The sequence below is a fragment of the Azolla caroliniana genome, unplaced genomic scaffold (genome assembly GCF_043228905.1).
Source record: "Azolla caroliniana isolate FFs.n. ecotype wild unplaced genomic scaffold, voAzoCaro1.0.p SCAF_5, whole genome shotgun sequence".
Taxonomy (NCBI): domain Eukaryota; kingdom Viridiplantae; phylum Streptophyta; class Polypodiopsida; order Salviniales; family Salviniaceae; genus Azolla; species Azolla caroliniana.
The window spans coordinates 7833566-7965555 of NW_028230440.1; the positions used below are offsets into that span (position 1 = coordinate 7833566).

The 131990-nt window shown below is 42.1% G+C and overlaps 8 protein-coding genes and 1 pseudogene across 9 annotated transcripts; 4 read left to right on the forward strand and 5 right to left on the reverse strand.

Moving 5' to 3' along the window:
* The first annotated feature begins 31776 nt into the window (after positions 1-31776).
* On the forward strand, positions 31777-33632 carry TKPR2 (NAD(P)-binding Rossmann-fold superfamily protein). Its single transcript, XM_087319862.1, has 6 exons — positions 31777-31914; positions 32071-32243; positions 32421-32612; positions 32741-32903; positions 33157-33346; positions 33442-33632. The coding sequence occupies exons 1-6, from the start codon at positions 31806-31808 to the stop codon at positions 33584-33586; spliced, it is 972 nt and encodes a 323-aa protein (XP_087175988.1). The 5' UTR covers positions 31777-31805; the 3' UTR covers positions 33587-33632.
* Positions 33633-40274: 6642 nt separating this feature from the next.
* LOC147864024 (uncharacterized) lies at positions 40275-42232 on the forward strand. Its single transcript, XM_087319153.1, has one exon. It carries the CDS (start codon positions 40357-40359, stop codon positions 42004-42006), a length of 1650 nt encoding a protein of 549 aa, XP_087175279.1. The 5' UTR covers positions 40275-40356; the 3' UTR covers positions 42007-42232.
* A 7500-nt stretch (positions 42233-49732) lies between these two features.
* LOC147864025 (NDR1/HIN1-like protein 26) lies at positions 49733-50583 on the forward strand. The gene is made up of 2 exons (XM_087319332.1): positions 49733-50266; positions 50363-50583. Exons 1-2 carry the CDS (start codon positions 49825-49827, stop codon positions 50581-50583), a joined length of 663 nt encoding a protein of 220 aa, XP_087175458.1. The 5' UTR covers positions 49733-49824.
* A 1273-nt stretch (positions 50584-51856) lies between these two features.
* On the reverse strand, positions 51857-54087 carry LOC147864026 (pentatricopeptide repeat-containing protein At2g13600-like). The gene has a single exon (XM_087320227.1). It carries the CDS (start codon positions 54018-54020, stop codon positions 51960-51962), a length of 2061 nt encoding a protein of 686 aa, XP_087176353.1. The 5' UTR covers positions 54021-54087; the 3' UTR covers positions 51857-51959.
* Positions 54088-55339: 1252 nt separating this feature from the next.
* LOC147864027 (putative alkaline/neutral invertase F) lies at positions 55340-58129 on the reverse strand. Its single transcript, XM_087319863.1, has 4 exons — positions 57530-58129; positions 56573-57004; positions 55910-56471; positions 55340-55813 (listed from the first exon to the last, which is right to left on the reverse strand). The coding sequence occupies exons 1-4, from the start codon at positions 57992-57994 to the stop codon at positions 55524-55526; spliced, it is 1749 nt and encodes a 582-aa protein (XP_087175989.1). The 5' UTR covers positions 57995-58129; the 3' UTR covers positions 55340-55523.
* A 1276-nt stretch (positions 58130-59405) lies between these two features.
* On the reverse strand, positions 59406-64337 carry LOC147864028 (GRF-interacting factor 1-like). Its single transcript, XM_087320061.1, has 4 exons — positions 64196-64337; positions 61602-61678; positions 60384-60468; positions 59406-60230 (listed from the first exon to the last, which is right to left on the reverse strand). The coding sequence occupies exons 1-4, from the start codon at positions 64280-64282 to the stop codon at positions 59769-59771; spliced, it is 711 nt and encodes a 236-aa protein (XP_087176187.1). The 5' UTR covers positions 64283-64337; the 3' UTR covers positions 59406-59768.
* A 5521-nt stretch (positions 64338-69858) lies between these two features.
* Positions 69859-72563, forward strand: LOC147864029 (artemisinic aldehyde Delta(11(13)) reductase-like). The gene is made up of 4 exons (XM_087319647.1): positions 69859-70151; positions 70606-70746; positions 70903-71033; positions 71247-72563. The coding sequence occupies exons 1-4, from the start codon at positions 70039-70041 to the stop codon at positions 72206-72208; spliced, it is 1347 nt and encodes a 448-aa protein (XP_087175773.1). The 5' UTR covers positions 69859-70038; the 3' UTR covers positions 72209-72563.
* Positions 72564-88006: 15443 nt separating this feature from the next.
* Positions 88007-90191, reverse strand: LOC147864030 (12-oxophytodienoate reductase 3-like). Its single transcript, XM_087320245.1, has 3 exons — positions 89911-90191; positions 89591-89721; positions 88007-89456 (listed from the first exon to the last, which is right to left on the reverse strand). Exons 1-3 carry the CDS (start codon positions 90174-90176, stop codon positions 88447-88449), a joined length of 1407 nt encoding a protein of 468 aa, XP_087176371.1. The 5' UTR covers positions 90177-90191; the 3' UTR covers positions 88007-88446.
* An 8560-nt stretch (positions 90192-98751) lies between these two features.
* On the reverse strand, positions 98752-101960 carry LOC147864031 (protein MICRORCHIDIA 7 pseudogene; annotated as a pseudogene). The gene is made up of 2 exons (XR_015529801.1): positions 101803-101960; positions 98752-101705 (listed from the first exon to the last, which is right to left on the reverse strand). The product of XR_015529801.1 is annotated as a protein MICRORCHIDIA 7 pseudogene (transcript).
* Positions 101961-131990: the final 30030 nt, after the last annotated feature.

The following is a 131990-nucleotide window of genomic DNA, read 5'->3' on the forward strand; positions in this document are numbered from 1 at the left end:
ATGCTCACTCATCTAATTACTTCTCCAGGTTCATTAGTTAAATATAAATGCATTTGCTTGTTTTCCGTTTGTATATATATTTATCTCTAGATTTACATTTCAAAATCATTAATCTGACTTTCCTGCAGCCCACAAACTCGTTAAATTTTTTGCCTCTGCCTCTCATTGTACATCAGCTCTTTCAGGTCTCTCAAGAATTCACTAATTATCCCCTCTTTTCATGATGTCAAAGTTTGTGACAGTAGTTGCATGTTTTTTGTGCCTCTATCCTCATGTTGTTGTGTCTCTCAAAACACATTCCTCATTATTTTGACAAATGGTTGTCTTTTGTAATTTGATTTAGATTGAATTTCTAAACTATAATAAGATGGCATGTATACATATTGCTTGTATAGATGGTTGCCACGTCCAAACACTTCGACTAGTTTGATGTCGAGTGGGGTGGTGCATATCACAATGAAGGGAGGTATGTCACTTCCTCATATTGAACAATGTATACCATGTTTATAATACAACAGTGATGCATGTGTGCTGAAAAACTGGTTTTGGTTTTAGGGTTTATGTTAGAAGGGGTCATAGAAACAACCTATCCTTGAAGAAGATGGACCCCAAACCGGAACAGGCCCCATCAAAGGAAGATGCTACCCCATTTGGTGAGTTCATGTACATCCTTATAATCCGTCAATATTTATGTATATATTGACCATGAGATTCTAATGCATATGTTACACCAAATTTACAGACCCACTCTAGTTATTCAAGGATCAGGGATAGGTATGCACTCCCCTTGATCTTTAGTCTCTTAGAATGGATTAGTGGGGCAAAATATTTTACAAAAATTGATTTATGAGGTGCACATAACATTGTTTGGATTCGATTGGAAAACATCTTATTTGATTAGGAGATCGTTTGTTAGCAGAATCATTTTAGTGGCCTCATCTATGTAAATTTATCAAAGATTATGTTTGCACATGTGATACATGTTGTAGAACAAAGATGCCTTAGCATCATCCTTATGGTTTATCATAGCCATTACCAATTCCGAGCACACCATGACAATTTATCTCTTTAGATTTTATTATGGTTCTTCTAAATTTGAAGGGGTTCAATGCCATGTTAATAGAACAATATACAAAGATGACATATTTCTTGTCATGTAGTAAAGATATCACTAGGGAGGAAACAACAAATTTAGCTATGCGTGAAGTTTGACTCCATGGTCTTCTAGAAAACATCATCAGTGACAGTGGACCATAACTTATATCCAAAATTTGGAAGCATCTCTTCACAATGCTCAAAGTCACTTGCAAACTCTCCTAACGTTATCATCCACAAAATGATGGTCAAATAGAACATACAAATCAAACGTTGGAGTAATAGCTTTGATGCCTCATTAGTTTTCAACAAGATAATTGGGTTGATATATTACATTTTACAGAATTTATATATAATGATTTGGTACATTCCTCTACTAGGTTTACACCATTCTATGCATAAAAAGGTTACCATCCTTAATGATGTTTATATGTGAAGCTCCCAAATTACCAAGTTACAAATCCTAGTGCTCATGGTCATTTAGGTCAACTACGCTAGATTCAGACAAAACTTTCCAATCATCTACGAGAGGCTCAAGTAACACACTAATCTAATGTAGATTGACATCGAGTTTCATCTACTTTTCAAGTTGGAGATTGAATATAGTTATTACAATGTCATATAAAGAGTATTAGACCATGTGTCAAATTGGATTATCAACAGTTAAGCCGTTTTGTCATTAATGGAAAAATCAATGATATAACCTTTCGCTTTGATCTGCCCCCACAATTATGCTTATATCTAATATTTCATAGTTCCCTCCTAGAATTATATGGGATAAGTTCCATTCTCAATCATACTATATCACTTCCACTCTTTGTTGAATTTGAAGATGGACTAGAGTATGAAGTTACTGTTATTCTTGATTCCAAGATGGTTCACAACAAGCTATATTATTTGGTGGATTGGCTATAAAGTTCTAGTCCAAGCGATTGCACGTGGGAACCGACAGAGAATGTTTCAAATAGTTGAGCCCTTGCTGAGAAATTTCATGTACAATACTCTAACAAACTAGCTCTTCAACCAATGTAAACTCATTGTTCGAAGAGGGGGATAGTGTCATGATATTTTACCCTTAAAAGGATTTTCAAGAACGTATGAGCTGACGATAATGTGTCGAAGCGCTACCATTAAAATAATCATTGCAATGCATAAAGTTATTTCCATTTATTATTTCACCCAAGGTCTAGAACTTTTTGGAATAGTTTAGAAAAAATTATGAATATCTATACTTTTGAACATTCTAGAAAATTTAGGAATACTCTTGAAGGACCTATGAATAGAGGCATATTGTAATATTCAAACCAATTTGGTTCAATGCTAATCTTAAGCCTCTAAGCTACTCCTATCTTTGTACTCCTTTTCTATAATATATTTTCCTTTTATCATATACTCTCCCTCCCCCCCCCTCTCTCTCTCTCTCCCTCTCTCTCTCTCTCTCAATGTATCTATCTCGTGATCTTGACGCTATAGGCAACTCATCACAAAAGATATTCATTATAGGTATTGGATAATTGTTGCAAATGGTAGCTTCATTTCCTTTATGAAAATAACTAGCATATCTACAATTTTCCATTTCTTCCATTGTGTTGAGAATCAAGCTCAACATAGCACAACGTGTGAACACACCTTTTGAGAATCCATGGTTACTCAAAGGTCAAGAGTCACACCACTACTCTCTACACATTAACTATGTCTCATAGAATCATATTCTATGACACATAACTAATCAGTTACATATTCCCCATGACTATGAGTCTTCACATTCCCCAAGAGAGAGTAGTTGTTGTAGTTAGTTAATGAAAAGAGAGGGTGACTATATATAAAGCAACCTTCTCCTACTTCATACTAAGTCGGTTGTGACTCCTTGTAATGCTACATTTTGAATTTCCTATTCTATTTGTAATTATACACCTTTTTCTTTGATGAACCGTTCCTTAGCCTCAGTGATTGAGACTTGGAGAGTCATCACCTCTCGTTCTCGTGCTTCAAGAGCGACCGACCTTTCAGCAAGCAAGCGCTTGAGGTTTGCTTCGCGGCTCGCGACTTGTTCTCGTTGTTGGCCAAGAATATTGTTGTGATTCTGTTCGGCCATTTCGGCCAACGCGATCTAGGCCTGAAGCTCCTCCTAGTAGTCCCTAAGGGGAGGCCCTGTCTAGGTTGCCGCTTGCTGGAGTTGTGCCGAGGACTCCCTGTCTGTTTGTGTCGCTCATTCCATGACTTCCGGAGGTGGTGGCGTTTGTGTCGAGGCGTGGCTGGTTTGGGGGTGCGGGCTGATATCTGCTCGTCACGATGGCTCACTTGCCTGTACCCAGTCTGTCATTGTGCTGGCCTCGGCCGTGGCTACCGTGGGGTGGGCGGTGTCGTCTTTGTGTGCTACGATACCTTCAGCACTCGGGCTCAGGTTCGGAAGAGTGGCTGGTGAGACAACTTCACTCGGCACAGGGAGGATTAAGGGCGGTTGTTGCTGCGTGAGTGTCGCCTGTTTCTCCTCGGCGGCTTGCCATAGGTCGGTAGCCCGTTTGGCTTGTTGATGCACCGTTTTGATATGTCGGGCCATGTCCTTGGCTGCCCGAGTAGTGTGGTGTAGATTGCGATATGCCTCGACTAAGGCCATGTTCAGATCCGGTAGTTCCATGAGAAGCGAAGCATTTTGGACTTGCTTCTTCCGTCCTATCTTTTGTAAGGCTCGATCCTCGTAAGGTTCGATTTCACCCATTAGCATGCGTTGGATCATCTTTGTTTCGGCGTGCTCCTCGGCCATACGAGCGGCGACAGCTACTTAGGTGTGCTCGAGGAAATCCATTAACTCGTAAGTTGTGCCCAGTCGAAGTAGGGCACTGAACTCGTATGCCTCCGTGGGGAGATCGTTGTACCCGAGGACTTCCTCCTCTGATATATGCGTGGTTTGGCCATGCTCAATCGTTCCGACTTGGAGCCATGACTTAGTTGGTACTATGTCTGTGGAGGGGGGGCTAGCCTCTTTTGATTTCTGCCGCTGGTCGCCTTCAGTTTCTGTGGTTGCCTCTCGAATGATACAATGTCTTTTTGGCGGTTGGTCATGCGCGTCCGGGGCTGGTGGTGTTGGCTCCTCGGCCTGTTTCCTCTTCTGCTACCGGGTGGCCGAGGGATGTTGGCTAGTGGGCCGTGGGCTCGGTTGAGGAGAGGTCATTGATGTCCTTGGTGGCCTCTAGCGTATGGTGACATCCTCGGGGATGGCCTCCTCGACCTCATCCCATTCGACACAGGTTGCTCTCACCGCCCGTTGTCTTTGTGTTTTTGGTGGGGGTGGGGTCGAGGCGGAAACGGGGTGCCGAACGCCTGTGGGAGGTAGAGAAGACGAGGATTCTTCCCATTCTTCCTGAGTTATCTCCAAAATCTGCCCGCATTGTTTCCGTGGTGGTGGCGGAGAGATTAGGGTGCGACGAGGGGAAACCGAAGGAGGTGGGTAGAGGACTGTAAGGAAGTGGTTGATCACAGGCAACAGACGCTTACCGGTTTGGAAGGATTCGAGCGCCGCCTGAATTCCTTCGCCTGTGATGATTCCCCAGTCGATTTTGTTTCCCTCGTAAGCACTGATGATGATCGCCGCTTTGCTCTGTGGCATACTGGTACGGTTGGTATGCACGAACGCGTACTCCATCAAGATGCGAGCGAGTTCCCCGAATGCCTTGTTGGATCCACCGTAGGTGCAGTAGGCTTTACCAGATATGGAATACGCACAAAAGTATTCCTTCAGGGTCGTGGAAGGGGGAATCTCGACCTCAAGGTCACCTCGTTTCAGGTCCAAGGCAACACGAATCATATTGTTGGTGACTGTGTTCAGGTGGATTCGTTGTGCGAATGCTTGGGCATCAGGGTGTGCAGGGGCATCGATCACCTTTAAATAACCACCCAAGCCTCGTTCCTGAAACTAGGAGTGGGTTTCCGGTGAAGCTGCAAGAGGCATACTGGACTTGGGGTTCTGTTGTGTGGAAGATTGGGGAAGGAGGATTCGACCAGGCCGAGACAGAGTGAGGGAAGGAGATGGTTGTGGTGCGGCAGCGGGGCTACGAGGGCAAGAGAGGGCTTGTGAGCAAGAGCAGTGGGAGCGATGAACGTGTTGAGAGCGAGAGGAAGCTTGAGAGCGTGGAAGCGATGAATGTTGGGTGTGCAAGAAAACGTCTATGTGTGGAGTGGGCTTGGGGTAACTGTTTTTTAGCGAACGCCTAGGGTTTTGTACATGAAGAGGAGCCTGGAGATTCTTGGGCGTGGATGCCATAATAGGATATTATGGCCACCTGTCCTAGGGAGTTAGTATTGCGCCTTGGATGTTGTGCATGTGCCTTTAAATACTTAAGTGAATGTGAAAGTGACTAATGGGTGCCTCTAACCTGACATGATTTGGGTGAGGTGGTAGGTGGTGTAGGTGGAACTAACTAATTGCTAAAACTATGCCTCATCCTACCTAATGTCTACTTTGGAATGCTGGTGGGTCCTTACCGAGGGGGACGCGTGGCCTCCTTCGTGGCCGTGTCCGTGTCGTGAGACTCAGCGAAAGGGTTGGCTGGGGTATTTCCCTGGTACGGTCGTAGTCGGAATTGATTCACCCTGCTTTTTACTATTTCCCCGGCGAGGGTGCCGTGCTGGAACGTGCCGTTAAACTCGTCAATAATCCAGAAGGGGCCGGTCCATCGAAATCGTAACTTTCCTGGCATAGTACTGAGTCGCGTCTGGAAAACGAGGACCGGTTTGCTTATGGTCAGTTCTTGTTCCAATCCCTTCCGATGTCGGTCCACAAAGGATTTTCGTTGGCGTTGGCGCTGTTCAAGTTGGGCCATGTTCACTACTCGGTCCTCGCCAAGTTCGAGGAGTTGTTCCAGCCTCAATTGTTCGGATTGGGCCTCGGGAAGTCGTGCTTTAACTTGCACTTGGAACTCGATGGGCATAACGACTTCTAGACCAAAAGCCATCCAAAAGGGGGTGGATTGAATGCTCGTTTTGAATGTCGTGCAGTAAGCCCACAGTGCACTATGGAACTTGTCATCCCAATCGGTGCGGTTCTCGTTGACGATCTTCTTCAGGATTGTTTGGAGAATTTTGTTAGTCGATTCTACCAATCCGTTTGCCTGCGGATAGTATGGTGTGCTTTTCTTATGTACCACTACGTAGTGAGTCGTAAGCTCGCGTATTATATGGTTTATAAAGTGCCCACCTTGATCACTAACGAGCTCAATTGGACATCCATAACAGCACCAGAGATGTTCGTACACGAATTTGGCCGTGGACGTTGCCGTGTTGTCTCGTAAAGCCTTTGCCTCAACCCATTTTGTGCAGTAGTTTGTGGCGACGATGATATACTTATTACCGGTTCGGGCCGCGGCTGGTTTGAAGGGTCCCACAAAATCTAACCCCCATTTTTGAAATGGTTCCAATGGAAGAATGGGTTGGTGTGGCATTCGAGCTTGTTCCATCGGCTGTCCCAACCATTGGGACAAATCGCACTGTCGGCAGAACTCGTGGGCATCCTTTTTCGTTGTAGGCCACCATAACCCACTCTACCATACTTTTCGTGCCGTGGACTCTCCAGCGTAGTGTCCGCCGGCGATTCCGAGGTGGGCCTCTTGGAGGATGGCCTTCTTCTCGAATTGTCAAATGGCCCGACGCCATATTCCGTCCGAGCCTTTGTGATAGAGGATGTCCGAAACTAGACAAAAGTTGCGGCTACGTACTATGAGTTGTTTCCGTACATCGAGGGCCATGTGGTCGGGAGGCAAAGCAGTACTAAGGAAATGGGTCATCTCCGTGATCCATTAATCTTCTTTGTCATCGGTTAGCGTTGCGAGATGAAATAAGCCGGCATCGGGTAGATCGTCATACGTGGGCTCGACAGGGTCTTCGGACTCGAGGCGGCTTAGGTAATCGGCAACGGCGTGTTGAACTCCGGGTTGATGTTGTATATGAAAATCAAACTCTTGTAATAGGAGCATCCATCGAGCCAGTCGACCTGTCAGGGCTTGTTTATTAACCAGGTAGAGGAGGGCCGAGTGATCGACGTGAAAGGCGAATTTTCGGCCTAAGAGGTAATGCCAAAATTTACTGATGTTGTAGATCATACCGAGGGCCTCCCATTCGGTGGTTGAATAGTTCTTTTCCGCGGCCGAGAGATGTCGGCTAGTATAATACACTGGCCGATACCAATTTGGGGGCGTGCATTGCATAAGTGCGCTCCTGAGGGCAATATCTGATGTGTCCATGAAGACGTGAACAGGTTCCGACCATCTCGGGGGTTGTACAACTGGGGCATGCGAGAGCATTAATTTCAATCCTTGGTAAGCCTCATCCTCGATTTAAGTCCATTTAAAGGGGAGTTGATGCACCGCCGCGTGTAGTGTTGTCACGAAATCGGCCATGACGATACCTTCTTGATTGACGATGTGTCCGAGTAGGTTGCCGCTTGTGAACAAGAACGCACACTTTGTCGGGTTTAAACTTAATTGAGCCTGGTGACATCGATCAAGACAGAGGCGTAACTGGGTCATGTGTTCCAGTCGCTGACCATATACGGCGAAGTCGTCAAGAAAGACTTGCATTAACGCCGGGATATACTCGTTAAAAATTTCGGTAATGATGCGCCGGTACGTGGCCGACGCTGTTTTTAAACCGAACATCATGACTTCTGCCACGAAAACACCCCATTCCGTGACAAATGTTGTTTTCTCTTGATCATCTAGGTGCATTCTAATTTGGTTGTACCCACTAAACCCGTCTAGAAAGCTGTAACATTTGTGACCTACCACCGTGTCGAGAACACTATCCGTGAACGGCAGAGGGAATCCATCCGTGACCATTGCAGCATTACGCTTGCAGTAGTCCACACAGACTCGGATTTTCCCGTTTTTCTTGGGGACGACTACGATTGGGCTTAACCATGTGGCGTGTTTTACCAGTCATATGAACCCGACTCAGAGGAGCTTGTCTATTTCTTCCTTGACCTTAGCCGCATAATTGGGGTTCATTCGGTATTGTCTTTGCTGAACCGGACAAGCGTCTGGGAGAAGGTGGATTTGATGTTGGTAGTATTGTGGGTCCAAACCCTTCATATTCGTGTAAGACCATGCGAATACATCCTGGTAATCGGTGAGTAAGTGGATGAGGGTTGCTCGTTCACCGGCTGGTAAGTTATTAGCAATCTGTAGGGTCCGAGGGGTCTCGTCCGAACCGAGGTTCAGTGTTTCGAGCGTTGATGCCTTCACGCGTTGGGAGGTGTATTCACCGTGACCTCCTCGTCTAGAGGTGTGCCGACGGCCGATATGGCTTCGATTTCAAAGAGAGGTATGATAGTGGGATGGTCTTCTAGGAAATCATCCACCTCGTCATCGGCTAATCCATCGAGCATGTGCACCCCTTCCGCGTATAACGACGACGTGTTGTGGGGCGTGGTTACGCGTTCTTCGGTTATGATCCGGGCCTTGGTCTTTCCTCGGCGAAACGAGATGATGTTGCGTTGCCAATGTTGTTTAATATTGGCTGTGCGCAACCATGTGATAGGAATCGATGCTTCGATTTACCTTCTTCTCTCGGCCACAACCGAGTAATCGCGGATCAATGCAGCAGAAAATAGAAACCAAAGAGAGAAACATACGAGTACACAGGGATTAACGTGGAAAACCCTAGATGGGAAAAACCACGGGAGTACAAGACTCCAAACAACACTATACAAGAGAAGTATACAATGACGAGCTCCAAGGCGACGACCTTGAGCTCGCTGTCCTCGCCACAGGCGGCGGAAATACACCGAGGCGTCGTCCTCTTCCTCTCTCGCGCTCTATCTCTCACTCTGTCTCACGGCTGCTCCCTCTTCACTCCTCTTGAGTGGAAAAACAGAAAAATAAGAAGCAACACAAAAACTGTTTGCCCTAAGTCATATTTATACTTATATGACTTTGGGCTATTTACAACTGTAGCCTCAGGGGCCCATAGCGAACATATTCACGGATATGTCCCTGCATCCGGATCGCTCTCCGGGTACATTCGTCATCCGGTACTGAAACCGGGGTCTTCGTCATCCGGATCCGAAACCGAAACCGGGCTTGTCGGCATTCATCTTCGATATCCGACCATCCCATCCGAAGGGACCGTAATCCCAACAAACTCCCCCTTCACTTCGGCATGGGATGTCTCTCCAATCCGATCCTCTTCCGGCATGCTTCCAGCTTGTCGGGTGTGAGGACCTTGGTCAGCATATCCGACCCGTTCTCGTCTGTGTGGATCTTTGTCAGCACGAACTCCTTGTCTTCTATCCTTTCCCGGATCCAGTGATATCTTCGCTGGATGTGCTTCGTCCGGGAGTGATAGGCCGCGTTCTTCGCAAGGTGGATTGCACTCTGACTGTCGCAGTAGAGTCGGTACTCCTCCTGTTGGATACCGAGCTCTCTAATGAAGTCCTTCATCCATATTATTTCCTTGCCGGCTTCAACTGCCGCCATGTACTCCGCCTCCGTGGTTGACAACGCAACCGTCTTCTGCAGCCTCGACTGCCATGAAACAGCTCCCCCTGCATACGTCATCACATACCCTGATGTGGACCGGCTGGTATCTGCATCAGCCGACATATCCGAATCGGTAAAGCCGTCGAGTTCGGGCTTTCCGGAGCCGAATCGGAGGCACACGTTTGCCGTGCCCTTCAGGTATCGGAGTATCCACTTGGCCGCGTTCCAATGCTCTTTGCCGGGATTGCTCATGTACCGGCTCACCACTCCGACTGCATATCCGATGTCCGGTCTCGTACACACCATGGCGTACATCAAGCTCCCGACGGCTGAGGCATACGGTACTTTCATCATATCCTCCTTTTCAGCCTTTGTCTTGGGACTTTGCTTGCTGGACAGCTTGCAGTTTGTCGGGAGGGTCGATCCGACCGGTCTTGCTTCCGACATGTTGAACCGGTGAAGCACCTTCGTCACGTACTTCTCCTGTGACAGCCACAACTGCTTCTTCTTCCGGTCCCGGATGATGTGCATCCCTAGTATTTGCCTCGCCGGACCCAGGTCCTTCATTGAGAAGGTTCGGTGAAGAGCCTTCTTCAGCATCCGTATCTTGACCTGATCCCGTCCGACGATCAACATGTCGTCCACGTACAGGAGGAGTATTAGAGAGTCTCCTTCTTCGAACTTCTTCACAAACACGAAGTGGTCGGACTGCGTTTTGAGGTACCCTTCGTCGGTCATGAAGGAGTCAAACTTCCGGTACCACTGCCGGGGAGCCTGCTTCAGTCCGTAAAGGCTCTTCTTCAACCGGCATACCAGGTGCTCCTTCCCTTTCTTCTCGAATCCTTCCGGTTGCTGCATGTAGATCTCTTCTTCGAGGTCACCGTGAAGGAATGTCGTCTTCACGTCCATCTGTTCTACCTCGAGGTCCATGCTTGCCGCTATGCTCAGCACCGTTCGGATGGAGGTCATCTTCACTACCGGAGCAAATATCTCGTCGAAGTCGACGCCCTTCTTCTGCTGAAACCCCTTCACCACGATCCTGGCTTTGTATCTCGGGGGGTTTCCGGCATCTCCCGGTTTCAGCTTGAACACCCACTTGTTTCGAAGTGCCCGCTTTCCTTTCGGCAACTCCACAAGTTCATATGTGTGGTTCTCATGCAGGGAATCCATCTCGTCCTGCATGGCACTCAACCACCTGCGGCTCTGGGTGTCATGCTTTGCTTCTTCAAAGCTCTCCGGCTCCCCCTCGTCGGTTAGCAGCACGTGCTCTGGTTCCGGAAATCTCCGGGGGGCCCTTCTCTCTCTTAGAGGATATCTCCGTTCCGGAGCTTCGGTAACCGGTTCTTCCGATTCTTCTTCATCCGAATCCATTTCGTGATCGGGGCCGGTTCCGGTATCATTTTCGTCTTCTTCGGCCGGTTCGGTTTCTTCACCGTCTTCGGCCGGATCCTCGAGTGCTAACCGGTCCCTTGCCGGTCGGGACTGCTCCTCGTAGAGTTTATCCTCACCGGTTGACTTGGAGCTCTTCATCTTCTTCTTCGACTCCCAGTCGGCGAGTGTCTTGTCCTCCATGAAGATGATGTCTCGACTCCTGAATATCTTCTTGTCAACCGGGTCCCATACTCGGTAGCCGAACTCGTCGTCGCCGTATCCGAGGAATATGCATGGCCGGGTCTTTGGATCTAGCTTTCCTCTCCGGTCCTTTGCCACATGCACGTATGCGAGACACCCGAACACCTTCAGATGCCGGTAGGATACTTCCCTACCGGTCCACACTCTCTGCGGCGTGTCTCCGTCCAAAGGTACTGAGGGTGATCTGTTTATCACGTATGTCGCCGTCGACATCGCCTCAGCCCAAAAACCCTTGGGTAATTCCGCATGCGCCAGCATACTCCGGACCCTCTCCATTATGGTCCGATTCATCCTCTCGGCCAGCCCGTTCAGTTCCGGCGTCTTCGGCACAGTAAACTCGAGTCGGATTCCCTTCGAGCGACAGTACTCCTGGAACTGCCCCCGGTATTCCCCTCCGTTATCCGCTCGTATCGCTTTCAGCTTCTTGCCGGATTCCCTTTCCACTCTCGCGTGGAGTTCTTTGAAGACGCACAACACTTGGTCCTTTGTCTTCAGCGGTGCCGTCCACAACTTCCGGCTATGATCATCAATGAATGTTACGAAGTACTGGGCTCCGCCATGTGACTTCGTTTCTACCTGACACACATCAGTGTGCACCAACTCCAATGGTGCGCTACGTCTCGTCGGTGGCCTTGAGTGGAAGGAGGTTCGGTTCTGCTTACCGGCCAGGCAATCGGTGCACTTCTCCAGGTGCACATGCTTCACTGGGATAAGGTTGTCTTCTGCAAGCCTCTTCATCCCCTTCTCACTCATGTGGCACAGTCTCTTGTGCCACAGCTCACCGGCAGTGTCGGCTGCCACATTCAGCTCTTCCGGACATAACCGGGCATTCATCAGGTACAGTGTGTTGACTTTCCGGGCCCGAGCCACTATCAGGCTCCCCTTGCTGAACTTCATTACGCCGTTCCGGATGCTACCTGTGTAGCCTTCATCGTCTAGCCTCCTGGCCGAAATCAGGTTCAATCGAACCTCCGGAACGTGTCGGACATCCTTCAGCAGCATTTTGCATCCGGTCGGGGTTGTCAACCACACGTCTCCGATGCCGGCAATCCGGCACGTACCTTCATTTCCCATCCGAACACAGCCATGCTCGCCGGCTGTGTAGGATGAGAAGTATCTTCTCTCCGGGGTCAGGTGGAACGATGCTCCGGAATCGACCACCCAGGTCGTCTCATCGCCGACAATGTTTAGTTCACCTTCTTCGGTGATGAGCATGATCTCCTCTTCACTTGCCGCGAGTGCCGTCGTTCCTTTCCGGTCCTGTCCTCGCCGATCCGAACCATTTCGGTCCGTGGCTCCCCGGTATGCACCGTTTCTCTCCGGTGACTTCTTCGAATCGGTGTTGTCGGTTCCATTGTCCTTTCGGTAATGCCGACAATTCTTTCGGAAGTGCCCGGGCTTCCCACAGTGGAAGCATGTGGGCCTTCCTCTTGACTGCGATCGGGTCCCCGACTTCTCCCGTCTTTGCGGACTCCGGTTCCATTGTCTTCCCCGATCCGATTCGGTAAACAACATCTTCGGGTCGGAGGCCGGTTCCTTGTCTCTCCGACGCGCTTCTTCGTTCAAAATACTTGTCTTTACCGTTTGCAAGGACAAGTTATCTTCTGTGCAGGAGGTGCTGAGAGTCACCACCAAGTTCTCCCAGCTTTCCGGCAATGTACACATCAGGATGATGGCTTGCATTGCATCCTCCAACGGGAACTTGATCGCCGCAAGCTGATTCACGAATCCCATGAACGTGCTTACGTGTTCCACCATACTCTCGCCGTCCCGGTACTTGAGATTCACTATCTTCCTCATCAGGGAGGTCCGGTTCAACGCATTCTTCCTCTCATAGAGGCCCGACAGCTTCTTCCACATCTCATATGCGTTGGTGTCGTTCGCCACATGTTGTAGGACGCTTACATCGACATATTGTCGGATCGTCGCTACGGCTTTCCGGTTCAGGAGCTTCCACTCCGACTCAAGTACCCCTTTCGATATTTCCAACCTGTCAATCGGTTCGTACAGGTCCCGAACAATCAGGAGATCCTCCATCTTGATCTTCCAGTCGGCGTAATTCTGCGCATTCAGCACCATCATCCCCGGCTGCCCGCTACCGCCGCCTTCCATTTTCTGCAGCAGTTCGCTCTGATACCAGTTTGATAGGAATCGATGCTTCGATTTACCTTCTTCTCTCGGCCACAACCGAGTAATCGCGGATCAATGCAGCAGAAAATAGAAACCAAAGAGAGAAACATACGAGTACACAGGGATTAACGTGGAAAACCCTAGATGGGAAAAACCACGGGAGTACAAGACTCCAAACAACACTATACAAGAGAAGTATACAATGACGAGCTCCAAGGCGACGACCTTGAGCTCGCTGTCCTCGCCACAGGCGGCGGAAATACACCGAGGCGTCGTCCTCTTCCTCTCTCGCGCTCTATCTCTCACTCTGTCTCACGGCTGCTCCCTCTTCACTCCTCTTGAGTGGAAAAACAGAAAAATAAGAAGCAACACAAAAACTGTTTGCCCTAAGTCATATTTATACTTATATGACTTTGGGCTATTTACAACTGTAGCCTCAGGGGCCCATAGCGAACATATTCACGGATATGTCCCTGCATCCGGATCGCTCTCCGGGTACATTCGTCATCCGGTACCGAAACCGGGGTCTTCGTCATCCGGTACCGAAACCGGGGTCTTCGTCATCCGGATCCGAAACCGAAACCGGGCTTGTCGGCATTCATCTCCGATATCCGACCATCCCATCCGAAGGGACCGTAATCCCAACACCATGGTCTGCCTAGTAACATAGGGTAAGCCCCCTGTGCTTCGAGTCGTAAGAGAACGGCCGAGATTGTGAACATGTGGCCTCCTAGAGTAAAGTCGAGGTGGTGGATTAATCCGATGGGGCGAACCGATCGTGTGTCGGCCATCCGAAGCCAAAAGGGGCAAGGTTCCCATTGATTCAGGCCGAGTTTACGACAGGTAGCCTCGCTAATGACATTCACACCAGAGCCGCCGTCGATTATGCACCCTTGGAGGTCCTTCCCTTTAATCATAATTTTTATGGCTGGATTCTGTGCATCCATGAGAGGTGGACCCGTTCCTGGCTCGGTCAGGTGCACAGGTGGTGCGGTGGACTGGTTGTTGGCCGTGAGTGAAGCCAAGGTGTCCCGAAAACGCGGCATGAGTGGTAAGAGTTTATGCAAAGGTAAGCAGATCCTGGAACTAGTAAGGGCGTCTATCTTCTGCCGCCGTGGATGGAGCCGAGGACTATGTTGCTTCGATGGTCGCATCTCCCATTTCCGTGTGCATCTGCACCACATTGTTTTTGTTGGCTGTATCCATCCATGCTTCGGCTGCTTGCCGAACTTCGTCCTGAACTTGCCATAGGGTAGCCTGGGCTTCGCTGCGTGTTGTGATGTTTTGTACGTCAACCATAACACTATTCACGGCAGGAGGCTTTCCGTGGTCTATTGTTGGGCATTGCGTAACGTAGTGATCGGGTTGGTTGCACTTGAAGCAGGTAATGCCAACCGAGTTGCTAGTGCCAGCCCGATCCGTGGGGTGTAGTTGATTCCCGGCCTCGTGTGTTTGTGGGTTGGTCCAGGGCGCGTTCAAGCTGTGCGGTTCATTTTGCGGTGGGTCTTGACGACGGTTGTCGTTATTCCTTCGGTTATTGCTCGATCCTCGGTGAGAGTTGCGTCGATCATTACGGAAATTTCTTTGATCCTAACAGTCATCCCGATCCTCTTCATTCCGATCATAATCATCGTTTGCCCGATACTGGTCATCGTGATAGCGATCACGGCGGTCGTCCGATCTCCGTCGGTTGTCATTTCGGTAACGGTCGTCGTCCCGACGGTAATCGTCGTTACGACGCTGTCTATCCGGCGATCGCGGTTGTTGGTTATCCTGGTTCCGGTAGGATTGGCGCTCGTCCTAACAAGAGTATGTATCCTGAGGCTCGATCTGGCGAACCAGAGCTGTCGTTGTGCAGTTGAGCATATTGTATTCGCAGTGTTCGACAGTGTGGGATCGGGACTGGCAGATCAGACACTGTGGTCGGTGAGGACATTCGAGGGCCAGATGGCCCGATCCCGAACAAACTGTGCATTGGAGGGCATGGCGGAAGCGATTGTCCTCCTGGGGAAGGGCGCTTTGCAATGAACTCATAGTGAAAGTCGTGCTTTGTTGAGTTCAATCGAGGGCGAGGACGCGCACTATGACTTGCTCGATTGTTTGGTTGTCAAAATTAGTAAGTGCAAGAGTCGTTCGTAGAGGCTCCCATGGGCTGGACAGGAATGCGTCCGGAATGTGTTGTGCAGAGACATCGTCGGCCACTTGTCTATAGAGATCCCGGAACCGGATCGTGAACTGTGCGACCGTCTCATGCGGTTCTTGTCGCATGGAGAAGAACTGCCGAAGCAATTCTCATTTGGGCACCTCGCGATGGAACAGTTCTAGGAACTGTGTGCGAACGTCGTGGAAGGTGCCAAACTCCCCTGTGTCGAGGCCAGAATACCATCGCGTAGCTGGTCCATCGAGGGATAGCGTAAACTTGGCAATTTTTTAGGCCTCGATTTCGGCAGGCGAGAGGCACTGGGTTGAGTGGTTCACCTGCCAGGTGGACACGAAGGCACAGACGTGCGACTCCGCGTCGGGGCTGTCGGTGTATTGTGGGTAAGGATACGACATGGTATCAAATTCGGAGTCTTTCGATAAAGCCGAAAAAGGGTTAGGGTCAGGGTGGGTGACCTCTGGAGGGCTTGGTGGGGAGGTTGGTGTGGACTCGACTCGTGACCAAGTAGCAGGTGGCGAGGATTGCAACCGGTGAGCCTCCGATGTTTCTGGGAAGGACTGGTCCGTGACCGCCGAGTCGGAAGTGCCTTCGACTGGCTCAGGGCGTCGGCCAGATAGCCGAGACCGCTTGATGCGATTGGGTGCCGTAATGGTGGCTAAAGGTTGTCTTCAACGTAGTTCGCTGTGATCTCATAGTTGTAACCGGGCATGCCAAATTGTGTTAACCGTTCTGCCGAAAACACCTTCGATATGCCTACAAGCTATCGGTATCAAGGGAAGTGTAATCGTGAAGACTGGTGCACGGAGGTGTCGTTAGGGGGAGAACACAGAGAGCATACCTGGAATAGAGCCTAGGTCGTATACGTAGTTGAGACCTTAAAAGCGACGACACATAGATGAAAACAATAAGAGCTATAGATATGTATTACTGCAATAGTTAGCGATGATTACAAAAGAACACGGCCCACAACCGGTAGCCTTACAAAGCTCTTATAACTATGAACCGACCTCCTTAGGCTCTGGATATCTCCCCCCTTGCCGAGGTATACAGACCTCGGTTTATATACTTCTTTTCCTTCATATAACGTCGAGCGGTCGGCTGACTGTGAGGCTCGAAACTCGGCGTTTTACCTAATTCTCCCTTACCTACTCGCCTTACTTCCGGTGTATTATATTTAACTAATTTCTATTTTTGGCCTATGGACAACAATGGGGCGACCATCAATGACTAAGTTATAGAAGTTGGGCAAGTTTTCTTAGAGATGCCTCATAATTCGAGCAAAATCTTTATCCATGAAGCAAGAATTAGCCCCAATATCTAGGAGTATTCGAACATGAACCGGATGGTTACTCATAGTACTAACTCCCACTTGAGTTTAGAACACCATGCTAACTTGCTTAAAAGAAATGGAACCAGTAAAGGGTTGCACAGATCCACGACTATCCAACCAAACAACTCTTACTTTGATTGGAGTTAATTGTTGAACTCTTCTTCTAGTTGACTTAGAACTTCAAATTTATTTGATAAACTTGGACTAGTAAAATTGTTAGATACTCCCAATGAAATAGACTCGGGTTTATCAATAGTAACTACTTGATTTACTTGATATCTAGGCCTATGGAGACAATTTATTGTAATATGCCTTGGGCCACCATAATATAAACATAGGCAGTTTGCTCGACGTCATTGCTTTCCATCTTTTGATAATGGACCACAACGACATGTTGCATAGATTTCCATTAGTATTGGAGCATTTGCAGAAGTTGTATTATATGATTCCTTTGGGAAGAGTTTTGCTACAATTGATGTATACATGGGCTCTGATCTTGTCCTTGCCATTTGTTGTTATCGTTCTAAACGCCACCCGAAAAGCCAATTATCATATTGCATTGCTCGATTGATAGCCTTCGTGAGCGACTTCGGTTCTTCTAGAAATGTAAGGAGTAAATATTTTACATCATTGCATAGCCCAAATTGAAATTGATCCATAAATGCTTGGTCATCCCATGGAATATCAGTTGCGAGTAGACGAAAATCTGCAGCATAAGCTGAGACCAGACAATCCCCTTGACATAGTCTTCGGATTTTGTTGATTGATGTTCTAACACTATCGGTATCTCCAAAACATGCTTTGAACTCACAAATGAACTCCTCAAATTTATTTAACAAAGGAGATCCTTTTTCCAACAAAGGGGCAAACCAAGCTAATGTTGTATGGTAACCGCTAAGTAATGAGCCTACTAACCCCACTCGTGATGCATCTATTGGATATCGAGAAGGATACATATGAATTACCTTATGTACTTGGTTGAGGAACCCTTTAAACTATGACCACGTTCCATCAAACTTCGTGGAAAGACTAATCTTGGGTTCTTTAAGGATCCCTTAAGTACTCATTCCTTGTTGTTGTAACGACACGATAGTTGCTTCCAACTATTGCACTTGTAATGTTAACTCCTTGTATTGTGGTATTCATAATGCAACTACTCGTATTGTTGTTGCTTTTCTATGGTGATTTGTTGTAAATCACCCAACATACGTTGATTTTCTTGTTCTAGTGCCATGAACTTTTCTTTCAAGCATTGAAGCTCCAAAAGGACAGATTGGTAGTCTTGTGTGCTAACAGAGGCCATTAGTGCTAGAGGAATGAAGGATAAGAAGACGGGAAATTCGGTTCAAACTGTTATGATTCCAAAACAGAGAGGAGAGAGAGAACGTGAGAGAATCACAAGAGACATAAATAGAAAGATAGATTCTATTACCGTCTTTAGAGGGCAAATATGACCTATGAGACCAAAAATATTATATTGCATGTGGTACATGTGAAAGTGAGTAGTGACTCTCGATGTTCAAGAACTTTACCAATGAATGTTGTAATCGAGAGTGCACATATGGTTGTGAGAGAAATTTGTGCAAGGATTGGGCTTGGTTGAAGATGTGTGGAAAGCATGGCCGAATATGATTAAAAAGGCAAAGCATTGTATCAAAGTGCAATACTCAGACTCTCAAACTTATTTAGCGAAAAATGTGCACAATAGACTACTCTCATCATTTGTGCCCCAACACCTCGTCTCACATCACAATGCATGTGAGCTAAGTTGCGTGGAAACAATGGTTAGAATGACAAACAACGGGATGGGCTCGAACATGTATCAATGTGTACAGTTTCCCAATTCCACAAAGAATATGGTTTTGTCGAGAGATGTGATAAAAGGATTTTGAAGTATTATATGAAAATAGTACAATGATAGGAAGAGCTTAGAGGCTTAAGACTGGTGTTGAACTGAATTGGTTGTGAATAGTACAATATGCCTTTATTTATAAGGCCTTCAGGAGTATTCCTGAAGTTTGTAGAATGTTCAAGAGTATGCAAGCCCTCTCTTTTTTTTTCGTAAATAATGGCTTTCATTACGAAAGAAAAAACACCACCATGACTAACTTACAACAAACTATAGAACCCCTTCTATCTAGGGATCTAAAGAAAACTACGACACCAAACTCAATGCCACCCTACACACCAATTCAAATGGTGAATATGATGATATGTGACCTTGCAGAGTTCTCTCTCTTCTTGGTTGAGATTTTGTGACTTCTCTAGCACTGTCAATTGCCACAAAAGAAGTCCTTTTAACTTAACAACATATTTTCTCACCCCAACTTGTGAATAAAAAATGAAGGCATTCTGCATATTCCAATTGAACCATAGCCCCCAATACCTCAAGAACTCAAAAATAATTTGAAAATGAGGCATCGGTTCATTGTTCTCCATATGTGCAAAAACCCAACTGAAGGAAGATAGACTTACTCCTGTTAGAGACATCCACACTAAACTGATACACCTCCAAACCATCCTTGCCATCGGGCATGAAATAAATCGATGCCTACTATGTTCCAATTCCACCAAACAAAAGAAACACAATCCTTTAGTAATGTTTCTTCTTTTTAATGCATCCCCTAATGGTAAAGCTCCAACCATAACTCTCCAAATAAATACCTTGGCTCGTAGCATCAATCGAGAACACCAACCTGCCTTGATCACATGAAACCACCAAGTAATGGGCTTATGAAAACCCCATATCTTTATAACCCTTTCTTCCAACCACTTATGTTTGTCAATCAACTTGTGATAAGCAACATTCGTTGAGATCATAGTCAATCTCTTATTTCCAACAAACCTCCAATCAAGCTCTTGAGATCGCACATCTAAATCAGGAATTGGCTCATGCGAAGATAGTATTTGTTGCAACTTATCCCAAATAAAGTTATAACCTTTTGGAATACGAAATGTTGATCTTATTGTTTGAAAAGCCATTAATCTTCTTTGTGAAACCAACATAGCATCCTTAACTCTTACCAAACCCAATCTAGCCATCCGATTAAATTGAAGGTTAAGAATTTGTTTACCTTCCCACCTCAACAACCTTGATGTTGCCAAAACCTCCATTTGTAATGAATTGGCACATCCCCTTTCTTGTGGGGGATGCCATTCCACAAAATCCAACATACTTTGCCAAGATGTCAACAAATGATTAACTATCATAGACCCTGTACATTTGACATCCCTGTCAGAATTAATTACATTCCACCAATTCGCTTCAACCTTCATGTTTCCAAGCTTTATTCCGTTCTTCTCTATAAAGTATGCCACCATTTCTGTCCAAGGTTGTACACCTTCAAACATGAATCGAATGAAAGTAAATCGACGAGCCACCATATGCTCATATAGATTCAATATTGATGCCCACCAAGACGCTTCGGAGTACAAACATGATCCCATGCCAACCATGACAAGGCACTTTTCCCTTTTCTTTTCCATAACAACATTCGCATCGAGCGTGACGACATTTCAAGAGCTTTCTTTGACCATGGGAGCAAAGGAAGATAATAAGACACCATAGAGACCATAATCAATTGGACCACCTTAAGTCGTACATGAAAAGGCCAAAATTGAGACCTCCAATACTTAAACTTATCCTCCAACCTTTTGGATACCCACTCAATAAGTTTCACATGAGAAACTTCCACCCAATTGGATATCCAAGATGATGACAAATCATACCACGATGTACTATCCTTCCTGACCACCCCAACCCTAACACATCTTGTTCTGTACATGAAATGAGGACAGATTTATGCATATTAATTCTCAACCCCGAAGCATTTGAAAACAATTCCCACACATCTCTTATCTTACTAATATTTTCCCGATTAGGTGCCAAAAACATAATATGGTCATCTGCGAGAGCTTGAACAATACATGGCTTCCCTTATGGCAACCTTAGTCCAAGCAATTCTTTCCCCATAGCCATATTGTGTAACTTAACAAGAATAGGATGTGTCACAATAGTGAATAGTAAAGGACTTACCGGGCATCCTTGTCTAACTGACCTCCGAATAGAAATCGGTTGGGTTACTCCATTAAACATCACATGTGAAACCGAACCCTCCCCTAATGTGTATATCAACTTAGACATACGATCACCAAAACCCATATGAGACATCAATTGATTTATAAATGACCAATCCACATTATCATAGGCTTTCTCGATATCCAATTGTAGCAACACTAATTCTTGTTTAGACTCCTTTGCATAGTCAATTGCCATTTGAACATTTAAAATATTATGTAAAATGTCTCTTTTTGCTAAAAACCCATATTGAGCATTATGAATAATAGAAGGTAAAACCTTATGCAACCTATTGGCCATCACTTTTGCAAAAATCTTGTACATTCCCCCCATCAATGAAATAGGCCTCCATTGAGCAAAGGAAGATGGAGAAGGCACCTTCGGCAAAAGCTTGATCAAACCAATCTTCCAAGAATGAGGCATTTCCCCTGATGTCCACACCTTCTGAAATAAAATCGTAAAAGGCCCCTTTAACTTAATCACATATTTCTTAAAGAGTTCATGTGTTAATCCATCCCACCCAGGACTCTTATCATTAGCAAGATGTGACATGACATGTTCCACCTCATCCTCTGAAATATTAGCATCTAATGATTGTGCCACATCATGCGATACATGATTTTTCACTCCATTAAAAAATACATCTCTATCCTTTTTAACATTACCATCGATACACACTTGTACATCCAACAATTGTGTACCCATCAACTCTACATCCGTTGGCCAATAAGTTAACAATGAGTTGCATTTATCAAGCAAATTAACTAGGAGACTTAATTTCTTTCTCCTTTTAAAAGCATGGTGAATTCCATAATATTTAGTTAACCTCTGAACATTTGCAACAAATACTTCCCACGCTTCATACCCATCAAATTGAACGCAATAGGCAAATGCATCAATCAATTGACACATATAGGCATGGAAGACCTCATGATCCAAAAATGATGAATTAAAAATCAACGGTGGTTTTCCTAAAAACTCATGAAAACCTCTAATTGAGTGGTGATTGAACTCAAAAATTAATGGGAAATGATCTGATATAATTGACCCATAAGACACTGAAATATCCAAAATCTCTGGTAAAAAACCTTCGGTATGCATTACATACATTCGATCCAACCTACTCCAAGTATCCTTATATTGAGCCAATTGAAAGGTATAACCAGGTTCATCTCCCTTGATCCATTTCCATATATCCCTTAACATGACTTCAGTCTCAAAATCTCCCCATTCTTGAGCCTCTGGTCCATCCATAATAGAGTGGATGGATGTTGATTGATCTATCTCACAACAAACATTAAAATCTCCCATCAATAAACCCGGTCTACCATTATGAAGCACTGAGTTTAGAGATCTCCATAACAACTTTTGTTCTTGTGAAACATTTGATGCATACACACCAACTAACCAAATAACTTGCCCTTCATAATATATCTCTACCACAATAAATCTTCCAAATTCATCTGAAACAATTACTTTTGGGTGAAATTTATCTCTTATAAACATGACAATCCTAGAATAATCCCCATGAACCTTGCCAGCATAACATAATGTATAACCCTTAGAATAACTAATTAAACCAGCATTCCGATGATCTTTATGCTCTACTGCACATAAAACATCCCATTGCTCACTTAACACAATCCTCCAAACCTCATGCATTCTAAATCTAGAACACAATCCCCTCACATTCCATGTGGTGATCTTCATACTTTATTTTTTCCTTTTATTCGAGAAATCTCCTTCTCCTTCACTGCTAATGTTTCTGCCATATCCTGAAATAAATCCCCTAAGATTGCATATGAATTACTATGGGAATGCAAAACTCCAGACCCCGATGGCTCCTCATGTGAACGAGGCACCGATTTCCGTTTATTCCAAGGAACATACAAATTACCTTTATTATCAAAAGATAATTTCTTTGGATAGTCCTCTTGACGAGCCCATGGTTTATTCCGCATGGGATGTGTCGGTGTGACCTTCTCCATAGATACATTATGCCCAACATTTTTATTAGACTTCTTCATCTTTCCAGAAACTATTGACCATTGTCCTTCATCCTCTAGAGTCTTTCCATCCTTCTCATTCACAATTTGTGGTTCCTTTGTTTGCTCTGAAATTGTCAAATCTTGAATCTGATCATGAGTTGTAGGCTCTTCATGTACCACTTCCACTACATTATTTCTTTTTTGAGGACATTCAGCCATAAAATGCCCCAACACACCACAATGGAAACAATGTCCTGCAAATGTACCCCATTTAAGCCGAAAATACATAGGTGGCATACCAGAACATGCAATATGTAAACAACTTGGCCTCTTTATAGCAGTATTCCAAAGAATACACATCCGATATCGATTTTGAGCATTAGCACTAGGAGGCACCAAGATCTTTCCCAACTTTTCCATCGCTGACCGTAATATTGGCCAAACCACTGAATATGTGCACTCTACCTCAACCCATACGGGACACTCTTGCTTTAATATATCTTGATATTCCACTAATGGTCTCCACGGAACAATATGAACCAAACTTTTCTCATAAAAAACTGGCAATTTATTGAGTAATTTCTCTTTATACTCTTGTGATACCAAAACAACCTCATAAAATCCATGAGGACCAACATAAACATCCTGAACACAATCAGCTTGTAAAATCCCATGTAACCATTGTTTGACCCTCCAAAGGAAAGGTATCTTTCCCGTGAAAAACAATATGACCCCTTTATCACAAAAATTAGCAAATGAGCCCAAAAACTCCTTATTGTCTATTTCTACCTTAGCCACTTCATCGTCAACAAACTCCTCAGCAACTTTCACATTCTCCCTTATATAATCTTCCATTAATATATTTGCCATGCATCTTAAATGTTCCCAATGACTATCATCTTTCTCAATATCATCTTGTCGCATTGCATCATCATAAGACATGTCATTACTATTATCTCCAATACATCGTTTTCTTTTACCATCCCCTCTTGGGCTTGATACTGACTCAACCATGCACGCATCCTTTGAAGAATTTGGAGACTCATCCATATTCATGAAAACACTACCATCCATATGACAAGAAATAGGAGAGAGTTCACTTACAAGTAATTATGTTGGAGAAGGAATCAAAGCAAGCGATCATGAGATGCATGCAGTCGAATGGAATTTTTACTCGTAACGTTCTACCAAGACCTCCAAATGATACGTGCAGGCTTCGAAACGAGCTAAAGAACAAAGCAAACGGACACCGTAGCAAGAAGATACATCAAAATTAGTGTTTGCCCTTCTCCAACATCTCCGAACTTTGCGTTTTCTCTCTCTCTCTCTCTCTCTCTCTCTCTCTCTCTCTCTCTCTCTCTCTCTCTCTCGTGGAATGGGGAAACCGTACACATCAATACATATTAGAGCCCATCCTATTATCTACCATTAGAACCATTGCTTCTATGCAACTTAGCTCCCATGGATTGCGATGTGAGATGGGGAGTTGGGGCACAAGTGATGAGAGTGACTGGTTATGCACACTTTGCCCTAAACAAGTTCGAGAGTCTGGGTATCACACTTTGATACAATGCTTTGCCTTTGATCATATTTGACCATGCTTTCCACATCTTTTTAACCGAGCCCAATCCTTGCACGAATTTCTCTAACAACCACAATGTGCACTCTTGATTGCAACATTCATTGGTAAAGTTATTGGACATCGAAAGTTGCTACTCACTTTCACACATATCACGTGAAATGTAATATTTTTGGTCTCATAGGTCATATTTGACCTCGGAAGACGATAATATAATCTATCTATCAATCTACCTATCTATCTCTTTTTCTCACCACAAACAAAGGCACTTGATATTAGGGCAATGTTACTTCTAAAGGGTATCATTGAAACTAAGACCTTATTATATGCATAATTGAACCCATGACTTTAACATGTGTGTTAATTTCAATAACTTATATCCCGTGAATATATGTGTTGCATCATTAGTTACCAACAATTATCTCAATGTGAGTGACTCCTATTCAAATAAAAAAGAAACAATTTAGGTACAATAGACATTCGGTTAAGTGTGTGCCCACTTAAGTGCACCATTCTATTAAGTGCGTTTTTTTTATAGAGGTCAAAATCCATATAAAAAAATTTACATTGTTTCATGACGAAATTACATTAAACCAAATTGAAAGTATGTTCCAACCGTTTAGAAACAACAAAAGGAGTTTCTATGTGTATGTGTATGTCTATGCCTATGTCTATGTCTATGTGTGTGTCATGTGTTCTATGTGTGTGTTTACGATTACAAGTTTGTGATTTTGATTCTTAATTAAAGAACATAAGCAAAGAAGGGAAAAAATTCTTGATGATTGTGAATAGTCAAGTTTTTGCAGGGATCGGCCATAAATACAAGCTCTCCTTCTCCATGTGCAACAAAATTGTCACGGACAAGTAGACGAGGCTCAATACTAAGAGAGTGAGAGAGAGATCATAGACAAGAGAGAGAGAAAGTAGTCAAGAGAACAAGAACTGAATTATGATTCCGTAACCGGTGTTGTTCACCTTGACTAAGGCCAAGGTGAACCCCTGTATTTTTACATGTTTATGGGCTCTAAATGTAGCCCCATGCAAAGACTCGTTTTCATGCACAAGCTTCTAGAATGTTCTAGCTTATGGAGCTTTCTGGAAGCTTCTAAAACCCTACATGTAGAATAGATAATCTACAATAATTTATTAAGGTAACATGATTATGTATTGGATATATTGGTTAAAACATATGATTAAATACAATAGGTCAAGAGTTCAAATCATGGCATGGTTGTTGTCATGTCCATGACATTATCCCTTTATTAAGGCCGCCTCTGAAGATGTCTCCCCGGTTTTTGTGGATATTGGTGATGAATGCATGAACAACATCCGGTGCATTCTCCAAGTGTTGAGTTGGTTCCCAAGTTGCCTCTGAAATGGGATACCCTTTCCATAGGACTAAGTATTGAAGTTGTCGTTGATGCCAATGAGACTCCGGAATCTTGTCCACCTCATACTCCTCACCTGTGGAAAGCTCAATTAGAGGTGGAGGTGGAGGTGGAGAGTGTCTTCCAAGAACAGGAATAGTGGATGGATGATAAGGTTCGAGAGGAGAGGCATGGAAGACATTATGAATCCAGAAATGTGGAGGAAGTTCTAGTCGGAAAGTGATGGGATTGACACACTCAATGATGCGGAAAGGCCCCAACTTCTTGTAATCCAACTTTCCGCAAGGTCAAGTAGTATTGACATGGTGACGTAAGAGCCAAACTTGATCACCAACTGCAAAGCCAGGTGTAGCGGAACGATATTGATCAGCTTGTGCTTTATACCGGTTCCTTGCAAGGATGAGTTCGAGGGAGAGATCTTGATGAATGTTGGCTAAAATACGAGCACGTCCTTCTGCTGACGGGTTGACAGAGTTGCCAGGGATGGAAATACTGAAGCGAGGATGGAAACCATAGTTGGCGAAAAATGGGGTGACCCCAGTTGAACCATGTAGCGTATTATTATATGTGAACTTTGCCAAGGGTAGGACGTCAACCCAATCATCTTGCTGGTAGCTAAGCGAGCATCGAAGGTATTGCTCAAGAATTTGGTTCACCCACTTTGTTTGGCCATCGGTTTGAGGATGATAGGACGAAGACAAATTCATGTTGTGCCCAATGTTTGAAGGAGTCGCCGCCAAAAACGAGAGACAAATTGGGGTTCGCGATCTGAGGTGACATCATTTGGGACCCGATGAAGCCGCACCACATTCTTTAAAAATAGATCGGTTGTTGCTTCTACTAAAATAGTCTTTGCACAAGGGGCAAAATGAGCCATCTTTGTAAACCAAACTACCATGTCGAGCATTGTGCCATATCCGTGGACAAGAGGCAAGTCAGTGATGAAATCCATGGAAATTGATGCCCAAGGCCGGTTGGGAATGGGAAGTGATTGGAGCAACCCATATGGCCTATGGTGGATGACTTTGGATCTAGCACAAGTATCACATGTCTTGATGAATTCCTTGACGAACTTCCATGGTTGCGGCCACCAATATCCTCGTTAGATTAATTCGAGTGTCTTTGTAATGCCAAAATGACCAACCAAGGGGTCATCATGACACTTTTGGAGAACTTGAGTTCGGCATCGGCCCGCCGGAACATATAAGAGTTCGTCTCGGTAAAGCAATCCCCCCTCGAATCTGAAGCGGTCAAGGTCTTCCTTGGTCTTCGATTTAGACAACTCAATAAGACCTTCCTGAATTGTGTTGGCGAATTTGTCGGTGGGAAGTGCTTTGGCTATCTCCTCAAGCAAAGAGTCGGCATGGAGCATGCATGTGGCGAAGAGCTGGAATTCATCTGGTTTAAGTTAACATTGAGATTGTTGAGCATAGGCATCATCCCTTGGGCTCAACTCAAAATTTGATCGTCGTGAAAGAGCATCAACCTTCATGTTTTGTGCCCCCGACCAAAAGACAATTTCAAAGTCATAGTCGGCTAAGAAAGTTGACGAATAGGCCTGCCACCGATTCAATGTACGGGTTGTTGAGAAATACAATAAATTTTTATGATCTGTTAATACCTGAACCCGATGTTGCACCCAAGCCAAGTAAGGCCTCCACTCCGTGAAAGCTGCCACTATAACCGCAAGCTCCTTGTCGTAGATGGGATAGTTTTTTTCTGGAGATGTGAATTTTCGAGAGTAGTATGCCACTGGATGTAGGATGCCATCATCATCGGGTTGGGATAAGATGGCACCAATGGCAAAGTCAGAGGCATCTATTTCAACTTGAAAAGGCTTAGTAGGGTCGACATGAAGGAGAACTGGAGCCCGGGTAAAAACTTCCTTGAGTAGGTCGAAGGCGTGTTGAGTAGGTGGAGTCCATTGAAATGACATCCCTTTACGAGTAAGCTCAATCAAGGGTTGGACTATGACGGAGAACCCCTTGATAAATCGCCCATAAAAATTTGATAAATCGTCCATAAAAATTTGCGAAACCAAGGAACGATTGGACATCCTTTACTTGTTTTGGAGTGGCCCATTCTTCAATTGTCTTGATTTTTCTTGGATCCATGGTGATGCCCTGGGGGGAGATAACATAATCAAGAAATTCTATGGAATTGCAATCAAACTCAGATTTTTCTCTCTTGGCATAGAGGGCATGCTCCCTTAGTTTCGAGAGAATCAATCGAACGTGGTGAGTATGCTCTTCAATGCTCGACGAGAAGACAAGAATGTCATCAAGGTAGATAACGACAAAGTGATCAAGATATTCTCGAAATATGTCGTTCATCATATGTTGAAAAACAGCTAGAGCATTGGTGAGTCCAAAAGGCATTACCTTGTACTCGAAGTGTCCGTTCACTGTAACAAAATCATAATTCAGTTATTGTTCTCTTGACTACTTTCTCTCTCTCTTTCTTATTATCTTGTCTATGATCTCTCTCTCACTCTCTTAGTATTGAGGCTCATCTACTTGTCCGTAACAGTTTGTTCACCTTGACTAAGGCCAAGGTGAACCCCTATATTTTTACATGTTTATGGGTTCTAAATGTAGCCCCATGCAAAGACTCATTTTCATGCACAAGCATCTAGAATGTTCTAGCTTCTGGAGCTTTCTAGAAGCTTCTAAAATCTTACATGTAAAATAGATAATCTACAATAATCTATGTAAAGTAACATGATTATGTATTGGACGTATTGGTTAAAACATATCAATTAAATACAGTAGGTCAAGAGTTCAAATCATGACATGATTGTTGTCATGTCCATGACAAAAACTTATGTCTATTGTCCTTCTCTTTCTATGTGTCTGTGCCATGTGCATGCATGCTCTTTTCCTGCATGAAGAAAGCCTCTCTCCCTCCCTCTCTCTTTCTGTGCATCTTGTTTATTCTCAAAGATGACAGAAGTTGCAACTAAAGGTAATCTAGAATCGAGAAAGAAACTGAAGAGTATGTATGTTGAAACCATAAATGTTTCAAGTCAATTATATCACGTAAATTGATCATTGTCCTTATCAAGAATTGTATGATTAGAACACATAAGGAAAATTTTCCAAAAAACCCTAAAAATTTCCAAAAAAACCTAAAATGTTTTAGAAAACCCCTAGTAAGTGCCCAGCTCGGTTAAGTGTGCACTTCTTCCTCACGTTCAAAGTGCGCACTTAACCGAATGTCTATTGTAATTTAACAATAGTAACATGACGGATGTTGATCTTTCATATCTCAAGCATTTGAACTTCCTTTGATGGATGAATGATGAACCATGATTCTAGTATGTGGTATCAAGGCCATATTGTGCAAATAGGAATCAATCCACATGCTTACACTAACACGTTGGGTATCCTCACTATTTTAGTTATTTGCACAAGTCATTGAGTCAACACCAACATTGTATGGTCATGGTATCAATCTTGGCGCTTTTACTGAATAATGACATGATTGACGTTGAATTTGCATGTCCCAAGCATTGTGATGGATGAGGGAATGTTGAAACTAGTATTGCTTTAGTATGTGATGTTTAGAAAACCATATCATACATCTACTAATTTCAACCAACCTATTGCATGCTCAAACCAACATGTTAGATAGGTGTACTCTATATTCAAAGTACACCTATCTAATACATTTCATCATTGTTGAAGCATTTGCAGAATAGTGACATGATAAGTTCAATCTACTAGTTCAAGTTGTAGAATTTTTCGTGATGGATGACTAGTTTAAATGTTGAAACTTGAGACAAATGGTTTAGTACATGGCCATGCCATGCATGCACTGATCAATTTACCTGTTCACATTAATTCGCTAGCTGGTGTCATCAAAATTGAAGTGACATGCGCATGTTGATGTTGATATGTCGTGATATGATGCTATGAATGTTGAATCATTTGAAGGATAGCAAGATGATGGATGTTGAATTTGCCTACCTCAAGCATTCTAAGTTTACTATGAATGGCGAAACCAACCTTTTTAATGTGTTGTCAAGAAGGCAATATTATGCATGTTCCATTAGGCATTCTCAATATGGCAATGGTGTGAGAATACACTAAAAACTTAGTGTATTTGTATACATGGTGTATACAAATACACTAAGTTTTTATGAATTATACAAAACCTTGTTCATTGTGTTACAAACTTTAGTGTTGATAATTGAAAATTATTAATGTTTTCTTTATATTGTGCAATGTCCATCTATACACGTACATTATACATCAATATGTAAAACTAGTGTCTTAGAATTGTTTTTTAGAAATGGTTTATATTACTAGTATGAAGAGGTGACACCCACGAAAAGTATTGATGTACAAGAGTATGCTAAGATTCTAGTGTCTTAGAATTGTTTTTTAGAAATGGTTTATATTACTAGTATGAAGAGGTGACACCCACGAAAAGTATTGATGTACAAGAGTATGCTAAGATACACCAAATGAAAATTTGAAACTTGTCAAGTTAAATATCATGAAGCAAGAGACAATCATGCAATGAGTGCTTGAGAGAAATTGGAATGGTTGGAGAAGATGAGTTCATTTAGAGAGAGTTGATTGAAGACCATGTGGTTATGTGATATCTATTTAGTCCATAATCCCCAAAACCTTACCCAATTGGAAAAGTGGATGTACTATGCAGGAACTCTAAGAACAAGAACAAACACACAAGCTCTTTCCCAAATTAAGTGTTGGGAAATGACAAGAGAGTTTTTGTCCTTGTGTCAATACTTTTGAATGAAATTGTACACAATATAGGTTCACTCACTAGTATTTACCTGTGCGATTGTGTCTCAATATGTAATGATGTCAATGCTTGCAATTGCAAGTATATTGTGCATGGGCGCATCTATCTAGTACATGTGCATACCCACATAGTAGTTGTCTCCATGGATATTGAACCCAATGGCATTACATCCAACCATTGATGTTACATGATAGACAAAGATCAAATCTTCTCCTTCTGAACATATAAAAACTAGCGACATGAATGAAATTGGTGTCAAAACCTATTAATATGCTATATTGTAAACATGTGTCCATCTACAAGTACATATATACGGCACATCTATCTAGTACATGCGCATACCCATAGAGTTGTTGTTTTCATGGATATTCAACCCAATGACATTACATCTAACCATTGATGTTACACCATAGACAAATATCGAATCTTCTCCTTCTGAACATGTAAAAACTAGCGATGTGAATGAAATTGGTGTCAAAATCTATGAATATGCTATATTGTAAACAGGTGTCCATCTACAAGTATACACCACCATGGACCATGTTACAAGTTGTTCCTAGGGGTATACAATCCAATGTTACAATACCAATATTATGTTAGTCCATAGGAATATCTTCTCTACTCCTGCATTCATCCCTAAATATTAGGGTTGCTTGATTTTTAATGTACCATAATCTCTCCCTCCCTCTCTCTCTCTCTCTAGGGTTGTAATTGTCTCTCTCCAATCTTCAACAAACAAACCCACACTCTCTATGTGTACCAACAAACAACCACACACTCTTTTTGTGTCACACACATACTCTCTTTGAATGGGCCCTTACTTGAGGTTTATTGTGAATTAATTCATAGATAAAAAGGTGGTCACAAGAGAAGCAATGTGGGCCTAATATAACCTCCACCTAATATTCAAAATGTATGTGATCTATTAATCATGTACTCCCATATAATTTTTTGTTGATAAATTTAATTGAATTGCTATGACTTGTTTTTCACAAACATAAATAAAATTTAGTAATGCACACTGAATATTTAAAATTTTAGTTAGAGTGAAATAAAACTTTACTTCCTAGTATATAATCGCATATCAAGTTATACAAGTAATCAACTAATTCCGTGTGACACAATATGATATCACAAATATCATAGTGATGAAGTTTTAATTCGCTCTAAGTCGTGGAAAATGGCGCCCAAAGTGTGTGTGACGGGGGGAACCGGCTATATTGCATCACACATCATTAAACTTCTTCTTGACAAGGGCTACTATGTGCGCACCACTGTGCGTAACCCTGGTATTTCATTTAGTATATTGTACTCACATGAAAGTTTTTGGTTTTGGTTCATAATATCTTGGATTTTCAATATGTTTCAAATAAATCATGCAAATAAAGACATGATTATGCAAACGAAGTTTAAGAAGTGATCATCATATGTTCTTGCTTACATAGACGATGAGAAGAAGTTGGCATTCCTTAGACAACTACCAGGTGCTAAGAAGCAATTACATGTCTTGAGGGCAGAACTATTAGAGGACGGTAGCTTTGACGATGCCATTGTAGGTGTGGATGGAGTGTTCCATGTAGCCTCTCCCGTGCTTGTTCCTAATTGGGAGAATCCTGAGGTACATACTATAATATGATGTAGTATTTTGATCAGTCTAATAAATTCATATGACATGTGAACATTTTTAGGCATGTGTTTATAAACCACACATTCACATTATTAATATGTTACCACTTGGCATTCAAGTAATAATAATAATGTGAAAAAAGTTTATAAATATTATCATGATTTGTAGAAAAGCTACTTGGAGCCATGTTTGAATGGAACTGCCAATGTGCTAAATTCTTGTTCCAAATCACCATCTGTAAAGCGAGTGGTGTTAACATCATCTTGCTCTGCGGTTCGCTATGACTTCGATAAGAAAGAAGATGATCCTCCTCTTGATGAGTCGCATTGGAGTAGCATTGATTATTGTAAACAATATCAGGTTTGTTGCTATATGTTCATGCACTAACCTTATCTACTTCATTCTATAATCAACTAATGTATAAACTTCACAACTATATTAAGACATAAGCTTTGCAATGACATCTTTTAATTACCTCTTTTTAATAGCTTTGGTATGCATGGGCAAAAACAATTGCGGAGAAAGATGCGTGGAGAATAGCAAATGAGAAGGGGATAAACCTTGTTGTTGTGAACCCTGCCTTTGTTGTGGGTCCAACTCTTTCCAACATTCCTACAAGCACACTTGCCATAGTCTTGGGTATCCTCAGGGGTAAGACAACAAATAACATCCATGTTTGCAAATGATTAAGGTAGTGTTTGGGATATTTTGAACTTGTGTGTGATAACATGTTTGATGAAGTGAAGAAATTTTCATTGTGCATGTTTACCCTTATTGAAAATAAAAGGAATTGAGAACATTTAATGACACATGAAGAAACGTGGTATAAATTGTGGAAACTTGTTTGAGGTAGATATGTCTATTTAAGTTTCAATCATAGATATGATATGACTTTTTTCAATAGGAGACCTAAAGACGTATCCAAACTCAAGAATGGGATATGTGCACATACATGATGTAGCGCTTGCTCATATTATTGCTTATGAACATCCATCGGCATCAGGGAGGCTTATATGTTCAGGAGATGTTTACCATTGGCGAGACATTGTTTCAATGCTTAAGACAAAATATCCTACATATCCAATCACTACAGTGTGAGTATAATACCAATGGTATCACCTAAGATCCAAATTAAGCATTTTCATAAAACTGAACATGATGCAAATGATTAGATTTAATCCTTTTGTAGGTGTGGACAAGAGTTGGGTAACGACATTCCTCACAAGATGAACACAGAAAAAATAGAAAGTTTGGGATTGCCTACTTTCATGAGCCTTGAAAAAATGTTTGATGATTGCATCGAAAGCCTAAAAACCCATGGCCTCTTAACTTAAATTTATGAGTGTCACAATAAACCATATACCTATTGCAAACATTCAATGCAAACCAAAAATGTCTCAAATCAAATTATAGATTGGTATAGAAAGATTTGAGGTCACAAATTTCAAGGAGACATTTCATTTCTTTAGTTTTACTAAATCTGGTACTCAACCTCGAGAAACTTATCATTGTCTTGCGTATCATGTAGATTTATGCAATCTCAATAAAGATGCTAAACTAAATTTGGAGGTGGTTCGGCCAATAATGTGGGGGTTTCCAAAGATATACCATTTATAACACACGTTTCAAAGTGAATAATCCATCCGTTTGGTTAAGGTGTCATGATGAGATTATGTTGCTTACTTATTCGAGAATGTGTTGTTAGTATCTGCAATTGTGATATATCCTCTTTTATTAGTTTTTTTCTATTTTGCTATCTCACCAAACAAGTTGTTGTATCCTTTAGATTTTTCGTATTTGTAAATGTGATTCATTTGTGTAGGTAGTTTTTAGGGTTGTTGCATAGACAGTGGATATAGAATAATATAGAACCACATTTCACATTGCAAGCCATTGTTTATTTTTTTATTTTTTTATTATTTAAAAAAATTGTTTTTAAACAATCTTTTCATTTTTAGACCTTATTCTCACATTTTAGAAACATCTTTAAAATTTAAAAAATATTAAATAATGAATTATTTAAAATTTTAAAATTTGACCTAAGTTGAAAACCGAAACCAAACCACAAAACTGTAGTTTTAATGGTTTAACGATTTGAAAAAAATTTAACAACTCGGTTTAATTATTTCATGGTTCGGTTCGGTTTAGTTTAGATTTCAAAAAATTAAAACGGTTTGGTTTTGACCCTCTCAAACCGAACCGAACCGTTGCCGATTATTAGATGTAGCAATTATGCAAAGAAATGAACTAGACTCAAAGTTTAGGGTTAAGAACATCTTTAAAATCTTAAAAAAAATTTAAAATGAAATATTTTTAAAATTTTAAATTTGAGCTAAGTTAAAAACCGAAACTGAACCACGAAACCAGTTTTAATGGTTTAACAGTTTGAAAATGGTTTTAACAACTCGGTTTAACGGTTTCGTGGTTCAATTCGGTTCTGTTCAAATTTCAAAAACTTAAAACGGTTTGGTTTTGACCCACTCAAACCAAACCAAACCATTGCCAATTGTTAGATGTAGAAAAAGAATTATGCAAAGAAATGAACTAGACTCAAAGTTTAGGGTTAAGAGTTTGGCTTTTTCATTGTATTTACATCTAAACAAAACTCCACATTTATTCAATCTTGCCATTACTATGGAATTAGAGTAAAACAACTTCACATAAATCTTTACATGTGACACAAGTGATATTGCATGGGTCTTCGAAAGCATGATATTTCGAATTATCCTACTTATATTGAGCATCCTACACTTGGCTTCCAGCTCCTCCCTTAAAGTGACTATTCTTTTATGACATAATGTATGGACCGTAGCACCCACTTTGGGGCTTCAAGGATTTTATGGATCAACAATTTCAAAACGATAATAGTTTCCTACCACATTTGCATTATAGTCACACAATCAACGCATAGCACAAAACCCCACGAAAATCCATGGAGCACATACACAATTATGCATATGTCTGTAAGTGTATAAATTATTTGTCGTATGACATAGAAATGCTCTAAAGTTATCAATAACAGGTGGTTGCTTTTATGTTTGTCGATTAATAAAACTTAACTCTAGTTAACTTAAGGTGAATAAATTTTCATACTCTTTATTTTGGCTTCATTTATTACGTAAGCAAAAGGCCTCATTGCTTAGCTATCTATGTCAAATTGTCATCTTAGAGATCAATTATGACTGGCATCAATTTATCAAAACTCGACAAACAAGACAAGAATGTTGCTAGTAGCGTGGGAATAGGAAGGATATTTTGTGTAGTCACAATACCTTGTACATTTAAAATATTCACAAACATTCAGAAGCGTTCATATCATTTGATCCAACATTTTCTTATTTAGCCATGTTTCATATTTCGTCATTTATGATATATCTAAATCTAGCGCACATGAGTCATTTGTTATGTGGATCGTGATGGTTGTGTGCTCTCCATGAATGTTGTACTTTGAGAATTATTTTCCTCTCTCTCTAATGGCATAACACCTACATAAAGGGAGGTCATCCTTCAACTTTATAAATTAAATCACAAGTGTATATTGTAGGTGGCTATAATACACAATTCGATACATCCATACAAAAGGACATGTTACGAAGGAGTTTAAGTTTTGATATTTACATTGATCATGCAAATAATTTATGATGGTAAAACAATCTCCAAGTAAGATATGAAATGCAAATGCATATAATCAATGCACATGTGACATAATGGACAATGCATGATAAGTGAAAAGGACATGAATAGATCTTGTAGTATAGTCGAATGATGACAATCGTAGTGATGAGAGGGTGGTTACTCACAAGCCATCGAGGTAGATGGAAAGGGAATGAATGGTGAGTACTTGTGAACAAGGTGACAACTGGGAGTATTAAATTTTGGATGGGATATAGTCTAAATTTTCACGAAAGAATGAGAGAGAGACACCCAACTAATTCTTGAGCTACATTCGACGGGTTGTTAAAAAGAATAGTGACATGTAGAAATGTAAAGATGAGTAACGTCCCACACACTTAATGATATATGAAAAAACTCTTTTATTTTCCCACATGATCAAGCCATTGGCCACATGCCATCTAGCCTTTCCTTATTTGGAGCCTCATAGCAATACCTTTACTAGGTAATGTTTCTTTTTCCCTTTCACATCCAATTCCATCCCTCTTATCAAACTCCTTTCTCACTTTTGCATTCTTAGTTAACTAGTCATACACACGTAATTGAATTTTGATAAATAATAATAAATCTGAGATGTGATTATTGTTCCTCTCACCAAATATCCATTCCAGTGACATGGGATGACAACTCCAACGTCATCCCCTAGAAACTTCGCAACCACCCTTATATATATGTCTTCAACATGGATGTGCAACAAAGAAAATAACCACTTTTCCATTCTCAAAAAATGTGTCCACATTAACAAAGAAGTATAATTTGAAGAAAGTATCCAACATTACGAGGGACTTCAGTTGGGGACTTGATGATCACATGTTTTGCTCAAGCATGCTCATAGTGAAACCATATTTATAACTAGGAGCAAATTTCGTTATCCTAGATTAAGCAATATACCTGCATGAGCAACTCTTCTAAGAAACCAAACCAACATTATAAACAAAATGTGCATCAATATGCATGCTCATGGAAGAAAATCTTTGAGGAAAAAAAAAGGCATACTCATGTTCATGATCTAGATCAATATTGTGACATTAAATTGACTTCTCTATTTTTTTTCTATTGAGTGAACCTTGCTTTCTTTTTGAGCTATTTCAAACCCATTAAATATACATGATTGCTTGGAAGAAGCAGACTGACAACCTTCTCGTATGCTTGTTGGGTGTACAAGAATTATAAAATATTGTGTGGCTCTAAAATGATTCATTATAACTAGGTAATGCTTTACATCACTCTACAATTAAACATGTGAACATGAAGATGCAAGGCTCAAGACACACATGTATGATGTCCCACAAAGTTTGTAACTAAAAAAGAACGATTCTATGTCCTAAAGCAAATTCTAAGGTCGCATCAATTTGTCATTATAGTGACTTTCAATCGGTTATTGAAAAGGAAATAGTTATAGGCACACACACGAATGATGATACTCATACAACATATGCATCATCAAGTATGTCCAAAGGTACTTGTTTCGTGCACATAATCAAGAAAGGTTTTAAGTTCAACCGACTACTTACTATGAGTAAATATAAAATGCAAGCATAAAAGTTTTAGTGATTTGGCATGCATTTACATTACCACATTTATATTATATGCCTACAAACAACGCAAAAAATGAAGTTGGAAAGTATAAGCTTTGGAAGAAAAGACAAGTTGTCTCGAAATATTACTATTATCTAACATTTGAAAAATGTGTTACACCCATGTGGCCAATAATATTGCATGGTTTCACAACAATTAATGTTGCAATAACTTACACTCTAGGGTAGATGCAAATAATATCTCCAAGAAAAAATCTACATTTATTTTTTTTACTTTTGTTCCAAATCTTATGATGATACAAAGGTTTTTGAAACATATGCATATCCAATCTAAATCTATCATACCATATGTCATAAGGAGAATCTCCAAGGTTCCTCTCATACAGCTCCACGGTCAATAAATCTTGGTAGAATTCAATTCATTGTTCGTTGCAATTTAGTCTCCATTTATAATTTCATTTCAATAATCATGAGGATCACGTTGTGTTTATACATGTTGTACTTTCATATCCTTGCTTTTGGACCAAAGAGACTATTCATTAATGATACCGACCGTCTTCTCTTAGAAAACAAAATATATGACCATACACTATATCGTATACATCTACAATATCAAAGATAGACAAGTGATTGTCTTAGTGTCAGTTTCACTACAATTTATTATGATGAGGATTCCACTATTGGGATCATTAACATGCATTGTAGCTCATACTCATAGACCATTTGGGTGTTAAAGAGATAAGAAAAACTCACTTCACATCAACCTTGTACAACACTTTCAAACGTTTCATAGGTTCAAATTTGGTATTATGTTGATCCACACCTCAAATCCTAAAAATGAGTGGAGGTCTCTAGCAATTTATATTTCATTGTTAGTGAGAGAGACAATACTTGAACTTGTCGTTAAAAATATGTATGGTAATTACATATTAGATACATACTTTGGACCACTAAAAAAATGTGTAGCCTCACGTAACTTGCAGAGTATTTTGAAAGATTTTCAATCTATAGAGACGAAAACGGCACCTAGTGTATTTGTCTCTTATCATTGAGGCTTTGTTTGAGTTTTTTGAATGAACTTAATAGCCTTGTAAAGTACTATAAGTGTAGTACGAATTAGTATGATTAGCAACATGATAACGGGTTAAGGATATGTTGGATGAATATGAACGATTTGTTTTCTCATCCTATGTTCTATTGAGATACTTGAGATTGACATGTTTAAACCATGCATTTGCACTAACATTCATTGTTGTAATGGATCCATGTCAAATGCTTAGTACAAAATACTTTCCCTTCATTCTTTTGTTTACAGTTGGCCCTAGTAACCTAATTTATCAAAACATGGTAAAGTCAAAGGTGAGATCAAGGTTTGTTAGGATAGTAATTGGCCAGAAGTATTTTGACCTTGCAAAGATCTTGTGGGATTGTAGGGGTTTGAGTGACGGATTAGGTGGCAAACTAGAAAAGGTGTACACTATATGTGGGTAAACAAACATGCCATTTGTATATACACATAGCCATGTATCAAGAAAGGTAGTTTGGTCATAGCAAGCCAATGATTGTTAGGGTCGAATAAGGAGGAGGTTGGTTATAGCTTAAAACACAATGAATGGTTGGGATGGAGGGAGAGAAAGGCAGTGTGCATGGGCATAAGATTAAAGCACTAGTTGTCAGTAGGTAGCTAGGAAAGAGGAGATGGTTTCCAGGGGTGGGAGGGGTATGTGTTTGTGTTGACGGTCACGCGTGCGACGGTGGTGAGTCCAAGGGATCGATTGAGACGTGAAGGGGGTTGGTTTCCGAAGGGAGGTGCTAGAGGGGAGTTGGGGATGGGTGGAATATGATGGGGATGAGGCGAGAACAGAAGGAAGAGGCCCCAAAACTAGGGAGGAGCACGTGGTTCGCAAAAGTGTGGGTTTTGTAACCACCGCACTCTTCCTTGCCTTGCCTTGCCTTGCCTTTCCTTTCCTTCTTTTTTCTATATATCCCTCTCACTCAAGGAAAGGTGGGTAGGGTTTTGGGGAGGAGGGGGAGAGATAACATAACGGCCAAACTCATAATGGTTGCAATAAAATAAAATAAAAAGATGGATAAACAAGCAAGCAAACATACATACATACATACATACATACATACATACATGGATGCATAACATACATACCTACATACATACATTATGCAAAGAGAAGGGAGGGGGGAAGTTTTTTAATAAAAACAACATTATGACCAATGAGAAGATGACACGTGGATGACGGGAGATGGATGGCTGACACGTGGCCCGAGCAACACGCAGACACGGAGAGAGAGGACAGAGCGTTAGTATGAATGAACCATACGAACCATACCATACCTGCATTCGCATTCGAGAATGTTTCAATCATTCGAGTATATGATAAAAACACCGTCGAAGTCTTGGTAAATACCATACTTATGTATTCATTATTTATTATAAGGTAAATTGGTTTTAAGGTAAGGAAGTAAAGGTAAGAAGTGTGAAAAAGAAAGGCATAAGAATGTTTCGATACCAGACGCATTCGTTGGCATTCGTATGAGAGAGAATGGTTGCCAATGCATTCGGAAATATTACTTACTATGGAACAGAGCAACTCTACTTCCCGTGTGTGTGTGTGTGTGTGTGGATGAGAGGCACAAAAAAGCGATGAGAGAGAGAGAGAGAGAGAGAGAGAGAGAGAATTCCTCTGTTCTCTCTTTCTCTGTCTCTCTCTCTCTCTGTGTACTTTGTCTTATACCCCCCCACAAATTGATATATATACATAAGCAGGAAAAGAATTGAAAGGAGAGAGGGCGAGAAACAGAGCAACTCCTTTCTGAACCATCTTTGCTCCGCTTCATCTTGCTCTGTTTCCCTTTAAACTCAATATACGGGTGCCGCCATGGCGGACCTCGATTCATCATCATCATCATTTTCTCTTTCTTCTTCTACACGAGAAACAGAGCTGATGATGAAGGAGTGGATCGATTGCGGCCCACTCGGGGAAGGATCGTTCGCTCGTGTCTCATTGGCTCTGGAGCCCCGAAGCGGCCAATTGTTCGCCGCCAAGTGGACGCCTCGATGCTCCTCGGGGGCCCGCGGCCACCCATCTGCCGAGCTTCTCTCGCTGATGAACGAGGCGGAGATCCTCGGGTCTCTCTCGAAGACGAACGATCCCCATTCTCCCTTCATCATTCCCCTCTTACGGGCTCCGGAACATTCTACGGCCGCACGATGCCAACAACATTCTTCTTCTTCTTCTTCTTCGATCGAAGAAGCGACCGGCCATGGCTCGGAATTCACCCTCTTCCTTCAATTCATGGATTTGGGCTCCCTCCATGACCTTATCCGAAGGGAGGGCGGGAAGCTTCCGGAAGCTCGGGCGGCATCGATCGCGGGCCCGATCCTTAAGGGTTTGGAGTACCTCCACGCGAACCGGGTCGTGCATTGCGACATCAAGTCCCGCAACATTTTGCTCAACTCCAATGGGGAGGTCAAAATCGCCGACTTCGGGGCATCACGAAGATTAGGGTTAGCCGACAATATCTCGCCGGACCCCAATTCTTGCCCTACCTTCCGAGGTACCCCTCTATGGATGGCACCCGAGGTTCTCCTCGGAATCCAGCAAGGACCCCCTTCTGATATCTGGTCTTTTGGATGTACCCTGGTAGAAATGCTTCAAGGTAGGCCTCCCTATGGCCATATCTCTAGTTTTGGAGCTGCCCTATTCAAAATTGCTTCTTCTTCTTCTTCTTCTTCATCAGAATCCTCTTCTTCCATCTTTCCTCCATTGCCGCCCACTATCTCAGCTTGCGCCCGCGATTTCTTGCTTCGATGTCTTCATCCCGACCCCTCATTGCGGTGGACGGCATCCCAACTTCTTAACCACCCATTCATTTGCAATCATATTGTAACCACCATCCGGGACCGAAAGATGGGCACCGACAGTGCAGATCGAACATCCGATTCTTGTTCCGAATCCTCGCCCTCGGAGCGCAACCAATCCTCACCGAGAAGCACTCTGCGCTTCGATGACTGCTTGAAATCGTTATCATCATCAGAATCATTAACCATGTTATCGATGTCATCGTCTTCGATGGTATCAGAAATGGCTCTATCCTCAGCGAGGTTATCAGTTGACGAATCGGCGGCCGCAAGCATACTTGAACAAGCAGAGAATCATGGTGATGATGATGATGATGATGAGGTGCAGAGCATGGATTGTAATGGGGATCAATCATTAAAGAGCTCCAATGGCATGGATTTTAATGGGGATCAATCATTAAAGAACTCAAATGGCATGGATTTTAATGGGGATCAATCATTAAAGAGCTCAAATGGCATGGATTTTAAGGGGGATCAATCATTAAACAGCTCAAATGGTTGGATTACTGTGAAGACCTCAAAAGGGTGGAGTCAAGAGAGGGCTGTAGAGCCATTCATGGGGACATATGGATCCGAATATTCTCCCCTCAAGATTCCCTTAAAGAGAGGATCAGAAGTGAGCTTAGAGTCTGCAGCATTCCTTCAGAGCAGTAATAGAAGAAGATGAGGACCCAAAAGTGAGTTAGATTCATTGGGATGCATTGTGATGGTGGATTCATCCAGCATTCTCTTAACTATTTTCCCCCTCCTCTTAACTTCTTTTTGACATGAAAATCATTACCCCCCACCCCTGTTTCTCTGTCTCTGCCTCTCTGATGGCCTTTTGCCATGTACATAAAATCAAGATCATATACACTGTATATACACACAAAGCAATCCCAATACATTTTGGCTTGCAATTGGATCCATTTCTCCATTCTGGTGCTTGGAACATATTTATGATCTCCAATTCCTTTTATGGCTGTACATTTCAAATTGTTTTTTTACGCTCTCGGGGGGTTCTCATTCGTTCGTTCGATCGAATAACTTACGATTTGCATTGCACTATCTTATATAACTATTAACAACTTCAAGAGACATTCGCAATCTCATTGGGTTTCTTCGGAAACTGAGAGTCCAGGGGGTGAGCCAAGATAGATAAGTATGTTGTCATCTTTTTAACGCACATGGGAGTCCCAATCCGATCGAATATTGGAGACACTTGAGTTAGAGGTTTGTCATAGAAAAGTCTTGTAACTTGAATTAGCCACACAAGGAGAGGGCTTGTAATGTAGCCATGAGCACATTGTAGGGGTGTGGTTTCTTTGGAAATGGAAAGAGAAGAGAGAAAAGGGAGAGAAAGAGAGAGGTTTGTCATAGAATAGTTTTATATCTTGAATAAGCCTCGAGAGAGAACATATAATGTTGTCACAAGCATTTAAGGGTGTGATTTCTTTGGACGTGGAAATGCAGAGGGACAGAGATGTTTGTCAAGGTTTGCCCTTGGAATATTCATCTGTTGGAACGAATACACTAACTTACTCGAGAGAGAACATATAATGTTGTCACAAGCATTTAAGGGTGTGATTTCTTTGGACGTGGAAATGTAGAGGGACAAAGATGTTTGTCAAGGTTTGCCCTTGGAATATTCATCTGTTGGAACGAATACACTACCTTTTATAGTGAAAATATCAAAAATACCCTTCATTTTGGTTGATACACACAAAAAGTCCCCTACCCAATTCCAAAAATATTGACGTTTCCCTATCCGAAAATATCAAGGTTTCTAAAAATTTGCAAATACCCCTCATCACTAAGACCGTATAATTCAAATGATCGTCATTTTGAGTTTTCTTTCTAGGTAAAAAGAAAGTGAGAGAGAGGGAGGTTTGTACTTAGAATAATCCTGGTACAAATCAACATGAGCTTTCTCATGCAATTTTGATAAATATCCTTCATTTCGGAAGGCACATATAAAAAGTACCATTGTAGATGACTTGCAAGGTGTCACTCTTAGGAAATATGGAGGCTTAGGAAATTTTGAAAATACTCTTGATTGGGTGATATATAAAAAATATCCTTTTGGCCATAGGCTAAATTAGATAATAATCATTGTTGGTACAAATCAACACGAGCTTTCTCATGAAATTTTGATAAATATCCTTCATTTTCGAAGGCACATATAAAAAGTACCCTCGTAGATTACTTGCAAGGTGTCACTCTTAGGAATATAGAGGTTTAGGAAAATTTGAAAATACCCTTCATTGGGTGATATAAGAAAAGTATCCTTCTAGCTATAGGCTAAATTAGTCCCATTTTATTTACAACTTCCAAACCCCAATCATAATTAACTTATTTGAAGATGATTATGTATATCCTTCACCAAGTGGCTTCACATTTTTGAAACATAGAAGAGTGTTTTCATATCCACCCCAATAGCAAGAGTATCTTGAAAACTTGAAGTTCATGCTTTACAACTTGCCACACATAAATCATTGATGAGCAATCATTCACATAAACATGCCATCAACACTTAGTGAAAGTTTGCAAGGTGTATAGGCATATTCACATTGATATACATATTGGTTGTTACTACATATTAAAATATCTTGTCCGGAAGAAACTCGCAAAAAATGGGATAATGTAGCTCCCATCTACCCTATTCCTAGCTGAACTATTGATATAATTATCTAGATTTGACATTTGTGGTATAATTTGCTCAATGGCCACAACGTAGAAGACTCACAATGGCTTTCTCTTGGATTCACTTTTTGGTGTTGTTCATCGTGTTCTCCGATTGAAAGATTTGTTATTACAGTTGTTTTCCTCTCTACAAAGAGCCTTGCCTTTGGTCATGAAAAGAAGGATGTGCACTTTATTGCTATGTTGTGAGACAAGATTGTGATCATGGTACCTTTTTGTAAAGATAGTGAAAATTTCAAAAATACCCTTCATTTATTGTAATTTCTATTAACCATGGAAAGATTGATTATTCGATAGCAAAAAAATCAATCCTCACGATGATACCAATATTGTCTATCTTGTGATGATTAAAGACAAAGTGCGGATACTAATGGTGGTATCGTATTCAAGTGCATGGCACATCATCCAAGGTATAAGATGATGCCTCAATTGTTTGTTTTATGCAAAAAATGTCTCCCCTATAATGTGGCCTTCTTATTAAAAAAACGCATTAAAAATGATTGATATTTTTTATATATCAAAGGAGCCAATCACAACAATATTAGATTCTATACCACATAAGAGAGGGTGTTGAAACGTTATAGAGCCTAACAATGCATATAGGAAAATGGAATGCCCATCTTTTAGATTGTTGGATTCATGGACAATAAAAGAGCCTTCTTTTTCTGATTTATCAAGTGTAATGCATTTCTTTGAGAAAACATTTTTTGCAACTTGTTGATATTTTCTATCCATGCTACAAAAGTAGATGTTTGGGATGAAAATTGTCGGTTGGATGCTATGGTATGGTATGAAAGAGCATGAAGTAGGGTTATAATGACAATATTTTTAGGCCTAACAACACATGTAGAAAATGGAGCATCAAGCAAAAGCCCAAATGCTACAAATGTACATCAAACATGTCCTATTATATGGTCTCACATGTAGTGTTGATATCTTAGCATTTTTTGTGTTAAAATTATAAAATCTATTGAATATGGTATGTAAAGAAGGATCATATTATAGTGACCCTAGTATTTCGATGGTGTTAAGAGTCACCATTGATAACCTTAAAAGTCTTACAATTACCACTAGGCTTCATTGAACATTTGCATGGAATTAGAACACATCCGGTCAAAAATGAAAGGAGACATATATCTTTCACAAAACTTTGATCCACCAAGCATGCACATTTTATAAATCTAACAACGAGATCCAAGCTATCTAATGCATGGATCTCGTTGCTAACGCACCAATAAATGAATACCTTCAATAAAAAAACAATGAACGCAAACCCCTTGATAAGACCCCATCAGAGGCAAGAGTTCGGTACAACTTGGTAAATGAAGTTGTGGCATTGCGTGTTATTAGCCACAATCGAACCCTTTTGATAGATAAACATGAACCTTGTCAAATAGTGTTTTTCCAAACTCTTAATACAACTTTCTTATTAGTGTATTTCTAAACTCTAACATATATCTCAGTAATATTGGATTTCCAAAGTTTAACATGAACCACGATGTGCACACTTTCAACTTTGTTTTTTTCAAATAAAATTAGGCAATGTCATTTAGATGACAAACATGTAAGGGGACTCAAGACTTTGGTGGCTTACTTGAATTTTACTCGAACATTTGCATACATTATTAGACAAATTGGAAATTGGAATGTGTGATGTGTGATGGAACCATGTATGCAAAATTGATGGTGTAAAGATTTGGAAAACGAAGCCTTAAGCATGTGTTGTAAAAGTTTTCATTTATGACATCAAACGTTACATAGCGCGAGCATTTGTCACATAAAGACGTACACGTTTTGGTACATAATGGCGAATATACATTGATCAAGGAGAAGCTTCCACTCAATAAATCATATATGATGTGATTACAATTGATAGTCTCTACTTTACTTTTTCTTTGACCTTACTAATAACTTTCTTGTCATACATGCATATATGTATGTATATATATACATATAATTCTCACGTTTCTTTTGCAAAACATGTATATTATGATACAATGAAATCTCGTGAGTCACATCGAAATTCATGGCCAATGTCCATCCATTCGATGTCATAATTACACCTTGATAGAGTAAATGTAAGGTCAAGAATGCTCAGCAAATATGGTCATGTTAGCTTAGGTGCACATACAATTGAACCCTCATGTATTGTAACTATAATGACTTATTTTAATCTCATTTATTTGGGTTCAAGGGATTGTAAAAAGGCCATACATAAATGGGAAAATACTCTTTACATTTAAAGACAATTATCAAAGCATCATTTTGTTTCTAGTTCCATGGGTTTAGTCCCTAGTGTGTAAAATACATCTTTGTAAAAGTAGTCGTTAATTGTTGAATAACAAATGGTAGTATATGAAGCCACAATAAAGTTATGTGGGCATTGCTTCAATCATTAAAGTATAGTTATTTGAATCATGTGTGATCGATGACTTTCTCAATAAAAAAATTGGTTGAGTCAAATTGGTTGCATAGAAAATGTAAATCCTCACTAAAAAAAGATTGACTAATTAGAATGAGGAATGGAACTTACAACCCACCAAACCAATGTTTTGACTGGTTGCAAATTAAAACGGGCCGCATGATTCACCTAGTGAAGGTTGACTCATTGCACGATGGAAAGCCAAGTTCAATTAATGTCTATTTGCTAAGGGAGTGTCAATGACTTCAGTGGCACATTATTAACCTCGAGAACAATATTAAATAATGAGGTAATGCTATAATCTATACGTAAATCAAAATACTATGTTAATGGTTCTATTTTGACTTTGCACTTTTCATGTATGCAATGTTTTTTTTGACCTAGATCTCACATTCCATTACGTGCATAATACTTTTAGAATGCATTTTGCATCTAATAATGCAATATGCTACATTCCATGATTATGATGTTCTTAAGATTCTATAGAAGGTGGGCCTATTGTTAGGAGTCTCTTTATAAGTATGATGGCAAGCCGCATATTCCTACGGGTCTTTTCATAAGTATGATGGCATGCCACATTTTGTTAGGGGTTTCTTCGCAAGTATGATGGCATGCCACATGTTCTTAGGGGTCTCTTCATAAGTAAGATGGTGTGCCAAAGGTTCTTAGGGGTCTCTTCATAAGTATGACGATGTTAAGTGCACAAATTGTTTTTGTATGCATTTGCATGTAATAATGCACTATGACACATTTCTTCATTTTATTGTCCATTAGGTCGTAAGATTCTTATGATAACTAGGGTTGGGTTAATTTATTGGGGTATTTTCGTAAGTATGACGATGAGCCACCTTGACATGGTCTTACGGTTAACATCTTACTAGACTCCACAATTAAACTATATTATGAATTAAAGTAGAAAATTATATCTCCAAGTGTTGATCACTCCATCGATCATTGTTCACGATATATAGAGAGAAACTCTACATTGACAACACTAACATAAGTTGATACATATGTCAACCACCCATACAGGATATTTGTGCCCAATCAGGAGGTAGTTATGCATCATTCACGTAATTGAAACTTGAATATTTGTCATTTAGATTTTAATTTTGAATCTCAATAGGGACATTTTGAGGTATTTTTTGACCAATATGTCTTAGTTATTGATTTGCTAACAAATGTTGACTTGTATAGATGATGCCAAGAGTGCATGTTCATGAACATGCATAGTGAAGGTTTTAATATCTAGGATGATACATGTCCATAAAAAAACAAAGCAACAATAGAGTCTCCTTATTTTGGGTGGGTGGGTGGGTGGGGGCTTTTCACAATAATGTTGTGTTTTAGGAACAAGGAAGTTGGATATTCTTTTCCGGTGCTAGATAGCAAGAGCATGATAACGACATCAAGAGATGCAAAGAATTGAATTATATTATTGACCTTCAATTTTAAATATATATGATGAAGAGGGAATGGTCTTTATTGACTATGCTATTATGGAGGTTAGAATGATAAGGGAATGGCCCTAAAGACATGAAAAATAAGTCCAAGTCTTGCTTATTTAAGTATGTGACTATCTGCTTTTAGGTAGCAATAGTCTTATTGTAAGGTGGATGGTGTATTTTTCATTGGAAATATGAGGTTCTCTTTGATGTGTGTGGACCACCATAGGTGAGTGTAAAAACGATTGGATAGTCTATGTCATAGAAACAATTGCCTCACCTATAATGTTTGTGTGTGAACGTGTACGCTCAATTCCATGTTTCAATTTTTGAGTGAGTACTAAGTTCTACTGGATTTACATTATTGAGAGGAATTCAATGAAGTGCCTCCTATATGAATGTTGGCAACTATCAACGGCAGTATATTGTGTTGGTAGGATAAAGTTTTGTTGTATTTGCGCAATATGTCATTTTATTTTCATAGTAGTGTAGACCGGTTGAAATGATACGCTAACTTAAAAGTCTATACATCATTTGCTTGTATTTGCATATTCTTCCTATGACATTGTAGATAATGTGTCAATCGCATAATATAGAGACTTCTTAGCCTCAAAAGACATTTTGGGACAAGGAGTTACACACCAATGACTTGAATGTCCAAAATATGATTGTAAATTGATGCATATTACACTTTGGGACTTGAGATTTCTATGTAGGTCATAGTTGTGAGACAGTTGGCATCATTGTAATTTGTATCTAAACCTAAAGACATGCAACTATTTATTATGGATCTTTGACTTAATACTTACAAGTTACCAACACAAAAGACTAAAAACCACTTTGAAATGGAAAATAAGGGTTCTTCATTGGGACTAAAACCATATATATTAATGGTTGCACTTGCAACGCAATAAGTTATTCCATTAACACATTGTGCTCCACAAGGACAATGCCATTTGTCATGTAACTTGGAATATAATGTAGTTCAATTAGTATCAATGTTGACCGTTATATTTTCAGATTATTTGCATTTTATTTGTTGCTCTACTCTAGTTCCAATTATGACTTCTTTATTATAAAGTAAATGGTAGAGATCGTAATCGCACACACAAGCATAAGTTTTTGTAGCATTTGTAAGTGTTCTCATGATGGAAATATGGTTAAGTGCCTTATACCTTGGGATGGAAGTGGCCAAAATGATTGCCCTACATATTGTCCTATGTCCCCCAATTACCACAATAACATCCTTCCACAATTGGAAACAAACATCACAATTTATGCCTAGTATTCCTATGGGCTTGCAAAGAGAACAAGATGGAACAATGAAAAGAAAGTTAGGTTGACTAGTAGCAATGCAAGCTTGAAACCAATTGTGAAGACAAAGACAAGATGTGTGTGTGTGTGTGTGTGTGTGTACACAAGCATGCTGGGAGAGTTGAAACAACAACTTTAGTCATGATAAAAGAATGCTCTAATATTTATAGCCAAGAACTCTTAAGGCTCCCCCTTGCATAACAACTAACAAACACTCCCAAAGGAAACCCTAATTCAAGTGCAAATAAAGAAGCACATGCAAAGATCACTCCCAACACAAAACACGCAAAAAAGATAAATAGGTTTGATGATCATTCTTGGTGTGATTATGAGAAATGGCACAATGAAAAAAAAGACACGATGAACTTTTGGCAACAATTCCTATCACTATCATGAATACATGATGTTGTCTTATACTTCTGACAATGACAATAATATTGCCAATGAGTACGATGACGAGACACCTTGCCATCACCAAAGCCCACGATCTCGAAGAACATCTTCATCGATTGCATTATCATCACCGTCAACATCATCAACAACAACATCAATATCAACATCAAAGCCTCGGTACATTCTTTGCAACACGTTGTACCGAGTGCTAACTTCCCTCACCATAGCCATGGCCACAATGCTCTTATTCCTTGGGTTGACCATCCTCTTACTCGACCTCATCTTAGATCCACAAGCACCAGAATTCTCTATAAGGAATGCCAAATTCAACATTACAAGGCATAATCTAGAGCTAGTGCAAAGGATAGGCAATGGTGAGGAGGATGACAACGATGAGGTAACAAACACTAATTATAATATTGTGAATGCTGATGTGACCTTTACCATAGCAGCACAAAACCCTAATAAGAGGATAGATATAATGTATGAGGACACACAAGTGGAGTTGCTTTATGGATTAGGTCAAGATATAATAGGTGAGGGTTCAATTCCCGCATTCTACCAAGGTCACCAAAATACAACCCTCCTCAATTTACAAATGAAAGGAGAGAGAATAAAACTCTCCTCTACTAATAAGACTATAAGTAGTGTTTGTAGTGGTACTAGTTCTAGTTCGTCTCGTAACAAGATAAGTAATCTTGCTAACGACATTGATAATAGCATTCGACATCATAATAATAATAACACGAACACCTTTGGTACTAACCTTCTTTTGAGTGCTCGTGCCATGGCTCGTTTTCGCATAAAAGTGGGATGGTGGAAATCAGGTGCATGCCTTCTTCAACTCGTATGTGATGCTCACATACCCTCCACCTCTTTTCAAACCTTGAATAATGGCAACAACTCACAACATGCCCATGTGAGGTCTTATGGTTTCCACCTCCTTTCTCACAAATGTAGATTCAATCTCAAAAGCCTCAAGTGTTAAAGTGGTAAACCTAGGTCTCTTTAAAATTTCCCTTATTTGATATGTAACCCAACATACTCCCACATAGCTTATATGTACTTACAATATATTTAACACCTATCTCCTCAATAATGCATTGGTGACATGTGCCATCGCTATTCTTGCCATAATCCAACAAATGCCTCATTAATTGCTAGTCATGTGGATCCTACCCAACATAGTCTAAGAAACCTTAGTAGTCAAACCTAATTGTATAAATACTCTCTCTCTCTCTCTCTCTCTCTCTCTCTCACACACACACACACACACACACACATTCTAGTTATCATAACACATCCTCATCTCAAAACTCAATATCCAAATGTGGAAGTCTTTGCACTCTACACTGCCATTGAGGTTATAGACTTTTTTTGTACCTCCAAATTGCAATCACTTGAGTCAACATCATCTTATCTCTAAGTTTAGCCCAAAGAGTTCAATGTGGGAGTTAGGACCATCAACTTTAGTCGATGCAAAGTGCACAAAAACTCTTCTCCAACTGAGACATTAATTTATAGAAAATATTACAGGACCACATCCATCCCACTCTAAATGCTTGCCTATAAATGAAGTCTCTGATCTTAAACCTTGGTCCATAACTTCTCCAATCTAGACTACTCAAACTACCCTAGGTTCTTTGGGTTCATTGATGTGTCACAACAGGTTCTCCATGTCATTTGACATTTCATTACTTGAATGTCAATGAAGAAAGAGCCCCATACACATCCACATGCTCTCATCAAATCAATGTTGTGTCAATGAGTTCCAAAACCCTCATAACAGAGGTTTGAGAGTCGTGGATTCTCTACTTACTAGTTTGGTTTATTGTAATGTTGCTATTATAGCATTTTAATATTGCCAAAATACAGCAGTGATGAAACATCTGGTAGAGGCATTCTGCATTTTATTTTTCATGCCCATAATTGTCATGGTTTATTTTACACATTCATAATAATGGTCTACTATCATGTTCAAGGTTAAGTCTCAAGATGTGCAACCATGAAGATGACAAAATTGATTAACATGCAAGTTGAATCATGCTCTGGAATGGCTTAGTTATTTCTATGAGGTCTTGAAGGTCAGTGATGGCTCTAATGAAGAACCCATTATAAACCAAATTCCCTCCGTTTGTTTTTTATGTGAATATGATAGTTATCAATGAGAAAATTTTACACTTTACACATCAGGATGTCATAAAGCAATGCTTTTCATATGTTGGTCTCAATGTCAATATGGTATTTTATATATATATATATATTATAAGTTGGGTCAGTCACCTCATCGGACTTACTGGACGTAACCCAAACACTGAATTTGTCATCAAATGGCAAAAATATAGTCCTAATATGATTTCTCTTTCATATCAGTTGTTGTAAATGCAATCTCTCTTCATCTTCATCACTCAACTTCTTTTTTCCTGCAAAGATGTTATAGAGTAGCACGTGAGCGGCCATATTTTCTGAACCTACATTGAGCATCTGATCAGCGAATCGCTCGGCAAGGTCCACGTCTGCATGACTTTTACATGCACTCAAAAAGCTCATTAAAACTACCAAATTTGGTTGGAATGGTATTCTATTAAGAAAGTATGCAGCCTTATGCAAACACCCAACACGACCCAACAGATCTACCATAGAGGCATAGTGGTGCACAGAAGGCATTATATTGTAACTTTGCAATGCATGAAAGAGATAATAACAGGCTTCACAAACCAACCCTGCATGCCTGCAAGCACTGAGAATACTACTTATGGTAAATTCATCTGGTTTGAGACCGTCCTCTTCCATTTGTTGGGATAGCTCAAACACATCATTACCATTACCATGGTCAGCACAACATCCAATCATCACATTCCATGTAACGGCATCTCGTTTCGATATACCATTGAAAACAGAACGTGCATCCATAAGGCTACCACATCTAGAATACATGTCAATGAGTGCATTAGAGATGTTTAAATCAGATTGAAAGCCCTCCCATATAATCTCGGCATGTATTTCTTGACCTAGTTCCACATTGAGAAGGCCAGCACATGCACCGATAACTGTTCCAAAGGTGATATGGTTGGGGCAAATACCTTCTATTTGCATTTGTGAGAAGAACTCTAATGCGCTCTCGTGGTGTCCATGTTGTACATACCCTTGAATCATTGCTGTCCAGGACAGGACATCTTTCTTTGGCATTTGATTGAACAGCTCCCATGCTTCTTCATTGGTTCTTTGATTCACATGCCCGGAAATCATGGATGTCCATGATGCCTCATCCCGGGTCTCCATCTGATCAAACAACTTGTGAGCTTCCTCCATACACCCACATTTCGCATACATATCAAGAAGTGCATTAACTACTGGAATCTCTGTCTCTAATCTGGTGTTTTTTATCTCCTCATGTATGAGCCTCCCAAGAGACAAATCTCCCCAGCTAGAACAAACACTGAGAACACAGCTATAGGTAAACTGGTCAGGTTCAAAACCCTCGAGCTTCATCTTGTGGAAATGTTTAAACACTTCATCATCGTTATCATGTTGGGCAAAGGCAGTAATCATGGCATTCCAAGAGACAAGGTCTCTCTTGGGCATGTGAATGAAGAGCCTACGAGCAATCTCCAGATTGCCACACTTGGCATACATGTCAAGGAGAGCATTTCCGATGAATAGGCAGTTCTGGTAAAAAGTTTGGGCAAGACAAGCATGTATTCGTTTGCCTGCTTCTATGCATGGTATGTTTGCACATGCATTGACGATGATGTTGTATGTATAGTGATTCGGCATCATACCCTCCACATGCATTCGAGCAAACATATCCATAGCTTCATGGCAAAGCTCATGTTTGACATAGCCAGATATTATGATAGTCCATGAGACAACATCCTTGAGGGGTGAATTCTTGAAAACATTCTCTGTGTTCTCCAATGTATAGCAATTTGAATACATTCGAACAAGGGCAGTACTAACAATGACATGTGAGTCCCATCCAAACTCGACAATAACGAAATGTATCATTTTGCCATGAGAGAGGAAAGTAGAGCTACAACAAGCAGAAAGAAGGCTAACAAACGTCACCTGGTTGGGTCTGATACCATCTTGCTCCATGGAATAGAAGAGATCAAATGCTTTCTCACCATAGCCATGGTGTGAGAGGCCAGATATCATGGTTGTCCAAGAGACCACATTCTTCTTCGGGATGTGATTAAACAAGGAGAAAGCTTCGGAGAGAGCTCCACATGTTGCATAAACACTGAGGAGGTTATTGGTCAAGAAAAGCTCTGTTTCCAGGCCTTTCCTGATGGCAAGGTCATGAAGGATTTGGCTCGATGAGAGGGCGTGAGGAGCAGGGAGCGATGGGCGATGATGGAGGGATGTCAGAGCCCCCATGAATTGCCTCACCTCCCATTTCCTGTTGCCCTCGATCACAACCATGTATCTATCGATCTTCTACATCTTCTCCACCATAGCTCTCCACGACAAGTGTGAGTTACAAGAGTCTAGGAAGAAGATGGTTCTCTAGGAATCTATCTGCAACGGTTCGGTTTCGGCTTAACCGGTTTTGTCCCAAAACGGTTTGGTTCGGCTTGAGCCATACCAAAACCGAGCTCAAACTAGTTAAGGAAGCTCAAACCTGAACCGAACCTCCAACGGTTTAACAGCTTGGTTCAGGCCTGAGCCAAGCCATTGCCGACTCCTAATCCTAGTGGTAAGCTACAGGCCTACTAAGGTCATAGGTTCGAATCCCGACTAATCCATCGTGGTATACATAGCTTTATTCGAAGAGGTTTCCAACCCCAACACGTTCACCTCCACCTCACAACCAATAACATATCGACATCTCACATGGCTTTTGGATTGAGTGTAAGAGAATGGCAATATGACCCAATGGATTTGAGCATGAGAGAATGAGATGACTTGGGTTGTTTCAATGGGCTTGTGAAGCCTTTGCAATGCCCTAGGTATGAAGTTGGTTCTAGCGAAGATGACGTGGTTTTGTGAAATGGGGGGTGCAATCGAATAATAAGTAGGGGGAAGAGGGGTCTGATGTGGGTATAAACACGAGGGGTGAGCAATTCAGAATCTAGAGTTTTTATGTGGGGAGCAATGCATTTGTGAAGAGAGGGATCACATGATCCCCTATGGTATGTAAGGATGTATAGAGGCACAACGGTTCCTTTTCAGGAGTATAAGAGTAATATATAGTCAGGGAACAATGCGGGAGGTGTATGATGTCAAAAGAGAGATCCACCAATCTTGGTGAGGTCCTTTGGCACATTTGAGATATGTGAGAGGTAGAGATGACCATGGCATGCTACATTTTAGATGTGGGGACGAAAATGTTCATTTTTAAAAGTGTTTCTTCTCAACAAAAGAGTTATTGTGACCGCCCCTGATAGGTCATATGAGAAAGATGGTGAAATCTTGGATTTGGGTTTTATTGACAATGTAAATTCATACATGATAAGGCCATTGTAGGTTGTATTTACTACCAGAAGGATAAACTTGAAGTGAGATGCATAAACTTTTAGTAATAACTTCATAAATGTATTTGTAGAATGTCATTTTACTTCGATGTCTTTATTTAGATTCCATCGTAGTTTCATTTACTCTAGTGGAAGGAAGCAGGGGTTACATGTAGAATACCACATCTCTTCATCTTACTCGATATGTTTTTTCATATCCATTTTTTCTTCATTGCTTTAGATCATGTAGTTTGGTATTAAATGCAATAAAGATATGGCTACCATGGGGAGAAGTCATCAAACATCTTCGTTTGTTTCAAAAGCATATATTGCAAAATTGTGAAAAGTGTTGGAAAGTGATTGAATCTTCTTCATTCAATATCAAATTCATATACTCTATGGGGCTCACAATCTTCTATGTGATTTGTTTGCGGGATTTCTTTCTTAAAGTATCAAGTTCTTTTAGCAAACTCTAAAATGATGAAGACCTTGTGAGAGTGGGTTGCACCTTCTTTTCCTCGTCCAAGGAAATTATGCCCAAGTGAGACGGATTCTCAAGCATCATCTTTGCCACAAGATATCCTGTAATAGACCATGTTTGCATTCGTCGTGCTTGTTTACCAACATAGCAACCAAGTTTCCCATCGTAGTATTCAGGCCAATTATCTTTAGAAAGCCTCTTTTCTGCAAGCTCAATTGCCCTCCTTGCCAATTGTGGGCGACCAGTCTTTATGCATGTTGCTGTAAACAACCAAAGAAGCACTACGTGGTACACACATACATACAACAATAAGAACCAATAAATAATCACATGAGCAAAATTGCATATATTATAAGTGAAGGATTGACATCTTTTACCTGGCCAAGATCCTCCATTATGGTAACTCCATCTAGTGTTCTTGGGATCGCATCCTGTGACAATCCTCCATTCATGATTCTCCAATGCAGGATAAGACAACTTAAGAGGCATCTCTCCAATGAGATTTTCCCATCTTTCTTCAAAGAGGTCCATTATAGCAACCTCTTGTTGTCGAGTCGCTAGCGATGAAAGAATTGCAATACAATTACCAAGGCAGAACCACCTAAAATCTTTACGAGATGGACCAACATTCGCGATAAAGTAACCGCCTTTCATGGGTATGAAATCAAAAACCCAATCCGGTAACGAGTCGGGGATTACATTAAATTTGTTGACTGCGGTGTGAGAGTACTCCTCTGTCTTGTATCGATAAATTTCATTGAACTTAGGAAAATCTAGCCAAAAGTATTCTCGCATGTGAAACCTCAATGCATCAAGACGTTTGTCGATGCGTGCTTTAAACTCCACACAATCTCCATCATGTTTTGGGAGTAGGGATCGAGCACATCTTAAGGCGAAGAAGAAAAGGGTTTGTATTTCCACATGATACCCATAAATTCCCTACATGGTGCGAAACATCATCATTACGGAAGAAACATTGTCGGCAAAACCAACTTATTCGTTGCCGAAACGATCATAAAGAAGAGTGTAGACAACTTTACCATTCTCCGGTCGACCATGCAACATCCATCGGCACATAGGAGGGTTGGGAAGGTATTGAAGCCCTCGGCAAGGCATAATGAGAGGATGAGACGCATGCCATGTTGGAAGTCAGGCCTTTGGGCCAATGAGTGGTCTCCGGTGGACTTGGTATATGCTCTCAAGAGTATTATCCACCAAAACCCCGAGTCCACGGGAGCTACCCTACCAATGGCACTGCCCCCGAAATCCCCGACCATAGTCTCGGTATTTCGGTCCTTGTCACGAAGAACTTTGAAACATGCCGGCATCATGCCGGCGCCCAACGTGAAATTGTCGATCCTTTTCGTTAGTGCCTGGAGCCGGAGTGTTTTGATGAGGAAATTCTTGACTATGTCGGGCTCCCCATTCATTAGGAATGCCAGTCCACTCGGGAAGAAATCTCTCACAAACACCTTTAAGCAATGTTCAGTTTTTTTAAAGGCATTTGCATTCATAATAACCCCAAACTTAATGCTAGTAGCTCTTCTCCCAAGAAACTATATGTATAGCAAGCCTTTCTTAAGACAAAAACCATAAGGTTCGAAGCTTGATATAGAAGTAATGATAGAAGAAACATACAGGAACCACCTATACTTCATTACAATCCTAAGGAAATTCCCCAAACAAAAGACCTCAAAATCTTGAGATTAACCTCAGGGCTCGGATCTGAGGTGATTCGATATTGGTTGGATTTTATTTGGCCTTTAAGTGTTCTTCTATGTGGGCAGTTACTGGTAGTAACTGTTGATTACGCATAATTAGCACTCAATCGGACCACGATTAGTCATAATAATCGGATTGTACCCTTTCATCACTGACATTACACCATAATGTTTTTCAATTTTGGATTGCTTAGGAGAATTTTTCCTCAAATTACTAATGGTACTTTGGTAATGATCTTTCTTGAAACATAGATATATATATATACACATAGATACCTGATTATAGTTGAGAGTGTCCTTGGTAGGGTCCAATGCAGCAATAGTCCCAACAGGAGCACCCTGGAAATAAACCAAAGACCTTCTGAGAGATTCCCATGCATCGACCAAAATCGGGCAACGTGGAGACCGTAATATCGTGGCCGAACGTAGTGGTGTGAGAATGGATGTTGAATGAATGTTAAGGTGAGAGACTTGTGAGATGGCAAGGCCTCTACTATGACTATGATCAACTTCAATGACTCCCTCTACCGCGTAGGATCTTCGGGTCTTTAGAGAACTAGGTGTCCCAGAAGTACATGAATCCCAAACAACTTTGTTAACCTCATTAATCTGTCCATTTCTATCACCACTGTTATCATCATTGTCATTGTTGTTGATGTTATTATTATCATTATTATTATTAAAGACCTTGATGAAATCTGACTCCAAAGAAGATTTGGGGAGATCCATTGCTGGTTGCATTTTGTTTTTACTAGACCCCAACAAAATCTGCACAAGCCTATGCTAGGTTCTCTCTCCCTCTTATTGGTTGAGATCTTCTAGGGAACTTTCATAGTTTGATTTAATGGTACATCCATATACCTACATATATGCATACATACATGAATACATATACCTGTATGTCCGTATCTAGACCAAATTCTTTAGTTACTTTATGGGTGGATAGGGGGAATCAAGCTTTGCATCATCTCCTTGTTGCTAATGCATATATATAAAGATAGATCCCACCAAACAAATGCTAAAATATGCCATCAATTATGAAACATGTGTTTATAAGAATTACCAAGGATCAATAATCTTATATGAGGACTGCTTTCTTTAAGATGAAACTTGTTAAGGAATCTTAACCTTCCAGAAAAATATTTAATATCAACTTTCCACTTGATAAGCATCAAACATTTTAATAAGTGACACTTTCAAATGTTTATGGTAATACGGGATTGAAAATCTTAGAGTGCAATTAATGTTGTATCAAACCATTCTTCCGACAAAAATATTCATGACTTTTCCGAGCAACACATGTGTGAGAATACTTTTGCATCATGCAAAAGCTATATCACAAACTTGACTTTCTCTTCATTAAAGATGAAGAATTTCCATTAAATATGTGCGTAAGTATATGAATGTGGACACCTATCATTTAGAATCCATGTGGTGATAAGATTGTTGTTTCTTTGATGAAGAGTACCCACTACTATGCATATCTACATATTTGCAACGATGCGAAGATTTCCTTAATTATACAAAGCTTTACATTTGTTTTCTATCCTTGACATATAAAGATTATCAATCCACGAGGGGCATCTTTTCGAAGCTTGTAATATATCATTAACTTTAACAATGCATTGGAATCCCTTTAAAGTTACAGATTCCATCAATTATTCAACCATCATCAAGAGTAAATAACGGTTTACTTCCTATGGCAAAGACTAACTACCGTTTATAATATAATGTCTACCTTAAAGATCTATAATGAGATTAACCATGCAAAATCAAGATTTGATTGGATTTTACTTTGTGTGTTAGATTGTGCAAATCTAATTACAGCACGAGTTATGTGTTTTCAATTGAATCATAATCTTTACCTTTATAATGATTTTTCATTGTGTAATGAAAACGTCATATTGAAAAATAAACCAGATGTTCTAGCTCTCTACGAGAAAAGGCTGATATCAATAGATTACGAAAACTGCACTTAATGCAAATGACGCGTGAAACTGGTACTATCAGTAACCCTAAAAGAAACTCAACTCTTGCTTCCCGAAGGGTAGAATTAAAGAATCATAATGAAGCTGAGCACTTTGATTTCAATGAAGTATTGAACACGAGTGCCATCAGTAAACTGTGACGAATTGATTTCAGTTAGAACAGATAGGGGAAGGAGTCAAAATGATATGTATTCAAAATGTTACAAGTTGGAAACTCATCATGAGGATTTTTCAGTAATTTAATTTGGATCATATGGTTACAAGAGTCTGTTAATGAAAGATACACCAAACATCTGAGGTACAAAGCATTGCCTGAGCTTATGTGATATTTGACTGTGGACCTTATAAACTAGTATTGTAACAAAACATGATGGTGATAATGATGACAATGACGCATTGCCTATACATGTGAGGGTACGATGAAGACAACATCATTATTGTTATAGATAACCCTACAATGGCTTTGTGACAACAAACATAACAAAGTAACATCGCTAGCTACACTTTGAAACATAAAGAACTCACTTTCACTCTTCAGAAGCCTTATGATATGATGTTTCTGGTTCTTTGGGTGTACTCTGACCCGAAATGCTTCCCCCATTTCCACCTCTGGGAGCAAGATGCATACCATCAGGGCTTGATCCATCCGATCGAGTGCCCCCAATACCTCTACTACTTATCTGGAAATCCTCTCCGCCGTTTGCTGTCCGGTTATTATAGTCTGGAAATGCCCCATTGCTAAGTGAATTATTATTATTATTTACACCTGAACTCGATCCAGAATGGATGTTGCCAAGTCCATTGCTGCCTCCAGCATTCAAAGCATGATGAGCTGGTACACTTTGCTGTTGCTGATGCATAGATAAAAGGGATGGCTGTGAATATTGAAGAGGATTCCGAGAAGCCATGAGAGCTTGCTGCTGCTGCTGAGCGTGTTGATAAGCATTGTAATTCACTTCTCCAGGCATTGTGCTTCCACTAGAATGAACCTGTCCCAATATATTGTTTTAGAGTTTGTGATGGGCATAGCCTTTAATAAGTTTACTACATACAGTTTATCTATTGTAACAGGCATATATAACATTGATGGAGCGTACAAAATAGCATAATGTTCTATGCTCCTGAGATAGCTAAATATCTACCTGTTGAGGGACTGGAACTGGCTGAGGTTGAGAATCTGCAATGGCAGCCAAATACATAAGATTTGCTTGTAATCTTGCCTGGTATCTGCAAGTAGTGTCAACATGTCTTTTTGGCAGTCCATCATAGGATGATAAATATAAATATTTTCATGAATTCCCAGCTATGGAAAAGTTGCAAACTCCCCATACCACAAAAAAATTTATTTCTTCCAGAAATGGTCCAATCTAAGATTTATCCAATCAAATTTTCATATCACACGATGCAACCCAGCAATTAATCACTTTCATAAACATTCCATTCGTGCTATAAACTCCTCGATTATACTTTCAGGTTCAGGTTACATAATAAGTCATCCAAATTATTGAACTTGCACACTTTACATGATTATTCTGTCTCAAGGGGAGCCAATCTTACAAAGGAAGTCCACCACTGCCATCATTGTAGGCGTACTGCCACAAGATCTCTTGATATTGGTGGAAAAAGATTACACAATCAGAGTATGTCACATTTTCACCAAATCAAGCTTTATATGCCTAATTCATTGGGATTGTGGCAACCTCCATCTTTGTTAATTAACTAGCAGGCTTTTCAAAACAGAAGTTTAAATTTTATTGTGAAATGAAAAAAATATAAGAAGGACATTGTGTATCTCCTGTGTATTGTGATCTCCAAATAATTGACGTTAGAAACAATGGAAATCTTATGTTTTATGGTTTCATTACATGCAACGCTATATGTTTTGCATTTTAGAAGAATGTATAACCAGATAAGATCTCTTCATATTGGGGAAAATATGTTATGTGATAAATCTGTGCCATAGTCACACTATATGCCACTTATAAAATTAATTTCCTCATGGAATCCAGAGGAAGAGTGACTATCTCATGAACTTGCCCATTTGCAGATAAAATATTGTTGTTTCATTGTTCTATCCAATGACTTCTCAGTGGCTAATGGGTAAGGACTGTAAATCTTTCACCTGTGTGAGGATGTCACTACCATTACTACTAGATCAATTTCCCCATTAATTAACACATGACTTCTTAAGAGGAAAAAAACCACAAATTTATGGTAATGCATATTCAAATCATCTTAAGATGTTTAAATATATTAAGAAGAATACAACGAACATGTTATGATTTTTGCGAAATAATAGAAGACAGTAAAACAAAAATGTATTCAATCATAACAAGGAAAAGTAAAATTCATACACTTACGCAGCACACTCATTCATTTTGCCAAGGTTTTGATTGTCAAGTATGGCAAGGATAAGTTGTTTATTTTCATCCAAATACTGCCAAAAATAGTCAATAGTGAGGCACTGAGACTTGAGATCCATCTTTTTTTTCCCTTCACTCTAGCATTAGAGATGATAATATCAACATACAAATAGCAGAAGCGAACTAAGAAACCTTCACATTTGTGTACAACATACAACCATAAAAGTGTGAATAAGGAAAAGTTTTACGTGAAAATTCACCATTAACATTCAACCTTTGTTCCTTAGAAAGCACATATATTAGTAACTCAAAATGCTTCAACAATATTGCTGGTAAACATATGTCGGGTTAAAAACAAGTCATATTGTAGTAACTAACAGAAAGCCTGATCTTTCATAAATTAACAACCCTATACTCACAAAGGAGATCCAAATGGTCATTGTTTTTTGCCTAGTTAAATACTCAGGCACTAGCAAATGATGGTAGACAAAAGTGCTACTGCTGCAAGCATTAGAGATACACAGAATTATTTGATTTTTTAGTTTTCTTGACAATGATTTTACAAATGCCGAGTATTTCTACATTTGGAGTCACACATGTGCTTACATTGTACGCATTAGAGACACATAAACCAATTCAAGGGATTTCACAAAATTATTCTCCTTTCTTGATATCCGTTTTGCCGATAAGTATACATGCTGAGTTTATCAATATTTGAGGAATATATGTTTCAAAATGTAATATTCCTTGCAAGACTACATATGATAAATATCCAAAAAAACATTTTTATAGCAAAAGATGTACAGCATTCCTTTGCATTTAGAAAAAATATGAAGGACATACATATAAGTTTGCAGATTCAAAAAGTATGCTTGCTTGGTTTCCACATTATCCATGCATGTTTGCATGAAGTTGAGATCTAACCAAATGCACATATTTTTACAATACTACAGACTTTATAGAATAAAAATATCTGTGTGAGGTTCTGAAGGTTAATTTATAATAATTAGAAAATGAGTTATGCTAATTACAAGTTATCATTACTAGTTGCTCAATAATTAGATTGTGAGAAAGTCCTGAAAGCTTAAATGAGAAAATTAATTTGATCAGCATGCATATAATTAGAAAATGTCCATCTCCTAAAGTTTACGCTGGGAAGATAACTCTATTCTATGTTGCTTATGAAATTCCTTAATTATGAGCTTAATATTAATTTAATGTGATGAGGAACCTCAAGTTTGAGTGTAATTTGGAATAACTTTCCTTCTCCTTGCTACTTCCCAACTAAATCTACCTTAAACTTATTATAAGGTGATGAAAATAGTTTGAGTTCGAAAGTTTTTTACATTTAAAATTTTTTTAAATATTTTGCAACCTTGTTTTCATGGCTCTAAAAGTTTTTATCAAATTTGTTCTCTCTAAAGATACTAAATTTCTAATATTTTGGATTTCCACGTGCATGAATGACCAGTCACCGTTCTATATCTATTAGATTCCTACAAAAACTTCGATGTTCACGAGAATTGAGAATCTGAAGAGCATTAACCAAATCAAATCTCTCTATTTTAGATAGAATCTGAAACTTCTTACTTTTAACTGATCCAGTTTGCTCACTTTGATACCCTGATATAATAGTTTGAACTTTAAACCCTTTCATTCATAATGCCAGTGAATGAGAGGGAGATGTCTTTTACTCCCATAAATTTTCAAGGGAAGGTGACTATATCACTCCCTATGAGCACAGATTTGGAAGAAATTGGAATACTTCCTTGTAAACATACCATTTTATGCAGTTCACAGGGAAACCAATAATGAACTTCATGTGTGAAATTTGAGAACAAATCCATCAAACTTAGGGATATAAAACTTACCTTAAATAGGCAAAATATATAGGTTAAATACAATAATAGTGTAAAAATGCAACATCACCAAGATAAGGGTATGAAACACAAGATTAGAGTTCAAAAAAGTAACAGATCCAGGATTAGGATATAAAATACAATACCGAGCTCTAAAATTGCAACATATCCGAAATTAGGATATAAAGTACTATGACATTAATGTTGAAGAACGTAACATATCCCATATTACCGCATCAAAATATAATATTAGTGTGGAAAAAGTAATGGATCCAAGATTAGAGCACAGAGTACAAGATTAGGGTACAAAAGCAGTATATCCAGGACCAATGTAAGCAGAAAAAGAAGCATATCTGGGATCTAATTTGAAGAGGGAAAGAAATTCGGCTATAAAATATCACTGAGGGGAAATAGCAAATCCAAGATTAGGGTATAGATAGAACAATTACGAGTGTACAAATAAAGCAGCATATATTAGATCGAGACATTAGTTACTGTTCGCAAAGAGAACAAAGAAAAAAAAGCACTACATACATGATTAAGGAGCAAAGTAGAGTTTATAGATAATATTAAAAAACAAGCAGAAACAAAAGCAATATATACTGAGGGATTTAGGTTGAAGGTTTTTGAGACATAAAAAAGGCGGGGTAGAATGAGAAGCCCCATATCTAAAGGAGAGGAATGGAAAAGAACGAAAGAGAGAGAGAGAGAGAGAGAGGAATTGTTGCATACCTTCTGAATGATCTCTGTGGTGACGTTATGTGAAGGGTAGGTCCCCAAGTGGGGTTGCATCATCAGATGTTGCTGCATGATATACATATGTATCAAATCTCACTGTCTCTTCTGTCTATTTCTAGTTATGTGGATGTATGTATGTATGATTATACGTACGTATGTAATTGCACATATACTTAATTTCTCTGCGAATTCACCACTTCGAAAAAGGAAAGGGGGGGGGGGGGGTCCAAAAAGATCAGGACAAAACGAGAAAGAATATAAACACAGGCAGGCAGGAAAGAGTTTGTAAAGCCTAGAGAGAGAGAGAGAGAGAGAGAGAGAGAGAGAGATGCTTTTCTAGGTTTTCCTTTGTTTCTTCTTCTTCATTGCATGTGATGTAAATCATATCATACATATGTTTGTTTGTTTGTTTGTTTGTTTGTTTGTTTGTTTGTTTGTTTGTTTGTTGTGTGTGTGTGTGTGTCACTGTGTGTAAAGAACGACAACAAGAAGTGTGTGGGCATTGGCTTTCATTAGTGTCAATGTAAAAAGCGGCCGAGGAATCCCACCTCAGATACAGGAAGTCTCTCTTTGTAAATAAGAAAATGCCGACAAGCGCTCGAAAGAAGAGTATGCAAACATCATATAGGAGGGTGTAAAGGCGTGGCATCTTGTATTCATGACCGACGACTGTGTGGTTGTGGGGTTTCGGTCCGGTCCAGTTCGGGTCTAAGTCAAGGCAATCATTGAGTGAGAAAATTCTCTCAACAACTCAATGAGTGCCTTGACTTACCCCGACTGGACCGAAACCCCACGGCCACACTGTCGTCAGTCGTGAATATAAGATGCCACACCTTACACTGTCCTATCTTATGTTTGCATACTCTTCTTTCGATCTTTTGTCAGCATTTCTTGTTTACTAAGAGAGACTCCCTTGTCTTTGAGATGGGATTCCTCTACCGCCTTTTATATTGACACTAACCAGAACCAATACGCACGCATTTTTTGTCGTTCTTCACTTGTTTGCTCTTTGACTCCATATGTTCTAGAAGATATTGCTTATGTGCATCATGTGTATGCTTACCTAACAACCTATGTTACTCCATTTATTGCACAACTCAAACCACCTTTCCATGTCTCCTAGCTCGATGGATGATTTCAAGGAACTATCTTGCACCTTTTCTAGAGTATTCATAAGTTCAAAACATTTTTATAAAGTTTTATAAAACAGCTCGCATAATATAACAATAATCTTGACCATCACCTATTATGATTTCCTAAAAGTAAAAAACGTTAACCCTAGAAATAGCACTCAAACACAACCAATGACGAAATTACTTTTCAAGTAAGCAATGCATTTCACATGCTCTCTGTGCTTTTCCACGATACCTTTGTTGACATTTTGGACAATTAGTCATTGCTTCAAATTGACATGCAATAACGGGTTTTTCTGTACAAGGAAAAAGCTATACAATTTGTTGCCATTGTTGTACTGGTGCATTTTGTTGTTGCTTGATTGAATTTGGTCCCCCAAACCATGTTCATTGATGATTCAAAGGTTTGGTGCATGGATGAGGGGACGTCAAAGTTGAAGGTGCTCTATGTCACATTATTCTCATCAACCTCCACTCAAGTAGGCTTTTTGTCGAGATGCCAAGCCTACCTAAAACATTGATTGATGGATACACTTCCATGCACGTAAAGAACAATCTCGACTTAGAGAGAGAGAGAGAGAGAGAGAGAGAGAGAGAGTGTGTGTGTGTGTGTTCATGCATGCGTGTCCACACAAACAATGAATAATGTTCTAATGTAGTTTCCTTTGGCATCTCGTACCCAAATTTCATTTGCCATTTTGTTTCCTTTCTTTGGATATGTTTGGTTAAAGTTGATTGATGCCAAAACATTGAAATCATGTTGATACCCATAATGAGATTCATCACAATATACACATTTTCCATATTATTGACATGATTTCATAACAAGGTAGGAGATATGTGATTCCTTTCGAGGATCTCAATTGTCATATAATGAATTGCCATAAAATCTAATCACATGTAGCATGATGATGTAATAATGATGCCTTTCTATGTCATATGACGTGTCACTTACGATAAGTAGCAACAATATGTAATTAGACATGTCTTGATATGTTCACTTGTAGTTTTGAAATGATGTGTTGTGCATAATAAATATTTTTAAAAAACATGATTTCGTACAATAGAAATGGATAGAAGACGAGATATGATCCAATTAGGTAAATTGATTTTTTATAGAAATAAGATAAGAAAAAAAATGTCATGACATCTTAGTTCAATGGGTGCGTTGATGCACATGTTTTGTGTGTTGGTAGATTTTCAAAAGGCACATAACCTTCGTGCACGCATACCACTTAAAGCATCCAAGGAAAATTACTATCAATGACCGATTTGTGGCATTTCATGATGTACATATTTGAAACAATATTGCTTGGGCCCTTGATAATAATAAAAAGATACGGATGAAATGAATAAGATTGTGTTACACAATGTCTACAACAACCAGTAATTAATTGCCAGGAATATATTTATAACTATTGTAATTAGCATAGTATTGTGATTAGTGAGGCGGTTAACATTATAAATGTTGCTAGTTCCAACAACTAATTAATATTAATGTCGCAAGTGGCAATATACTACTCCAATTCTAGTCACCAGATTTTTATTGTGTTAAATAAGGTAATCAATAATGTTATCGTTACTCGTAATAATTATTAGTATTAAGATCAATATTGTGATTGGCAATGTGATCAGGCACTGATGAAAATGTTAATATTTGGAATTGTATTATATTAGCACTTGTTGCAATGCTAATTGCCAAAATTAGCTTTAATGCTAATTATATCATTCTTATTAGCATTGTTATGAGCACATCTCCTCTAATGAATGATTGGGTTTTGGAGGAATGGACTTGCAAAATATTAAAATACAATTATATAAGTGATGCAAGGTTGCTTTCTAACTAAGAGGTAGGAGTGTAGAACCTATATAAGCCATGATAAGAGGGGTATTACACATATTTTCCCAAATTTCTATTAAGGAAGGAGGAGATAAGCATGAAGGTAGAGGGCCGAGGCGCGTAGTTAACCTGATTGTGTCAGCAAGTGCATTTTTGACGGTGATTTCATTCAAGTATACATTATGATGAAGACTCGACACCAAAGAAAACTTTTGCTAAGTTTCTAATGTTGCGAAGTGTTTCTTTCAACCTTAATTATGTCACAGTATAATAATGAGTATATCGTACACACGCTTTGAGTCCATGACAATGATAATGTTGGTTACTATTAAATTCAATGAAACAATGATACCGAGTACCCTTTTGTGTACAGGTGAATATCAAGTTTCCAACACGCGTTGCCACCACCTTTGCAGGTTGTAGTTATCGTGAAAACGATTTTTTAATTTGGTCAAGAGTTTCCTCCATGGGATGAACAACTTTGTCCAGCTTGTATTCAAAAGAAATTATACGATTCAAATGTTAGGAGACTAGTGTCCAAGCTACACTTATGTGTGTATGCATGACTAATGAATCCATGGATTGTTTAGAGTCACAAATGATTGACCATGCAAAAATTATGGTGACTTAATTATTGCGATCTTCATCCCATAGATTTTAGGGAAAAGTACCAGGATACCCCTGGAAGTTCGTCTATTTACCAGAATGCCCCTGAAAGTTCCAAATTTACCAAACTACCCCTATGTCCAAAAAATTACACTTTGTAAAGTAAGTATACACTCAAATCTTTGGTAAATAGGGCTAGTTCGGGTCCATTTCTTCCATCTTTGGTAAATAGGGCTTGTAGATTTGAGTGTATAATTACTTTTATAAAGTGTAATTTTTTGGACATGGGGGTAGTTTGATAAATTTGGAACTTTTAGGTGCATTCTGGTAAATAGACGAACTTCTAGGGGTATCCTAATACTTTTCCCTAGATATTTTATCATAAATTAGTAGAAAAGAAAAAATCTAGAGAAACTTTGGCCAAGGCCATATAAGAGTTGGACTTCATACTACCCACATATACGAGGGCCACATTTGATACTCTCCTTTAAATTTAAGTGCTTATAATGATAAACTTGAATGTCAATTGTTATGCATTGGAGGGGTTGTGAATGATACATGTTAGATTGTAGTTGGCAATAAAAGATATCATTAACAAACTAACAAATTTATTTCATGAGGTCCTAGATTGATGTAAAGTAGAGCAAAGTACAGAGAATAAATTTGTGTGGGCGCGGTGGAAGACACATTTATATGGACACGATCCATCTTCTTGAATGAGTTTTGTTTCGTTTAATGCGTGTTGATGCGATGATAGGTGATAATTGAAATCGTGACAATAAAGTAAAACAAACCATAATACGAAGTCTTGGGTTTATACAAGTCTTGTCCCTTCGCCATTCCAATGTATACTCGGAAATGTAGCTAGATTTGACCATGGAAGTATGGTTGGTTATGATTATAGCGACCCTAAGGTACCTTCCTTACACATACATGATGTTTTAAAGTATGGTTATCTCATTCTTCAATAATCAATTCATGGAGAAATTTAGTATGCACATTCTCTTAAAATATGTACTTGAGACTTTGTCAATGCGAGGTGTTACAAAATAAAGAGCAAAAAAACAAGCCCTTCAAAAATATTAGATGTACATGGAATGTCAATCCAGAGGGCCATGGCAATTATTGTGTTTTAATTGAAGACGCGGTCATGCAAATGCAATTAACAATTGGTTCACGAGAAGGTGAGGAAGGCTCGTGCTTATCCACCTTCCTCCCTAGATTTGAAAGTAAACTTTGGAAAGAAGGGGGGGGGGGGGGGTGGTATGACTTTAGTTTGATGACTACGCATCCCGAAAATTGTCGTTCCCCACGCCACGATGGACATTGGAAACATAGATATCATAGGAATTGCAATGCAATAAAAACAAACGTGAATTGATATAACGAAAAATTCACACACACACACGCGCGCGCGCGCGCATGCCATGACACCATTGGTAGGAGGGTGGCAATGATATGTCACTGGACAAAATTAGGCGATTTCGATACGGCCGGGAAAGGAACCTGAGATTCGAAGGGAGGAACGTGGTATAGTATTGTATTTTTGTTTTGATTTGGTGGGCCGATGGAGCCGCAAGGGTAACGGGCGGGCGGGACGGACGGACGGACGGACGGATGGACACATTGGGTACGGACAGCAGCAGGATTGCGTGCGGTCGAAGAAGAAGAAAAAGAAGGTGTTATTGAAATAGTCATGAAAACTGATTGACCAAAGAAATAGTAGTAAATAAAAAGACGTCGAGATTCGAGAGAGAGCCAGAGAGAGAGAGAGAGAGAGAGAGAGAGAGAGAGAGAGAGAGAGAGAGAGAGAGAGAGAGAGCGGAGGCGTAAAACTTTGAATTGAATTGAATTGAATGAAATGGAATGGGCCAACCCCCAAATTAAAATAAATAATAAGAGTAAATAAATTACTCTTCCTCTCTATGCAAGCATGCATGCATGCATGCATGTATGTATATATGTATGTATGTATGTATGTATGTATGTATAACAGTTGTCAGTATATATATAGCTGTGGGTATGTGTGGACATGGCCATTGCTTCTTCTTCACACTCCACTCACTAACTGATCTCTCTCTCTCTCTCCACCCAACCACACAGAAGATCTCTCTCTCTCTCTCTCTCTCTCTCTCTCTCCCCATCCAGCCACACAGAAGGAAGAGGCACAGAAAGAGAAGGTCGCAAAGAGAGAGGTAAGACAAAAGACAAAGAAAGAGAGAGAGCCGACACAGAAGATCCGCTTAGCTAGTTAGACTATGCGCACAGGAGCCATCGCTTCTGCAGGAAAAGCGAGAAATGGCCGTCATGAGATCTTCGACTCTCTGTTAGCTCCCCTTGCACTAAGCCCTCACCTTCATCTCTCCCACAGGTAAACATCTTCATCTTCCTCCAAAATTTCTCTTTCCTTCCCCTCCTTTTAGCATAATCCATCCATCCATCCATCCATCCATCAAGAAATAACTCAAAATTGATCTGCTGTAACAAACATTTGTTTTATATGAAATTTAGCCATCACCATATTATGGCCTTACATCCAATCCAGAGAGCCACAGACTCTTTTCGACTTTTAAACATAAAAGTTATTCATTCCCTGTAGCCTCATCTAATGCTGATCGGTTTGTTCATACTTTATCGTTCCAATATATTTCCCTCTCACCATGCACTTTGTCATCCATGGTGCAAAATTTGTCAAATTAATATTCGCTCTATTTGTAATCCAACATTGTCATTCTGTCATGAATTCACTCTATTCTGTAATTCAACCCGCGTTTTAACATTCGTGGCTAACAGCTAGCTTATAATTGATTGTCATAATCATTCAGGGTAGTTTTAGCACCTGTTACTCGATGCCGAGCACTGAACTATGTGCCACAAGAAGCTCATGTGCAATTCTACGCGCTCCGTGCAACCAAAGGGGGCTTGTTAATCACTGAGGCAGTGGCAGTCTCCCAGGCAGGGATCGGGTAATTAACTAAACTCAAACGTGGATTAAATGATTAGTTTACCCTAATTATGATTCCAATTATTAGGACCGATTGTTTTATGTGTCGCGCCGCTTTAAGGGTCACATACTAATACTTGCTATGAACGCGATGGCGTATGGGTTCTGAATCCTGCAGATTCCCACATTCGCCTGGGATTTGGTCGGAGGAACAGGTGGAGGCGTGGCAACGAGTGGTGGATGCGGTGCACAAGAAAGGCGGCCTCATCTTTTGCCAACTATGGCATGTCGGCCGGGCCTCCCATGCCTGTAAGTATAAGAAATTAATAACTAATGCCCTGACATAGGTTGCATTAATGTTACACAGACTGCGGATTTGGACCTTATATTATGAGCTAATCTGATATTTCTTAGAAATTTTTGGTGCCCCATTATGCCCTTGGGTCAAAAACAAAACAAACTACATAACTCCCTTGCCAAAACATACTGTTTTGACACTAGTTTTTGCTTAATGTGCCACAGATTATCAGCCCCAAGGTTGCAAACCAGTGTCCTCCACTTCTCGGAGGCTTCCATCAGATTGCACCATCAGACTCCCCGACGGAGCATTTGATACTTACGCGGAGCCTCGCGCTCTCGAGACCTCAGAGATAGCAGGCATCGTGGACCAGTTCCGGCACGCAGCATACAATGCCAGGAGGGCCGGGTTCGATGGTGTTGAGATCCATGCCGGCCATGGCTACCTCGTTGACCAGTTCTTCAAGGATGGTATCAATGACCGCACCGATGAATACGGCGGCAGCTTGGAGAATCGTTGCCGGTTTGGGCTTGAGGTGATCTCGGCCGTGGCAGCTGAAATGGGCGGGGAAGAACGCACCGCCATCCGGATCTCACCCGTCATCGACCACTTGGGCGCCACGGATTCGGACCCCGTCGCGCTCGGCCTCCACTTGATATCGGAGCTCAACAAGAAGAAACTCGCGTACCTCCACATGACGGAGCCGCGGTTCAACAACAAAGGCGCGACGGGTCTCATCGACACAGCCGATGATTGCAGTATATTCCGCGAGGCCTATGAAGGCGTGTTGATGAGGAGCGGCGGGTATACACGGGAGTCCGGGATGGAGATGATTCGGAGTGGCGGAGCCGACTTGATATCGTTCGGCCGCCTCTTCATATCTAACCCTGATCTTCCGTTGAGGTTCGCGATCGAATCGAAGCTCAATGAATACGACCGGGCCACATTCTACACCCACGACCAATTCGAGGGATACCTTGACTACCCATGCCTCTCGGAGAAGGAGGTATCCGAAGGCTGGGCTACCCTCCGTCGGCGGCAGAAGAGCTCCGACTCGGCCCGTGTGCGGCCGCCAAGGCGGCTCACCATGGCATGTGGCCCTTCATCCCCGGGGCCTCGATTCGACCTCACCTCGCCGTCCACGCCACTCCTGGTGGCCTCACCATCTCCGAGATTACTGTTTTAGAGAAGTCTAATATAATAAATATACAATAACTGAGGAGTACCCCCACGATCTCCATCATAATAAGACATACCCTGAATCAGATAATGTGTGGCTTTGCCCCTTTTGTTTGCTATTGTATCTGTATAAATTTATAATATGTCTCCATGAATTCTACAAGACACATAATGGAAAGAGAGAATTGCCAACAACAACATCACAGGAATGTTGAATCACTTCCCATGACGAAGAATTGTGGTCCCTTCATTATTCTATTCATGCAATCTAATTCATACCAATAATTGACGATTCAATAAGAAAATTTATAAATAATTAACACGAATGCATTGACAATTTTAATATGTCCAATTCCACTTCATATGTCATGACGAAACTTTTTCATCAAGAATTTATCCCTTTGACCATCCACTAGTTCAAAGCCAATGACCCTTACTTTCCTGTCACTGTCTTGTTCTGCCACTTTGGATCTGAAGTGGCCAAACCCTATTAGCGTGAATAGTCATTTTTACTCATACAAATATCTCTACATGACCCCCTAACCCTTTCAACCTTTCGAACGCTCTTTTGGACAAACTGGCCAAAGGAACAACATCAAAAGGACCCATACCTGTAAAATGCACACATTATTAAACCCAAATGCCAACGAAAGAATACCTTATTAATAATGTCATGTATGGATTTAGTTTAGAGGGGGCAATGACAGGCATGGTGGGAGGTGATGTGTCACGAGGCTTTTATTCTTCTTTGGGCCCAATGGGACAAAATGTTGTTTCCATGGACCAAGTTTAGCTTACAAAGATGCTTGGTCCATGGAGACAACATTTAAAGCTCGATGTTGAGGACATCTTGACTAGGGCTCATTAAGATCAAATGAGTGAAAAAAGTACTAAAATTTATTCTATAATAAGCCACATATACAAATAATTTTATTTAATTTAAAAAAATATAAATAAATTATTACTATATAAAGGAAAGTCATCTTCTCATTGTCATTATCGCGTTCAAGATTTCAAGAGCTCAAGAGCATACTAGGTATCTCACACTCTTAGTTTTCGTCTCTTGACGAGGATTTTAAGATTGTGAACGAGAAGCACGATCTGGGATAATATGGTTCAGAATGTCTTGGGCGAATTCATCAGTCTCAATATGCTCCCGAATGGAGTCCAGAAGACTTGAATCCCCAGGTGTGTCTATAGCATGAAATGCCATTAGCCGTAGATGGTCAGGACCCAAGAGGATTTGCTTCTGACTTTCAAATGCGGCCTCTCTTGGTTGAAGTTCCATATGCGAACGCTGAGATAAAGCATCTACTTTTCCTTATTGCGTCCCAGGGCGATATAGAATTACGAAATCAAAACGAGTTAAGAACTGCGCCCAACGAGCTTGTCGATGACTCAAGACTCAAGCACTTTGGAAGTATGTTAGATTTTTGTGATAATTATAGACAATGATTTGTTGAGACGAACCCTCCAAAAAATCACAAGGAGTTATGGACCCTCCAAAAAATGACGCCATTGTTGAAAAGAATCCACAATGGCAAGAAGCTCTTTGTCGTGAATCTCATAGTTGATTTTTGCAACGTTGAATTTCTGTGAATGAAAAGCCACACGGTGTAGTTGGCCATCATTGCTAATATGGGATAATACGCTTCCTAGTGCGAAGTTAGACGCATTAGCTTCGAGTATAACGCTCTTCAATGGATCAACATGCATCAAAATTGGTGCGGATGTAAATGCTTGCTTTAATCCTTCAAATGCAGAGTTTGCATTTATACTCCACACAAATGGTCGATTCTTTTGTGTCAGTTGAGTGAGGGGCAATACGATCTTTGAATAATCTTTGATGAACTTGCAATAAAAGTTTGCGAACCCCAAAAAACATTGTACATCTCACACAGATTGTGGTGTTTGCCAATCCAAAATTGTTTGAACCTTTGCTAGATCCATAGAGATGCCATGTGAAGAGACTATGTACCCCAAAAATTCCACTTGACGCTAGTCGAAACTACACTTCTCCAATTTTGCATAGAGACCATATTCATGCAACTGTTGCAAAGCTTGTTGAACGTGTATATCATGATCCTCTTGAGTTTTTGAGTAGATCAAGATATCATCCAGGTAAACTATGACGAAAATATCGAGGAAATCTCGAAAAATGTCATTCGCCATATGTTGGAAAACTGTTGGTGCATTCGTGAGACCAAATGGCATCATTGTATACTCAAAATGGCCATAGCGAGTACGGAAAGCAGTCTTCCATTCATCCCCAGGACGAATTCGAACAAGGTTGTAAGCACCTCGAAGATCTAACTTTGTGAAATACTTAGCTTTGCTGAGGCGTTCCAGAAGGCTTGAAATCAATGGTAGAGCATATCGGTTTCGAATAGTTACTTTATTCAATCCTCGATAATCCACGACTAGGTGAAGTGAACCATCTTTCTTCTTAACGAAAAATATGGGTGCGCCGGCAGGAGATCTTGAATGTTGGATAAACCCATTCGCCAAGTTCTCATCGATATATTCCCGAAGAACCTCTAGCTCCGTGGGCGAAAGGTTATAAATTGGCCCCCATGGAGGCTCTTTTCTGGGCTGCAAATCAATCGGGCAATCATATGGTTGATGCTTTGGTAGTCTATTGGCCTTCACCTTATCAAACACATCGGAGAATTCTATATATTTCTTCAGTAGTTGGACCCTCGATTCTTGTGAGCTTGATGTGGGAGTTGCTAAAACTGCAAACACCAACATGTCTTCCTTTCGTCCTTCCTCACGTAGCTGATGTATAGAGATTGTCGAAATCTTTTGGAATGTCATGTCCTTTGTTGGAGTTTTAAGAGACTCAGATTGTATTGTGACCTCTTCAATGGTTCTTTTTCTCCAATCAATAGTTGGGTTATATAGCTCAAACCATGGAAGACCAAGAACTAGGGAGTGCTCTGGACTACTAATGATGTTGAATGAGATGACACTGCCCAAATTGCCTAGGAGTACACGAATTGGTTCAGACTCTTCAACAATATCACCTGATGCTATGGGGCGTCCATCAATGACTTTGACAGACACTAGGCTTGGGGGCTTATGCAACTGAATATTATGCATTACAGCAAACTCACAATCCATGAAACAAGAGTTGGCTCTAGAGTCTAAGAGGGCAGAAGCTAGGACTTGATGACAACTAGATGTGTTAACCTCAACTTGTGTAGAGAAAACTCAACTAACTTGACCGGATGAAATGGGACCACAACTAGGGACAGATGTTATATGCCTAGGGATTTCCAACCAAATGGCTCCGATTTTGGCTGGACTTACTCGTTTAACACATCATCTAATTGACTCAAGACATCAAATGTATTTTTATGACAGGGACTACTAGGCCTACTTGGGTTATGAGAAGGTGGGGCAGAAATTGAGATGGGATTGTCATGAGCACTTATTTGGTTAACTTGTCATCGTGGTTTATGTGGATAATTCACAACAATATGCCCTGGACCACCACAATAGAGGCATAAACGATTCGCTCGCCATTGTTGCTTTTCAGCATCCGATAATGGTCCTTGACGTCGTGTTGTCTTGATTTCCATTGGAGTAGGGCCTTCCACCAAACTTGACTTTGATACTTGGGGTGGAGTTGCGACCACCGAAGCATATGTTTCAGTTGGTCGGAAGCATAACATTTGTTGGCGCTCAGAACACCGCTCAAATAAGCGATTGTCACATCGCACGGCTCGACTTACTGCTTCAGTAAGAGATTTTGGACCATCATGGAAGGTAAGAAGTAAATCCTTCACATCATTGCATACACCTTGACGAAATTGGTCCATTAACGCTGCCTCGTCCCATGGAATATCACATGCTATAAGGTGAAAATCTGCAGCATAAGCAGAAGCAAGATGATCTCCTTGTCGTAATCGCCGAATTTTGTTTATTGTGGTCCTCATACTATCGGTGTCTCCAAAGTTGGCCTGGAAATCATTAATAAACCCTTCAAAATCTTCTAATAATGGTGAGTGCTTCTCTAGGAGTGGTGCAAACCATGCTAGTACGGTACCTGTTAACAAGGTACCAACTAGTCATACGGGACCAACATCAATTGGGTAACGGCTAGGATGCAATTTAATCACAAGCCTTACCTGATTTAAAAATCCACAAAATTGAGACCTTGTACCATCAAACTTGGTTGGTAGACTAATCTTTGGTTCTTTCGGTGAAGTTTGAACTTCCACCACTTGTCGATGCAGTAGAGTAGCCTCCAATTGATGCACCCGTTGAGATAACTCTTCAAATTGTTGTACCTTCTCAGCACTTACTTGTTGTAGGTCACCTAGCAATCTGTGATTTTCTTGCTCCAGGGCCACGAATTAGGTTGTTAGCATATCGAGTTCGGAGAGAATGTGCATATATTCTTGCTTGATGACGGACTCCATAGTTACGAGAGAGATTTGCTAGATTTGCTTAAATAAGTTTAAGAGAAGAAGAAGAAGAAATTGGAGAAGGAGGAAGACGACCGCGTGCCGACACCACTGGTACACGAACACATACCGGAACCGGACCGAGTCGAAGAAGAGGATAACATGCCATACCCATATCCCAAGTACTAGTATGAACCAGACGCGGAGGCACATGTCTATGCCTTTTTAGAGACATGGGAGGACAACCATGTCTCACAAAGACTAATGGAAGCAGAAGTTGAACGATCGAAAATAGCAGAATTTGGCCTATCATTGGAAGGACCGGCGGAGCGATGGCATGCTAAACATATGCCAGGGAGCTTCGCTCCATTTCAAGCACTGCGGGAGAAGTTCTTGCGGCAGTTTCACCGATAGGTGGCGCAACAAGAGCTAGTCGGACTTTTCTATACTACGTTCCAAGAACCCAATGAAACCGTACCCCAATTTATCATCCAGTTCCAGAAGTTGCACAATCAACTAACGAGGGCACCCTTGGGGGATGAAGTTAAAGGCAATATTTCTAGCAGCTCTCCGGGAACCACTCTGAACTATGTTAGCAATGTTAGATTTTTGGACGAGTACAATTGGCGGTCATTGACCGGGTACTCAAGATGGATCGGGCCCAGAACGGGAATTACATGGCTATGGGGGGCCCTACAATGCGCACTACCCAACAAGGAGGACCTGTGATTCCGGGAGGTGGTTCAATGTACAACATGTCTAAACCCCACCATTCAATCGTAGAATGTACCATGTGGACACAATGCTTGTTGTGTCACTCAAAGACACACAACATGGACCGGTGTGAGTACAACTTATTGAACCAACAGGACGCGCTGGTAAGGAAAATCGAACCCCAAGAGGAACGGAGGCCGGATGATGACTGGTACTGGAGAGAGGATAGGTACAGACCGGAGGGACGTTACCGATATGATGATTGAAGCAGAGAGAATTACTTCTAGGATCGTTACGAAAGGGACTATTCTCCGGAGTACGACAAGAGACGTAGAGGAGACTGACGATATCCAGACTGTTGAGATACTGGTCCCTCCGGATGGGGATCAGAGAAGCTTGAGAAGAATGAGCCAGATTGGAGTGATCCGGAAGGGGTCCGACTGGATCCGGTATGAATCGGAAGAGAGACATATTTGTAAATATGCTTCTTATGGGCCGTTGAGGCCACATTTGTAAATAGCCTATAGTATAAATATAACTAGGGCAAATGGGTAGTGGTAGAGTTGTTGCTATTATCATTCTTGTTGTACAGAGAGAGACAGAGAGGGAGAGAGATACAGAAAGCTTTTCTGTTGTAACTGCCGATTGGCGAAGATAGAGCTCGGGGTCGTTGCCTCTGAGTTTCACATTGTTGTACCTCTCCTTTATAGTGATATTGTTTGGAGTTTTGAGAACTCCTGTGGTTTTTCCAGGTTAACATTCTATATCATCTTATTTATGTTTTCTGTTTCTTCCATCGTGTAGCTAGGACTCGGTTGTGGCTGAGCACTCCTTGTTTTTATTGAGCTGGTATCAGAGCATGGAAGATCCATTCGGCAACATGTTCAAGCTCACCGACTCCAACTACCCAATGTAGAAGTCAAAGATGAGGGACATGTTGGTGGTCAAAGATCTCTAACTGTTTGGAATAGTATTGAGACAGAGAGGAAATTAGTACTAATAGATGAATATTAGTACTAAGAGGAAAAGAGGGTGCAGAACACTCGAGAGAAGGAGAGAGAGAGAGAGAGAGAATGATGATGACAATGATATATTATGTGAAAAGAATATACAAGGATGGCTAGGAGGCTTAAGAGTGGCATTGAATCGATTTGGTTTGAAATAATGCCTTGTGCCTCCTTTTATAGTGTTCTTAGGAATACTCCTGAAGTTTCTAGAGTGTTCCAGAGAAATCTGGAATATACATCAATTTTTGATAGTAAAACTTAAATGAAAATAATATCTTTCGTATTACACATATAGTCTAATGGTTAAGAGCTCGACCCATGTAACATAAGGTCATGGGTTCGAGTCTTGGAATATCATGACACTATCCCCCCTTTAAAACAACGAGTGTCACGATGAGTTTTGGATTGAGGACCTAGTTTGTCTGGATATTGACGATGGAAGTCTTCAAGAAGAGCATGAGCATTGGTCATATTTTCTATTGGTTCCCAAGTACGCTCGCTGGGACTATATCCTAGCCAATCGACTAAATAGTAGAGCTTGTTGCTAAAAATCTTGGAATCGAGGATGGCGGCAACCTCGTACTCAGGTTCATTTTCAAGTTCGATCGGGGGTTGAGGTTGTTTAATATGACCTGGGATGGTGCTGTCTTGATAGGGTTCGAGGAGAGAACTATGAAACACCGGATGTATCCGAAATTGTGGAGGTAGATCAAGATGAAAAGCGACATCATTAGTTTTTCCGATAATACGGAAAGGACCTAATCGTCGATAATCCAACTTCTCGCATGTGCGAGTAATCTAGATGTGTCGTCGTAGTAGCCATACCCGATCTCAAATATTAAAACTGGATGGAAGCTGATGACGATCCGCGTAAACCTTGTGTGTTTGTTGAGCTTGTTGTAGATGAGTAGATAAATCCATTTGTATCTTGTGTAACCGCTCCAAACGATCCTCTGCGCAAGGATTTGTACGTAACTCTAGGGTTTCAAATACACACCACCGGGGGTGACAACCCGTATAAGCATAAAATGGTGTAACCTTTGTCGATGAGTGGACAAAGTTATTATACACAAATTCAGCGAAGTGGAGAATATCCGCCTAGTCATCTTGATGATAGCTTAGAAAGCACCGAAGATACAACTCCAGCGTTTGATTTGTTCGTTCTGCTTGGTCGTCTGTTTGTGGGTGGTAGCCGGAGGAGAGGTTACAAGTGACCTTGAGCATTTTAAAGAGGTGGTTCTAGAATTTCGAGACGAACTGGGGTCCACGATCGCTGATGATACTATCGGGAAGGCCATGATGTCGACATACTTCACGCATGACAGTTTCGACGGTTTCTTCACTGGATATTTGCTTAGTACATGGTAGGAAATGAGCCATCTTCGTATATCAATCTACTACTATTAAGATTGGATTGAATCCCTCAGAGACAGGAAGATCTGTGATGAAATCTAGAGCAATGGATTGCCACGGCTTGCTGGGAATTGGTAACGGTTCTAATAAAACATATGGATGATGCGTTGGCATTTTTGCTCCGCAACATTTATCACAAGTCCGAACAAAATCTTTGACAAATTGTCGCATATGGGGCCACCAAAATGATCATTGTACTAAATCTAATGTTTTAGTACTACCAAAATGCCCAACTATATATGTGTCATGACAGTTTTGGACTACTCGAAGGCGACAAGAACCATTAGGAACATACAAGAGTTTCTTAAACAATAGTAATCCATCATGACATTCGAATTGTCGATAGTCCATACCTGGTTGTTGCGACTGTGAACAAGATGCTCGAGAGGGATCAATTTGTGCTAGAATGTCTTAGGAGAAAGAATCTGTCTTCAAGTCCTCACATATGGTATCGATAATGTGAGAATCCAAGGGCATACCGAAGACCTGTGTTGCTTGCAGTCATGTCGGTCCCAAGATTACTTGCTTTTGGTTATCGAAAGCTGGCTCGCCAGGATGCGGTGCTAGATACGAGCGCCGTGATAATGTATCTGCCTTCCCTTGTTGCTTCCCCGGACGATATGTAATTTTGAAGTCGAAACGAGTGAGGAATTGGGCCCACCGAGCTTGACGTCGATTTAACACACGAGCATTCTGAAAGTAGGCAAGGTTTTTGTGATCACTGAATACAATGACCGATGAGAAGATCCCTCTAGAAAATGATTCACACATTACGTGAAATATGTAAAATACTATATCCGATTTAAAGTATGTATAATAAATAAAATAAAATATTAAAAGTATTTATTACATGCACAAGGCAATATTTGAACCTTGCACCTCCACTTAGACAAACCCCAACCTTACCACTATACTAACTTATCCTAAGTGTTATAAATATAGATTTAATACATATAAGACCTTTATTTAAGTCTACCTTTATAAAAGGTAAGTCATGCATTTTTAGAATGCATGAATACTTTATTTATAAGAAAATGTACACCAATAAAAAATGACTCGTGCACATCTAGCGAGCATGAGCACTATATTTAGGAAATAAAAGCATAGTGTAAAAAGGTAACTCATGCACATTTAGTGTGCATGAACATTTTAGAAAAAGCATGAAGCTATGCTTAGCCTCTTCCATCCTTATATAAGGAGGAGAGAAAGATGTATGGTGGTTGTTGCTTATTTTACAAGGGTGGATTAATATAATATAATCGTGGGATTCACGAATTTGCTAACTATTTTTCTCTCTTAATTTGAGTACTCACTAATACACTATACTCGTGGGATTCACGAGTTTTTCATATCTTTCTTTCTTACAACATATTTCATATTCATCATTGCCTTAGAATTTTCTTTTCTCCTAGTCCAAAACCTCAGTGGTTCTCGCCCGACTCACGCAATGATCCGGAGCCGAACGACACGACACAAGTGGTGAACCCGATGTGAACAGGGATGGCAAGGAGATGGAAAATCAACCAGAGGCTAACAACATAATGATGATGTTTGAGCGGATGCTTCAAGAACAATGAGCGATGTCGGAGATAGCGACAACAGTAGTGCGGCTCGTGCAACGAATCAAGCAATTCAACGGAAAGGTTGTATCACGCTATCTTCGAGACTACAAGGCAGAAATGCTACAGTGCGGGATTTCAGAAGGACTGCAAGTGACATCCTTCAACCGGGTGGCTACCGACGGGCTTCAAGAAAGTATCCACGGGCTACAACAACAAAATCCGATGTGGGAAGTGTTTGAAGAGGCGCTAAAGACCACGTTCGCTATCGAGGACTCCTCCAAGGCAACACGGAGAGGATTCGAGGATTGGGTGGAAATGCCGGACAAGGGGATGAAGTTCCTCGATGTGTTTTCGGCATTCAAAAGTCGGTTCGGGAGGTTGTCTGCGAGAGATCAAGCTATCCTCGCACCAGATAAAGTTATCATGTTCTTACGAGCCGTAGACGTCTGAGACCGGAAGGATCTTGGAGTGCTTCTAGAGGACATGACTACCGAGAGTGGCCTCATCGAAGCATGGGAAAGCGTGCGGGATATCGTCGCGCGATACACAAAGAGGGGGCAATGGCTTGCCAACGAAGAAAAGAGGGTTTCGGAACCGATTCCGAAATCGAGATCCGGATCGGAAGACCATCAACCGTGGGCTCAGGAGACTACAACCGAGAAGGGAATCGACGCAACCACAGTGGAGCAATTGCTGAAGGAGATGGAGAATTTGAAAATCGCGATGGTGAAGAAGACGGAAGACCGTCCCACAAGTTCCAAGTACATGGACCGTCAATGCATATGGTGCGATAGCACCGAACATGATCGGAGAGATTGCGATGAGTACAAGGAGGCGCTACGACGAGATCTTATCTACTATGAGGGAAATCAGATTCATTCGATGGACTCTCGGAAGCCGCTCCGACCGAACTTCCGAAAAGGTGGCATGAAGAAGGTCCTAGAGGAGGAAATAGCGGCGAAGAGCAATTACGTGACAATCGGGAATACGTGTCGGGGAGTCATCGGGAGCAAATGTGTCTTTTTGGCCGGAAGTGTTAGAAAACACCGAGAAAACCGACTCCAACGAGATCTGAAGCACCGCGGAAGGCATCCGGGAAGCTACTTGATGGGAGTGCCCCGTCGATAAGAATAGCATATACGCCCTATGTCAACTACATGAGGTGTATGTGGACGAGAAGCGGCGACGCACGGAGGATGCAGCTGGACCATCGAAGACACTAGAGAGCTGGAACTCCGACGGAAGAGGGAAAGGAAAATCGATTCCGACATTCAAACTCGCTTCGGACATTGAGCAACGGACGGACATAAAGAAAGTGTTCGAGGAGAGAATCCTCGACAGCCGGGTAGAGTTTTCACTTCGGGAACTACTCGGAATAGCAAAAAAGGAGTTCCATGATCTTCTTGTGGATCTCGTAAAAAGAAAAAGACAAACTACGGAGGAAAATGCACCGATGGTGAATGCAAATACCGTTGTCTTGTTGTTACGCGCGTGCGTGTAGAAGGGCGGGACCACGGGGGTCTTGGACTAGGGAGTGGAGGAGAAAGATTAGCTCAAGAGGAGAAGAGAACGAATATGACATTATGATAGAAGAAGAAGAAGATGCAATCAATATTATAGATCTAGGTACTAAAGTAAGCTTAAGATAAGGATAAAGAAATGAAAGATAGAAAGGAGAAAGAGAAAGAAGGGTGCCGATCCACCCGACCACCCCCGAGCGAAGGGATCGAGACGGACTCGAGCCTCGATCGGCGTCCCATACCACCGCCGTGGCGTCGAGTCGTACCTGGTGCTGGCGCGCTCGCTACAAGAGTTGACCCACCACACGAGCAGAGTCTCGATGTAGTCAAAAGATGATCAAATGAGGGTAGCTAGGCCTCTTATTTATAGCGATACCCAAGGCCCCCAAGCAAGTTCACACTTGACCTAATGGGTTGTCTCAATCCCGAGGATTAAAAGTAATCCTCCCCTTCTTTACACTCTCGTTTAACCCTCACACTTATCCACGTGTATAGAATTCTACGGTAAATTCTTACCACGGGATATTATATGGTCATGCCCGTAACATAAGATACTCAACAAGAAGTTCTATTAAAAAATGAATGATTACAACAATGGTGGCCGCCATGGCCGCACCAAACGACTATATGAAAAACCCTAAAGGAAAACCCAAGAAGAAAACCCTAACCGAAACCCTAACCCTAAAACGAAATGGGAAGAAGGAGAACCCTAGACTAAGTGGTATACCTTACTCACACAAAATAGGCAACCCCTCATAAGTGACCCCTCTCTTCGTTTTATAGCCCAAGGAAGGGGGGACCTTACAATGTGGGATAAAATTCCCCTCTTCTTTCTACACACCCTTTCCTAGTATACACGTGCACATGTTGCACACCACCGATTTGCCCATTCCACCCCGGTTTCACACTATAGCCGGAAATCTTCACGACATCCACCCCCACCAAAACGCACATCCACCGGTATGTGCCAGGAAAGGAAAAGGGTGAGAGATTTCGGCGACGGTGATCAACCGGGTCTTTCGCCTTACCGGCACCCAACCGTCTTGCTAGTCCCTTGCCGGCGCCGATCCGTCTTGCCGGCTCCTTACCGGCCCTGACCCGCCGGCTCCATCCGATCCACCATGTCCGGCGCACACACCTTCTTCTTCGACCGTCCATCCCGAACACCATTGCTGATCCGGTCACTCTTTCTTTGTCCGCCACGTAGGTCCTCCGATTAGGCCCTTGGTCACCCCGTTTTCTCGCCGGATTCCGCCCCTTGCGTACCGCTTGTGCTCTATCTCCGACTCGATCCTCTCTTCGTCTCGAACACCTCGTGTCGTTTCCCTCCGTTCCGCACTCACCTTCCGTAGGCTCTTTCCGTGGGCCCTTGTTGTCTCCCGAACATGCGCTCGTTCTTCGGTCCCTCGACGACCTCATTACACGCTCCTCGCTTCTCCGTTGCGCGCCGTGCTCTCTCGACGTAGAGCGTACCGTCATCCCGACCACCATGTCAATGTCCTTCGCGACTCCCGTTACCGCTTCATCCCGTCTCTCGTCCTCTTGGCCTGCTTGGCCTCGCATGCCTTCCAGGACGCCGCGCTTCCGTAGCCCGTTGCTCTCCACGCACCTCCTCCGGTTTTCAAGACATAGCCTTCCATGCTCGCCGATCATCCTCGTGCTTGTCGTTTGGCCCTTACGCGGCCACATCGCACGTCTCGCACTCCGCTCCGCTCTGCGTACCCTTTCGAAAAGGTACATTGCTTCCCCGACATCCGTGTCGGTGCTCTCGTCTTCGATGTCCTCCGCAACCTCCGATGTTGCCGCTTCGCCCCGAGGTACACCCTCTTGGTCCGCCTCGCATGTCCTCTAGATGCGCTCCGGATCTCTCCGGTTGCACTCCGGTTTCCGCCCTTTGCATGCCGCTCCTTTGGTTTTATCGTCTCCGCATGTCGAACACCTCGGTGTATCGACTCTTCCCACTCCGCGCTTGCCTTCCGTAGGCTCTTCCCATGCGTCGTAATCACCTATTAATCTTGTCTAATTCGATTTCAAATAGTCTCAAGTATGTAGGAGGAAGTAACAATTCTTAGAGAGGTTTTTAGGGTTTCTAACTCTCCAATTAGATGCACAAGCAAAATACCCTATTAGAAGCTTCATTTATTATGATATATGTTATGCATCCTATATAAAGGGGCTCATTAATAACAAACATAAAGCACATATGTTACATTTCCATTTCTAGCATCGACAAAATTTTATAGATCAATGCTTGAAGAGAAACGCAAGCTTGTCAATTTACAGTTGCAATATTTGGAAACTTGTGTACATTTTGAAATTTATGTTACAATTACATACATTTTGTGAAAACATGCTTTCGAGTAAAAACCTTCACATTTGGGATATAATATGGGAGTGATTAGAGAGGTCGCGGACCGCGTAGGTTGATCACCATTATGGAAGTGATGAGAGTGGTTGTCAGGGTTGCACTTTCTTCAATGATGTAGAGAGAAATATTTTGCACAAAAAAAACCTAAGTCCGCACTTTTTCATGAAGATCAAAGTATGCACTTACCCGAATATCACAATTCACATGCACCCAAAAAAATCATTTTTTAGGAATTTATTTGTTGACACATTCATGCTAGTTCAAGGAGATCTTCAAAGTGAAGAAGCTATTACCATCTTCAAATCCTTCTCTAGTATTAGTTCCATGCTAAATAAATTCATATTTGAGACCTAATGTTAGGACCTTGTAGAATGTAATGTTGGATGTAATGAATGTAATTGGTCACACAATCCATCTTAATATTTGATCCAAGACTTTTATTTGATCTCTTTGCACATGTATATCATGTTTTTACTATTTTGCATCTGTTAATATTTGTGAGAATGTAAGGTGAGTTGTGATGGACTCACCAAAGCTTTTCTCCTCCAAACGATCCTTTTCTTGTTGTTGAATTGACTCCATAGGAATCTTGGATTTCATCATCTTTTTGATACATGCATGTGTGCTTGCTTTATGAGGTTATGCTATATCATGGTGTATATAGTGATAACGTCATGAAAATGTAGATCATGGATTTGTAAGTCATACCCTTGTCGTTTTCAAGGAGACAATCTTTGACATATTCACGTTCATATATACAACACGTTTTAAGTGAGTGAATAATGTGCACTAGGGCCTTGGTTAGTATGTTATCACTTTGTCATTTAGGGAGGATCCTAGAAATATCAATGACGTACGCTCTTTTCAAGACTAATATATAGTATATTTATAAGTTTTATGATTTAAGAAACATGGCCAAATAGTTTTCGTCTTTTGGGTGGTTTCATTGCGCTTCTATGATAATGATGTGGAAAACACATGGAAGTATATTTTAGTACGAAGATTGAGTGGACATTTGTTATCATGAACATCAAGGGTAATAAAGAGGAGTCTTGCTTCAAGATAAATATATGTGACATTATTGTCAAAGTTGACATGGATACTTTGATTGCTAAGTGTTTGGCAAAGGAGCACGCCGCACGACATTAACATGCTAAAAATTATATTAATTCTAGTGTCTTGGGGACATGCAATCGTAAATGAATATCAATACCACATGATGATGTATCAAGAACTTTAGTCTTTGACCCAATAATTATCAAAACTTGTTGCTCCTTGAGGGGATGCCTCCTACTCTCTCTCTCTCTCTCTCTCTCTCTCTCTCTCTCTCTCTCACACACACACACACACACACACGCACACACACACACACACACACACACACACATTTTGTTTTGTGTGTGTAAATCTTATGTTTGATTTAAAATAACATGACAATGTGAAGCCTTTACTTCTCAAATACTTTATTAGTAATGATATGGCAAGGTAAAAACCCTCAAAGGTGTTGCAGTACTAAATGGCATAAATCCAACTCTTCTAGGGACAAGTCGCTCGTACAACATGGTTGTGAAATTTGCCAAATTAGCATTCCTTTTAGCCTACATATTTGTTGTGGTGCTCCAAGAAGTTCATCAAACAAGAACCCATTTCTAAGGCTTCAACTACACCACATCCCCCAATACCTAAGATAGTCAAACACTACCTTATATGATGGGGCGGGTAGAGCTCTAACACTTTCAATGAAAACCTCTTGAAAAGGTGACACAACACTCCTAGTTAATGATGCCCAAAGTAGCAATATAACAACCCAAATGGCTTTAGTGACCGAGCATGCAATGAACTTGTGTCTAGCATCTTCCTCAATCATTGTACAAAAAAAAACATGTACCATTTGAAATATGTATTCGTTTTAATGCTATCACCAAAGGCAACCAACCCACCATGACACACCATAGAGACACATTAGCACGAAATTTAAGATGAGAGTGTTATCTTGCATCTAAAACTAGACAACACCATTTTACACATCAAGAAATATGCCATATATTCAAAACCTTCTTCACTAACCAAACTCTATCTTTAACCTGCTTATGGTATACATAATTAGTGTGAAACTCTCCTTCTCTCTCTCTCTCTCTCTCTCAAATAACAATGTATTAATGACAAAAGTGAAATTACAATTGATGGAACATGACATCCTATCGGCTCACCATAAAATCAATCAGGGTTCCCATGACATCCCTCATCTCTACATACATTGTTACATACCTATACTGTCCCGACTCCCATGCTAAAGTCATCTTTGAGACCTCATGCTAGCACCTTCTAGAATGGAATGTTGGTTGTAACAAACGTGATTGGACACACAATCCATCCTAACATTTGATCCTAGACTTTTTTTTTGTTTCATCTCTTTGCCACGTGTATATCATATTTTTTTATTATTTTGCATCTATGAAGATTTGTGAGAATGTAAGAGGCGTTGTGATGAACTTTCTATATTTATTCTGCTCGAATCCATTTTTTCCTAGTCGTCATTGTAGTGACACCATATGGTAGTAGGAATGTTTAATTTCATCATGTTCTTGATACATGTACAAATGCTCTCTTCATGAGGTTATGCGATATGACTCTGTATCAAGTGTCGGCCTTATAAAATGTAGGTAGTATATTCGTGAATCCTATACTTGTTTACAAGGAGACAATCTTTCACACATTCACGTTTTAACTTGATTAATAGCACATTCTAGGGCCTAAGTGGATATTTCATCACTCTCTCATTTGGGGAGGAGCCCAAAAAACATCAATGAAACCTGTTCTTTTCAAAACTAAGTATAATATATTTGTAAGTTCTAATATTTGAAAAACATGACTAAATAACATTAGTCTTTTGGGTTGTTTAGTTAGGCTTCTATGATAGGGATGTAGAAAACACATGAAAGTTTATTTGAGTACAAAGATGGGATGGACATTTGTTGTCGTGAACAACGAGGAGAATTGAGATGAGGCTTGCTTCACAACAAATGTCCGTAAAAGTGTTGCCAAAAGGTTGAGATGAGATGCTTCGATAGCTCAAGCGTTGTTCAGGAGAGGACTAGAGTGGAACATGGTAAGAAATGATCTTAATTCTGGTGGACATTGTTGAGAAGATTTCTTCTCAAACCTTTCCATTGGGGTAAGCATGGGAAAGGAGGACGCCGTCCATAGGTATCGGTTCGGGGGGCGGGGCCTGACCATTTGATGTGGTCACTAGTCATAAGAGGAATACGGTGTGGGGGAGGCAGCCAGGAGGGGAGTGTGAGGGGTCCTTGGAGAAGGGCTGGGACTAGGCAACATGTTATTGTTGTATAAAAACCTCTGCCCACCACAAGTAGACCCGGAGGCCCCCGGGTTGAGGCGGAGTGAGCCCGGTGTCCGGATGCTTCGGGCACTCTTGCTCTTGCGTCTCCGCCGGAGAGCCGCCCACCCCTCCGAGATCTCCTTCTCCGAGAGGCATGGGTAGTCCAGGTATCCCTCGAATTGGTGGTGGGTGTAGAATGTGGACCGGTCGTATGCATTGAGCTTCGATTCGATCGCGAACCTCAACGGGAGGTCGGGGTTGGATATGAAGAGGCGGCCGAACGATATCAAGTCGGCACCTCCGCTCCGAATCGCCTCCATCCCCGACTCTCGAGTGTACCCGCCACTCCTCATCAACACTCCTTTGTAGGCGTCCCGGAATATGCCACAATCGTCCGCGGTTTCCATGAGCCCCGTTGCGCCCTTGTTGTTGAACCGGGGCTCTGTCATGTGGAGGTACGCCAGGTTCCTCTTGTTGAGCTCCGATATCAAGTGGAGGCCGAGCGCGACCGGGTCCGAATCCGTGGCGCCCAAGTGGTCGATGACGGGTGAGATCCGGATGGCTGTGCGTTCTTCCCCGCCCATCTCCGCTGCCACGGCTGCCATTACCTCCAGCCCCAATCGGCATCGGTTCTGCATGCTTCCGCCATATGCGTCGGTGCGGTCATTGATGCCGTCCTTGAAGAACTGGTCGATGAGGTAGCCATGGCCAGCATGGATCTCCACGCCGTCGAATCCAGCCCTCCTGGCATTGCGTGCTGCCCTGCGGAACTGCTCTACGATGCCCGCTATCTCCTCTGTCTCGAGGGCGCGCGGCTCCGCGTAAATGTCGGTGGCTCCATCAGGTAGTCGGATGAAGCAGTCCGATGGCAGTCTCCGGGATGTGGAGGACACGGGCTTGCAGTCTTCTGGTTGGTAATCTGTGGCAAAATAAGCATACCAAGCAAGGGTAAATTAGACAAATTTCCTGAATCTTATACAGCCTTGCCTTCCAATGTTATGAGCTTGGCAGTGATGATGATGATGATGTGGGTGGAGTAAGTTTGAAACTCACATGTGTGGGATGCCCGGCCCACATGCCAGAGCTGGCAGAAGATGAGGCCGCCTTTGTTATGAACCGCCGCCACTACACGCCGCCACGCCGCCACTTGCTCCTCCGCCCAAATGCCGGGCGAATGCGGGAACCTAGTGTAACCCAATCCATTTAAAGCTTAAAGATCAGAACCTAGTGTAACTTTAACCACTTCATGCAAATTAATGATGACATAGGTTAACCTAGTACTTGGGATGAGATAATGACACAACTATGTAATGTATGAAATGCATGCATGTATGAGTATGTAGCTGAAATTATGGTAAGTTGTTTCTTTATACCCGATGGCTTCTTGGGCTACGGCCACCGCCTCGGTTATCAAGAGGCCCCCGAATGTGGCTCTCTTGGCGTAAAATTCAATATGGGCGAGCTGAGGCACATAGTCTAGAGCGCGGCATCTCGTGACGGGTGCTAGAACAACGCGGTGAGAGAGGTTGAATTTGCCGCGCTTGAGAGGTGCGAGGAGGTTCGTCCAAATCTCTTCTCCTACTCCCTTGTCGGTAGTAGCACTACTAGAAGGAGAAGGGCAATTAGATGGTATTGGCATATGGTGATGATTTTTGACGGCGAAAGCAAAGGAAAAATAAGCTAAGCTAAGAAAGTGATGATCAAAACAAGTATAGTAGATCAATGTGTGTGATGATGCCAAGAACTACACTATATGGGAGTGAAGTGTTTGTTTTATGGATGAGTGTTTTGTTGTTGTTTGTTCACTTATCTCTCTATATATAGGCACATGTGTCAATGACCTTTTCCTCCTTAGGAGTCTTCTAATGTTGAACAAGTTCTATGACCACACCTTTAGTTTTTAAATGCAATGCTTTTTAGAAGCTCGTATTATCTACTATCTACCATACAATGATATTATTCGACGACATGCACACCACCATAAAGTTATATTATAATTCCCTATTATTTTGTGACATTTTCTGAGTTCAATGAACTTGAAATGGTATTATAATGAAACCTTATTATATTCTAATGGAAACAGCATTCCATGGTATGCATGGCTTCATTTCGTGGTATTTTAGTAAGTTGATAAACTTAGGAACGGTATACTTGGTGAGATGTATTTTAATGGCTCAATGGGTGCAATTGATGTTTGACACGATGCTTGTCTCGGTTGCCCACATGGTTGGTAATGTGTGTTGGTTTTTGTTTTGTAATATAATTTGTTTGATCATGATTGCCAACATGGCTGAGAAATAAATAAGGGGTACAATTGAAAATATAGAGAAGCTATTATTGGACATGCAAGCTCATGACACAAGAGATAGATAGATTTTCTCATATTCTTTGAAGATTAAATATAACCTATGAGGCAAAAAATGGAATATTTTCGACGATTTAAAAAAGAGTTTTATTGTAAAGAGCTTTATTAATTAATGTGGCAATTGAGATGCATATTGTGACTATGAGAAATTCGTGCAAGGATTGGGTTTGGTTGAAAATGTGTCGAAAGCATAGTCAGATGTGATCAAGGGCAAAGCAATGTATCAAAGTGTGATACATAGACTCTTGAACTTGATAAGGGCAAAGAGTGCATAGTCAATTACTCTTATCACTTGTGCCCCGATGCCTTCTATCACATCATAGTGAGCTTGAGCTAAGTCATATAGAAGCAATGAATCGGATGACACACAATGAGATGCGCTCAAACATGTAAATTGATGTTTGTGATTGCCTAGCGTTCGGCGAAGAACATGTAGTTTGGTGCAACATATGTAGTATAATGCAATGTGAAGAGCCTCTAAATTTTTCCCATGTCATGATACATTGGCATTGCAAAAAGGCTTTAATCACACAAGGAAGATATGATCATCATTGTTTTTTGAGAATTCCATAATAGCTAAAGAGTAGTTTCATGAATATGTCCAAATATACAGTTGACAAGGGTAACCTTATGCGATGATTGCATCAATTCTATTGGTCAAATTCCAATTAAGAACCTCAAAATGAAGAGTCATTCTTTAAAAGGAGATAATAGGTAATTTGTTGTAATATGATCATTGTTGTTTATGAAGAATTCCACAACAACTCAAGTAGAGCTTCAAGAATATGTTCAAAATCTACTTTATGTGACAAGGATATTCAAAGGTGATGGTTACGCCAATTCTATTGGCAATGTTCCAAGCACTTTGAAAGGAAGACTCATTCTTTAAAATGAGATAATAATTAATTTATTGTAATATGATCATAGTTGTTTGTGGAGAATTCCAATCTAGGTAAATTGTAGTTACATGAATATGCACATCTTCTTCACGTGACAAGGATAATATGTTGTGATGATTATATCAAATTCTATTGGTAGAATTCCAATAACATCTGGAAAGAAAGACTCATTCAATAAACAACTAAATCCCCCATGTTGTTTGTGACCTTCATTTCCACCAATGCATGTTGTTTGGACACTCCATACAACACTAGCAAATGTAACACACAAGCTCTCTTTCCCATATGGACACAAACATATGAACGTATTAACATGTGTATTTATATTGACATGTATAGATTACATGGACATAATTTTACACAAGAAAACATACAATAGAGTGGCATGTGCGCACACACATACACACACTTAAGATGCATGAACTAGTATAATGAAAGAAGCCATATCAAGGAAACCCTCTTAGTCAAAAGGACTAAAAAACTCACACAAAACACATGAAATCCCCAAAAGGTTCAAATATGAGGCTTCTTAGAGTGTTGGATGCTCATCTAAATAAAATGCAATTACTCTCTCCCTCACCATGGTCCCATAGATCGTATCGATGTCTTGTGAACCTTAATAATATGTCTATCTACTTATCGCTTGAGTGCTCTAGTACCCTTCTCATGCTTTGATGCTCCACGTTTGGTCTTGTACCCTTCCACATTTTCATGTAATTCAAAATTTTTCTTAAGGTCTCGTGCACTCATTGGTGTCATTCAAGAACACATAATGAATCCCCAACTAGATTGTAGAATGAAAATCAAGCAAATAGTACATGAAGTGACATATATGCCATGCGCGGGTTGTGGATAATCAGATACTTTTCTTCAAGTGAATCGAAGAGCCTTGCTACCTTATTTTGGATGTCTAATGATTTGTTAAACAATGCCAAATTTGCATGTTTTTTCCAAAGCATTATGTATAATGCTATGTCCATTATAGAAAGCATTCATATATTCAATTAAGACTTTCCCGAGTCTTGCACATTCACGGGAAAGAATATTGGCGTTGGTTATCCATTTAAAGTATGGTTTAACCTCATCATCGATTTGAGAGTTTGTATTTGAAAAGCCCATGACTTCGAAGTATTAGAAAATAGACATCCATACGGATGATGGTATGACAATCTATTTTGTTGCTCAATGTTGTATGAGTTGGTAAGTCATCAATACCATTATTAGAGCTTTGGCTCTAGTCAAAGTCAAACTAGAAAACAAGCTTCCAAACTATTGCAAATACCTCTTAATTTAAAGGCATTTCCCTTTTTCCGGCATATGTATGTTGACAAATCAAGCTCAAGTTAGTTTAGTTATTTAGTCAACCATGTAACTTTGTAGTTAGATAGAATCTAGTTAGGAGTGTTGACTATAATGCCTTAAATAGGACCTTGTACTTAAGTGGGATATTCTAGATCCTCCACTCCTAAGTACATTTAAAATAGGACTAACACGATTTTACCTATATTCTCCTCACACATGTGCACCCTTGCACATGAGATCTATATATACTTCATTGATGGTATTTTTGTATTTGATGATGATAATGCTAATTTAATATAGTTACTCATCCCCCATCTTGTGTTGTTCATAAGTGTATCTTCCTCTCTCACACACACATACACACACATATCACTTAATCTTCCGCTTATCAACTAATCACACAATCAGGTACTAATTAACCCGTAGTTAATCACCTAATTCTTAACATGGTATCAAAGCGTGTGGTTTAGAAAATCCACTAAACCCACCCGACTCCGTGATTGTGTGTTCGAGACGCCGACGACAAAATCCAACTATCCGCTACCGTAGTGCCGCTACGTAGCACGAGTAAGTGATCGAGCGAAGGAAATCGAAAAAGGAAGACACTACATCAAAATGAACACAAATGGGTAGCTCGCTCCCTAGTGAAAAGCTAGACAGGAGCAATTATTCATCTTGGGAGTACAAGATGACCCAATACCTCGTAGGCCAAGGGTATTGGAGCTACATCAACGACGCACAAGAAAATCGACCCGACTCAAAGAACGCTGACCACGCAACATGGGAGCAAACGGTGAGTCGAGTCATGTATTGTTTGGCAACATGTGTCGACGATCACATGCTTAGCCACATTCGAGATGCCAAGACGCCTAAAGAGGCGTGGGGGAACTTGAAGAAGATGTTCGCCACCAACATGACCGCCAACAAGAGTTGAACAACATTTGGCAAAAAGACATGTCTGTGTCGGACTACACCACCAAGATCAAGAGCATTTGCGATGCGCTTGGCTCCATCAACATAAACGTCGACGAAGACGAGATTGTTCAAGTATGCTTGGGCGGCGTCGCACAACGATTTGACTCGTTCAGGACGACAATCTTGGCGAGGGAAAACCCTCCTTCGTTCTTTGTCCAAACCAAAACCAAGACATCGGAAAGACAAATGTGCTTTCCGAATTCGGATGGTGGCCGAGGATGAGGTGGAGGCGGTAGAAGAGGTCGATTCGACCCATCACACGAAGGGAACTCAAACCTTCGACAACAAGACGGAAGCCATCAAGGAACCTTCGGAAGAAGGGGGAGCATCCATGCCGAACAAGGTCAGCAAATGAAGCCCACAACTTGCAACTATTGCAAAAAAATCGGCCACCACGAGGAGTGCCGAAAACGAAGAAGTGAGTCGACTTCGACAAGTCGACAACTCACGAATTACGCCACCAACTCCGAATACGAAGACTATGACGGACTATTCGTAATGAGACATAGAGCAAACTCTATGATGGCCTCCAACTCCACAAGCGCATCTAACTCGCAAGACGTGTGGTTCGTCGATTCCGGCACCTCACATCACATGACATCCCATGAAGAGTGGTTCAGTGATTTGCGCACAACCGATCGACCCGGCGTCATAGAGACGGGTGACAACACCACACATCCGATTCGGCACATCGGCAACATTCCATTCGGCAATGACGGCCAAAACAATTGCATCAAGAATGTCTTGCACATACCCACAATAACGAAGAATTTGGTCTCGGTCCGCCAAATCGTGGAGCAAGGCATGCAAGTTCATTTCAACAACAAAGGATGTTTCATTGAAAAAGATGGCTGACTCGTAGCCAAGGGACGGAGAGACGGTCACATGTTCATCCTCGATTCGAAGGAGGTGAAATCGGCCATGTATGCCAAAGGTCTCAAAACCGAGACAAGCATCGAGTTGTGGCACAAGAGAATCGGCCACATAAACCTCCAACGGCTCCGAGCTATGCAAAAAAAGGGAGTCGTCATTGGACTTCCGACCTTCGAGTCGAAACAAGTCGACCGAGTGTGTGAAGCATGCCAACTCAGAAAACAACATCAACTCCCATTCCCGAAGGAGAGCTACACAAGCAAAGGCCTCCTCGACGTCATACACTCCAATGTATGGGGACCAGCTCAAACGCCAACGATCGGCGGATGTTGATTCTACATCACCTTCATTGACGAATACTTGCTCTATGCGTGGATCTTCCCGATGAAGAAGACAAGCGAAGTGTTCTCGCACTTCCAAAAGCTCAAGGGTCAAGTCCAAAAAGAAATCGGTTGGCACATTCGATGCCTATGATCGGATGGAGGCAGGGAGTACTTCTCCGATGAATTCACTTCCTACCTCCAAAGTGAAGGCATTCAAAGAGAATTCTCATGTCAACATGCACCCCAACAAAATGGAGTCGCTGAAAGGAAGAATCAGCAAATACTCGAGGTAATACGGGCCATGTTACATGAGAAACACATGGCGAACTTCTATTGGGCTGACGCGGCATCCACGACCGTCTATCTCATGAACCGGTGCACCACTAATGGAGTGTATGAGCTAACTCCATATGAGCTCCTCGTCGGAAGGAAGCCGATCCTGTCACACCTCAAGGTGTTCGGAAGCATTGCGAATGTACGCATCCCGAATGAAAACCGACAAAAGCCCGACGTGAAGTCGCAGAAATGTATCCTTGTAGGATACTCGTCTGAGAGGAAGGGATACAAGTGCTACAACCCTTCTACCCGAGCGGTTTGGGTAAGTCGAGACGTAGTCTTCGACGAGTCCGTATCTTGGTATGCACCAGACACAACTTCGACTCCAACTCCACTCAACCCAAAATACGCCGAACAAGAGGTAGAAGATGGAGATTGCTTTCAACACATGTTCGAAGAAAGTCCAATTACGACAGGGCCTATTGGGCCACAAGAGCCCCCACGCGACCGAGGCACTTCACGGCCAAGTACGACCTTGGACAAAGGCAAAGGTAAGATGCCCAAACACGAAGTCGACCACCCCGACGACAGTGATTCAGATGCGTCGGCTTGCTCACTAGACCGTGAGTTTGGTGTACCCATCATGCGGACACCTGGAGTAAAGAAGGCGCTCACATTGGCAAGCGAAAAACTTCCACGCTAATCTAGAGCTAAGAACCCCATCACTCGGCTCAACTACAACGAGTACATGGCCCATCACTATGCCTTCGTGATGAAGGTAGCGGCCGAACAAGCGCCCAAGAGCCCCACTGAAGCGGTTCGTAACCCACGATGGGTGGAAGTAGTCGACCTTCGCCCACACACTACAAGCATTCGTCACCGGCTTCAGGGGGAGGAACCGAGATTGCCATGGCGAATAAAGCCGAAGGCCGGACGGAAGCACACGAAGCCGACAAAAGTCAAAGTGGATGTCGGACCCCTCACACTTGAGCTTGAGGGGGCGTGTTGAGAGATCAAGCTCAACTTAGTTTAGTTATTTAGTTAGCCATGTAACTTCATAGTTACTTAGATAGAATCTAGTTAGGAGTGTTGACTATAACGCCTTAAATAGGACCTTGTACTTAAGTGGGATATTCTAGATCCTCCACTCCTAAGTACATTTAATATAAGACTTACACGATTGTACTTATATTCTCCTCACACATGTGCACCCTTGCACATAAGATCTATATATACCTCATTGATGGCATTTTTGTATTTGATGATGATAATGCTAATTTAATATAGTTACTCATCCCCCATCTTGTGTTGTTCATAAGTGTATCTTCCTCTCTCTCTCTCTCTCTCTCACATACACACACATATCACTTAATCTTCCGCTTATCAACTAATCATATAATTAGGTACTAATTAAGCCATAGTTAATCACCTAATTCTTAACAATGTAGGTGGGTCCTCAAAATTGAACTCCCTCTAGATCAATTTATTTTTGATACCATTTCTGAACATGCAAGCACATTGAACCCATCACTGAGTACTTTAACCACAATTGCAATGTTGCAAATCACAAACCTTATATGATACAACATTATGTCGCATAATTTCAAAACCAAAACCTTCATATAATCATTTTTGTGTATTAAAAGAGGTCAACCATCAAACATGCGACAACCACAATGATTCATTAAGCGCATGATTGCACCATCAATTCATGTAACACATGGTAACACTAAAGAAGACGAAAAGGAGATGAAGTATAACAAGAAGACAAAGCCAATGAGTGTCCACATACTATTCAAGATTTCTTCCCTATGTTGTAGTCAATAAATTCTACATTTCACCGCATACATACACATTTAAGGAAGAAAACCCTAAAATCCTAGGGAATGTTTATACATTTCATCTCCCTTTTGTTACTCAATTGTTGACTCAATTGAGCTCTCAATGGTTGACTTTCTATTGTTTTGAAGTCCATGTACATTCAACATTGTCATACTCCCTAATCTAAGGGGAATGTTTGTACACTTCATCTCCCTTTTGTTAATTGTTGACTCACCATAGCTCTCACGTTGCCAAAAATTCAATAGGGTAGATATTTTTATTTGTTCTAATTAGCATCTACAAAATCTAGATTCATCATTCACATGATGGATCTATATTGACTATGGTATATTTAAAGAAAGTATCATTTACCTAATTGCACCAACAAATCTATTGTAATTGGATATGTCATGTATGGATACACATATACATGCACATTATGAAGTACTAATGGATTAAGAAGCATGTTGTCAAGCGATGCCAAACATCAAGGAACTAACACGTTTATGGAGAGTGTTTGCAATTTACATGTATATATTGTCCAATTTTTGCATTTTCAGTTTGACCCTTTAATGTTGTATATATCATTTGATAGAAATTTGTAACATCAAGGTTTAGAGCTTCCTATACATGCACAATATGTACTAATGGATTAAGAATCATGTTGTAAAGCAATGCCAAACATCAAGGAACTAACACTGTTATAGAGTGTTTGCAATTTACATGTATATATGTATATAATATTGTGCAATTTTTGGATTTTCAGTTTGACCCTTTAATGTTGTATATATCATTTGATAGAAAGTTGTAGTAAGGAATATGCAAACATTAAACATGCAAACATTGAAGATGTTTGCTTTAGTGACAAGATTAATAGATGAGAAATAGGAGAAGAAAATGAGTTAAGTCAAAGTTCTTGACTATAATCTAGCATGGAACACCTTGGCAAAACACAAAGTCAAATGCACAATAGATAAGGTAAATGTAAAATAAGAATATTTGAAGTGTCACAACGGTCATACAAAATGATGTCGTTTGATGGAATTTGAGCCCATGACCACCTTAGGCATATCGTTATAGTTGTTTTTTCGTAAACTATTCTACAATTGTGATATTTCACATTGTACTTACTGTAGTGTTTTGCGTGATAGCCAAATTGCAAGCATGCATAATGAGAAACATGGATACGACTAGGGGTGCTAAAGCCCACACTGCTCATTCATTGGTGTAACTCACATTTTCTTATGATCATGGTGACTCAACCCTTCATTTACATAATTATCTACAAGTGCTCGTTACCAACAAAAATCTTGACTTCAATAAGCAAGAACACAAAATACAGTCAATTTTTCTTCCAATGTTCAGATTTGAAATACAATATAAAGAAAATATACGCTAATAGGTGCCCTAAGCACACGTCAATTCATTGCTATACAAATGTGTCTAGCCAAGGAACCCAGTCACAGCCACCTTACCGAATGCCTTATTGGACACTCCCAAATAACATGACATGATGTATTGATAACCTTTCAAATACGTGATAGTCAATGACATGATTTGTATAGAATAAAATGTTGGTACCCCGTTGCCATAAAAAGAATAGGAAAAACAAATAAGCTATGAAGCCATACACATCTGGAGGGTGGAAAATCTAGCTTTTACAAAATATTGGGGAGCTCATAAGCTTCCCAGTGAGACATACGAAATCAAGAAACATATACAACTATTTTGCCGGCTACTTGAGGGGTTCAAGAATTCTGAACGACTTTACGTCTTCGTTGCCATGTGCAAGCCTTAATGAAATATTTTGTGCTTCGAGTTCTCTCACCTTTGCCCATGTTTGCTCCACTTTCAAATGTAAATCTTCCCTCGTCGCTTGACCCTTCATCCTTTCCTTCACTAATTGTTGCCTCACTTGATCCCTTTCCGCCTTCACCTCATCCAGCTTTTCTTGTAGATTCTGAATTTCAGACACCATACCCACAAGACATGCTTCCAACTCTCTAATATTCAAACGACTGTCCATAACACATTCCCCTCTTGCTTCTATGAACTCCTCTTCAGTACCTTTTCCCACATTCGGATCCGCAACAGCGAGATCCTCATTGACGGTAATTGATGCACCTTTCTTGGCAAACATTCGGCCTAAATCTTCCAGAGATTTCTTAACGAGAACAGGAACTTTGCTACTGAGCTTTGTGATGTTTGCTTGACTTTGGTCTTGTAGAATCTCTCCATCAACAATACATGTCTCAACTGTAGGCTCGACTTGTGAAAACCCCAAGTCTGTGGGCCCAACTTGTTCGTGTGAAACCGTCGTGTGAACAGGTGCTTTATCTGATGGTATTTGGGGTGGATGATGATTCGGAAAGCCATGCACATGTGTTGTTGCAGTGGAGTGCTGCGCCAAAGGCCGTAGGTTCTCTTGTATTCGATGAGTTGAAATGCTTCCAAGCCCTGAAAGTGGAATTTGATAAGACCCGACTGGAGGCAAACAAACACTTGAAGGTCTATGAACTTGGTAAGCTCTCAGTTTATCTGTAGGTTGAGATGCACTATTCAAGTTCCATTGATTAGGGTTCAAGTTTGGGCTCACTTTTACTTGCAAGGGAGGAAACTTGTGTGAGTTGTTCACATAGCCCACTTCATGACAGTTCTTTGACCAATATGACTTTTGCATCTCAATCAACTTTGCTTCAAGACGTGCAAGAACTATCGTACGCTCAAACCCTTGCTTATCATGAGCAGGTTCAACAAAGTTAGCCTCCAAAACACCAATAATCCCTCTCCCTGTACTTGCAGATGCATTCCACAACCTCCAAAAAGGCTTGATGAGCCTATTCTTATGATAAACATTGAACCCTTGAACATCTATATGCTCCTCAGCATCCTTTATAAACCCAATGGTCACCACAGCCTTTGCCTGACCTATGTCTTTTTGCATGTCTGGGGTAACTTGTGGTCGGTAAGTGGAGACATGGGTCAACATTAGATCATCTATGATATTGTGATGTTCAATTTCTCTACCTCTAAGGAAGATCCTGAATCCTGGTGGTAGCTTTAAGTAAAGTATGGAAGCATAGATCCTTAATGAATGCTGATATGTCAAGTAGTGCCGAGAATGAGGATACTTCTCGGCCATTGAGATCTTCTTCTCATCCCTATTGGACCTAACCTGAATGTCATAATGATTTGTCTCGAAGTCCAACTCTAGTTGCCCCTGATCATCTTCCCAGAGATTGAATACTACAATCTTTGTCCCTTGGCTCTTCATCTCTGAAAACTGACTCAAAAGCTCTGTTTCAGTCGAGTATGGAGACCATCGTTGGATGCTCTCCATATTCTTGCTCCAATCTGCCGCATTCCTTCGAACAAGTTTCCGCAAACCAAAAGGGTGAATCTCATAGTCTATCATTGGGACAATAATATCTTGTTGTCCAGTCTCTCTTAGGAAGGTATAGGAAAGCATACCAATGCTCTGACTTGAAACTGAACCTGAAGCACCTTGGCAGCGGGAAAAAACTATAACATCAGCTCCAAGGCGCATTGTGCTTGTCTTGAAACCATTTCCATACTGACCAATAGAGTTGGCTATTTTGGTCTTGGCAGAGTAACCGAGGGACATGCATTGTCGCATACTGTCAGGATGCATACCCCCGCCATCATCTTCGATAACTAGCATGGGATCGTTGCTTTTAGGGTTTCTGATTACATCCACTTTGGCAAAAGTCGCACCGTGGACAGCTTCATCGAGAGCATTGTCAAGAAGCTCGGCGATAGCTCCAAGGGCCCATTTGTGGCTAGTAGCATTAGAATGCAAGAATTTCGGGTGGACACGGACACGGTCCATGCCGCCAACAACTTTCTGGCCAACTTTGTCGCTTTCGTAGTCACCTGCTTTCCAGAATTGCCGGCCAATTTTCTTAGCAGGTAGCTTTCGGTCTGCCGAAACAGCCAACTGGGGCGGAGGCACGGTCATCTGGGCGGATGTATTACTAACATGGATGTCATCCAAAGGTTGAAGAAAATCATCCGGAAGAGCACCAGCATCCATACATGGAAGGCTGTTTTTTCTTCCATTCCCATCGGCAAATCTATGCACATCTGAATGAACTTTTTGTCTTTTCATAGCCTCAGAGGAAATAGAAGGATTCATTCTCTTCTTTGCCATGAGAGAAAAGAATTCTCCTTCCATATCCGTAGAGATTTTTCCACAGAGAACATGACCATCACTGCTACTACCACTGCTACTGATGTCCAAAAAAACAGGGACCACATTTATTGAGGTGCACGGGGGCCTTCCCTGCCATGGTGTTAAATTCTTCTGATGGGCTCTGTTTTCAAAAGGGGGTTGCAGAGGCCCTATAATTATAATGGTGTAACAGGAATCATGGAAGATCAAACAAAAAGAAGGAAAGAAATAACGCTTACCTCTTACATATTTGCAGAAATCTCCAAATTGAGGACGAGTATTCGGCTGGTTCTTCTTTAACGCATACAATTAAGGAGCTTTGGAGCTTTGGCGCCTTCTCTGTCGAATCTCTGCACCACCGAAGTTGCTGGTGCAGAAGAAGACTCTGAATCTCCCTCTCGAAACCGGACTGACTCTACACACGCACAAAACAAAACAAAAAATTGCCAACAGAAACAAAATTGCATCCTATGTTTTTCTTCTATACTTGCCCCTGCCTTTCGCTTTTTGCTTTTTTGCTTTCCTGCTTTTCTGTTCCCCCTTCTTCTACTTTGCGTTTGCGTTAGCGTTTGCGTTTGCTTTCTTTTTCCTCTTCTACTTGTGCTTCTAGGGACTTCCAGCTGTGTTGGTGCATCTTGTCCGTGGTACTAGGCGCCCGCCCACCCTCCGGGAAAGTGCCAATTCCCTGAAGCCACCTGCTTGTACCTCCCACATCATAATGCATGCTCCGATAACGATCCGAGGAACTCTTCGACTCACGAGCGTGATGATGCCAAAGACCACCGATAAGCAATGTTAGGATAATGGTATCAAAATTTCAATCCATTCCATCAATGTCGTCGTAGTGGTAGCAATCCCAATTCATTATCCTGCCTAGAAGTGTAGCCCATGTATCTATTGCCAACTTATTCCACCATAGTACAATGTTACACAAGTTGGGTTGCAACTTGCAACTTGCCACTTATAATGATCACCAATTTATTGTTCATTTGCTTTAGTTGCTACTTTTGCTTCCAGTTTTGATTTTGGGTTTGGGTTTGCTTTTGCTTTTAAACTTCTAGTAATTATTGAGAAAGCAACAATTCATTTTTCCGTGTTGAAATCCTAGCTTTTGGAAGTGGCTTCTTGTCACCTCTTTAAAAGAGTTAAGAGTATCCTTGAGGTGCTCGCTTAGGGAGACAAATTGTCGACCTCTGTTTGGTACACTAGCTTGTTTTGTGTTGCACACATTATTATTATGCGAAAACATTTGACCATGTAATGTAAATCCATACCTACTCACATCTAAATGTCCTTAAATTGAGTTGCAAATGGTTTCAAAATTCAGCCTTGAATAATGTTGCAATGAAGCCCTTCTATGTGGTATCAAGGCTTCTGTTTAGGTTATAGACCTACTAGACCAATACCTCTCAAGAAAGTCTCCTAGTTAGTTGGTTTAGAACCTCCAAAACACAAACATAGATGTATGTCTTAAATATCTAAAGATCCATTTTATGACATCCTAATGGGACGTACCAGGATTGAAAAAGACAACTACTTCACAACACTAATGGCATGGGCAATATCTTGGTCATGCACTAATTATAGCATACATTTAGGACCCAACTGGCTCAAAGAGTAAGGAATTGAAGGCATCCCTTATTTTTCTTGCTCGATACGTGGACACTTTTCCTAAAGAAAATATACTTCCATTAGTTTTTAGAAAAGTCATAAAAACTACAACATACAAAATTTTCCCCAACTCATCTTTATAAGATGATGGTTGAGGAGACAAAACTTTGAACTCCAAAATAGAGAAAAATAGACAACTAATCTAAAAATTATTCTATAAACAGCTTCCAAGCTATTCCATATTGCTACCACAAGCTTCCAAGGTAGAGAACAATGTATTACATGCCTCTACATCTCAGTTTTGAAGTCGATCATACATTCTATGCTTCTTCAAGACAATCTGAACACATGCTTTACCACGTTCCAATGCGATCGACTAGGATTTTGCATGAATCAGCTGACAACTCCGACGATGTGAGCAATGTCAGGTCGTGTAGCGAACATTGTGTACATCAAGGAGCAAACTATTGGTGCATACGGTGGCAACTTCATAGTTTCCCCCTTCAAATCGGATGTCGAGCAGTCTCGCTAAGACAACCAAGTGCCAATGGGGAGTGGGGTCGACGCAAAATTAGCTGATTGCATGTTGAAGCGTTCTAAGACACGTCAAATGTAGTAAGATTGAGGCAAAAACAATTGTCTTCGATTTCGATTACGACTGATCTTCATGCCGAGAATGTGTCTTGCTGGACCAAGGTCCTTTGTGGCAAAATTCAACCGTAGTTGTCGAACAAGTTTGGTGAGCTCTTTGGCATGCCGACCGGAGAGTAGCATGTCTTCCACGTAGATGATGAGGAAGATGGGGAACCCATCTCAAGTTGTTTTCATGAAGAGGCAGTGGTTCTCATCATCGCTCTTGGAGAAGCCGATTGATTGGATGAAGTCATCGAACTTCTTATACCAGTGTCTCAATGCATGTTTTAGGCCGTAAAGACTCTTCTTGAGTCGGCAAACTAGATGTTCTTGACCGGATACCACAAAGCATTTCGACTGCTCCATATAAATTTCCTCCTCTAGGTCGCCATGGAGGAATGTCATTTTTACATCTAGCTGAGTTAGCTCCAAATCTTCTGCTGCCACTGCGCCGAGCATATAGCAGAGGGTTGTCATTTTCACAACTGGTCAAAAGATTTTGTCGAAATCAATGCCATATTCTTGTCGAAACCCTTTCACTACTAATCTAGCCTTGAATTTAGGGGTGGCCGAATTAGATTTTGTAGACCCACTTGCATGGAAGAGCGCATCGATTTTTTGATAATTCAACTAGGTCCTAGGTTTTGAACAAAGTGATATCGAACATCGATATGTTGGAGGTGTTGTGATGAACCAGATTTTTCGACAAAGCAACCACGTCCTGACTGTCGCTATAGACAAATGTAGCCAAGTCGGATTTGACTTGTCGAAATGTGCATGCTATCTGACCGAGCCATAAAGCTTCTTTCGCTGTGTCCAACACGGCTACGTATTCGACCTCGGTTGTTGATGTGGCAATACACTCTTGAAGTTTCAATTTCCACGAGATTGCTCCATTGCCGAATTTGAAACAATAACTTGTTGTCAATTTTCGATTGTCCACACAATCAACAAATTTTGAGTCGGTATAACCGACTACGCCTGAAGTGTCATTTGGGCTGAATAGGATGCCTGAAGGTCCTCTATCCAGAAGCCATCCGATAGTCTGGAGTGTTGGAGCATGGAAAGTATCCTTTTTTAAATTATCCGATTCATTCGCTTGGAAATTCCATTCTGCTCTGGACTGTAGGGTGTCGTATATTCACGTCGAATGCCGTGTTGTCAGCAAAATTTGACGAATTCTTCAGATTTGAACTCTCCTCCATTATCTGTTTGAAGGCATTTCAGCTTTCGACCATTCTGGTTTTCTACCATAGCGTGCCAATCGGAGAAAATCGAGAATACTCGATCTTTAGTTTTGATCGGATAAGCCAACACCTTCTTAGTTGAGTTGTCAATGAAGCTAACGAAATACATAGCACCGTTGAGAGACTGATGTGACATAGGACCACAGACGTCCGAGTGGACCAAATTGAGTGGACTCAATTATCTTGGTGGTGATGTCGGGTGTGATGCCGCTATCTGTTTGCCGTACTGGCAGTGCTTGGAAAATTGATGATTGGAGAATGAGAGTTTAGGAATGTATCAAGTTGTAGATAAATGTGTTATGCCAGCCTTGCTGAGGTGTCTGAATCATCCATGCCATAGGGATGACACGGGGATATCAACTAGGAACAAGTCACCTTCCTTGAGTGTGAAGTATAACAGGTACAACAAATGTACTTTTGGTCCTTGAGCAAGCAGGAGGTTCCCCTTGTGGAGTGTCCACCCTCCCGATCAGAAGCAAGAACGGATGCCGTCTTCATCCAATTGTCCAACTGTGATCAAAGGTCTTGAGAGCTTAGGTACATGTCAAACATTGTGTAGTACTAATGTAGAGCCACTTAGAAGGTTAAGCTCTACAGTGCCAATCCTGATTATGGCGCAGTGTTGCGAATTTCTGACTCGAACCGAGTCGGAATGTCGGGCTGAGTATTGCTGAAATTGGGATCAATGAGGGGTCACATGATATGAAGCACCCAAATCCAAGAGCCATGTGCTTGATTCCTCAGTCGTAAGAAGAGCTTCTGATTCGACTGGGTTCTCAATCGATAATATGTTGGGGTGACTCGACAGTACTTCGACTGAAGAGTTGACGTAATTGACCTCCTCATGCCGGCCACTCCTCTGCCAAATTCCAACGTCTGTAAACACAAAAGTAATGCTTCCTCTTTCCACCTCAGTCATGCTGCTTGTTACCACCCATTTCCAAGTGAACTAGTTGAAGGATTTTCCTTTGGCAATGCTCCAAACAAATACAATATCAGGAGTAGCATAAAATCCATGAGCTGATAGATCAATACACTGGAAATATCAATCACTCGCCAACTTTGCGACTGATGAAAATGTTCCCTTCTCAGCCACAGTCTTCATGCGAGACTTTATTTCTTCACATGCATTTAAAACTGGCCGACCATACAAGTCTGATCTTACTGAAGCTGCTGTTGGAGAAGCCTTTGGAACCTTATCTGTGCTTGTCTCAGAGATAAATAGTGAACTCAAAGGACTACTAAATGAAGTAATCGCAATCTATACAATTTTGGTATGCAATCCCTGTCCCATCTCAACTCCACCATGTGTTACAAGAACACTTCCATCTGTATCTAGTTGAAATAAAACCCCTTCATTTTGGTGAATTCATGTAGAGATTGTTTGTCAGACTCTTTGTCTACCATCTTGGCATGTTGCCAATGTCCATGAAAATCCTGTATTAACAACAAGAAATTAGTCTAAAGATTACATGGACACTTTTCTACGTTATTTTAAGTGATTAGCAAGAGGGGTACTCATTGGATTTGCATGTTACATGTTTAATCTCTCTAGTACTCATTCTATGTACTTTTCTCATGAAAGCCACAACTTTTCACATTCCCAATTATGAATAATTTGCATACCTAAAATATGTTTAGCATGCGCTAGAAATCTTTCTTGTCAAAAGACTTAGATAGGTCCACTTTCATATCTATATTTTGGCCATCAATTAGCACATCATTAGTACACAATAAGGGAATCATATAATTACCTTCGGAAAAGTGCCTAACATGCATGCAATGATCTCCAATAGTCCTAATGTAGTTTTGACTTGTCATAAATACTAACACTCCTCCTTGACAATACACTAAGCAACCATTTAAGTTATAGTTCGCCTTTATGCCCTCATATAAGTGTAGTTGTCAACTTCATCACAAGCTATTAAGATTTCAAACATAACATTTTAGAATTCTATTGCATGGATGTGAAGCATTTGCCATATCATTTATATCAATACACAAACTTGTCATCTTCTTTTTTAGATGTACACCCTAGTCTTGTGAAAGGGAAACAATTCTAACACCAACATCTCTCCTTGAGTCACGTTAATATGTATCTATATGGATCATATGAATGTTGATAAATGAACTACTCCAACAACAGTAGTTGGTGCATTGGTCATTCATAGTTGTGTCCTTCCTTGCACATGCACAAACATGCCATCTTTCTTAAAGAAGCAAATAAATTGATTTCGATTTTCTAATGGTTCTTGCTTAATGAAACCATCTAAACTTATAGAAATGTTTATGATTATTTGAAAATGCTTCTAGTAGTAGTATTCTATATTTCACATAGATACAATAATCTACTTCACTTTGCTTGATTGGAAGTAGGAAGTCACATCTTAATTAACTTGCGTATATCCGTGCAATTTCTGTTTCATTGTAAACGAGGACATCAAAATTGGTTCTTGTATGCTTGACACTTGTTATGAATGTAAATCATGAAGACAAAAAATATCTTTGTGATCCAAAACGTACATCAAAATCTATAGATATTGTCAATCAGCCTAAAGTGCAAAGGGCAAGAAATTTTGTGATGATTTGATATAATCTTAGAAATTTGTTGCAATTGTCAATCGTCCATTGCTATTTTGTTCATTGATTCATGTGAACAAGCTTATGTTATTTTTAGTTCCCAATGAAAGTTGTCGTTTTTTATTCTTTTTTATTTTCAAAATGAAGCTACTTTCCTATTAGTTAGGAAGGATTATTACAAGGAGACTATACAAGGAAGCTTATACACAAAACGGGGAATTTCCCTCCGATCAAGATCAAGAAAATGAGACTACTTACATAGTCTTTCAAATCGACTACCTAAAGTAAGTAGATACCTATAACTAAAAGCAGTGGCCTTTAGTGTCGGTCAGTATGAGCCGACTCCTGGGGCCTACAACGAAGGGAGGGTGGCATGTGAGAAAGAAACAACCAGCGTGGGGCCTTGTAGTTCCACCTTGGGCCACTTCCTCCTAGCGTCACCATAGGCGTGTTCTGCCATTTCTGGCAAAAGTGCAAACGGGCAGTGGCCACATCATTGGAGTGGTTGCAAACCTCGTCCAATTGCCCTCGTAGCCAGTTGATAAGCACGAACCATATATCCATGATCACTTCCGTTGCTGGTTGTACCAGATCTTGGAAAACCTAGCATCGTGCTTTCCAGACATACCACAAGGTGAAGCCTGCGATCAACCTCCAAATTTCCAAGAACCTAGGGGATGCAAACAACAAGTCTCTCTCAAAACGGATCTTGTCAATTTTGCCTCTCGTGCATACATAGCACCAACTATCCGCATTGAAGGCGTCCGTCCACCTATCAGTTGGGTGATCAATCCATGCCGCAATACTCCACGATGTTGTTCCTTCCACTTCACATGTCGCAAGGAGGCGAGTGACTCTGTCCCATACCTTTTGAGCTTGAGGGCAATCCCAAAGACAGTGTCTCAAAGACTCAATAGGTGAAGAGCAAAGTGGGCAACCTATAGGGCCGCCACTTTTACCTAGCCATTCTGTAAATGTTAATGTGCGGAAGCGTCAGACAAAACCGGCTCAGCCGGATAGCAACAAAAAATGAGATGAAGGTTTAATGGAGAAGCTTAGCACAGAGAGTATATACGGAAGAGATAGTTCGTCTCCCCGATCCGACCGGGTGTTTCCGGATACCATCGGATACCGATCCAGCTCATCCTTCCGGATCAAGCTTATTCAGCCGATCCGGATCCGATCTTGGCCTTCTTCTTCCAGTCGGCTTTGTCCTTCTTGACTCTGCAGCTGCTGCCGTTTGCTTTGACTTGTTCGGATGTGCCGACTTCCTTCGTCGACTCGGCTTCCTTTTTCCTTTTGTCTCCCCTCTTTTTGGTTCTTTCTTCCTCATCGGCTCCTTGTCCAGTGCCCTCCGTTCCCTTTCCTTTTCTCCCCCTCAAGTGCGGCATGTCGAGATGCTCAACACCAAGCATTTCGGTGAAGTGTTGCAACTTGTCCGACCCGAGCGGTTTGGTGAAGATATCGGCAACTTGCCGATCCGTCTGAACATACCGAAGTTCAATTTCATCCCTCAAAACCCACTCACGCATGAAGTGATAATGCAGTTCTATGTGCTTTGTCCGAGCATGGAACACGGGGTTCTTGGCGAGCTGAATGCTGCTCATGTTGTCACAGTAAATCAAGATCGGGGTCGGTACCTCAATCCGTAGGTCTTGCAACAGTCGCCGAAGCCAGATGGTTTCAAAGGTGGCATTGGTAACGCCTTGGTATTCCGCCTCAGTGCTCGACAGAGCCACTGTTGGCTGCTTTTTGCTGCTCCACGCAACAACCGCGCTACCTAGAGAAAACATTTAATTGGAGGTGGATCGACGATCCGATGCATCATCAGCCCAGTCGGCATTGGTACATTCGACTAGCTTCCTAGCTGCTATACCATGTCGGTATAACAATCCCCAATCCTTCTTCTCAAATGCGTCCAACAGCTGGGCCTTGACATGACCAATTTCATCGAGTCCGGGCCCGGTGATGACTAAATCATCTACATAAAGTAGGATGCAAACCGGACTGTCCGAACCTTGTCAGATGAACAACGATGAGTCGGATTTAGAGGTCACAAACTCCATCTTACACAATTGGTGCGTAATCTTCGAATTCCAAGCTTAGGGGGCTTGTTTCAGATTGTAAAGCGACTTCTTAAGCCGGCACACTGCCGACTGAAAACCGGGAGGTTGGATCATATAGACTCATTCTTCAAGGTCACCTTGAAGAAATGCATTCTTCACGTCCATCTGGTGAAGATGCCGCCCCCTTGCTGTAGCAACCACCAGTACCGCACGAACCGTCGTCATCTTTGCTACCGGAGTGAAGGTCTCGTCGTAATCGATTCCGTGGGTCTGTGCGTATCCCTTCGCCACTAACCGGGCCTTGTACCGGTTAACTGAACCGTCAACATTGTACTTTACCTTGTACACCCATTTGCAACCGATCGGTTTACAGTGTCGGGGAGGGTGAACGAGGTCCCATGTCTCGTTGGCATCTAGTGCCCACATTTCTTCCTCCATAGCGGCACGCCAATTTGCGTCCTTTATCGCTTCTGCGTAGCTCTCTGGCTCACGCACTTCCGCCAACCTTAGTCATGAACGCATAATGATGCGCCATGTACTCATTGTACTTGTACCACGTAACGAGGTTCTTCAGGCGGGAAGACCGACGTAGCTTGTCGTTACCCGGTTTGAGGCCCTTCTTGGCCGATTCAGACTTCCTTTCTGAAGATCCGCCTTCTTCCTTTTCGGAGTTGGATTCGCTCCGATCCGACTCAATGTTGCCGGTTTCGTATTCCAACATCTTCTTCTTCCCCTTCTCTTTGCGCGTGAACCATTTCCTCGGTTCCTTGCGTGGGGAGAGCACGACAAAGTCTCCACTACCTCATCCGACTTGTCATCCCGACTCAGCCGCTCATTCGGTCCACTCAACCGGAATGAGATTGGATTCTCTTCTAGAGTGCCGAAATCTTCATCTTCTACCTGGACCTCCTCAGGCTCACTAGCCTCATCTTCTGGAATCGGGTCTTCGTCGGGAGTTGGAGTCGGTAAGGAGTACCATGATGTCGTCTCATCAAACTCGACATCTCGGCTTACTCGGACTTGCTTAGTCCGAGGGTTATAGCACGTATACCCCTTCTGCTCATGCGAGTAGCCGACTAGGATGCACTTCTCCGACTTCGAATCTAGTTTTTTCCACTTCTCATGTAGTACATGCACATATGCTATGCTACCGAATATCCGAAGGTGTCTCAAATTCGGCTTGCGCCCGAAATACAGCTCGTGTGCTGACACCTTGTCACCGATCCAGTTTTGGATGTAGACGGTCGTCCGGACCGCCTCAGCCCAGTAGAAATGGGGCATGCTCTTCTCTTCCAGCATTGCTCTTGCAGTGTCGACAATTGATCGGTTCTTCCTTTCGGCCACACCGTTTCACTCCGGTGTGTACTTGCAGCTGAATTCTCTCTGAATTCCGTTCTACTGCAGATAACTATTGAATTGGTCGGAAAAGTATTCTTTCCCGCCATCCGACCGCAAGCACTTGATCTTCCTTTCCATTTCCCGTTCAACCAAGCTTTGAGGGTTCCGGAAACACTCGAAGACTTCACTCTTCCTCTCGATGAGGTAGATCCATGTGTGCCGGCTGTAGTTGTCGATCAAGGAGACGAAATACCGACTCCCGCCAAGACTAACGTTTTGTGCTAGTCCCCATACATCCGAATGGATTAGATCGAGCTTATTACAACTCCGGTTTCCTTCGGTAGGGAATGGAAGCCGGTGTTGCTTCCCGAGTTGGTAGGCTTCACATATTTGGGCCTTCTGGCCACTGAATTTCGGCAAACCGAAAACAACTTGTTTCGATTGTAGGTCTCGAAGCCTCCAGTAGTTGCCGTGGCCGATTCGCTTGTGCCACAAGTCGATGTCCGACTCGACCTTCTGCCCTTTCGCAAACATAGCGGTGTCGACGTTATTAGTGTTGAGGATGAACATCCTCCCTTCCCTACGCCCTTGCGCTATTATCCAACCTTCTTCCTCGATGAAGCACCCTAGGTGCGTAAACCGCACCTGCATCCCTTGGTCGATGATTTGTCCAACTGACACCAGGTTCTTTGTGATAGTCGGAACGTGTAGTACGTTCATCAGCTTCCCCTTTTGTCCGACATGGATTAAAGGGACTTCTCCGACATGCACAATCGGGTGAGGGGTGTCGTCTCCGGTTTCGACAATCCCCGATTGTTCCGGCTTCTCCAAAAAAGAGAACCACTCTTCATGGCTCGTCATGTGGTTGGACGTTTCGGAATCAACGTACCATACTTCCTCCAATTTGGAAGTAGTCTTCTTCATCGAGTTAGCCTTGTGCTTCATCACGAAGGTAGGCCCTTTACCGGTTATCCCGGTTCCGGATCCTTCCGTGTAGTGCAAGATTTGCCGGTTCTCCCGACCGGTTTTGTCGGATTCTGATTTGTCCAAATCAACGCGCTTCTTCTAGCACTCGCTTTCCCTATGGCCCTTTTTGCCATAGTACCAACATTCCATACCGGCCTTTCCTTGCCAGTTCCCAGCGCCGCTTTGACTCCCCCTGCTTGTGGAGGGTCCGGAATTGTTGTCGACACCACCTCTGTGACTCTGGTCCTGCTCTTGTCGGCTGCCTCCATTGCATGCCGACCCACCTTGTCCATCACGTCCATGGGGCCGATCTGTCTCCGTGTACAACATCCGGCCGTCCGATTGAATGGTCCTTGACCCACTCGCGTGGTTTTCTTCGACTATTAACATCGATTACAAGTCAAAGAGACGGTGGTTTCTCCCTGGTGTAGATCGCTGTTTGGATTGGCCCATACCTTTGCGCTAGACCACCGAGGCAGATTTGTACCATCTCATCTTCGTCCACCGTCATGTTGATGGACCCAAGTGCGTCGCAAATCCCATTTATCTTGGTGGTGTTGTCCGTAACGGACATGTCTCTTTGCCGGATGTTGTTTAGCTCTTGCCGGAGCTGCAACTTACAGGTAGTGGTACTTGCGGCGAAAATCTTCCTCAGATTTCCCCAGGCCTCCTTCGGTGTCTTTGCATCCTTGATGTAGCCCAACATCGGATCGTGCACATAGGACACGAGGCAGTACAAAACTCGGCTCGCTCCTTGCTCCTATACCGGGAAGTCTTTGTGTGATGGCTCCGGTGCTACTTCATTTGTTCCTTCCATGAAGCTCCAATATCCATGCCCCAACAAGTACTGGTGCATTTTATATGACCAGGACGCGTAGTTGCTCCGGTCGAGCTTCTCTGTTGGAAGTGAACTCGCCATTCCTCTGTCCATATCTTTTCTATGTCTGTTGTTGCCGAGTTCTAGGGTTGGTCTACGAAAGCAAGCGTCGGCTACAGAGGTTCTCAACCCTCACGCTCTGATACCATGTAAATGTTATTGTGCGGAAGTGTAAAACAGAATTGGCTCAACCGGATAGCAACAGAAAATGAGATGAAGGTTTAATGGAGAAGCTTAACACAGAGAGTATATACGGGATTGACAGAGAGAGCAGAACATAAACTATATTAAAAAATAACTCTAAAAACTCTGTACATACAACATGCTAAACAACACTATTTATACAAGTCCATATAGGACTGATAGAAGTACTGACGGGTACTTCAATGCTCATACATGCGACTGACACTAACTACGAGACAATAATTACTTAGTAGTCTAGGCTACTACTAGGATTCCGGTTCCCTATCCGGCTCTCCGATCCGTCTCCCCGATTCGGCTGGTTGTTTCCGGATACCATCCGGATACCGATCCGGCTCATCCTTCTAGATGTTGATCCGGTTGAGCTTGCTCGCTCAACACATTCGCCAATGGGAACCACTTTATGATCAATCTGCTACCAAAAGAACTTGATTTTTTAAGGCATGTGGAGACACCAGAGACCCTTCCAAAAGGTAATGAACACCTCGTCAGGGATGCCCAATGTTCGCCAGCTATTATGAAGGGGATCATCGAGTTGCAGTTGTAAAGTTCGCCCCAATTTAGTGCTATATTCAAAGAAGTTGTGGAGTTTGCCATCATGTTTCCACATGAAATCCCCCGGTCCCATTTTAGTTCGACGAGGGGACGGGAACCATATACCCATAACTTCCAATGGGGTTCCACCTTAATAACATCCGGGTTTGTCTTCCAGATGTTATCAACCTGCGCCACCACTCGAACTAGGTGCCAAGTGTCCCTACTCTGCCTCTCCCCAAAAAATGTATCTCTTCCCGATTCACTCACGCCCTTCAACAACTTAACCATTCCAACCTCATCAAAGAGACCGAACCATGCATCTTCTCACACTTCCCCCATCGAAACCCTATCAACTGCCTCAGTTATCAATCTCCACATTTTCATAGCTCCCTTGTGGGGAGGGAATGGGTCCTCCTGGGCTCCCCTTGGAGAAACCATGCGTCTCTAATCGTCTATAGAGTGAAGCCCTGTCTGCGCCAACTTTCCCCATACTAGGCCCTTAAGCTGCCCTAACATCACGTCATCACTTGTTCGCGAATCGCACCTGAGGATTCCAGAATAAAGGTTGTCTAGTCCACTCGATTAGTGTCTCCGGGGTGTGCTTGACCAAATGTTGTCGCACATGACACCATGCCCCCAAGATGGAGTTCATTACCCTGTCCTCCGGTTGACAAGCCATCTTGGGTGGGACTTCGCTCATGCAACACCAGTTCAAGGAGTTAGGCCAAGGCCTACCATACTTGGGAGTCCCTGCTTGCAACCTGTTGCGAAGTAGTACCTTCCAACACCCCTTGCCTGGCAGAAGGCAACGAACCACCAATTTGGCCAGCAATGGATGTTCTTATAAGAACATTTTAAGTCAAAATTGTAGTTTAGGAGCACATTGAAATCCATTAATATTGTAGATATTCAAACATACATTGTATTGAATTGACATATTATACTAAATAGTAAATTTTTATTAGCATTTCACAATATGTAATAGACACTCCAAAAGTGTGTTTTGCTTATTTTCAAATTACCTATGTATGTTTGGTCAAGTCAAGGCTCCAAATCACACACAATTTAATATTCAACACTTCATTATACTATATATATTCATGAGGTTACTAATATAAGCTTTAAAATCATTAGGAAATCATTTATATTAATTAGAAGATTTAATTATTGTTTGTTAATAAGCATACTCTAATTGGTCAAATTAGAATAATTTGGTAATTAGTTTTCTATGTAGAAAGTGGATGTGCTAGTTGAGAATTTACTTGCTAATCTTGCTTCTAATTTGCTATTTTTCTTCTAATTAGAGAAGCTTCATTTTCTACTTACCCGCTTTGATTACTTGATAAACTAATGAACATTATTAGGCTGAATAACCATATACTCTAAATTCACATGTGCCTATGTTGTTTATACTATTCAAAGTCTTATTTTTCATGTGATTAGGAAGCTCAACTCTAACTAAGCATCTATCATTATTTTGAAAACAAGCAAGCTTTTTTATTTTCAAATGTTTGCAAATTAGTTTGCCGTATTTTTTACTAAATTATAATTATGTCAAGTGACAATGCAACTGTTGTTTTATTAGCATATTTCATACTTTACATGAACTGAAAAAAGTCTTATAAGATTTTTTTTTCCCAAAAAAAACTCCTTCCATTAATTACACAATTTTACAGATGAGAGTATTATATACAAATCCCGGTATGGATGCGATAGTTCCATCTTACGTGGATGCTCACGGACTCAAGAAAGGGAGATGATGACCATTGTTGATAAACACTAGTTGGTGTCTTTCAACTCCATTGGAGCCACCCTTGACGTCATCGTATTGGCTCTTTAGAGTGGCTACAACTTCACTCCATATCTCTTGCATTAACATTATTGGATGCGTGGTTTAGTTGGAGAAAACCCGTCTACACCGTTGTTTCCATAGAATCCAGGAGTTATTGGGCTGACCAATTCTAACACAACTTGAGATTTGACATTAATAGGATTTGAGTGGATATTGCCGATGGTGGAAAAAAACCTCTTGTGCTTTTACCACCAAAGTCATCCGTTCCTCCTGATGCTCGTACTTGTCAACTGGGGCCTACCATGATAACCAACATACATTTCCCCACTTGATTGTGCCTTGCACCTGGCATAATTGCAATAGGCAGCCAACCCCCCTCTCCTCGACCTTCTTCCCCATGATAGCCCCTTACTTGATCCAATAGTTGATCAAATTCATCTCTGATACATGGGTTCCATAGTCTTGTAAGCTTTTCATTTTCAAACCAAATTATTGTCTTAATTGTTCATTTTATTAGGCTTAAGCAAATGCATTCTTGAATCTATAGAGTTTATATTATGCTAGTGCCAATATATTTAATGGGTGTTTGGTGACTTATTTGGATTCATGTCTTGTGAGCTAATTATTGCTTGTATATACATTGTTGGCAAGGGAAGTAATTTATAATCAGCTTCTTTTTCAATTCCTTTAAGTATTTTTTTCAGTGAACTTCAAGATTCCTGCAAGTTTCAAATTTTCCCATCCTTGGGGTTTGAAGCTTGTGGATAAGCCAAATTTACCTATTTATTATTACTTATCATACATGTTATGTAAGGTTGAGACACAAAAATTAAAGGAGATAAGTTATATTAATTTTGGAAATCCCCAAACTAGTACTTATGGAATGATCACTAATAGTTATTGAAAACCAGAGCACATTTCCCCTTCCCAAACATGGGAGGCCCCCTTTTCCAGGAAGATGAGGTTTATTAAATAACCTACCTAGGAATGAGGAATAGGGATCACTTCATGATTGAAACGATTCCTCTTCTTTTATATTCATATTAACAAACAGTTTCTTTATTTTAACCGCCGTAACACTCTCTCACCACTGAAGCGAGTTTCGACCATGAAACATGCTAGCTACCAAAGATCAGGTTGATTTAGTGGTGCCATCAGCCATTCAAACCCTGCTTAACGTAATGCTTCTTCCGTCACCCATGAAGTTTCCGCTATTGATCGTCCCTGCCACTTGACCAAAAAATGACTTTTTCCCCGTCGAACTTGCTTCTTCAAAATTGCCTTTGGCTCATAAGCCATGTTATTTTGCTCATCCCGGCCCCAGTCGCATCTTAATGAAATCTTTTCTATAAACTAACGTGAAAAACATCATGTATTTTTTATGTCACTAGCAATTGAAGCTTGTAAGACACATTATTGATTTTCTTTGTGACAACATACAGACCATAAAAACTGTGATTGAACTTTGGCGTTAATCTCTCAGGCAATGGCCAGCTTGAAGCACTCACAAGCACAAGATCCCTTGGAAAAAATTCCATGTGTTCTCGTTTTTTGTTGACGCGAGCGATCATCTGTGTCTTTGTTTTGTTGAGGATGGCCACTGCTTGTTTCCATCTTTTGCTTCCATGTTTCTAGGAATTTGTCAGTATCAAGCTCTCTTGTAGGCCTCCTATCTTTATGTTGAATTAGACCAGTACCTCTTTCCCTGTTGCTATTTCAAAGGGAGAAAAACCAGTGCTCTAATGAATGGCCGCATTATAGAAAAATTCAAGCTTGTCAACATGATCCACCCAATCTGTCTAATCAACCCGGACATAGCAACGAATGTAGTCTTCCATACCTTGATTAAGCTTCTCGGTTTGGCCATCTGTTTGTGGATGAGCCGATGAAGACATACAAAGTTGTGTGCCTAACACCCGAAATAGCCCTTGCCAGAAACCGTTGTCGTGAAGATTCCGGGCCATAAGGGGAAACGTCGTCGAATACGCGGGAACATGGGTGTACACGAGTACACTACCCTTTTGAATTAACTTATGTGGGAGAGTCATGAGGAGAGCAAATCAAGTAGAGAATCTAGGGATGGATAGCGACGGGTGATTAAAGTTGATGTAACGGTCTCTCTTGGTGCGATAAAAAGGGGGTGGCCTAAGATTGTTTGATGGGGGGGGGCGATCTGGAGAAGAAGAAGAGGCTGCCAAACCAGAGACAGGAGCTCTCTCTCTTTCGCTTGCTCTCGGCTGAAGCTCGACGACTGAACGACGGAAGGCGGACCCTCAGCTCACGTCAGACGCCCGCGTGCTCCCAACCAGAGGTTCACCTTACTGTGTATTTGCTTGAGAGCTCAAAGCTCGGTGACGGGACCATACAGGTTGTTTCCCTGCGCTTCACGCGCACATTCTATCTAGTAGCTTTAATCTACTACATCATTTTATGTTGCTATTCTACTCGAGACTCTATCACCGGCTTTGATCCGGTTGTAATCGCTTACTACGTTATGTGCCCATTCAATTTAATATAACTTACCTCGTTAATTTGAGATGCTCGTGGTGTCTCTGTCTTGTCGCGTCGTGTCGGGCCTAAAACACACGATTCTCTCTCCGCTACTCTTCTCTGTCTACCCACGGTCTCTGAGTTCACACGAAGTGTGGACTCCTTCCCCTCACTTCTTGATTCCTTGGTTCAAGAACCTCGTGGTCCTGCCCCGTTTCTACGCATCCACACAGAATACCGTGACATCCTTGGTGAACCCGACGTGAAAAGGGGCGGCAAAGGAATTTGAAAATGAGAGGGAGTGAACTCGCCGAAGCGATGGTGGTGGCTTGCTGTACACCGCCTAGTTAGTGCTCGCGAGGGCACGAGTGCCCTCAACAGGGCCATAGAAGCAACGGTAGACAAGATAGGCCGGTTTAGTGGTAAAGACGCCATGAGTTACCTGGAGGCCTACAGATCCGAGATGCAGATGAGGAACATTCCGGAGGACAAACGGCTGACCGGATTTCCCCGGGTCGTGACGCCAAGCATCCATGCGAAGATGATTGAAATACAAGCAAGATGTCACGATTGGGCGGACTTCGCAGAGTGGGTTCTCGAGCGGTACAGCTTCGATGACTCGCTCCGACTGTCGAAAAAGGACTTTAAGGATTGGGTTGACAGCCCTAGCAAGGGTCGGAACGCGTCAGTGCTCCTCCTGGAGTTCGAGTCGCGATTCGCGCGGCTCTCAACGTTAGATCGGACCAGACTGTGCTTGACACAAGCAAGGTTCTGTTGTTCATTAAATCATTCGATTTGCACAACCGCGACAATGTGGGCCTCCTTCTAGAGACAAATGATGGTCTCACAGTCGACTGGGCTGTGGTCAAAGGAGTGTGTGGCAGGATTGACAAGCGTCGAGATTGGAAAGAAAAGGCGTCCTCGCCAACCAGGCTAGCTGTCGAAACAAGGGCCAAGCCAACACCGATCTGAGCGGAAGAGACGAGAAGGCGGCTTGAGTTGGGCCAGCCTCCGGCAAACGTAGTCGCAGGGCCATCAGGCGGCGCAGGTTTGGAAGAACTGACGAGGATGGTGCGTGATCTCCAGATCGCCCAGGCCCGACGAAGCGACAAAAGTAAGTCACGTGACCGGCGGCCACCGGCCAACGAAAGGTGTATATGGTGCGATGTCATCGGTCATGCCTGGAGAGATTGTGCCGACTCCAGCGAAGTGCTCAGGAGCAACGTGGTGTACCTTTGGAACGGTACGGTTCACGCGAGCGACATGTGGAGAATGCTCGAGGTAAATCCCGGACGGGGTGGCATGAAGAGGTTAATGGAAGAGGCCGCGGTGCGGCATGTCGAGGCCATCCATTACTCAGCCTCGACCGACATCCGCGTAGGTGGAAAGGTGGATACACCCGATACACACCCCGGGTTCTGGCTGGTGGTACTTGAGACCTTCTCCGGGGGAAGCCTGCAGAAGGGAGAAGCGGAGCGCGCGGAGAAACGTGTATGCGAGGTCATTGGCTAGAGTGACCCACACATGCCAGAACTATGAGGCCCTGGTCGACGACAGGCGGGCCGGAAAGACCAGAGGAGTAGGTCCTTCGGGGAGGTATGACACCCGGAGCGGACCCAAGAGGCACGATGCCGCTCCAACCGGTCCTAGGAAAAGGAAAAGGGCAAGGTTCCAAGCTTCCGACTAATCTCGGAGATTGAGAAAACGACGCATCTGCAGAAGGTTCTGGAGGAGCAAGTTCTCGATAGTCACGTAGAACTCACGCTGAGGGAAGTGCTAGGCATAGCAAGGAGAGAATTCCACGACAACATCATGGATCTCGTGAAGAGGAAGCGTCTCACGATGGAACTGGAACCAGAAAAAACGGTTGAAGTAAGGGCGGTGCTCCTCGACGAGATGGTTATTGAAGAAGAGCTTGCGGTAAGCCACTACACTAGGCCACACTAGGCAAGAGCGACAACAGAAACCCCGGTTCGTATCGGGGATGTGAAGGAGCCAGTGGTAGCGTTGATAGACCACGGGTTGGAAATTAACCTAATGTCCATTGACTTCTACAAAAGGGGGAAATGGCTAATCAACACTAAACACAGATGGAAGATACACGCAGCTACGAGGGCCACAGAAGAGCTACACAGGGCTTGTCCAAATGTCAGAGTAACTGTTGGGGACGTCGAGATAGAACAACACTTTTTCGTGCAAGAGACGTCTTCCCATTCGGTCATTCTCGGCGAACCATACATTACGGCGGCTCGAATGGAGACCAAATTACTAGACAATGGTTCGGCCTACGCAAGGGTAAAAAGTCAAGATGGCTGTCACTCCGTCCCGTTTTTTACAGTACGGCAGAATCACGAGCGAAACCGGGACACCCTCGGGAACACCGATTGAGAGGATTTTTAGAAAGGGCTATCAAGGCGTGGGGCTGCGATAGTCCAGACGACCGGAACATACCCCACACTTGTACTAAAGGTAGGAAAATTTTATTCTCTGACAATGGAGGTTGTACCATAACCGGCATTAATGGCCGAGAAAAGAAACGGGCCGAGACGCGCTTGAAGGCATGCGGAGCCTTGGGCCGTGATGAAAGGATTGGTGAAGCCATGGATGCGGTCTCGTTTGATGACGCCCTTGGAGAAATCGAGAGGGTAGTCAAAGGAGGTCTAAGTGAAGTCCAGAAGGTGAAGCCAGTCGCGGCTCCCTTGTCGGAGGGCAGCTGGGAACGAATAATGGGGGTCGCCACCGACCCGAGCTTGCGAGATCTGGCCGGCATAGGATACCGTTTCACCGACAAAACGCTGCGAGAGCTAAAGATCGGTGGGGGTGGCTTCCTACTACCGGTGTTAGAGGACCGGTTCAGGAGGATGCTCAAGAAGCACGGGAAATCCTTCACATTCTTACCATAAGAGATTCGGTGTGTCGACCCAACATGGTCGACCCCATGGTGATCTTTACGGTACCGCACGTGCCATGGAGTCTCAAGCCGATCCAAGTACCAAGAGCTCATGTTCTGATACTGATGGAGCTTCTTAAGCAGAAAGTGAAGCTGAGCATACTCAAACCATTGAGTGCCTTGTACTCTAACCGATGGTTTACAGTACCAAAGAAGAACGGCACACTGCGCTTCATTTAGGACCTACAACCGGTCAATAAAGTAACCATCCGCAATACGGGAGTCGGACCGTCGATCAATGAGTTTGTGGAAGCCTTCGCCGAGAGATCCATATATTCGGTCAGAGATCTATACTCGGGGTACGACCAATTCCAACTGGCCGTCAAAAGCAGGGACATCATGACGATGCGGACCCCTCTCGATTTGGTTCGGATGTGCACCCTACCGCAAGGAGGGACCAACTCGGTGGCACACATGGTGAATGCAATGAACAAAGTCCTAAGGGACTGTATCCCGGACATCACCATGTCGTTCCTAGACTACAACCCTATAAAGGGGTGTCCGGAGGACACAAAGGATGAGTCAACCAAAGCGGACAAATGCCGAAGGTTTGTTATGGACCACATCTCCGACTCTGAGAAGATACTGTAAAGGCTTGAGGGCATTCAGCTTACCTTCTCCGGGGAGAAGTCGGCTTTCGGACAACCAGAGATCTTAGTGGTCGGCCACTTGTGCGGGCCGTATGGCCGGAAGCCATCCCCGGCAAAGGTAGAGGCCATCTCGGCAATGAAGGAGGAGTGCGGATCCATCATAGAAGTCCGACGTTTCTTAGGAGCATGCGCCTTCTACCACATATGAATACCTCACTATGCGCACATCGCCAAACCACTCTACGGCTTGATGAAGAAAAGCAGGAAGTTCGAATGGGCCGAAGAACACACAAAGGCAATCCGGAGGCTAAAACGAACGCTGACAATGGCACTGGTTTTATGGAAAGCAGTGTACACACCGGACTCTCCGGTTCACATCACGGTGGACACTAGCCCGACTGGAATCGGATGGGTTGTAAATCAGGAGGACGAGAATGGCACGCGTTTCCCTATCCGGTTCAGTGCGAAGGTACTGAGCGAGCGACAACGAGTATACGCCCAAGTCAAGCGCGAACTGTGGGGTATTGTTTCGGTGGTTAAGGTCGACAAGGACTACTTGATCGAGACCGAAGTAATTATAGAGATGGACTGCTTGCCGATTCTCGGTATGGTCTCTGGGTGCGCAACTCCTGACCTGGCCATGCTCAAATGGATTGCGTACATTAAGTCCCTGAACCCGGAAATACGGCACATCTCCAGAAAAGACAATGCCATGGCCGATATGCTTTCCAGAGCAAGGTTCGAGAAGGAGGAGGACATGGTATCAGAAGACGAAGAAGTCGGCGCACACTTCTTCAAATCAGCAAGGATGAAGGTAAAAAGGCGGAGCACTCCGTCCCTGAACAAGTTCGACGAGGAAAACTATGACGGGGAGTGGCTTCTAATTGGGAGATTCTTAAAGACGATGACGACAGACGCCTCATTGACTAGGGAGGAAGTGAGTCAACTCCGGAAGAAGGTGTACAAGTACTTCCTATGAAACGGGAAAATTTGGAGGCATCCGAAGAAGCAGAACGACGCACCACTCTAGGTAATAGCACAAGCGGAGGATCAAGAGAGACTGATATCAGAGTTCCACGAAAGCCCTTGGTCCGGGCACCGGGATACATGGGCCACATTCGAGAAGCTAAAGGAGAAATATTGGTGGCCAGGTATATATAAAGGCGTGCACGACTTTGTGTCAACATGCGAAAGTTGCCAGATGCACTTGGTGGTTCGTCACCGCGACGAGCTGCACCCAGCATACCCGTCGGCCGTACACTTCAAATGGATGGTCGACTTGGTAACGATGCCGATGGGAGTAGGCCAGATGCGATACCTGGTGCTAGCAAGGGAAGATCTGACGAACCAGGTGGAGGGCCGAGCACTGACAAACAAGACCACCACGGCCGTATGCAAATTTTTGATCGAAGATGTCATATGCTGATACGGGTGCGTAGGAAAGATTGTGGCTGACCGAGGAGAGTTAGATGGAGAGGGGGCCGAGGAACTTTTCGACTGGTTAGGTGTGAGGTTGTCCCTCACAACGGAATACAACCCTGAAGCGAATGGGAAGATTGAGTGGGGCCATGGTCCGATCGTAAAAGACATTGTACGCGCGTGTGAAGGACGAGTCGGCAATTGGCCGAGGCTACTCCCTTATGCACTATGGGCGGACCGGACTGCCCACAGTTCAGTGATAGGGTACATGATGACGGACTTATGTTTGGGCAGAAACCTATCATGCTGGTGGAGCGGACAATCGCCTCCTGAATGACGATCGATTGGGCCGACGAAATGAGCCGAGAGGAGTTCTTGGCAGCACGCATCCGACAACTCGAGCGAAGGCCGGAAGCTGTGGAACGGGCAACCGCGAGGGTGAAGGAAGCAAGAAACCGAAACAAGGCTAGGTTCAACCGAACACACCGACTTCGGCGAAAGAAGATCGAAAAAGGCGACTGGGTGCTGGTCTACGACAGCAGTCTGAACAACCAGCATCGTCCTACGCATAAGTTCGCAAAACAGTAGTTTGGGTCGTACGTGGTAATCAACGCCAACGACAACGCGATGTACCATCTCGCGAAGCTCGACGGTACCCGAATGACGACACCAGTGGCCAAGAACCGGATAAAAGCCTTCAAGAAGCGGAACTAGGAGGAACCGGATTCAACGGTGGGGATTGAAAGCGGCGATTCAGACTAGGAGGACGAGTAATGGTTGGCCTCGGAATCCATCACTAAATTCGCTACCCGGCACATACCGAAAGATGTGCGGTTTAGTGGGGTTGGATTCGTGAAGATTCCGGGCCATGACGGGAAACGTCGTCGAATACGCGGGAACACGAGTGTACACGAGTACACTACCCTTTTGAATTAACTTATGTGGGAGAGTAATGAGGAGAGCAAATCAAGGAGAGAATGTAGGGATGGATAGTGACGGGTGATTAAAGTTGATGTAACAGTCAATCTTGGTGACCGTTACATAGTGTAAAGAAGAAGAGTGTTTGATAGAGGGGACGATTTGGAGAAGAAGAAGAGGCCGCCTATAAAGAATAGGATATGATTCTTGTGAAGCAGAAGAGATGTGAGTTATGTGTGTATGTGTGAGAGGAGAGAGGAGAGGAGAGAAACACAAGATAGATAAGAGACAATAACAAGTACTCAAGAAGAAGAAGGAGATGTATATTAACAAGTAGAATATGAGATACAAAATAGCGTTACAAGGAGTCACAACCGACTTAATATGGAGTAGGAGGAGGGTGCTTTATATAGAGTCACCCTCTCTCTTCATTTACTCACTACAACGTTCACTCTCTCACTAGAGCCTTGAGGAATGTGAAGTCTTACGGTCATGGGGAATGTGGAACCATTAGTTATGTGTCATAGAATATGAATCTATGACACATAGTTTAATGTGTAGAGAGTGGTGGTGTGACTCTTGACCTTTGAGTAATCATAGATTCTCAAAAGGTGTGTTCACACGTTGCTCTATGTTGAGCTTGATTCTCAACACGCCCCCTCAAGCTCAACTCGGGTCAACTCCTTTCGGTTGATGTCCGCTTCGGCTAGTATCCAGTTCAAACGATCTATGTTGTCCGTTTCGGCTCGTATCCGGTTCGGTCGGTATCTGATTCTCGCTTGTACTCCCCCTCAAGCTTCGCAAGTCAGGGATCATCAATCCAAGGTCTGACATGAATTGCCAAAGCTTGTCGGCTCCTAGGGCTTTCGTGAAGATGTCGGTCGTTTGAAGATTTGTGTTGTGTAGAAGGTCAACATCTCCGGCGTGAACACGCTCTCGAATGAAGTGATAGTGCACTTCGATATGCTTTGTGCATGCGTGGAACACCGGGTTCCGAGCCAAATAAATATTGCTCATGTTGTCGCAGTAAAGGGGAGTCGAATCCTTGATGGCAACACCCAGATCCTTCAAAATCCTCTTAAGCCATACGGCTTCACATGTAGCTACGGTTGCGCCCCTGTATTCCGCCTCTGTACTCGAAAGAGAAACGGTAGGCTGCTTCTTGCTACTCCACGAAATCGCTCCATTGCCAAGGGAGAAAACGAATCCAGAGGTCGATCATCATTCGGCTTTGTAGCCAGCCCAATCCGCGTCCGTGTATCCTTTGAGTCGTATTGGTGTGGCCGATTTGTAGAGAATGTCGTAATCCATTGTTCCGCTCACATATCGTAATATTCGCTTAGCGCAATCGAAATGGATATCTCGCAGACTTTGCATGAATTGGCTAAGGAGTCTAACCGGATAGCTAAGGTCGGGTCATGTGATCCTGAGATAGATGAGACTCTCGATCAGTCGTCGATATTGAGTCAGATCGCACTCGTTGATGCCAGAGTCGGCATCTAGTTTGAGGTTTCTATCAAGAGGCGTAGCGATCGATTTGCACTCCGTCATCCCGAACTTGTATAACAAGTTGAGAATGTAGTGCTGTTGAGAGATCATAATGCCGGCCGGATTCCGAATCACCTCGATGCCTAGGAAGTAGTGTACCTCCTTCATGTCCGTCATCTTGAATTTGTTGGAGAGGAGGGACTTCACCTTGTTGATGTCGACTAAATGCTCACCTCCAATAACGAGATCATCCACGTATAGAATGATGACAATTGAGCTTTTAGACTCGTTTCTTACATAGAGGGAGTTGTCGGATTTCGACATTCGAAAACCGATTTGATGAAGATATTGTGTAATCTTCGAATGCCAAGCATGTGGTGCTTGCTTGAGGCCGTAGAGAGGCTTCTTGAGTCGACATACAACTTTTGGATGGATATTGGATTAGAAGCCGGGTGGTTGAACCATGTACACCTCTTCTTCCAATTCACCTTGAAGAAAGGCTTTATTTACGTCCATTTGGTGGAGGTGCCACCCTTTCGCCGCTGCAAGTGCGATCACGGTCCGCACAGTCGTCATCTTTGCCACCGGGGCAAAGGTCTCTTCGTAGTTGACTCCATGTGTTTGCGCATATCCTTTCGCTCTGAGTCGAGCTTTGTAGCGATTGACGGAGCCATCGGCAATATACTTCACCTTATAGATCCATTTGCAACCTATCGCCTTCTTGTGCGGTGAGTGGGGAACGATATCCCATGTGTCGTTCTTGCGTAGTGCCCATGTCTCCTCGTTCATTGCTTCGATCCATCGCGGGTCCTTCGTGGCTTCGGAAAAGGTTTCTGGCTCCCGTATTGTTGCGACCTTCATCATAAAGGCGTAATGGTATGCCATATACTCATTGTAGCCGAAGCGGCTTACGGGGTTCTTTTCACAGGTGGATCGCCGTAGCTTCTTGTTTGCGGATTCTAAGGCTTTCTTCACTCCATTTGTCCAGATGTCAAGGCCTTCGAACTCACTATTGAGGGAGTGAGTCGATTCGTCGCCATCGAAATGAGCATCTTCATACTCCGGCATTTTGGCCTTCCCGACTTCGGGTCAAGCTTTTGACGTTCTCGTCGGGGATGTGCACGTACGCAATGGAGCCGAATATCCGAACATGTGACAGCTCCGGCCTCTTTCCAAAGAACTTCTCGTGCAGAGTAAGTTCGTGCACACCCGATGTCATACACCGATTCATGAGATAGACGGTCGTGTTAGCTGTTTCCGCCCAATACGATTTCGGCATGTGCTTTTCGTTAAGCATAGCCCGTGCCACTTCGAGGATGTGCCGATTCTTGCGTTTGGCCACTCCGTTTTGTTGTGGCATATGTCGACACGAAAACTCTCGTCATATTCCTTTTCGTAGAAATGCCGAAATTTCGTTGGAGAAGTACTCCTTGCCTCCATCCAACCGAAGACATCGTACATGTCGGCCCGTGGCTTTCTCGACTTCATTCTTAAATTTTTGGAAGTGTCCGAACACTTCGTTCTTTTATCAGATGGGGTAGATCCAGGTGTACCTGGAGAAGTCATCGATGAAGGCCACATAGTATCGACATCCGTCGAATGTAGCCGTCTGAGCCGGACCCCATACATCGGAATGAATTATGTCGAGTACGCCTTTGCTCACGTTTCGCTCCTTTGGAAATGGGTGCCGATGTTGCTTGCCAAATTGGCAAGCGGCACACACACCTTCAATCTCTGTCTCCGTGAATGTCGGGAGCCCAATGACGACTCCTTTTGATGGTATTGCCTTGAGCTTTTGGAGGTTGATATGGCCAATCCACTTGTGCCATAACTCTATGTCGGAATCGGCTTTCATGCCCTTTGCGAACATGGCCGATTTCATCTTGTGTGAGTCGAGAATGAACATTCGACCCTCTCTTCGTCCGCGTGCGATGAGTCAGCCCTCTTTTTCGATGAAGCAACCGCCTTGATTAAATCGTACTTGCATTCCTTGCTCTACAATTTGACTGACGGAGACCAAATTTTTCGTGATAGTTGGTACATGCAAGACATTTTTAATATAAGTTTGCTTACCGTCTTCTCCGAACGGAACATTTCCGACTTGCCGAATCGGGTGCGTAGTATCGTCTCTGGTTTTGACATAGCTGGGTCGGTCCGGTTCTCGAAGTTCTCAGAACCATTCTTGATGCGACGTCATATGGTTCAAGGCACCGGAATTGACGAACCATACGTCTTCTGGACCGGAGGCATTAGTAGAAGTAGAGGCCGACATAGAATTCATTCTATGTCTCATCACGAACATTCCGCCGCGATCGTCATAGTCAGAGTTGATGGTGTAGTTGGTGAGTTGTCGGCTAGTGGAAGCCGACTCGCGTATCTTCTTACAACATTCTTCTTCGTGGTGGCCAACTTTCCCGCAATATCCGCATTCGATTGAGGTTTGTCGGCTCAGACCAAAATGGTGACTCCCCCTTCTTCCGAAGGTTCCCCGATGGCCTCCATCTTGTTGCCGTAATTGAGAGTTGTTTTCGTAAATCGGTCTTCCTCGTTGATGGTGTAGTTGGTGAGTTGTTGGCTAGTGGAAGCCGACTCGTGTATCTTCTTACAACATTCTTCTTCGTGGTGGCCAACTTTCTTGCAATATCCGCATTCGATTGAGGTTTGTCGGCTCAGACCAAAATGGTGACTCCCCCTTCTTCCGATGGTTCCCCGATGGCCTCCATCTTGTTGCCGTAATTGAGAGTTGTTTTCGTAAATCGGTCTTCCTCGTCCGCCTCGTCCTTGGCCGAATCGGCCTCTTCTTGCACGGTCGCGTCCTCTTCCTCCGTCTGAATGCGTGTAGAGCATTTGGCCATCCGAGGCGCTACTCCTTGTTCGAACATGGTTTTCTTCGACCAACAACATGGATTGAAGATCGAAGAACGAGGGCGGATTCTCCCATGCTAGTACGGCGGTCCGCATCGCGCCGAATCTTGGTGCAAGGCAGTCGAGACATATTTGCACCATCTCGTCATCCTCCACGTTTACGCTTATCGAGCCAAGTGAATCACAAAGCTCCTTGATCTTCAAGGTGTAGCTCGTGACGGACATATCCCTTTGTTGGATATTATTCAATTCTTGGTGGAATTGAAACTTTCTCGCGGTAGTGTTGGCGGCGAAAATCTTTCGTAGATTCTCCCACGCTTCCTTCGGCGTCTTGGCTTCTCGAATGTACCCGAGCATGTGGTCGTGAACACATGTCGCCAAGCAATACATCACTCTACTTGCCGCTTGCTCCCACGTTGCATAGTCGGCGTCTTCCGGGTTGGGCCGATTTTCTTGTGCTCCTTTGATGTAGCTCCAATAGCCTTGGCCGACAAGGTATTGGTGCATCTTGTACTCCCAAGATGCAAAGTTGTTGCGATCCAACTTCTCACTCTAGGGAGAGCACTCCCCATTTGAGTATTCATTGTCGATGTAGATTTCTTCCTTCTTTTCTTTTCCTTCTCTCTCGAACACGAGCTATGTAGTCGCACTATGATAGCGATGAGCCGGTTCTTCTTGAACGTCAGTGTAGAGCACAACACAGGATCACGATGAGGCGAGTGGGCTAGATCGAGCTACCAAATCGCTCTGATACCATGTAAAGAATCGGATATGATTCTTGTGAAGCGGAAGAGATGTGAGTTATGTGTGTATGTGTGAGAGAAGAGAGGAGAGGAGATAAACACAAGATAGATAAGAGACAATAACAATTACTCAAGAAGAAGGCGGAGATGTATATTAACAAGTAGAATATGAGATACAAAATAGCGTTACAAGGAGTCACAACCAACTTAATATGGAATAGGAGGGTGCTTTATATAGAGTCACCCTCTCTCTTCATTTAATCACTACAACGTTCACTCTCTCACTAGAGCCTTGAGGAATGTGAAGTCTTACGGTCATGGGGAATGTGGAACCATTAGTTATGTGTCATAGAATATGAATCTATGACACATAGTTTAATGTGTAGAGAGTGGTGGTGTGACTCTTGACCTTTGAGTAATCATAGATTCTCAAAAGGTGTGTTCACACGTTGCTCTATGTTGAGCTTGATTCTCAACACTACCGAACCAGAGACAGGAGCTCTCTCTCTTTCACTTGCTCTCGGTTGAAGCTTGATGACCGAACGACGGAAGGGGGACCCTCTGCTCGCGTCAGATGCCCGCGTGCTCCCAACCAGAGGTTCACCTTACTGTGTGTGTTTGCTCAAGAGCTCGAAGCTTGGTCACGGGACCATACCGGTTGTTTCCCTACGCTTCATGCACACGTTCTATCTATTAGTGTTAATCTACTGCATCGTTTTACGTTGCTATTCTACTCAAGACTCTATCACCGACTCTGGTCCGGTTGTAATCGCTTACTGCACTACACGCCCATTTGCTTTAATATAACTTACCTCGTTAATCTGAGTTGCTCGCGGTGTCTCTATCTTGTCGCGACGTGTCGGGCCGGAAACACACGATTCTCTCTCCGCTACTCTTCTCTGTCTACCCACGGTCTCTGTGTTCACACGAAGTGCGGACTTCTTCCCCTCACTTCCTGATTCCTTGGTTCAAGACCCCCGTGGTCCTACCCCATCTACGCATCCACGCGGAATACCGTGACACTGCTTGTAAAACATGGGTCTCTGTCAAAGATGATTATTTTGAGCAACCCATGATACTTCAAAATGTATTTAAAGAAAAGATGAGCCACATGATTCGTTGTTAGAGGTGTTTTAGCCGGTATGAAATGTGCTTGCTTGGAGAAGAAATCCACGACCACCATCAATATGTTGTGTCCCCGGGATGGAGGAAGATCCCCGATGAAATCCATGCTAATCACGTCCCATGGCCTAGTTTGAATCGGTATTTGTTGCAAAAGTCCAAGTGCTTTCCCTCTCCTCGCTTTCACTGCCTAGCATACCTTGCATGTATGTACATAATTGATAATCTCTTCTTCTAGTCTCGGCCACATGAAATACTTTTTTACGGCCAATAGTGTCCATTTTTGCCCTCCATGTTCCGCCAGATGTCCATTATGCAATTCTTTTAGGATCTTGGCCTTTAATTGCATGTCGTTAGGTATTACCACCCTCTTTTGACTCCATAATAAGCCCTCACGTAGCCTATACATTCCTTGTGTTGTCCTGCCACTTTCCACGTCCTCTTTGAGCTGTCAAGTTCTCACATCCCGCTCTTGAGTTTGCCGTATCTCCTCATCCATCCATGCTTGGCTGGTGATTACTGATATGTGTTGTATCTGAGGCATCATGCTCAGTGTGTTAGGTAATGTATGTAGCTTACCTTTTTTATGTATGATTTCCAAATCGAATTCTGCCAATAGGTCTTGCCACCTCATTTGTTTTGCTGATAATCGTGGTTGTGATTGGAAGTATTTTAGGGAGATATTATCTGTTATTGCTTGTGTGAACTTATCTTGTACATAATGCCTCCATTTCCGAAGAGCGTATACTATGGCCAACATCTCCTTCTCGTGTGTCGGTCACCTACTCTCTACTTCCGAAAAAGTTTTGGAATCGTATGCAATTGGGTGTCCGTCCTGAAATAGCACGACCCCATATGCTTGATCAGATGCATCGGAGTGGATTTCGAATGGTTTCGTGAAATCGGGTAATTAGAGCACCGATTGTGAGCATACGACATCTTTTAATTTATCGAATGCAGCTTGTTCTCTTGTTGTCCATTTGAACATTTGAGCACCTCTAATGAGATCCGTTAGTGGGGCTACCATTTCACTAAAGTTCCTAATGAATTTCCTAACATATTGTACAATTCCTAGAAATTGTTGTACCTCTATTATCTTGTTAGGTCGTGGCCATTTTCTTACTGCTTCAACGTTCGTTGCATCCATTTTTAGTCCATCCCTTCCTATTCGGAACCCAAGGAACTCTATTTCCTCTACAACAAACTCACATTTTTCTAGCTTGGCGAATAACTTATGTTCTCTTAGTCATTCTAAGACCTGAGTGACATGTAGCTTGTGTTCTTCCAATGATTTGCTAAAATTTAGCAAATTGTCAATGTATATTATTACAAACTTATCTAGATAGTCGCGGAAAAGATCATTCCCAAGCCTACAAAAGGTCCCCGATGCTCCAGTTAATCCAAAGCTCATGACCAACCACTCAAAACTTCCATATCTAGTACAAAATGTTGTTTTCTCAATGTCTTCTGCTGTTATCCAGATTTGATGGTATCCGGAGCGCAAATTGATTCGAGAGAAATATTGGGCGCCTTGTAATTGATCGAGTAAATCAGCTATTACAAGTACAGGATACTTACTCTTTATTGTAATTTTGTTCAAAGCCTTATAATCCATGCACAATCTCATTGTGCCATCCTTCTTTGCTACAAAAATTACCAATGCACCATAAGGAGAATTGCTCGGCCGAATGAAGGCACGGTCTTCCAATTCTTGTAATTTCTTCTTTAACTCTTCCAACTATGTTGCATTCATTCGGTAGGGAGCTTTCGCGGGTGGCATGCTTCCCAGAACAAGAGGAATTTGATGATCAATTGATCGTTGTGGCGGAAGTGTCTTCGGCAACTCCTTTGTTAACACATCACTAAATTGATTGAGTATTTCATGAAAACTATCATCACCCAAACATACCTTTTTCAAGTCTTGATTTTCTTGTATTCTTTTGTGCAAGGAGGTACATAAAAAAAGTTTCCCGCCTTTCTTTAGGGCTTTACTT

Coding starts and splice junctions, on each gene's coding strand:
- LOC147864024 (XM_087319153.1), top strand. CDS start 40,357: ATGGCGGACCTCGATTCATCATCATCATCATTTTCTCTTTCTTCTTCT.
- LOC147864027 (XM_087319863.1), bottom strand. CDS start 57,994: ATGCAACCAGCAATGGATCTCCCCAAATCTTCTTTGGAGTCAGATTTC. Junction 57,005..57,529: donor ACACTCTCAACTATAATCAG/GTATCTATGTGT, acceptor CATTGCTTAAAG/GTGTTTGTGAGAGATTTCTT. Junction 56,472..56,572: donor GCATGGTCGACCGGAGAATG/GTAAAGTTGTCT, acceptor CGCACCATGTAG/GGAATTTATGGGTATCATGT.
- LOC147864028 (XM_087320061.1), bottom strand. CDS start 64,282: ATGTATATCATGCAGCAACATCTGATGATGCAACCCCACTTGGGGACC. Junction 61,679..64,195: donor CCACAGAGATCATTCAGAAG/GTATGCAACAAT, acceptor TATTTTTGGCAG/TATTTGGATGAAAATAAACA. Junction 60,469..61,601: donor AAAATGAATGAGTGTGCTGC/GTAAGTGTATGA, acceptor CACTACTTGCAG/ATACCAGGCAAGATTACAAG.
- LOC147864026 (XM_087320227.1), bottom strand. CDS start 54,020: ATGGTTGTGATCGAGGGCAACAGGAAATGGGAGGTGAGGCAATTCATG.
- TKPR2 (XM_087319862.1), top strand. CDS start 31,806: ATGGCGCCCAAAGTGTGTGTGACGGGGGGAACCGGCTATATTGCATCA. Junction 32,613..32,740: donor ATTATTGTAAACAATATCAG/GTTTGTTGCTAT, acceptor TCTTTTTAATAG/CTTTGGTATGCATGGGCAAA. Junction 32,904..33,156: donor AGTCTTGGGTATCCTCAGGG/GTAAGACAACAA, acceptor TTTTTTCAATAG/GAGACCTAAAGACGTATCCA.
- LOC147864029 (XM_087319647.1), top strand. CDS start 70,039: ATGCGCACAGGAGCCATCGCTTCTGCAGGAAAAGCGAGAAATGGCCGT. Junction 70,152..70,605: donor CACCTTCATCTCTCCCACAG/GTAAACATCTTC, acceptor ATAATCATTCAG/GGTAGTTTTAGCACCTGTTA. Junction 71,034..71,246: donor CGGCCGGGCCTCCCATGCCT/GTAAGTATAAGA, acceptor AATGTGCCACAG/ATTATCAGCCCCAAGGTTGC.
- LOC147864025 (XM_087319332.1), top strand. CDS start 49,825: ATGGCCACAATGCTCTTATTCCTTGGGTTGACCATCCTCTTACTCGAC. Junction 50,267..50,362: donor TTGTAGTGGTACTAGTTCTA/GTTCGTCTCGTA, acceptor TTGGTACTAACC/TTCTTTTGAGTGCTCGTGCC.
- LOC147864030 (XM_087320245.1), bottom strand. CDS start 90,176: ATGCCAATACCATCTAATTGCCCTTCTCCTTCTAGTAGTGCTACTACC. Junction 89,722..89,910: donor GTAGCCCAAGAAGCCATCGG/GTATAAAGAAAC, acceptor GGGTTACACTAG/GTTCCCGCATTCGCCCGGCA. Junction 89,457..89,590: donor GGGCCGGGCATCCCACACAT/GTGAGTTTCAAA, acceptor ATTTTGCCACAG/ATTACCAACCAGAAGACTGC.